General features: G+C 38.2%; 6 protein-coding genes and 1 pseudogene across 10 annotated transcripts; 1 reads left to right on the top strand and 6 right to left on the bottom strand.

Moving 5' to 3' along the window:
* Positions 1-6,843: 6,843 nt before the first annotated feature.
* tgfb5 (transforming growth factor, beta 5) lies at positions 6,844-14,012 on the bottom strand. Its single transcript, XM_056250177.1, has 7 exons — positions 13,275-14,012; positions 12,037-12,200; positions 11,700-11,832; positions 11,497-11,607; positions 11,004-11,181; positions 7,280-7,430; positions 6,844-7,063 (listed from the first exon to the last, which is right to left on the bottom strand). The coding sequence occupies exons 1-7, from the start codon at positions 13,618-13,620 to the stop codon at positions 6,905-6,907; spliced, it is 1,242 nt and encodes a 413-aa protein (XP_056106152.1). The 5' UTR covers positions 13,621-14,012; the 3' UTR covers positions 6,844-6,904.
* A 5,100-nt stretch (positions 14,013-19,112) lies between these two features.
* trmt112 (tRNA methyltransferase activator subunit 11-2) lies at positions 19,113-22,099 on the bottom strand. Its single transcript, XM_056250130.1, has 4 exons — positions 21,884-22,099; positions 21,256-21,357; positions 21,009-21,101; positions 19,113-19,484 (listed from the first exon to the last, which is right to left on the bottom strand). Exons 1-4 carry the CDS (start codon positions 21,956-21,958, stop codon positions 19,386-19,388), a joined length of 369 nt encoding a protein of 122 aa, XP_056106105.1. The 5' UTR covers positions 21,959-22,099; the 3' UTR covers positions 19,113-19,385.
* Positions 22,100-24,161: 2,062 nt separating this feature from the next.
* On the bottom strand, positions 24,162-48,807 carry atg2a (autophagy related 2A). 2 transcript variants are annotated; one of them, XM_056250175.1, is made up of 42 exons: positions 48,264-48,807; positions 47,311-47,473; positions 47,050-47,199; positions 46,567-46,669; positions 45,465-45,603; positions 44,549-44,752; positions 44,007-44,109; positions 43,626-43,805; positions 42,991-43,133; positions 42,309-42,384; positions 40,213-40,465; positions 39,984-40,125; positions 38,763-38,861; positions 37,458-37,625; positions 37,087-37,351; positions 36,628-36,715; positions 36,351-36,519; positions 36,135-36,277; positions 35,793-35,947; positions 35,052-35,206; positions 34,750-34,900; positions 34,465-34,649; positions 33,303-33,383; positions 33,111-33,217; positions 32,931-33,023; positions 32,780-32,850; positions 32,621-32,697; positions 32,173-32,343; positions 31,968-32,094; positions 30,916-31,139; positions 30,500-30,729; positions 29,303-29,438; positions 29,019-29,231; positions 28,838-28,939; positions 28,648-28,736; positions 28,250-28,399; positions 28,098-28,167; positions 27,420-27,502; positions 27,200-27,321; positions 26,888-27,042; positions 24,790-24,942; positions 24,162-24,658 (listed from the first exon to the last, which is right to left on the bottom strand). In XM_056250175.1, the coding sequence occupies exons 1-42, from the start codon at positions 48,432-48,434 to the stop codon at positions 24,422-24,424; spliced, it is 6,096 nt and encodes a 2,031-aa protein (XP_056106150.1). In that variant the 5' UTR covers positions 48,435-48,807; the 3' UTR covers positions 24,162-24,421. The 2 variants fall into 2 exon arrangements, with proteins under 2 accessions (XP_056106150.1, XP_056106151.1); XM_056250176.1 differs by having other exon boundaries at positions 43,626-43,802.
* A 795-nt stretch (positions 48,808-49,602) lies between these two features.
* nxf1a (nuclear RNA export factor 1a) lies at positions 49,603-79,417 on the bottom strand. The gene is made up of 22 exons (XM_056250174.1): positions 79,230-79,417; positions 78,267-78,323; positions 68,424-68,619; positions 68,227-68,326; positions 67,791-67,874; positions 65,565-65,669; positions 65,404-65,484; positions 63,605-63,674; positions 62,599-62,687; positions 61,750-61,857; positions 61,470-61,579; positions 57,319-57,355; positions 56,906-56,974; positions 56,766-56,821; positions 56,555-56,659; positions 52,563-52,621; positions 52,358-52,473; positions 52,232-52,274; positions 52,082-52,154; positions 51,615-51,797; positions 50,389-50,449; positions 49,603-49,986 (listed from the first exon to the last, which is right to left on the bottom strand). The coding sequence occupies exons 1-22, from the start codon at positions 79,297-79,299 to the stop codon at positions 49,948-49,950; spliced, it is 1,911 nt and encodes a 636-aa protein (XP_056106149.1). The 5' UTR covers positions 79,300-79,417; the 3' UTR covers positions 49,603-49,947.
* LOC130084892 (5S ribosomal RNA) lies at positions 66,444-66,560 on the top strand (annotated as a pseudogene).
* Positions 79,418-80,604: 1,187 nt separating the features above from the next.
* Positions 80,605-86,892, bottom strand: si:ch73-22a13.3 (inositol-trisphosphate 3-kinase B). Its single transcript, XM_056250173.1, has 8 exons — positions 86,671-86,892; positions 85,517-86,396; positions 84,958-85,042; positions 84,593-84,806; positions 82,199-82,403; positions 82,008-82,109; positions 81,432-81,503; positions 80,605-80,988 (listed from the first exon to the last, which is right to left on the bottom strand). The coding sequence occupies exons 1-8, from the start codon at positions 86,688-86,690 to the stop codon at positions 80,755-80,757; spliced, it is 1,812 nt and encodes a 603-aa protein (XP_056106148.1). The 5' UTR covers positions 86,691-86,892; the 3' UTR covers positions 80,605-80,754.
* Positions 86,893-87,269: 377 nt separating this feature from the next.
* bscl2l (BSCL2 lipid droplet biogenesis associated, seipin, like) lies at positions 87,270-92,483 on the bottom strand. Of its 4 annotated transcripts, XM_056250169.1 has the most exons (9): positions 92,158-92,480; positions 91,759-92,126; positions 90,989-91,073; positions 90,159-90,302; positions 89,289-89,423; positions 88,948-89,045; positions 88,733-88,862; positions 88,327-88,408; positions 87,272-88,048 (listed from the first exon to the last, which is right to left on the bottom strand). In XM_056250169.1, exons 2-9 carry the CDS (start codon positions 92,016-92,018, stop codon positions 87,771-87,773), a joined length of 1,212 nt encoding a protein of 403 aa, XP_056106144.1. In that variant the 5' UTR covers positions 92,019-92,126; positions 92,158-92,480; the 3' UTR covers positions 87,272-87,770. The 4 variants fall into 4 exon arrangements, with proteins under 4 accessions (XP_056106147.1, XP_056106144.1, XP_056106143.1 ...); XM_056250172.1 differs by having other exon boundaries at positions 87,270-88,048; positions 89,289-89,390; positions 91,759-92,483; XM_056250168.1 differs by having other exon boundaries at positions 91,759-92,480.
* Between the last annotated feature and the right edge of the window lie 35,159 nt (positions 92,484-127,642).

The following is a 127,642-nucleotide window of genomic DNA, read 5'->3' as shown; positions in this document are numbered from 1 at the left end:
AATGCTCAGGTAGGCCGTGGCATTTAAACGATGCCCAATTGGCACTAAGGGGCCTAAAGTGTGCCAAGAAAACATCCCTCACACCATTACACCACCACCACCAGCCTGCACAGTGGTAACAAGGCATGATGGATCCATGTTCTCATTGGGTCTCATTCATGAAACACGAGCAGAACGATTTTTTGTGTAAATCGTGTGTAAAGTGGTTCTGGCGTAAATTTTCGGATTCATTAAAATGTTCGTATTTTCCAAATGTTAGTTGGTACACAAGAAATCTACACCTGCTCCCAGCCACGCGTAAATAGTGCGCTTAACACCCAAACGTTTTGCTCATTAATAAGGCTGCATTTTAATTCACCTTAATCGGGTACATATTTGCACAGCATTTTGAAAAAATATTATATATAGTAATTACATACGGTTTTTCTTATTATGAGAGCCAGTAATAGCATCTGCGATGGTGGTCCTTCTCCAGTTTGAATACTATTTTTCCGAAGTGAACTAATTCGTTTTTTGCTCTCAAGCTTAATGTCGAACCATTTTCTTTTCACTTCTGGGAATGGTCGATTAACAGATGAAACTCCATTAATTGCATCTGTAATATGCTGCCAAGCTTCCTCTTTTTTTTAGGACCCGATACGCCACTATGTACGCTTGAAAATAAAATGTGGCGTTTTGAATGAACTTCTGATAATAAAACTTCAATTTCTGCATCTGAGATTTTTTTTTTTCATTCGCATTCATGTCATAATGATGCCCATATATAGTTGTCAGTCGGATTTAATGGGCGGAATTTATGGTAATTGAGAATGAACGTGCACGCGCATCCCATTTACGACTGATTGGAATTCATTAACACACACACACATTTCACTATCACATCTGACGTTTACAAAGTATTTGTGAATTAGGAGAAGAGTTTTCGGGAAGGTCTCTTTACGCCCAAATCACTCGCATATTTACTCGTATATTTATGAATGTTTCATGAATGAGACCCATTCTGTTTACACCAAATTCTGACTCTACCATCTGAATGTCTCAACAGAAATCGAGACTCATCAGACCAGGCAACATTTTTCCAGTCTTCAACTGTCCAATTTTGGTGAGCTCTTGCAAATTGTAGCCTCTTTTTCCTATTTGTAGTAGAGATGAGTGGTACCCGGTGGGGTCTTCTGCTGTTGTAGCCCATCCGCCTCAAGGTTATGCGTGTTGTGGCTTCACAAATGCTTTGCTGCATACCTCGGTTGTAACGAGTGGTTATTTCAGTCAAAGTTGCTCTTCTATCAGCTTGAGGCATTTTCGCCCACAGGACTGCCGCATACTGGATGTTTTTCCCTTTTCACACCATTCTTTGTAAACCCTAGAAATGGTTGTGCGTGAAAATCCCAGTAACTGAGCAGATTGTGAAATACTCAGACCGGCCCGTCTGGCACCAACAACCATGCCACGCTCAAAATTGCTTAAATCACCTTTCTTTCCCATTCTGACATTCAGTTTGGAGTTCAGGAGATTGTCTTGACCAGGACCACACCCCTAAATGCATTGAAGCAACTGCCATGTGATTGGTTGATTAGATAATTGCATTAATAAGAAATTGAACAGGTGTTCCTAATAATCCTTTAGATGAGTGTAAATTCCAGTACAGCTGTTTTGGCATCCCTTCACTTCCCCAACTTCAACAACATAATTTCGGCATCTCGCTACCATACTCGTCTTCCAAGTATTAGTAGAGCCCCTCCACTGCGGACAGCAAGACAAATACGTTTACAAATACAAACAACATTTCAAACCCCTCAATTCTCACCATCTCTGAAAAGCCAAGCCAATGTTGATTCTTGTTTTTTACGAGCTCTGTCTCGTTCTCTATTTTGCCAGCATGCAGACTCTCCTCTGTTTAGCGTTTTTTTCTCAAACAGGTGATTCTCCGGAGGTTGGAGATTTAGCTGCTCCATGTCAACATTTCACACTCGTTGTGACAACTAACTAACCAATGCCACTCCAACACCAGACAAACGCCAAAGTATCCAGAGCAACTTTTCTCTATTTACAGATATGATGAGACACATGGGCGAGTGACGTACGCAATTTCCCAGATACCATCCTGCAGTTCTAAATTATAAACATTTAATAGGCTTACCGTAGTGAATCACTGTAAGACGAAAACACCTTTTGGAAGCAGAGATGGGCACAAATACATCAAAAATTATTTATTTACAAATTACAAATACTTACTCATCAAATGTATTTAAATAAAATACAAAATACTGCTGTGAAAAAAGTATATGATTAAAATACAAGTAATTTGTAATTTGAAAATACAAAATACAAACAAAATTTACAGTCTTGTGTAGTGTGAGAGTAAGTGTGGAGTTAGATACATGTAAGAGTATAAAATATCGGAATATCATCGTTTAGTGCAGAAGATGCACTTTTAACGTACATGTTGCCACATACTGTCAAAGATCATTACGCCTATAACACTTATTTGTATAATATTACACAAAAACTAGTTAACGCTGCTGTGAGGGTGTTTCTAGTTCCACGGCTGTGACAAAGTTGACATCTTTCTCTCTTCCGAATGCCATTATCAATCTATTTTTTTTGTTGAAAGTTGTGAAAACACTGTTGTGGCGTTTTTCTTTTGCTATTTGAGAAAATGGGAACACAAAAAATATATATTTAATGTAGTCTCTCATTCACTGCTATAGAAGTTTACCCAACTATGAAGCCTTCCATTTCTGAGAAACCCGGAAATGTGAACAGGATCAATAGGATGCGTCACATCACGTGATTTTCTTGCCAAAAACTGAAAGGCAATTTGTTAGTCCTATTTGTATTTTATGTCTATGGTCCTAGGGATAGTTCACCGAAAAATTAAAATTAGCCCATGATTTACTCACCCTCAAGCCATCCTTGGTGTATGACATTCTTCTTTCAGAAGAATACAATCTGAGTTTATTAAAAAATGTCCTGGCTCTTCCAAGCTATAATGGCAGTGAATGGCTGTATATTTTTTGAAGTCCATCAAAGTGCCTCTATCCATCATAAAAGTGCCTCTATCCATCATAAAAGTGCCACTATCCATCATAAAAGTGCTTCACACGGCTCTGTAATAATAACACGGCTCTGTAATAAATGTACAATTACATTGTAATAAACGTATAATAACACTGTAATAAATGTATAATTACATGCAATAAACGTATAATTACATTGTAATACATGTATAATTATATTGTAATAAACGTATAATTACATTGCAATAAATGTATAATAACATTGTAATAAACGTATAATGACACTGTAATAAATATATAATTACATTGTAATAAACATATAATAACACTGTAATAAACGTATAATAACACTGTAATAAATATATAATTAGATTGTAATAAACATATAATAACACTGTAATAAATGTATAATTACACTGTAATAAATGTATAATAAAACTGTAATAAACGTATAATAACACTGTAATAAATGTATAATAACACTGCAATGTATAATTACATGTAATAAATGTATAATTACATGTAATAAATGTATAATAACACTGTAATAAACGTATAATAACACTGTAATAAACGTATAATAACACTGTAATAAATGTATAACTACATGTAATAAATGTATAATTATATTGTAATGTATAATAACACTGTAATAAATGTATAATAACACTGTAATAAATGTATAATAACACTGTAATAAACGTATAATAATTTTGTAATAAACGTATTACATTGTAATAAATGTATAATAACACTGTAATGTATAATTACATTGTAATAAACGTACAATTAAATGCATAATTACATTGTAATAAATGTATAGTTACATTGTAATATTAACACTGTAAACAATGTATAATTACATTGTAATAAACTTATAATAAATACAATAAATGTATAACAACCACCTTGAAAAGAAACGCTACATTTCTCGAAAAGAATCGCTACTTTTTTACTTCAGGAGTAAACAGTGTAGCTGACTTCATTTTTACCTGACAGAATGTTTATTTTTAAACCACAACTTCAATGCGTGCTTCTTTTACAGATATATCCACCGATATCTTTTGCATTTCTAATCCAAACAATGTCAAACTCGGCACTGCACTTACTCGTGCCCGTAGCAAGACACCTGTCAAGTTTGAAATCCATCGGACTAACGGTTTGAGAGATATTCGATAGACAGACAGACAGACAGACGTTCCTGTAATTTACAGATAGATGGCCACACACTACTTGCGCATGCATATTTTTAAACTGTAGCATTTATTGAACTAATAACATTACAGGTATACTTTGTGGCTTGTATAACATTTTGTCTAAGATTTGCTTGTATAACGCAAACATTTTTAGTTCCAATAACCCTAATTTAGAACTGTTTCTCATTTATGCATTCTGGCAGACACTCTTATCCAAAGTTCAGGTCTGAGCTACAGGAATGTAGTTAAAGCTCTTAAAAATGCTAATCTACAGTATCAGAGAGGATTCAACCGGTGGCTGATTGTTCACTGAGCAACTGAGATCACAGTCAAGTCTCATAAGCAGGTCTCACGACACACGTCCACATTCACACCCCATGCAACCATGTGTCCCAAGCTATACTCTCACACCCAGCCTGCTCTTCCCAAACCACACGGCCCTCAGACGGCTGATCGTCCCCTTTCATGCCCTGAGGTTTCAAATTTGCACTCCCCAATCTGCTTTTACCGAGGACGCTGAGTCAACATTGCGTAAGCGACAAGAAGTATTTTCGTTGATTCATTATAGGGACTGTTATGTAACAATGTGCTTCTAACTCTCTCCCTTTTGGATCCCCTTTTCATATCAAGTTATAAAAGTTGTTTTCACCGAGTAAGAGAGTGTCGCTTGTTTTAGCCCTGGCAATCAAACACAGAAACCCTGTCATTCCCTACAGATCATTCTCACTGGCCACAGATAAACATGTAAGCAAAGTTTTTCACTCAAAAACAAACTTTTAACGCCATGCCAGCAGCTATAGGTTTTAAAAGGGCACGTTGGGGCTTCATAGGCAGAAAGAAAACAAACAGGCGATACATGTAGGCCAAAATTCCTTCCGACTTCCCACAGATCGCTCTGCATTATAGGGTGTGGAGGGGCACTGCAAGATTATACAAATCAAAGCGATCACATGGTGCATTTAAAACGCATCCTGCAGGCAATTTCGCCTCCGCGGGACGGCCTGCTTTTCACCCACTGTTCTTTCTGCCGTGTCACCACAAACCCTGAACCCAAGCGTTTAAATTTGGCGTTCCGTGAGTGGTCGGTGTCTGGAAATTGTTCACATCCTGTTTACGTCGGAGATTTTCTAACCTCGAACCGCATCTGGCTGGCGAGTCCACTAGTCAAATCTGCATTTTCAGCGAGTGAAGAAAAAAAAAGGACAAACCTTGAGAGTAGGCCACTCGCTGGGCCGTGTGATAAATACATATAAATGCACAGCTTTGGGAAAGTTCTATACACGTGCTGAATATGGACAAAGAAGCCACAAAATATTATTATATAATCAAAATTTATTGTATTTAGCACATAAACACATATAAACATCACACACAAAAAAACTATTTACACTTGCAAATTCCAAAAATATAAACCGATCTACAGTGAACTTCATACAAACTCTAAAAAGGATGCCCTGCTGGCGTATATTGTGTGCGTCACTGTTGTGATACAAAGAATGCGAGGAGATACTAGTCGAAAAAGCTTATTTATCAGACTATGACCAATGCAGGAGACGGTTAACACCGTGTCCTAACTACACGCGGCGGCGCGATAAAATTCCAGCGACAGCAAGTGTGTCTGTCCACACTAGACTCGACGCGACTGTGAGACGCCACACGTCAATCAAAAATCACAGCCATTCAGAACAGCGTGTGGGCGGAGTCTCTCTGTGAAAGCGCATTGGAAATGGGTAAGGACATGATCAAATCAAGAAATAACATTATTAAAAATCAAAACATTAACAAAATATACTCATTGACTAATTTTGTTATGAAGTACAGTTGTATGTTTGCATAGAATTCAGTTTGAACGCTATATTATATGCTTTCAAAATCTGAGGTAAAGTATCCATTATCGCTTGTGGCACAGTGACCTATTTTTAACTAAAAATAAATAATGTGTACTCATAAGCAGTGTAATTTCTTCATAGTTTATTCGATCTTGTTCATAGGGAAATTCATATCCATCCCGTCGCTTTATTATGGATGGAAGGAAAAAAATATTCAAACTCAAATGAAACAATTTTAATGCTATACAAAAAACTAATGAACACCTGAGATTATTAATGACCAATGAGATCTCTGTGTGGGCGGATCTGTCAGCCGCGACAGAAATAGGAACCGTTTCTAAATTAGAAACTTCGCGTGTCGCCGTCGCGTCTGGTTAGGACAAAAACTCTGGTTAACATGGAAAAGATACCTTTATCGCGTGTCGCGGCGCGTGTAGTTAGGACACGGTGTAATGCTGGTTGTGTTGCCTGTATTCAAGATGCTTGATGAATAATTATATGCTATTTCTCATCTGTACAAGTTTGAAGGAATAATTCACCCACAAAATTTAAATTCTGTTTGACTTTCTTTCTTCTGTTGAACATAAAATAAAATAATTTTAGAAATGTCTAAGAGGTTTTGCGTCTATACAATGAAGTCAATGGGCTCCAATGTTGTTTCCAACATTCTTCAAAATATCTTTTTTTTTTTTTGTTCAGGAGAAGAAAGAAAAGCATACAAGTTTTGAACGGAATTTTCATTTTTGGGTGGACTATCCCTTTAAGATGTGAGTTATACATGTTTGCTCTCCTCTCATCCACCTGTTTTTTTGTCCTCCCTCTGAGATCTCTGTCTTCTCTCTCTCTCTCTCTCTCCACTGAATCAACGGCACTTGCAGGACCGGACCACCATGTTGGAGAGCTGTTCCACACGGGGCGTTCGGCCTAGGAAATAAACGATGGTGAGGGGCTCCAGGTCCTGGGGAACACAACACGGAGATGCTGATGCTTCTGGATTCATTTTATTATACAGCGGGAGAATCTGAAAGGAAGACAGACAGAGAAACACTGTAAATAGACACCGAAAGCAACATCGAAATGCAACGTTTCAGAACTTAATCTGTCCAACATCCAAGTGCACAAGTTTGTTTGTAAGTAACCTGTTTGGCATTTACCTATAATCTTTGAAATGGCACTTCTGATCCTTTTAAAATGAAACCCTTGGCTTAACTGTCTGTTTTTTTTCTTTAATATTTACCATGTTGTAGTGGTTGTCTGCGCTCCATAAGTAAGGACAGTTCCCCGCACAGAAATTTGCTTTGTAGCCTTTGGGTTCGTGGATCCACTTCCAGTTCAAGTCCCGGCGGAAATCAATATACAGAGACCTCAGACAGCAGCCCTGATCAGGCCTGGAGGAGGTAGAAGGATTGGTTGCAGTGCATTACGGTGTGTTAAAAGAGCAGTTTACCTAAAAAGGAAGATTTGGTCATCATTTACACTCACACTCATGTCATTCCAAACATACATGACTTTATTCCTAATGAAGAACTAATTGAATAATGCTCTGGTCGCTGTTTTTTCTACAAATACAACGAATGGGCAGAAGAACGCAAAAGCACCATAAAAGTAGACCTCGTGAGTTTTGTGCTATATTCCAAGTCTTCCGAAGTCTTGCAATAGCTTTATGTGTAAGCAACAGACTAACATTTAAAGGTGCCCTAGAATGGGGTTATTTTATTCTTTTATAATGTTTCCTGGGTTGCCCTTATAATGTTAGTATCATTTTTAGATCAAAAATAATCATAATTTAGAAATAAAAGGCATTTTTCCTAGCCTGCTTTTAGCCTCTGATTTGAACGCTCTGTTTGAAGGGGCGTGTCTGCTGTGGGATTCAGTGGAACCGCCCACTGCTGTGATTGGCTGACATGCTTGCATATGAAATAGCTAGTACGTATTACATGTGAAACTCTCTCGAATACTTTTACTACCGCTATTATACGTTTTTACTATTACAGCTATCGAGATTAACGAATCGTGAGATGTTTTTAAAGTATTTAGATCTATTCCCATCACATAAAATGTTTCCGTGATGAGCATTGAGCAGATGACAGTCTGTTGATCGCGAGAATAAAGATCTTATCTTTGCAACGCAGTTTCTGCACTCTCTAATGCTTTCACCAATGCAAACACGATGATGTACATACAGTAAGAGCTTCGTTGTGCAGTGTAACGTGTGTCATTGATTTCATAACGAGTTGTCCAGATAAACTCGATCGCGCTGTGTGGAAAGATTGTTCTTTGATCCCTTTCAGTATATAATTTATTCACAATATAAATAAGGTTTTTTTCATCCTCTAAAAGAAACGATGTGAAGTTGATATTTTAGTCACTGGCTTGACTTACTGATGCATAAAGCCCCGTTCACACTACAAGCGACAAAGCGACACGATACCATTCATTTCAATGGGGAGCTGGCGATTTCCGGCGACACGCGCGACAGCGACCGTTGGCGACCGGATGGGGCGTGTCTGGCGACGCGACAAAGTTGAGATCTGTTTAACTTTATGCAAATGCAGAGCGACTTTCGGGAGCGACAACCAATAGGAGCGGAGCGCGTATGATCCTTCTCCCCATCATTGGATGTCATTCATAAAGGCAACCAGTAGTGCGAACTCCCACTAGCGACCTCATCGCCAGCCACTGGCGACATGCAGCGACAAAGTCGCTTGTAGTGTGAACGGGGCTTAAACAGTATTGAACGATTTTGAGAGAAAGATTACCTGTCTGAACTTGAACAATTAGGCTAACTTACACATCAGAAATTGTTGCTTGGTAGCTCGATCGATTTATTTTCAGACGTTCATCGAGGCCAGCTCTGTATTGGCCCAAGTTGAGGAAACAGTCGTCGGTGATATATTTGGACCATACAAAACTTTGGGAAGTTGTGTCGGCGCATTTCCAGAGAAAATACAATTAAGCCATTGTTTCTTCAGAGGGTCGAATGAAGGAACTAAAGAATACTTTTGTGTTCATGTGTACATCCGAACACTGAGCAACTGCCATGCTTCGGCTGCGCAGTTCCGCCTGGCATTGAACATGGGCTGGCATATGCAAATGTTTGGAGGCGTACATATTAATGATCCCGACTGTTGCGTCACAGTCGGTGTTATGTGGAGATTCGCCTATTTTTCAGGGGTGTTTTTCAAAAACGAGATTTAAATAAGGAGGAGAAAACAATGGTGTTTGAGACTCACTGTATGTCATGTCCATGTACTGAACACTTGTTATTTAACTATGCCAAAATAAATTCAATTTCACATTCTAGGGCACCTTTAAGTCGCTATTCAGACGCTCTAGCTTCCCGTGGCAAGTGAACAACTGAACAAAGCGTGCAGGAAATTCTTTTTTTTTTTTTTTTAAATCACATTTTGTGCTCTGTAGAATAAAGAGTAAATGATGACTGAATTTTCCCGTTTGAGTGAACCATCCCTTTTAATAGATGCTGTCCAAGTTTCATGTCTACTTGACTGACTCCTGCAGCAAACTCTGATTGGACATAAATGTGGCTCTAATGACCATTTCTATGTTGCTTAGCACAGAGGAAGCACTCCACATAACAAACACTCATTAAAAGAGTATTTACTTCCAGAACAGACGAGATGAATTCTGCATATCAGACGAGACACTCCCTGGGCGAGTCACTGCATGCGTTCTGTGGGTGTGTGATGCAGTAGAATTTATTTTACATGCACACACATTAGGATCGATCTCATCTGGCTCTATGTGTCTCTTACTGTTTTTTTTTGCATTAACTGGGAACTTTTGAGCTCCTAGCCATCTATCAAAGGTTTATGCTCACCAAATACTGAATATTAAGCTTAATACTGAAATCCTTCAAGGCCATTATACTTTTTTTTTTTTTGCATCTGTTTTTATATCAAACTCCGTTTTGAGTGGCACAAGTTAGCTTTTCTAATATGCGATGGTAAGGAAGTTCACTATAGAAGCTTGTTTACGCCATGGAATAAAAAAAATACATAAAAAAGGTAATTGGAACTTTCAGAATTGTGAGAAACTTATAATTGTAAGAAAAAAGTCAGAATTGTGAGCTCAGTTTATATCTATGGAAGCTTGTTTCCGCCACTGAATAAAAAATAAAAAAGGTAATTGTGACTTTTTATCTCCTAATTGTGAATATTTTTCTCAGAATTCCATGATATAAACTCGCAGTTACGAGTTACAAAGTCGGAATTGTGTGATGTAATTCAGAGAAAAAAAGTCTATATCTATAAAAGAAAGTTTATATCTCGCAATTCTGACAGTAACTCTCAATTGTGATAAAAAAAAGTCAGAATTGTAAGATAAAAAGTCGTAATTTTAATTTTTTTTAATTTTGTGGCGGAAACCAGCTTCCATATATATCTCACAATTCATACTTTAAATCTCACTGTACATATTTTTTTCCTTGCAATTACGAGTTTATATTTTACAATTTTGAGAAAAAAAAAGATAAAAAGTTGCAATTACCTTTTTTTTTCAGTGGTGTTTTTTTCCATACAGTTCAGTGATCGTTATACAAAATATGTGATTATAATCAGAGTGAAGTATTCTATAGAGAGTAATAATAAATAACATCTTCAAACACACACACAGCTATGGTGAAGTCCTGTTTATATCCACGAACTACCAGAATATCTGTCTGTCTCTCCATTTTACTTTTCCATACTCCGCTTCAGGAAAAGGCAAACAAAGACTCAATCAGCAATGCCAAAGATCTCAATTGAAGTATTTGATTTGAAGTTGATTTGGTTCTGGAAGAAGAGACATGGTGCCCCATAAAATGTCTAGACTATCACATTTAGGATCATGGCTTCGTTGCACTACATTTTGTGCTACAGTTTGCATATTTTGCAGAGTAATAATAAACAACATCTTCACACACACAACATCTACACACACACACACACACACACACTCTGTACCGTGTGCATATGGAAGTGTCTGCTGCTGATCTCTTCTTGCGGTTCTTCTTGGTGGGGTTGTCCAGGCGGTCGGTGGGCAGCAAGGTTAGTATCAAATGTGGGGTTTTTGTGCTAAATTCAATCTGTCCTTTAGTCAAACTTGGTCTTCTTTTCTGCTTTATAAGGTCGTCATCAATGCCTGGGAAGGAATCGGTCCAACATGTCATTGTCAATAACAACAAAAGATGATCCTACTGTTTCACTAACGTTTGACAAATAAAAAGTATCCCTTTCCGTCTTCATTTTAAACAAAGTATTTATTGTTTTAAACTTTCTTTGTGATGAAAAAGTGTGCTTGTGCTGTGTTTCTTTCAAATAAATGTTGATTTCTTTCATAATATAATGCAATAATATTCATACTTTTTAACTGTAACTTAAGCATTAATACTATAACTCTGTAATTTGTATAAGACAAATAAATCAAACAAAACGTTTAGATTCAAGAGAAAATGACCTGCAAATCTGGCTTCCAACTCTTCACTCTTGTTAGGGACAATATTGTTTGTGGAGGGGACGAATGTACAGCAGGGACAGTGAACGCTGATCTTGAGCCCAAGATTTCTCTCTGAGAGAGAAAAAGAGATGATTTTTCCTAGAGAAGGAAATGCTTCAACAAGAAGTAAATATATGCTGAAACTTCTGGATGAACTCACTGACCTCTGAACGCCATCCACTCCTTCACAGTCTCCGTGACATCGACAGAAAGCCATGCCCCCTTGGCATGAGGCTCTACTGTTCTGGAGTCGATGTACCTCTGGGACGGGGCCGTCACGTCCTCCGATTTGAGAATCTGTGGGTGTGAAGGGAAACAAACCACAAGCTTATTTGACTTACCCATTCATTCATCTGCTGTTCTATATCTTGCACTGCACAGCATGAAAACACATCATGCAACTGTGATGAAAGAAACCCTTGCAGATGCAGTCGCTCCAGTACAGACTCACTGCTCATCTTTGGAACAACTCAAGGCTTTTGTCTGGAAAAACCACATTACCTGGTATATTTCCACACGCTGCTCAGTGGTGCGAGCCTTTGGGTTTGGAGCTCTGAAGATGCGAAATTCTGCTTTGACCAAAGTACTGGAATTTCGCTCCACGTTGGTGACGTCGAAGCCCACTATCCTGAAGTACGGGCTCTGAGGAACCGGGTTGATTGAGTCTGTGGAACAAAAGCAGGATTCACTTTGGCCTTGTTTACACTTTGTGGTCTGAGCGTGGTTTTCAGAGGGTCAACCTCAAGGAAATAAACCTTGCTTTAGTGCCAAAACAGCAGATGACTAACCCCTTTCAGCCTCTCAGAGGCCTCGTTGAACTTCAGCTGACTTATTATTAGCAACAAAGCTGTATATTATAGGTACACTATTTGATAGCTGTTAGATTTAGCACATTTTACTCCCAAATGATCAGTAATGTGCTTAGTGTCTTTTTATAACTCCCATTAATTTTAATGGTGTTTCTCCTCAGATAATCATTTCTGTAAGACAGCAATATGTGCCTATTATTTTTTTTAAATGTTGCATTACAGTTGTATTTTTACTGTTATATAAACAATAAATAACTAGAGACAAACCGATAATCTGTTTGATTAATATTTTATAGAGATATTCAGTTTCTTTTTCATGGTACACAATTTACAAAAGGTATTCACAAGAAAAATAGCTTAATGTATTCAAACAAGCACAAAAATAAGTTTGTGACCATTTAGATTGCAAAACAAATTTGCATAAATATAATAACGGCATAATAAATACTGTTGCTATTTAATGATCATGTAGTTAGAAAAAAATTAAAAAAGAACAACAACCCAGAAATGAACAAAAGCTGAAAATCGGTTCTGCATATCGGTTATTGGACATAAAAATAATGTGTATCATATTTGTCATAAAAAGGGTGTATGTGTATGTATCTAACTATCTATCTATATTGTAATATTATTACTATTTATATGAGTATTGACATGAAAATAATAAAAAATATGTATTGAAATATTATTATTTTCTTACTTTTGCTTTGGGGTGAAAAATAACCTAGGAATGTCCTTTGACAATGTTTCATGACATGTTCAGTCAATCTAATGAATGATCTTCTTTAAACACTTTTTTCAAACACAACCAAATCGAATGGCCAAACTAAATGATGCACTAGAATGACGGTTTAACTACACATCCAGAACCCAATGCATTTTTAAATGGTGCATTAATGCGCCATCTCAGATAAAACGCGTATCACTCACTGGTATCTGTGCGCAGTGGCATCATATTGACCCGCTGCACCTCTTTGGCGTAATAGTCCTCCTCGCTGCTCTCCCGCTCGCACGCGCTTTCGGGCTGGCGCGCGCGCTCCTTCAGCAGCTCCTTCGTGCTGTTGTAAAGTAACATCACCTCCACCGGGACCGATGGTTGCGTGCTGGCTTCGGGGTACGGTGGACTGCGGATGCGTAGCTTGCTCAGAATCTGTCCGCGCACCGCCTCGATCCTTTTGGATTTGTGGTCGTCCAAGTTGTAGGAATGGCACGTGGAGAATCCTTCCGCAGACACTGACAGTTTGAGAACGAGCAAAGTTAGATTGATGAACCACATGGTTGATTGACAGATGAGAGGGTCGGAAGCGCTCCTCTATAACGCCCGGTCACTGGATGTCCTCGGGGAGCGCGCGCACTGAGCGCGTCTCTTGCAATGGGACAAACCCAAAGTGCGTAGGCTGCGCTGCTCGCGCTCTGTGTTGTTCACCAGGTGAATGAGCTCCTCTGCTGACAGATACGAGCTTTTACCTCCTCATACACTGCCTGACATATAATTTGTGTACTCGTATAATCTATTTCTGGTCAAAATCAAGAAAGAAGATTGCGCAGAGGACACTAGCTGAGTTCACTGTGTGAATTTAAAGCAATTTCAAGGAGATCAGTTTTATCTTAAAGGTATTTTTTTTTTCGAGCCTATAAGGTACGTCTTACGTAGGCTAACTAAAACTATTAAACAAATGTCTTAAACAAAATTCAGTGTTTTTAGATCTGTAATCTACATGTAAATAAAAAAATTAAAATACAATAAAGTGGAACAAGCACCTATGTGTTGTAGCTATACCAAAATTGGAAAAACTACAAGCAACTTGGATGTTTAAGTAATTTCAACTTAAATGACATTAAACCGACTTAAAAAATTGAGTTGAATCTTGTTTAACATAGTTGAAAATTGCTTGTTTTGATGAGTTAAAGCAATGCAAAAACATGTTGTCATAAATAATTGATCATATGCATTTTTTTTACAGTGTATAACCTTCTCAGGTGGCAATTTCTGTTTGTGAGGGTCTTTTTGGACGTTACAGCTAGGCTTTGTGAACACTTAAATGTTCAAGAAGCCTTTTTTTTCTGAAAACGTGTTAAATTTAAACAGTTTGGTAGGGCTGTAAGTACTTTTTAAGACCCCCAATTGTTTGTTTTGATTTTTTTATGGTTCAAACCCTCCCAAAAACCCAAGAGCTACCTCAGGTAAAGCATGTGAAATATTGGCCTGATATCTGTGCATGTTGTAATGACAAGCATACTACATTTGTCCATTATCACAGACCATCCCAATTATATTAGTCTCTATGGAGTCTATAAACACAGCCTTTCCATCACGCTTCCCAGGATTTTAAGTATTTACCGGTAAGGTAATAAACAGTACAGTTCCTCATGCTCGTCTGGTATCCAATGATTCAGAGAGAAACTCCAAGTGCTGTTTTGAATTCTTGTGGTTTGTCTTGGAGCTTTAGCGAGGACCGCTAGTATTTCTTTTAAAGTGACTCTCCAGCTCCTTTCCCATGATAACTATAAGAGATCAGGTCAGATTTTATTTCTCTTTTCTCACAGCCTCGAGTCAAGATGCAGATCTGCCATCCAAATGTTCAATCAAGACCTTGAAGTTGCTTTTGGAAAATGAAATTATCCCCATGACAAAGACTGCCTGTCTCCAGCAGCATAAAGTTGAACTGGATTTAATATAAACAAAATGAGCAAAAGCTAGTATAGGTATGGCCTACCAGAATACATCTTTTGCGAAGAATAATCCGTTTCAAAGGAGAGAGGGGGAGAAAACGACAAGACCATCAACAAAAACGTCAGAAGTCAAAGAGAGTCTTTGAAGGTGTGAACTTAACTACCCGGCTATAATTAAAACACAACCCTCTTTGGGTTTCAGAGCTACCAAAAACATCTCTTCAACAAAACAAGTCCCTAAAGTTTTCTGAAGTCTTCAGAGGAAGAAAAAACAGAGCAGCTGTGTGTGGGAGGGAGAGAGAGAGAGAGAGAGAGAGAGAGAGAGAGAGAGAGAGAGAGAGAGAGAGAGAGAGAGAGAGAACTACAAGGGTGAATGACAAAATAAGATGTCCGAGATGATAAAAAGGAGAAATCTAGTTAATCCTTATTACACATAATAATACAGAGTTGAACACCCTGTAACACCCTTGATGTTCCTGGTCAAAAATGACCGGCCTTTTTAAAAAAGTGCTTGTAAATCCCTTGTAATGCTATATTAACACCAAATATTGGATTCAATCTTTTTGTCAACTTGTTTTCTTTCAAGTAGGACAGGTTTCATATTTCTTTTTGGAAACGATTGATTAGGCTTATGGATCTGAGCTTATGCATCTCAGTTTTTGAGTGAAAAAGCATTATTTGTGGTCAATATTGCAAAAAGTTGCACTGTTTATCACACTAGTGTGCTTTAATGTTTAACCAGGAAGTTTGTTTTGAAATGCTTTTATTTAGTACAAAATGGAACAAAGTCACACTTGTGGTTTTCCAGTTCAAAAATGACCGGTCTACAAAAAGAATTTCTTGTGAATCTCTCGTTATGCTATATTATAACCAAATATTGGATTCAATCTTTTTGTCAAATTGTTTTCTTTCAATTAGGACAAGTTTCGTATTTCTTTTTGGAAATGATTGATTAGGCCTCACTGACTAACAAGTGTAACAAGGTGAAAAATAAGTACAAAAATGAAGCAAAAGAATTTGGGAAATAGTTATACCCTGTGTGAGCTAAGGCTGTAGGGTTTAGTCCAATGCGATAACATTAACTAACACTTTTGAGGAAAAGAACCTCCTCTCCGGGTCAAAATGACCCGAACACAACATAAGGTTAAATGCCTCTTAGAAACATAACAAACCATTTGATTAACAACTCAAGCCAACTGGTGTAAACACTGAGTAAAGGTTCTAACACTCTTTGCACAATGAATACATTTGAGGTGTACACAACTTTAACAAATTTTAAGTTAAATATTATTTTATTATCTTTTTGAGACATGAATTATTAGTTTTGTTAGGATTGCTCTGTTTCACCTTGAAATAAATGACTTATTATTTTTTTTAAAGGACAAGATATGTTCAATATTGTGTAAGAAATAATAATGAAATATTCCAAACTTATAAACAATTTCTTTTTCAAGAATTTTATCGAGACTTTATTTTAAAGGGGTCATATAATGGTACATGCACTTTTTCAAGTTGATTGTACTGAAATGTGTGTTGGCAGTGTCTGTGCACAAACATCATAAAATGATAAAAATCCATCCAGTGGTTTTGTTTTAATCTCCTTATATGTTTTCCCCTGCCTCAAATCGAGCCGTTCGACCGTGTGACGTCACACGCTCGGAAGCCCCTCCCGCGATTGTTGATTGACAGGCGCGTTTCAACACAGACCCTCCCTCGCTCATGAGCGAGCTGTCAATCATAGTCTGCGCGGACCGGCGCGGTCATTGTTGATATGCTGGAGCACTGTCTATGAGCAGAATGGCGTCTAAGCGATTGTGGTGTTCTGTTCTTGGGTGTAATAACGAACACAGTCATTTTAATGTTCCTAAATCCGGAAGACGCAGACGCAGTGGCTGAGTTTGTTTTCGAAGGGAATATTCCCCACGAGCAACGTCAATGCTTTCATGTTTGCGCGAATCATTTCACACACCAGACTGCTTTATAAACGAGGATCAGTATAAAGCTGGATTTGCTAAGCAGCTGCTCCTGAATAAAGAATCGGTACCAGCTATTCGTGTTCCTGCTGAATCTCCAGAACAACTGAAGTGAGTGTAACGTTTTATTAAACTTTATATTAATATTTATATCTTTGCAAATCGCTTCACGATGAATGAGTCTAAGGTTTACACTCAGGGTACATTACTGCATGTTTTATATGTACGACGTTCTCCATATAATTCATAATCCCACGTTTATAATGAACAACACGTTATGGTATTGTGTTACAAACGCGTACACAGAACAGAGAGGCGGAGTCAGCAAAGCTCATGATCATTTAAAGTCATATGCACTGAAACGACGTGCTGAAAACAGAGCTGTTTTTGACCAGGTAAAATAAGTGTTTTCTTACAATACTAATGAGAATTTTTAATTAAAGTATATTACAAACTTTTAATTTAGACCCTAAAGAATCATATTAGCTTGTACAAAAATGGCATTATATGACCCCTTTAACTATCAACACAAAAGTATCCAAATGAACTGATCCAGAAATATAAAACATGTTCTTCATAGAAAAGGTGTTTGTTATTTGTATTTTTTTTGTTTGAACATTTTAGATAACCATGTTAAGTATTATATAAATAATAATAATGTTTGGCAGCGTTGTTATAAAAAGTCACCAACACAAAGCTGCAGAAGTCTAGTTAGCAGTTTTCCAGTGAAAAGTAATGTCAGTATTTCTCACAGACGGCCTTTTCCAGATGCCTTTATTGCATAACAATGGAGACACTTTTTTGGAATCTTTCCTTTCCAAGTGTTTCCAAGCAGCAGTCAGACGTTTAACAAAAATCTTTACAAATAGTCAAATATCCACCACTGCAGGATGAAATTACAGACCAACTGTTTCTTAATTTGTTTACCTTGGAAATAAGACAATGTGCTTTTCTAATCCAATCTTTTCCATCATGCATTTAACAGAGCCATTAAAAAAAAAAAGAACCTCTGGGCACATTTAAAATAGATTTACTGGATATTAATTTCACCTTCTATTTTGTTTCCTGGAGAGAAATGATAGATATCCAAGGCCTCAATCTAAGCTTTCACATCCTTTCATTTTAGGTACACCCTTCCTTACTTCACTTCCACTCCCTATCTTTCTTCTCATTTTTAATTACAGTTCACCAGCTACATGATCGTTAATCTGTCAAAAACAGCTTTGTAGCTGCTCTCTCCACCTCTCCATTATGACTTTATTATAGTTTGGCCAAGAGGGCTGTAATTGAACTTCAAGTGAAGGCAGAAGGTACAAGCCTTGAGAAACGACATTAGAAACCCCAGGAAAAAGACACCAGAGGGCTGGAATTTTTCATCATTCCAGCTATTTTCTTGTTCAAACATGAATTCAACGTTTGATATCTGATACTGAATCTGAGGAAACGTGGAATAACCTGACGTGGATGCGGAGTGTCGAGCGCCACCAGGCGGCCGCGGGGGATGAAAGGCCGCTCTGGTGGTTAGTTGCGGTATTGCAATATAAGATTTAAAAATAGAGACCTCGAAAACAGCTTATGCTGTTTCTTTCCTTCAACCTCCCTTAAACTAAATATAGTCCCTGCCTTGCCACGTCATCTTGCTCTCACAGAGCTTTCTGTGCGATATGAAAGTCTTTGGCACAGTTTGATCCAAGAAACTGCTACAGCTGACACAGATAATCTCAAGCAAGAGCAGAGTTGATAAAACTCAGTTTCATTAGCAGTTATTCCATGGTACAGAATAATATAAGTATAATAATAATAGTATTGTCATGTTAAAAAAACTGGTAATTTTTATGACACTGATTAATTGTGAATATAAAACATAAGGGATATATAAAAACCTCACAATTTAGAGACAAATCAGAATTATTTCATCTCAATTTCCATAACTTGAAAAGACAAGCAAATATTATAATAAAATGTTTAAACTTGAATTATCTCTCTCTCCATCTATATATATATATATATATATATATATATAATAGAATAATAAAGATAAAGATTATTATTATTATTATGAGGTCGCACCAACAGGTAATAGAAGATGATTTGTACATTCAATTAAGTGCAAAATTAAGAGTTAAGAGTAAATTAATACAAATTTATTTTATATTTTACAAAGCACAAACAATGACAGAAACAACACAATGTAAATTCTCATAACCAAATTCAATGAGAAAGTAGTTGAACATGTCTGTGTAAGTCAGAATAACTAGTGAATTACGGTATGGTGTTTTTCTCCCTCCTCCTCCTCTGAAGAAGAAGAAAACGGCACCCCAGATATCTAAAAGAAACATTTGGCTCCAATAAACAGTCTAGATCTTCTCTTGTGGGATGGGTGCAGCAGCTCGATCTACTCGCCTTCATCGAGTAACATGTTGGGAACCCCTTTGGAGATGGGGAACTCTCTGCCAGATTCAGGACACTGTAAACATCCCTCTATAACCTCAACCTGCGAGGAGAGAACGCTGCTATTAGCACTAAATCACTTCAACAAAGTTCATTTAATCAAATATTTCATATTTATGTGAAAATGACAATGATTTTTTTTTGTGTGCCAATGAAGCCTTTTGCAATTATTTAAAATGCATCTGGTCACTCGGCACACAACTGAACAACTGAAGCAGCAAACTTTGTGAATTATTGGCCATGACAATATAACACTATACTTTGTTTACTTACCTTGACATTAAAGGTACAATATGTAGGATTTTTGCAGTAAAATATCCAAAAACCACTAGGCCAATGTTATATATTTTGTTTAGTTGATTACTTACAATATCCCAAATGTTTCCAACTATTTGTAAATCGTGAGAAAATTGCGATTTTAACCAAGGAAACGGGGCGTGTGAGCAGGGGTGAGGAGTCGCCAGTCAATGGCGTCATATCCGCGTTACCCTCGGTTTCCGCTCGTACTGCCATAGTAACCATGGCAACAGACGTGGACAACTGGGTTCTGCTTAGCAGGACGCTCACGCTGTTGTTGTTTTGTTTAAACATTATGGACCATGGCAAGCAGACTTTGAGACAAAAAGAGGACTAAAACGAAGATAACCTCTTTCGAGATGCCGAGAGCTCCATGTCCGCGACTAACTTCGACTTGACAGAGTGTTGTACTTTATTAGACAGGTGAGCAAATGTACATAAACCTAATCAATGTTATTTAGTTCAACATGATAAAATGTTAGAATATGATCTGTATGTTATTCTAATGTTGATCTAGCTTACTGCTAGTTTCATGCAGCCATCAAACAACCTAACTAACAACATTCAACACACTCAAATGCCGTTAAGTGTGATAGTGTAACTGTTAGAGCAAGTGAAACAGCGCTGCGTTACCTCAAGTTTAATTCGTCTAATAAACTTACCTGTGTGAGTAGTAATAATTCAGCACTTGCATGTAGTTCGGTAGAATTAAATGTCCTTATTCCTTTATACTCGCGTGTGGCGCTGATATCTGTCTCTCATTAGCAATCGCGTCCTGCTTCATCCCAGTCATGTTAAAAACATCAATGTATTCACTCATCCATAAAAGATCCATCAGCTTGAGGACAAGATCCATAATTCCGCTTAATGCTTTACCGTCATCAATATATGCCTTTGTTATTGTAAGAGGTTAGCGACCCCTGGTGGCAAAAAATCCTACATATTGTACCTTTAACCTTTCTGAAAACTAGTTAACACTGCTGCATGATTGTTTCTAATTCGACGATGGAGTGACTCAAAATTGCTATTTTTATTTTTTCTGACCAGCAGAATCAATTTCTTGACATTTTTTTTCTTTTGCTATTGGGGCAAATGGAAATGGCCAAATTGTATTTGTTGTAGTTTCCCGAACTATGAGAATTTACGAGCTTTTGAGAACCTCAGAAATGTGAAAATGATCCATAGGAAACTACATTAAGATATGTATGACTCTCTATGAGTGTAATAAATTAGGTTCTTTCAAAAAGGCTGTTCATCTGATGGGTCTCACCTCTAGAAGAATTCTGTGAACTTTGCGCAGAAAATCCTCATCATTTTCATAGTTTGGTATGAGTGTGCTGGGCAGGTCCTGAGATTGTCCCAGCTGTTAAAAACACCCATCAGCTTAATGGTGCAATGGGACACATGCACAGACAAAAACCTCATGCTTTCTAAACAGCACTTACCGTAAAGTTGTGAAAAATTCACCCTTAATGAATTATAATTAAAATTGTATAAAGCGCAGCATCATCACTCACCCATTCTGCTGCCTGGATCAAGGCGCTCCACTCCAGCTTAGGGATCATCCGGCTCACAAACTGAGCATTGAACTCCAACTCGTTCACTTTCACTTCTGTTGCCTTCATTCATGAGCCAAGACAGAACAACAAGACAAAGATATGTCATGAACTCAACCATATATATACATTTTTATTTTGATTAATTTATTTATTTTTAACACAAAGAGGGCTTTTGGTTGTAGGCCATGTTTATCAGTGTGAAATATCTTTATTTGGGCAGTTGACATTTCGATCAGTGACAGTAGTGCGGCATGCTCTAAAACTATTGTAAAAAATGTTTTATCCATTTGATTAATTTCTGCATTTAAAAAGTTGTTACGAGCTCATAGTAATTCAGAGATCTCATGTAATATGTTTGTCATTGCAGGACTACTTCAAAAAAGCGATTCACTTATTAGACCTACAATCTTTTTTTTTTTAAAGTTACATTGACATGTAGCTAAATGTAGCTTCTCTTTAACTTTGATTTCTGAGTCCACAGAAAAAGCATTTAAGTGCTATTAAATTACTACTGCATGTTGTATTAATGTGTATATGCCTATCTGATAAATAACCAGTAAACAAAAACAATGTACGTCAATCTCACCTTGATAACAAGTGGATATCCTTTAACCACGCCTTTCACGTGCGACGTTAACATGTTATGCGTTAACAGCTTCATTTCGGCGGAATGTGGCGATATATTTCAGGACCAAAGCACGAAAGTTTGTTGATTAAAGAAGCGTTGAATTACAAACATAAGCATAACAACCACATGCGTTTTTCGCGACGACTGTGTGCAACCCCTAAAACAAACTCCCCGAGAAACAAAGTGCGGTGTATTTGGTTCCGCGTGTGGTGTGATTTCAGGGCTGACTAGATTTTTATTTATTTTTTTAAACATGTTTTACGTTGAATAGAAATCGGTAATAATATGACTATATATTAGTGACTGAGTTGTTGAGTTTTAAAGCACAGAATTACACAAACGCGTTTCTCTGGTGGTTCTGAATAATGATTCCAAACTTCTTGTTCAAAACTGTTAAATGTTCACAATGTTTGTGAATTCTGTCCTTCTAAATAAAATTCAAAATCATTTTTTGTAATAGCTGTTGGGTAACAAGTAAACACAATAAACCTACACTAGCATACTTTCAGGCAAGAATAAACATAATTATGAAGGCAGACTGTCAGACATTGTATAACAAGTTTGATTATGAATTGTGTTTTATAACAGTTTTATGGCATTTTTAATAATGGGATATTTAGTGGCAGACTCCAAATAAGACATTTTACTCCATTTTTATTTATTTACTGTGAGCCATACATGTAAAACTATAAAATGTTTAAAAATATTGATTTAATTACATTTTTAAATGGAAATCTGCCCTATCAAGCTATATGAAATGATTTTTTAATCCCATTTTTTCCTCTGTGTTTACAACAGTCAATTACAATATTTTTCAAATGCACATTTTTATTCCTTTTTTTGTATTAATTTGTTTACACATTGTCTTGGTACTATACAGGTAATTCTTACAGCGTATGATATAGTTGTAATTACAGAAGAAACTCACTGATAGCTATGAATCACATAGCCGGCCAGTCAACCATCAATACACAAACATGCACACTCACTCAAACACACACTGTTTAGACACACATAAAAACACACGGCAAAAACTCACTTCCCTTACACAGTTATGCCATTAACAAAAAACAAATAAGTGAATGTAACATTACCCACAAGCCCTTTGTCAACTGACCAACTGCCCACCGCTTTTTCATGCATATCAAGTACATCAAATGCTCAACATCATCAATTTTTACATTTCATTAGCCATTATCACAAATATGAAATAAAATATTTAAAACATGTAGGAAGGCAACTAATGAGATGAAAGCAATTGAGAGGTAAAAGGCTGAATCTGTCAAGAGCACATCTGGGCATATTTCACCACAAAAAATAAAGGAAAGAAAATTCTATTTTAGAAAATAAAGTTTGCATTGTGATATTATTTTATTGACAATTTAGCACATTTCTCTCTACAATTCTCATTATTGGCATGAAAAAGTGGTGTGAAAAAATAATGACATATTAAGTATTTATATATAATGAGGGTGTGTGTTGTACTGCCTTTATGCTGATTTAAATACAGAAATGAAAATCAAAAATTGAAAATGAGAATCAGGAGAATTAAATGAACAATAGATGCAAATTGCCAAGAAAATAATGTAACGATGTAAGAAATTCTAAAACAGGCTAATTTTCTTTATGTAAAATCGAATTACCAAATAAATGACATATGTTTTTATTTTGAGGTGAAATATGACCTGGGCTTTGTTTCCCAAAAGCATCATAAGCATAAGTAGATTGTGGAAGCAATTTCACTCACAATGCTTTTGAGAAACCCAGCTCTGGACATTTTGCAAGATTCACCAAGAAAAAAGACAAGACAACAATTCTTCATCACATTCTGAAAGAATGAATAGAAAACAAGAGTGATCATTCCTGTACAGAGACTCTCGTACTGATTGCACCACTCAAATAATCAATGCATTAGATTAGGCTTTAAGAAAGAGTTAAACAGGACAGTTTAAAATAAGATCTTTATAATGTCAATGCAGTGTAATTATGGCACAAAGACATCAATATAGAGGACTAGAAGTGGACAAGAAGAGTCACTTTCCTAGTGTTAAGTGAAAAGTATGGTAAGGCCACCTCAATGTATTTAATGAGCCTTTCACCTTACCTAAATGAGAAATTCAACATTATGTTTGTAATACTTCAGAGGAAGAATATCAATTCAATCAGATGTTAAATGCGTATTTCAGAGAGGGGAAACATCCGGTCTTGAGCTCACAGGTAAAGTTACAGACTGATATGATTGCATACGTTTCAATACGACAAGATGAGACTGAGCTGCACTTGGCCATCTAGAGCGCTCGATTCTAGCAAAAGTGCAAGTGGAAAACATTTGCATTGCATGAAACAAAGTGTGCAACTATGTGGAAGCCACTTAAAAATGGTTCAATTATACATTTTTTTCTCCTTTGTTTTTGCATTGATACTCACAGATGAACTCACAATCTCACTCTCACATTCATACTAACAAAAATCAGACTCCAATAACGCCCGTCAATCTCATTCTTGGCCAACTTCGGTGCGCCATTTTAAGAAGTCCTCTTTCCGCGCATCTGGTTTAATTTGGTTCCGCATTCCTCCCAGTAGGTTTGAAGTGGCCTCGGAGGCAACTATAAGTGGACGGACCACAGTGGGCGGGATCTGGCGCAAAACCCCGCCCACTGCTCCAGGAAGACCTTTCTGCTCATGTCCACGAGACGCAACATCACATAGAGTCTGAGCGGTGTCAATCACACCCTGGGAAAGCAAAGACGGCAATGTCAATTTGAATAAGATGAGTTGAATTAGCCAAAAACACTTTATATTATACATTTATTAAATGTAATAGTCTCAGAGATGCACATGTTTGTAATGATATAATGACGCACCTCTCTGACAGTGTCATAGGCCTTGGCCACACCCTCTCTGAGGTCAGCTGGTTGAGGGGTGCGTCTGGGACGGGGAGTGGGGCGTCCCTCAGTGATGTAACGTGTCAGAGGTGGGGTTGGAGATAAGATGTCGTACACTGTCTCAGCGGTGGCCTAGAAATACACAGGGAAAAGGCTTCTTATTACATTAGGTTAATATTATTATGGTTTTTTTTTATATGTGGTGCGATGGATAAATATTAAATAAAAAATATCTAGCAACAAGGTAAACAGCAAAAAAAAAGGATGAATATAAATATATAAAAAATATATAATAAATATAACTATAAAAATGTAACAAAACAAAATAAATTATACATTCAAAATGATCCATATAAATATAGATTTAGTAAAATATTTAGTAACATGGTAAACCAGCAACAAATATAATAATGAACATAAAAAATACAATTATGTAATATAATAAATATAATTATAAAAGTTTTACACAAATAAAAACATAAATGATATACAAATGATACATACAAATATAATAAATAATTTAATTTAACTAAAAAAAAATCTATAAAGAAAAAACAAATTCAGCGTATCTAGTAACATGGTAAATATGATATACAAATGATGCACATAAATATAATACAAAAATAAATAAATGTAATTTTGAAAAATCTTTCAAATAATAAACAATAAAAATATCAAATAAAAAATATCTAGTAACATGGAAAACAAGCAAGTAATATTATAAAATATACATAATTAAAATATAATTAATTGTAATTTAAAATATAAAATAAATTACATATAATTAATAAAAATATATAAATATAATATAAATATAATTTTTCAAAAAGAAAAATCTATTAAAATATCTAGTAACATGGTAAACAGACACAACATTAAACTTTCATAAAAAAAAAAATATATATATATATTAGGGATGCACCGAATCCAGGATTCGGATTCGGATTCGGCCGAATATTGGGATTTTTAACGGGGTTCAGTTTCTGCCGAACCTCAGAATTTTTTTCCACCGAACCGAACCCTAGGCTTGCACTACGCGCGCTACGTCGAAGTCACCGATCAGTGAATGACATCAAAGTACCGCGTGAACGAATAGAGAGCAGACGGCTCCTTATGCTTTTGAATTGCTCTCGCGGGACTTTGATGTCATAAACTCATCTGTCTGTGCAGCTCCGGTTCAAGTCGAACAAGCCTGTAGTAGTGTAACGCGTTGTGTCAGGAAGAAAAATAGCTCACAGCTAAAGTTATTGCAGAGGCCAGACAGAGTCACGGAGGCGATTGGCATCTCACAACTCGCACTTTATTCCACAATCGAACTTGTGTAACTGTCTGTCACACGTTCTACCGTCCACAGCGTTACTTAAGAAAATAAGGTAAAAATGAGCATCAAACAGAAATAACCCGCATAGCCTACATGGGCATGTGTTCGAGGCGCACGACACATACGGCGCGCAGTTCTTAAAGGGGCCACACCTTAGTTCGAATGCAGTAGGGTGTGAGAAAGTGAAAATGGAACTCGTGAGCAGAAAAAGTGTTGTTTGGCAGTACTTTCAGTGAAAGAAGGCAATTCAAGTCGAGCTACATGTTCAATTTGCAATGCCGATTTGTCTCATGGTGGCAAGTACTCTAAATAGACTACACAACATCGCCGCTGTTAAAATGCATAATGTTGCTTTTTTTTTTTTTTTTTTTTTTTTTACAGATATAAAAGTAAAAGTAGTGTTTATTATTTACAGTAATAAAATAAAATGAAAAATCCACTTTGTTTACTTCATTAATGTGTTTACTGTGTTAATGGACTGAGGATGAGAGTAGGATTCGGTATTCGGTTTCGGATTCGGCAGAATCTTAACCAGTGGATTCGGTATTCGGCCGAACCCCACAAATCTGGATTCGGTGCATCCCTAATATATATATATATACATGAACAGTAGTTTGGAGTATGATTACCACCAGTGATTATATTTGGGGTAAACAGCAACAACATTCAACATTCATAAAAAAACAAAACAAAATTATATAATATATCTATAAACAGTAGTTTGGAGTATGACTGGTTATATGCGTGTGTATTTACCTGAATTGCCTGCACTAGTCTGTTGCTGAGCTCTAGGGCAGCAGAGGCTGTAGAGGTGCCGAATGATGCCGCCCCCCTCTGGAGGCCTCGGATGATGCGTCCGTCCTTTCGGTACTGCTCAATGGGCATCCAGAACAGATCACGTACACCATGGACTGCAGAGGACAGACAACTTGATTGCATTCAATCTGAATATTTAAGATTAATCTCATGGTCATTAAATTCCAACATCACTGAAAAAAAAAGAAAAAAAAAAGCCAGAGCACTTGAGACGAGACAGTACTGCACAGAAATGAGACACATCGTACTCACAGAGCTGTACAACAGAATGCATGGGACCTACACCTCCCAGAATCCCCGGCAGCTGGTTCTTCCTGATGTCAGTAAGCCACTCATTCACTGCGTACTGAATCACCTTATCAACACCCAGCAGCCTGAGACAAAACAACAACTCACTTTTCAGATCTAGATTAAAATAGTAACGCAGGCAAAAAGTAAAGACGAAGATGTGTTTGTGAATGAAAGCATTTACCCATGTCTACAGCACAATCTCTTCAGCTTCAGTTCAGAGCAGTTCAGCTGGGCCAGACCAATAAGAATGCCTGCAAACGTTCCCTGTGAAACCAGAGATGATATACATTATTATAACAGCAGTCAAACTAAACAAACCACTGATATTTACTCATCTAACACTATTTAACATTACCCAACAACTGCAATAACTGTGAACTGGACTCTGCATTGTTGCAGCACACATAATTATACATTTTTACTGATTGGTAGTGTTTCGCCTCATATGCCCCTTCTTTGTTTATATGTGTCACTTTGGCCCTGTTTTTGGTGCTATTATGGACTTATTATCCAACAATTGCAATAATTGGAACTGGACTTTGCAGCTCTATAAGTGATTCCACTTGATATCCCTTTTTCTTGGTTGTTGTCTGTTGCGGTGCCCTGTAAACAAGCTGTTTTTATTGGTGATCTTTTGCACTTTATGAAAAACCAATGTCGATTGTTTGCTCTGATGTAATTTCGTTGTACTTGCAATGACAAAAAAATAAATAATAATATATATATATATATATTATTCAGAAAAACTGGGCCAGCTAATTTGTTGTTTTAAGGTTCAGCACTCAAACTACACAGATAAACTGGCTTTATGACCACATGAACATAAAGAATCAGTTATTTTATATTGGTGATCACCAACCTGCTCAATAACTACATGCTTTCCTTGATAGTCCAGCCAGATGGGAACTTCAGAGGTAAACCGAAACTCTCTAAAAGAGAAAGAGCGTGAACAGACATTAATTCTGATTTAGACATTTGTTTTGTCATGCAGTTTGACGTCAGATCTTCTACCTGAAGTAGATGGGTTGGTCAGAGGAGGACGAGGAGCCAGCGGAGGAGGAACTCTGCTCACTAAAGGTTGTTTCTACAGATGCAGCGAGATCATGGCCCAATCCAGAGGCAGGATCTGTGTCGTCTGAAGCCTTCTGAGGAGTGTCAGTCCTCACTGGGATCAGATCACAAATAAAGAAAAAATAAAATTACTAAAAAGATAAATGGGTGCAATTAAAATTATGAATTAAAATACATATACATATCAGGGTTTTTATTTAACTAAAACATTTTTTTTTTGTTCACTGAAATAAAAATGTAAATATTAGATGACAAACTTAAACTAAAAGAAAATTAGAAATGTTGCCTTGGCTAACTGAAATAAGTTGAAGCACTAAAAATTAATAACTTAAGCAGACTTGCCCTCAGCTGCAGGGTCGACGGGTAAGTAAGGATTAACTCCTGCAGCCATGCTACTGAAAAAGTCCTTCAAGAAGAAAAGTGCATCCTGGGAAATGAAAACAAATGTGTATGTAGCTTTTACCAATCCTGATATAAAACATTATTTGCTCTATGCTGAATTTTTTTAATATAATGAGTAATGTGTACCTGGTCGATATTGAGACGCAGCGGTAACAGACTGACTCTCAGACAGCACTCCGGGCCGCCCAGACCTGATTCAGGAATCACCTGTAGCGCTTTCACTGTCAACTACAGCAGCGAGTGGGACAGGTGAGAACACAAGCACAAACAGGACCTTATTTTCTTCCTATTCCTCTCTGTAACTCACCATGTTGGAGTGGGCTCTGCGCGGCATGCTCTCACTGGTGTACTGGTACAGGAACTTGTTGATTTGAGAGGAAGCCAGACGGTCTCGCACCTCAAGTTCCTGGACGATAAACACCTGGCGGGAAATAGGCTGCTCCCCGAGGCATGGTCCTTCTGCATCCAGTCCTGCAGCAGGGGGCGTCACCACTGGGTACGTCTCATGCTGGAAACTAACCTGAAGAGAGAGAAAGTAGTTAGAAACAAGGCTTTCTGAATCTTCAAATGCCTTATTTCAGTACAATATACCTTTGTCAGTTGTATTTCCATAAGCAGTGTGTGCTGCCGCCCACTTCCTCCAACCCACCGCCAAGAGTTCTGGGGCCGTGAGGGCACTGCTGAACGAGAGGGAGAACCACGGGCTCCAGAAGCAGCTGAGCGAACCCTGAGAGACACAAACAACCTTGAGGAATTTTCACACCTGGCTCGTTTAGAGCATTTGTTTCGGCGCCTGGCCTCTTAGTTCGGTTCGGCATATATGAACACTACAATCATGCTTGGATCCGCACTAAAACGTTTGGTTCGAGATCGCCTGATCGAGGAGGCCTAATCCTGGCCCGATTGTAAACGAACTCTGGAGCAGTTCGGGGACGAGAAAGCACTAAAAATTCATAATTGGAAATGCGTTACAAAAAAAAGCAGCAGTGTCAGATTCTGTGGGTGAACACATCAGTTATCACAGTTGAGAAACAATGAGCCTCTTCATTTTGAAATGTTGTGTAAATGCTCTTCTCTGAAACAGGTTTTACTCATAAGACTTTCATAAACACATTTTGGTACGCTTTGAAATGCTGCCTTGTGAAAGCGAACCGAACTAAGACGACAATGCAACAATTTAAATCCCTGTTTTGGATAAAAGCTAACAATTAACAGGTCTGAAAATGCTCCATGAAAGGTGCTTTAATGCTGGCACTTTTGGTGAGCACCCAGATCAGAATTTGGATCGTTTGATGATGTGAACACCGTTTTCTGAACTTGTGGGCAAATCCGCGAACCGTACGTGAGTCCGCATAAAAAAGGGTGGTCTGTGGTACGGTTCATGTAAACTCCGGTGTGGTTCGCTGCTGATAATGAACGCAATTGTACTAAATCGTGAACCGCTATTGATGACGTATGATTCGATGAAACTGTGGGTTTGTGTGTGTTCTCACTCACTTTCCTGACAAGCGTGAATGACACACTGCAAGCAGAGAGAATGCATTTCTCATTTGAGCAACACTAGTATGCATTTTGCCGCCTTCTCCTGCATCATCATAACCAAGCAACTGGGGTAAACAGCTGCTGCTTTGATGATGCAAAAGTACCGTGGTTCAAAATCAACCAATCCAGTGAACACAATCCAGCGGGGGCTGAGGGAGGGGAGGAGCAATCGAACACAGGTTCGGACCAGCTAATCAAACCAAGCACCCTAAAATTCTCTCTTCTCGGACCTTCTGCTAGACTTACTTATGGCTGTGTGGTGTATGGGCTGAGCTGGGTTTGCCGCCAAAGTCTTTGCCACCGTACAGGTGCCAGACAACGGACACCTCTCGGAGCACCACTCTGTTCTGAGGCACTGGGAAACGGGCTGGGGCGCGTAGCAGATCTGAACTGCCCCGTGGCCGAGAGTAGTATCCATCCCGCACCTTTATAAGACCCTGGGAGAGCACGGTCACCACAGGCTCACCGTCTCTAGGCTATCAGAGAGATAAGTTATTAACTTATACAAGAGAGAAAAGGACAAGAAAGAAATAAGGTGTAAAAAATTGAATTTTCTACGTTGTAATTAAAAAGTAAATATTATTTCAGTCTTTCTAATAAAAAAAAAAATTTCTACACCAATTTTTTTCAAAGCAACTTAAAAGAAAAATGAGGGTACATACTGGGATGCCCATCCCAGGAGCCTCTAGGATGCAGAAATCATCGTTGTCGGTGGAACCCTCTGAGCCTTCCTCTGACATAATATCTGCATGAGCTTCCAAAGCTGTGGTGACCAGTCCATCAATATCAGACTCCTCCCCTTCTAGAACAGAGGGGCGGAGCTTAGGGGCTTCTCCCGGGAACAGATAGACGGAGACAGGTGAGGCTCGCCGGATGGAAGGAGAACCTGCTGGGCAAATACACAAATTTGAACAACCATTAATCTATACAATTCAAAGGTCAAGAAATTAATATTTGTATTCAGCAAGGATGCATTAAATTGATCAAAAGTGATAGTATAGTCATTTGACATGAAGCAGCACAACTGTTTTCAACATCGATAATAATAAGAAATGTTTCTTGAGCAGAAAATCATCATATTAGAATGGTTTCTGAAGAATCATGTGACATGCTGAAAATTCAGCTTTGCCATAACATGAATAAATTCCATTTAAAAATATATTACAATAGAAAACAGTTTTTTTAAACAGTAATAATACTTTACAATATTGCTGTTTTTACTGTATTTTTTATCATAAAAATTATATTTGATAATATTTCACAACATTGCTGTTTTTACTGTATTTTTTAATCATAAAAACGCTGCCTTGGTGAGCATTAGAAACTTCTTTCATAAACATATTACAGACCACCAACTAGTCTTAATGTATTCAAAAACATAATTTAGTCACAGTGCGACCAGAAACTCCTACAGAGAAAATTAGATGAATACTAGATGACAAACAAACAACAATCATCCTATTATTAACAGAAGTGAAAATATTTGACAATATTTCTGTTTTTACTGTATTTATCATGATAAAAATGCAGCCTTGGTGAGCATTAGAGACTTCTTTCATAAACATATTACCGACCACAAACTCTTAATATTTTCTAAAATGATATATTTTCAAATCTATAAAATATTAGTCATAAAATAAAACATTTGACCGATTTCTACATGTTCTTTTCTAGATATTTCTTAGATCTATATAAACAACTGACAAACTCTCACCAGAATCTTGCGTCTCTTCCTGAAGGATTCTCTCAGTGTCAATCAAGGCATCTGTGAGGTCGCATTGGTTAATCTCTGCGGTCTCTGCTGGTGGGCAGGAGGGAAGGGATGCGGGACTTTCTGACAGCTAAAAAACAGACATTTTAGAGTTGAAAACAAGCAGGGGGAAAGAAGCTATAGTACAACTTCAAAAGACAAATCTCACCAGAAGTTTCTGTCCGGCGATCTCCGTGGGGGATGTGTGGCGAGGGGGAGGGTGTAGATCGCCCTGGGAAACCAGGTACTGCAGCATGTTAACTAGAGCAGCGCACGAGTCCGCACAGGTGTGTACGTGAACTACATTATTAGAACAACGAAGCTCAAACAGCGGCTGAGTCTGGGAAATATTCATAAAGACAGACAGATAGTGGAAGATTAGAAAAAACAAAACAAGCATTTGTGAGAAGTTGACAAAATTTTAAGCAGCAGCTGAAGTCCTGCGATATTATTAGTATATTATTTTACATAAATAAATAACCTAAAATATTGATGTTTACTGGTGATGTTACTGGTCATATTTAAATTATTTTACAAAAAAATGCACTGTAAGTCACTAATATATGAACTAATATACAGTAAATCTTCAAGCCGGTAAAGATTAGCATGAAACTAACCAGTTTACTTGAGTCAGATCCTTTCCAAGTCGTTATGGCCAGTTCCAGCAGATCAATGTCTAATACACAAACATAGTCTGAGACACATAAAAACAGTATGATTAGAGGTGGCCCACAGTAATGCAAATTCAGATTTTCAAAGCTATGCTTGTTCTGTACCTCGCCTCAAATCCACCGTATCACTTTCACATTGATCAGACAGGTACAACGCAGAGTCGTCTAAGATAAACCTAAAAGTAGATATCAGAGTGGTTAGATCCAATCGATTAATCTTCGTGCAAGCGTTTAGGATCACACTAGTCACCAGTACCTGAGGTGAAAGGTTGCGGTGTCCACAATGATGTTGCTGGATAAAGAAAAGGACTCAGCTGTAAACAAAACTCGCAGAGGAAGATAAAGAGGCCTGGAGAGAGAAAAGACAAAGAAAGTTGACAGAAAGAACAAAGAGCATTTGTCAGACTTCTCCAAACATTCAGTGTTACTACAATACCTGTAGTCCACTGCACAGGTGGCCAGGTGTGTGTGAAGAACTGTGATGACGGCAGGTGGGGTGTAGCCTAAAATGTCATCATCGATGACATCAAGGAAATCAATAATCTGAATAGAGAATGAAGAGAGACACATCAGCCAGACGTTCATGACAGATTTAAAGCACGCATCTAATCTAGTTCCCAACAGGTACCTGCTCATGCCAGCTGTGATTGGTCAACGCCATGTGATGTCGTAAAGTAGCACCATGGAGTCGCAGCGCAACCACAAACTCCTACAGAGAAAATGAGATGAATACTTATAGGTGACGAACAAAAAACAAACAACTATTATTAACAGAACCGACAGGCGAAAAGCAGATGAAATAATTTTCACAGTACACAGGACAACGCCGCTTTACAAAAAATCCTGATGTTAAAGGATTAGTTCACTTTAAAAAAAACTTTTGCTGATAATTTACTCACCCCCATGTCATCCAAGATGTCCATGTCTTTCTTTCCTCAGTCGAAAAGAAATTAAGGTTTTTGATGAAAACATTCCAGGATTTTTCTCCATATAATGCACTTTGCTGGGCAGCAAACGGTCCAAGGTCCAAAAGACAGTTTCAGTGCAAACTGTTCAAAGGGCTTTAAACGATTCCAGACGATGAATAAGGGTCTTATCAAGCGAAACGATCGCTCATTTAAAAAAGAAATAACAAAGTTTAAGTTTTATAAGCTCAAATGCTCGCCTTGCTCTGTTCTGTGTGACTCTCCTGTTCGAACTCGTTCATCAAAATGAACAAATCTTTTTCCGAGTCAATTCGTTCATTTCGTTCGTTAAATGAACCAAATGACTCGAAAAAAGATTTGTTCATTTTGATGAACGAGTTCGAACAGGAGAGTCACGAACGTGCATCACAGAACAGAGCAGGGCGAGCATTTGACATTATTAAACTTAAACTTTGTTATTTATTTTTGAAATGAGCGATCGTTTCGCTTGATAAGACCCTTATTCATCGTCTGGAATCGTTTAAAGCCCTTTGAACAGTTTGCAGTTTGCACTGAAACTGTCTTTTGGACCTTGAACCGTTTGGTGCCCAGCAAAGTGCATTATATGGAGAAAAATCCTGGAATGTTTTCATCAAAAACCTTAATTTCTTTTCGACTGAAGAAAGAAAGACATGGACATCTTGGATGACATGGGGGTGAGTAAATTATCAGCAAAAGTTTTTTTTAAAGTGAACTAATCCTTTAATGTTTATAATATCTTAATGCCTAATAGTCACATTAAGCAAATCAGAGTTGTGTGGTAATATAGTTTACATTTTGCAAGTATGCTGTATGTATGCATGCTGATAAAGTAAACGCACTAACCTTGACATTCCTTTCAAGATCTAATGTGATTTGAATGGCAGTTGACAGCATCTGAACGCCGGTTTCTCGGCCACCGACGCTGCTCACCCCCACCTCTGTGGGGTAAATGGTAAGGTCCAGATGACCTGGGGAAGTGAACCTGGGCATTTCCAGTTTCACAGGAATAGGGGAGTCTGGCACCTCCGCTGTATAAAGAGCAAAAGACACACAAATTATTTGTCATTTCAGAACAGTTTCCCCCATGTAAAAACTACAGGAAGAGTTTTAAAAGGTTTAACAGCTCACCTTTATGATACAGCTCCACTCTTTTGCTCTCTATGGTCAGGAAGTTGAGATTGGGATTGTTCTGGTGTTGCGTCACACTAAAAATCTTCCCCCCTTCCAAGTCCAAAATTAGTTCTCCATGACAGAGGTCCACTTTACGTCCAGCTTCATTCTTAAAATGGTATCAAAATTGGATTTGTGAAATGTGAATTGAATTGGAAAAGTTAAATTTGACTGGTATTGGTGTCTACTTCTGAAATTTTGCTTTCAAACTCTACACCAAAGCCACACCAATGCATCATGCAATTTTTCACTTAATATACCTTGCTGTCTGTCATGGCTTGAAGGCGGCCTTTTCCAATCAGCACTGTTAAACAGAGCAGACTCAGTGCGTGGCTGGACTGAGGCTCTAAGTGTTTCCTTCTTTTTGATTGCTTGGCTGAGTAGAACTCAGGCTCCTCTTCCTCAGAGTCAGATTCTGGCATAAGTGAAAAGACTAGAAATTAATTTTTAACCCTCAAGTTGTGTTTCAGTCATTTTGACCCAGAGAGGATTTTCTTTTTCCTGAAAATGCTAGTTAATTGTATCGCATTGGACTAAATTTACTTACATTGCTCACACAATATAATTTTTATTTTATTTTTTAACATTCCCCACCTTGTAACTTTATTGATCTGAGCTTATGCACCTCAGTTTTTTTTTTTTGAGGTGAATAAGCTTGTGTACTTTTTTCACTCAAAGAAATCATGATAAAGCTCAGATCAATGAGGCCTACGATCAGTCAGCTCTTGTGCTTAAAACTTGTGCTAATTGAAAGAAAACAAGGTGACAAAAAGATTGAATCCACTATTTGATGATAATTTAGCATAATGAGAGATTTACCAGTCATTTCAAATGCGGATAATTTTTTAAATGATTAGGTAAAGGATTAGGGAAAGGATTTTCAACAGCACAATCCAATTCAAAATATGAAGATACACTATAATAGTACATAAATAATGCTAAAATAACCCTGAGCCAAAATTTTCATAATTTGAAATATGAAACAGATGATCACGACTGACCCAGCCTGAATGCAGATTTACAGAGGTAAAATTCATCCTCTTCAGGTCTGTGCTGGTGGGAGGAACTACGAGAACTTTGAAAAGAAGAAGGAGGAGCAGGAGGAGGGCACGGAGGAGGTGGAGGAGGCTCCCACATCAACAGATCATTATTAATCCTGGGGAGAAAGAGTTAAAGAAATTAGTTTTATTTTATTTTGGAAAATACAAAGGATTGGCTGGCAAAAAAAATAAGAAGTTAATTTTGCATCTGACACAACATGCATATAATCTGAAATGTTATTTTATGCTGAAAAGGGTATTTGGAATCATTGTTCTTTTGAATGTGTAAGAATTGAGTGATACCTGTTATAGATACTCAGAAAAGCCTCTTTACTGGGCAGAAGGATGTAAGCTACAGGAAACGTGATATCAACCACATACTGACACTGACATATACACTGAGACTGAAACTCTTCCATCTCCTCTGGGTCAGCTGGGATCACCATCTGAGAAAGAGACAGAGAATGAGTGAAGTTTAGGAATGAATGAAAGAAAGACAGACGGGCAGACTGGACATACCTCTTCCGTCTCAAACATGGTACGATTGGATGAGAAGGGAGAGCTGTTTTTCTCTCGTAGTTCACATGGGTTCTCCAGAGACATGGAGCCCAGCCCCAGATCCCTGTTCACCCCTTCACACACACCCACACCGTCAGATCCCACTCCCTCATTCACTCGCACCTGAATCCTACAGGTGGAAAAGAGAGGGAGCTAAGATTCTAAAGATTTGTATAACCTATTGTATTATATTTTACTTAAAGCATAATCTCAGACACACATACACTCACTGACTCACCTGGGAATGCCATCAGGGTTCTGCGGATCTGGGCTCTTCTGCACACGGATACAGGGAAATGCTTCTCCCTCCCAGCCTTCATACACTCCTAAAACACACATCAAATTAATTTAGAAAGAAAACAACATTGAATCCTCAACACTAGACTGCAGAAAGAATATAAACAGAAACAAAATCTAACAGAAACTAACAGCAAATATATTTTTGACTTTTAGAAAAATGTGCACTGACCATCAACATTTATATATATATAAAAAAAAATTTAAATTGAAAAAAATGGGAATTGAATTTCATTTGTAAAAATAAAAATAAATAAAAAAAGACATTTAGCCCAGCTTATAAGGCTGATGCATTAGAGAGACACACTACTTGCTGAATAAAAGTATTAATTTCTGTCAAACTTTTGAGTGGTAGTGTATGTGATAACTGAAAAGAAAAAATGATCTTTGGATGCTTTACCGTGCAGATCGGTGAAACAGGCCTCTAGTAGTTTGGTAAGTTTGGCTCCTGGGTTGCAGGGGCCGTCCTGCTGAACGTCTGACCCCTGCTGAGACTTCAGCTCCAGATTAGAGATCTGCAGACTCAAGATCTCACTTCGCACTGCCCGCTGGCTTAAAGGCCGCCTCAGCCCCGGGGGTCGAAGGTCAGGGATGGGGAAACGGACCTTCAGCACGGTGTAAGGAGATTGAAGCAGGAGAGAAGAGTGGAGCTCCAACAAAAGAGACTGAAGAGAAAAAGAGAGAGGAATAAACTATACATTACAACCAATTTCATTGTGAATGCCTTTTTGGTGAGGAATGGGTTATTTTTGAACAGGAGCATCTAGTGACCTCTGCAGCATGTGCTGCGTTTCTTTGTGGTGGCGATGGACAATAGCTCAGGGCCTGCAAGATGTCCTCCAGTCGGCCCAGAATGTCAAGGTCCAACTCAGAGCTGAGCTCCCCGAGCTCGACCCGCAGCGAGCTGTCTCTGCGCACCACACGCCGCCTGCTTCCACTCTACACGACAGAAAACAGCAAGAACAGTTTAAAGGGGTCATATAATGGTACATGCACTTTTACAAGTTGATTGTACTGAAATGTGTGTTGGCAGTGCCTGTACACAAGCATCATATAATGATAAAAAATCCATCCAGTGTTTTTGTTTTAATCTCCTTATATGTTTTCCCCTGCCTCAAATCGAGCCATTCGACCGTGTGACGTCACACGGTCGGAAGCCCCTCCCACGATTGTTGATTGACAGCAGCGTTTCAACACAGACCCTCCCTCGCGAGCGAGCTGTCAATCATAGTCCGCGCGGACCGGCGCGGTCATTGTTGATTTCCTGGAGCACTGTCTATGAGCAGAATGGCGTCTAAGCGATTGTGGTGTTCTGTTCTTGGGTGTAATAACGAACACAGCAGTCATTTTAATGTTCCTAAATCTGAACCGCTGAAGACGCAGTGGCTGAGTTTGTTTTCGAAGGGAATATTCCCCACGAGCAACGTCAATGCTTTCATGTTTGCGCGAATCATTTCTCACCAGACTGCTTTATAAACGAGGGTCAGTATAAAGCTGGTTTTGCTAAGAAGCTGCTCCTGAAAAAGGATCGGTACCAGCTATTCGTGTTCCTGCTGAACCTCCAGAAGAACCGAAGTGAGTGTAACGTTTTATTAATCTTTATATTAATCTTTGCAAATCGCTTGCACGCTTCACGATGAATGCGTCTAAGGTTTACACTCAGGGTACATTACGGCATGTTTTCTATGTACGACATTCTCAATATAATTCATAATCCCACGTTTATACTGAACAACGCATTATGGTTATTGTGTTATTGTGTTACAAACGGTGTACGCACAGAACAGAGAGGCGGGGTGAGCAGAGCTCATTATCATTTAAAGTCATATGCACTGAAACGGCGTGCTGAAAACAGAGCTGTTTTTGACCAGGTAAAATAAGTGTTTTCTTACAATAAAAATGAGAATTTTGAATTAAAGTATATTACATACTTTTAATTTAGATCCTAAAGAATCATATTAGCTTGTACAAAAATGGTATTATATGACCCCTTTAACATAGACCTATAGCGAAAGTATTAAAGACAAGAACTCTTCTCACAAGTCCATGCCACAAGACTCTGTCAAGCTGCAGTACCTTACGCATGTGCTTCTCAGATAGACTGTGGTGGAACTGGGCACAGGGTCTGGCAGTGGTGCCCATCGTGAAGACACCGGCTGACTGGAACTGCAAAAGCTGGGAGAAGAAACACACATGCATTTCAAAAGAACTCTTCCAGAACCTTCATCAGCCTGCAAGATGTTTCCTACTGGGGATTTGCAAGTCTGACTTGTCATAACTCAAACTGTATTCACATCTGTTTGAGATTATCCTTGAGCAGTTGGCAAAGCTAGTGAGGTGTGACTATATTTAACCATTACACCACTGTAATAATCTGGTAACGTTCTGGTAATAAGGCCGTTTGGATGTTTTGACCATCCAGATTGTATTCCAGAGTGCAACAAGGTAAAAAAAAAAAAATTCTACAAATTGATGTAGCAAATGTGTTTCAAGAGGACATCTAATGAAAAACAGGAGATTACTGCACTTTACATGAAATAAGAGGTCAAATATTAGTCAAATATTAGGTCAGTATGTGGTCAACCAATCATAATCATAAGTCATTTACATGTAGTCTTAAAATGGCAGCTATTTAATTCTAAGCTTTTTATAATTTTAAAGGTCAGAGAGAAGCGAGAAAATGGTATATGGTCATAAAAAATGGTAACACGTTACAATATTGCTCAATTCGTTAACATTAGTTAATGAGTTAGATTTAATTGATGATTATTATTATTATTAATGGTTATTATTATTACTACTACTTCTACTAAATAAAAATATTAAACAAAATAACTATTGTAATATTTAACTGTAAAAATTTATTTTATTTTAATTTTTTTATTTTAATTTTACAGTACAACTAAAATATCAATACTATTTATGACTGTCTTAATTTCTTCATTCTAAAATGTTAAACATCCAACATTTCTTTTATTTTGGCAGAAAACTGCAGGAAGCCTATAAAGCAAGGGTTTCTCAACTCTGTCCCTCGAGGTCCACATTCCTGCAGAGTTTAGCTTTAACCTTGATTAAATTAGGATTGGAGCAAAATCTTTATAAGCATTTTTCATGAAAAGTTTAGGAAGATGGTTGCTGAACTTTATAGGACTGATTTTGGTAAAAGAAACTAAATTTATGAGTGGACTTCAGATGAAAATTAAAAACACATAAAATGTGAACCCATCACCCAACCCAGAAAGCCTGATAGATAATAAATAGCATTTGGGTGCAAGAGTCTGAAGATGTGCTGTTTACTTCTGTGTACTGCGGACCACCCGAGTCCCACAGGCACTCCAGCAGTTCCAGCCTGCTGAAGGAGAGGTCGGAGGTCGTGGCTCGGATGTGTCGCCCTGCGCTACGCATCTCACATGCAAGTTGAACTGCTGCACCGGTCACCCTGAAGATCAGAGGTCAGAGGGAGTCAAAAGAAGTGCATTCACGTACATATACAATCAGTGAGCATAACGGTTGATTCCTGTTGTACCTGATGTGGGAGTGGGCACATGCTTTAGCAAAGCTTCCTCTCAGGTTCTGAAAGTCTCTCTCGCTGAACATGCTGTCCTTAAAGAACGCAAGCTCACGGAAAAACAACTTTGACACCTCAGCCAATGAGGAGAGCCCATCCGGCCCAGGAGGCGGGTCCTGCTCTAAAAGAGTCAGGGTGACTCCACCCAATGAGAGGCGAAGCAACGAATCTGGTTTCATCGGCTCTGATTGACCGTCTCGAGACGACCGTTCTATTGGGAAAAAAACAAAAACACTGTTGACGGATTGCAAGATAAAAAGTTAATGGAAAGCAGTGACATACACAACGTGTGTGTTTAACCCTCTGGGGACCAGAAACGCGCCGGCGCGTTTTGCTTGTTTTTTTTCACATAGCAGAAAAATAGACTTAAAGTACTACCATAATTTCTGTTCATATAGAGTTAAGAAATATGAGAAAATAATCTGTTAAATGTCTACTTTTTTATGTGCCCACATACAATCGAAATAAAATATTGTGCTTTTGTAAAATAAAGAAAATAAACAGGGTGTGCGTTCTGCCTCTCGGTCACCGTGAACTTTTTTTCTGGAGCACGTCTCTAATCTTCAACACAACTCAGCTAATACTATTCACCCAGCCATAAGCAATATATCTTTTAAATCATTTGAGTTTGTACTTTTAAATGATCCGATTCAAAACTAAAATTATTATTCTCCGTTTATGTCATCTATATAAAAAGAGAGACGTGTCAGCCCGTCTCATTATCGTTCTCTCAGCTGATTATCTCTGGTAATGTGACACGCCCACGGAGAGCACGCGCTATTCAAACGCAAATATGTGAAGCAACACATTGAGACGCGTTAACGCCCATAAACTCTGAAAACACACATTATTTTTTAGTCAGATTAATCTACTGTCGTCTTGCGCGGCTATATGAGGAACAATCCTGGGACATTTACCACTGGGTTTATTTCGAGGATGAACAGATTCAGCTGAGAAGTAAGTGTTTTTTGCAAGTGCTTTGTTCTAATCGCGATATAGAATAACGTAGTGTCTGTAAACGGAAAAATAGCATACTGTTAAATGTGAATCATGTTTGTGTGTGTGTGTGTGAATGAATGAATGAATGAACGCACAGATACGCACTGTTACAGACTAAATAACAGACAACATTTCGTTGACTCGTTTTGGATAAAGTTTTTACTCTAAAATAGACATCAAATAAGCTTTTTTTAGGAGTTTCTGCTCATATGTTAAATATATAGTATGTTTTGTCAATAAACTAATCAACTAAGATGTTATAGTGTTTGTTCAAGCTATATCAAAATAATGAATCCTCAACTTTGAAATATGTATGATCAAACTAAGACATTTATGGAGAATTTTCTTTTCAAGATGTTTCCAACTCTAACTTTGAACTGAAATAAAACCATGTCTATATGGTGAAGGGTGTGTGATAGAAGTGTCCAGACGTATGCACCCTGTATTTTCCTTATATAAATCTAAACAATCTAAAAGCCATTCTTTTTTAAATCTCCTCATTCTTTGTGCAAGGCTCCTCTAATGATATGGCCTGATAGCACCTAATAGGGCCATTATGGGAGGGTCTTTGTCTTTCTCAGGTGTGGAATGCCACACATATTAATGAGAGATCACGCCTCCTCGCATAAAGCTTTCTCAAACAAAACACGTCATTAAAAATGTAAAAGACTTTATTGACTTATCTGAATGAGTAGTCAGGATGATTCTCACATAGTTTTGGAGCAAATGTTCTAGGCTATGTGATACAATTTTCAAAAGTCTTGTGAAGAAATAATCAATATGTGTTTTGTGGTCTTATTTCAGCAACTTTCATTTTTATTTTTTTCAATAACCACGCATAAACATTATTCTATTAAAAATACAAACATGTACATACATGTTGCTCAGATATCATGGTAGCCAAGTTTGTACTATATAGAGTGAATTTACACCTTTGCCATTAACATGTTTATAAATAACTGAAAAAAGCACAAATGTCAGTGCATGTCAAAACATCCCAAGGGCCCCAAAAACACTCTGGTCCCCAGAGGGTTAAAACAGGTTTAGATACATACTTGGAGGTCTGCTACATTGAGGCAAACTAGATAAGGATCCTGGTACAGGATAACGACGAGGACAGTTGAGCATTCCCTGTAAGAGACACATCATAAAGAGCAGGCCAATCATACACATACATACATACATGGGTAGCTGATGCAAAACAGGTCCATGGACTTGATCAAAATCAATATATTAAGTTAAAATTTATTTGAATATACAAGGGAAAGCGTGTTATTTTAGAGCCTGTATATTATGCGTTTATGCATTTGGCAGATGCTTTTAACCAAAGTGACTTGTATAAAGGTATACTGTTTATCAGTTCATGCATTCCCTGGGAATAAAACCAATGACCTTGGTGTCGTTAGCGCCATGCTCTACTGTTTGAGCTACAGGAACTGTGTATGGTCACAATTTCTTTAGATTTTTTTTTTGTGCTAATTTACCTATGCAACTGAATTAAAAAATGTAGTCTCTCAATTAATATGTCGTCAGAAAAGCTGCATGCATAATACTAAAGAATTAGCTAATTGTTTTTAATACAGCAAAATACAATAGAGCCATTCTAATGTGACTTAACGAGAGAAATGTTTTTGAAACAAAGCAATTTTTTGGTCATTCTCTGAAAGACAGTTCAGACACCTGAATGAATCATTCTGAACTTGATGAGAAAACACCTTTGCACATATAAGCACTGACCTGTGGAGACAGAGGGTTTGTTTGAGCCAGGCTGCTCTGGCTATGAATGGACGAGTCCATATCGCTGTCAGATAATTCACTCCCGGAGCGTGTCGACAACATACTGCTGGTCATATAGCCAGGACCCATTGAATAAAACATGTCTGAGACAGAAGAACGGTCAAGATCAAAAACACACAGAATAACAAACAAAAATAAAGCAATTCTGGCAAAATACAGAACTAGAAATAGTTCCAGAGGCTTTTATCATTGATAAAAATTAAGAAATGTTTCTTGAGCAGCAAATCAGCATATTAGAATGATTTCTGAAGGATCATGTGACTCTGAAGACTGGAGTAATGATGCTGAAAATACAGCTTTGCCATAACAGGAATACATTTTATTTTAAAATATAATCAAATAGAAAACAGTTCTCTTAAATTGTAATAATACATTTACAACACTATTGTTTTTACTGTATTTTTGATCAAACGCATAAGAGACTTTTTTCGAAAACATTAAAGAAAATTATTCCAAAATTTAGACCAGTAAATTACTGCAAAAATAGTCATCTAGTAGTGTGCCATTCTGAACATACCCACACAATTATAATCAGTCATCTATAATAAACTCAACAAAATATTGACTATCCTCACCTCCGTTCACCATGGTGCTGATATAGGGCTCTGAGTCCAACTCCAGGTCTCTGTCATACATTTCTGTGTTCAGCTGCTTACTAAGATCCTCTTCAATCAATCGCAGATCATCAGAACCCAGAGGCCTAGAAACACCCCCACCAGACAGACCACCACCACCACCACCACCACCACTGCCTTCTGACAAACAGAGAGAGAAAGAGCACTGGACACTGTCAATCATACAAGAAAATGGCTAAATTCATGCTGGTGCAAACAGCCACATGATGACTGTTGATGCGTCTCATTTGTACTATACTTTAAGACATTTAAAAAGGGACAGTGAATTATAACGCATGTTAAAAGACGATGACCAAACACACAACAGAGTGCTCATGTTACCTGATGTCTCGATGCAGAGGGAGGACAGGAGGTCTGTCAGCTGAGTGATCTGACTGGGGGACAGCAGCAGGTGGAGACACCCTACTTTACCATCCAACTCAAACTAAGAGGAAAAAGAAATTCAGAATACGGTTGTCTGTGTGAACAATGAAACAACGATGGATCTTTTGGGTTGAACTAATCAAAATCTTACATGCATGCTCAAGCAATGATCTAATCATTTAATCTGATTCAAAAGAATCATGATTGTCCATCTAACATAACAATTCCTATTCAATTCAATATTTTAAGTTTGCACAGCACTTTTCACAATACATATAGTTTCAGGCATTTTCTGTAAAGTTGCTTTGTTTAAATGATACAATTAGGAAGTATTCTGTTATCTGCCAGAGATGAGTGTATCAACGAAATGGAGTGTATCCATATGGCAGTAATATACAGCTGTAATATTATACATGTTATTTGGTTAGTTAACATAATATATCTAACAACAAACATGGCAAAAGTATTTTATTTATTCATTTCCTATTGTGCACACAAACCTTGGGCCCAGGCAGCATTTCATTTTGTTTGATTTTGACTGTTGTCTCTATGAATCCAGAGCATTGTCCAATCAGCAGAGGCTCAGGGGGCTTCTGGGTGGGATGCAATGATTGCGGGGCATCGGAGGCATCATCATCTTCATCATTTTCATCTGTCTTATCCGTCTCCCTGCTGCTCGCCATGACATCAGAATGAATCAGCCCCTAAATGGATGAGTTGAATGAATGAGGCATTTATATAGCGCTTTCATATGTACTACTGTACACCCAAAGCGCTTTACAATCATATCAGGGGTTCTCTCCTCAACCAGCACCAGTGTGCAGCATCCACTTGGATGATGCGACGGCAGCCACAGTACAACGGCGCCAGTGCGCTCACCACACACCAGCTATAGTTGGAGAGGAGAGAGAGTGATAGAGCCAATTCAGTGGATGGGGATTATTAGGAGGCCATGATTGGCAGGGGCCAATGGGTGGACTGTGGCCAGGACACCGGGGTTACACCCCTACTCTTTACGAGAAGTGCCATGGGATTTTTAATGACCACAGAGAGTCAGGGCCTCAGTTTAACGTCTCATCCGAAGGACGGTGCTCTTTGACAGTATAGTGTCCCCGTCACTATACTGGGGCGTTAGGACCCACACAGACCACAGGGTGAGAATGACCATGTCCATTGCAGACAGGAAAAGTATGCTTGCCATAGCAATATTTATATTTATGCGTTTAGCAGATGCTTTTAACCAAAGCACCTTAAAAATAAGGAACATCACAAGCGATTTATCATTATAACCAACATTATTTGTGGTACACAATATTTAAGTTTAAAGTAAAAATTAGATTAGTACTTAAGCTAGAACAGAAATGCAGAAAATAAAAAATGTAAACGCCACTAACTAACAGGTTGTAGTTTCCTCACCTGTGATCCTCCCAGGGTCTCGTAGAGCAGCTGCACGGAGTTGAGCTGAAGGATCTTGTGCAGGAAGGCTGGTGGCTGGTGGATGTCTACAGGCACTGTCTGGTTTGAGTCTCTCACAGCCTCATCACAATAATCCACCCTGCAGTACCACACACCACCACCGGGGACAAAACACAGCTTGGTCACAAACAATGGAATGCACATGAGCCAATGAGTATTTTTAGCTTAACCTGTTAATAGACTAAAATAATGTAAAATTTTTAAAAGTATTTTGACAGGCAAAAATGTTTTTACAATAACATAGTACAATACTTTTGTTTAGATTAAATTGATCAATTGATCAAAAGTGACATCAAAGACATCTACCCCCGGTTTCACAGACAAGGCTAAAGCTAGTCCCCGACAAAAATGCATGTTAGAGCTGTTAACTGAAAGCAACTTGCACCGAGATATAATATGTCACTGTCATTGTTTTGTCTCAAGATGATTTTTTTTCTAAGGCATGTTTATAAAAGCGAATTAAATGTCCTAATTGAACTAAGGCCTAATCCTGGCTTAATCTAAGCACTGTCTGTGAAACCAGATCTTAGAATTATACACACACAAAAAAAATCACTTTTAAATAAAGTTTTTCTTTTGAACTTTTTGTTCATCACAGAATCCTGACAAAAAAAAATGTAGCAGTTTCCACAAGAATATTAAGCAGCACAACTGTTCCCAATATTGATAATAATAATAAGAAATGTATCTTGAGCAGCAAATCAGCATATAAGAATGATTTCTGAAGGATCATAATGGAGTAATGATGTTGAAAATTCAGCTTTGACATCACAGGATTAAATTACATTTTAAAATATATTGAAATAGAAAACAGTTATGTTGAAGTGTAAAAATATTTCATAATATTACTGTATTTTTGTTCAAATAAATGCAGCCTTGGTGAGCACGAGAAACTTCTTCTCAAAAACATTAAAACATCATACTGACCCATTTATTAATGGTACACCGAGTTACATTAGCTGGCACACTATTAATTCATCATACTTGATAAATAAACAGACAAAAACAAAATACATCCCTAGGAGTATCAGGATGGCCTCACCGTTTAATGCGCATCTCTAAGGCAACCCCAGCCTCAGCGTCCAGGGAATGGTGTTCTACTCGCACTATAGTGTCCAGGAAGGTGACTTTTATTCGACGTAGGACTGCAAACACACACACATGTTCATGTGATAAATTGCAGTAAGCTGGTTATCTGCCACACATCAGGGTCTCAATCACCCTGTAAGGCTTATTTAGTGATAATCACTGGCTGAGAGTATATTATCCATGCATACTAACCATATAAATGAATAAATGTACAAATTTGTTGTTTTAAATTAATAATAAAAATATATATAAAATTAAATATATAAACTAAATAAGAATATAAATAAAAACATAAAAATTATTTTATAACTATAAGAGCTATGGATGAAAATCCACTGCCCCGGACAACTGTCAAAGATCAAGGAAAGTTTAGGAGAGTTTAACTTCATGAATCAATACACAAATGTACTAACTAGACACAAGAGGTGATACACACCTGTCTCGATGGTCTGTGCAAACATTTCCAGCCCCTCCAGTGGAGCAGGCGGCTCTTCTGACGCCTCGGGCGGGTCCTTCAGGCACTCCTGGGCCAGCTGCATGCTGGACGTCATGCATGACGACCACCCTTGGGAATCCCAGTTCCCGTCTAACAGAGATCAGAGAGAACAAATTATTGAACAGTAACTCAATCCTGTATAAAATATGGCTATACGCATCAAACCAAACGAGTCCACAAAGAATGGTCAACAGAACTCACTGGTTCTGTATTTGGGTCTGCATGTTATTTGCAATCCAGTGACTTCAAGGGTGCAGTGTTCTGTCACAAGTGCTGCCCAGGGAATAGTCACTGTAATGGTGTTCACAAAACCTTCAACAATCTCCAGCGGAGCTCCCAACGACTCCAACAACTCGTTCACCGCCTGGAAAGAAGATTCAGAGTATAGTTAGTGAATCTGAAGGTCAAATGATCACAGATAAGAACAGAAGATGTCAAAATGACTGTGAAAAAGGAGAAGGATGCGCTAATTGCGTTTTGAATTTTTTTTACCAATATTGCAATTTAATATACGATTACTTTTATCTTCTGTATTATTCAACAAAGACAAGCAATAAATCATTGTATAATATGACCAACACAATATTAGATAGATTAAATAAACTGTTCTTTCATGTAGGCCAGACCTATATGTTATGATGAAAATAGGTGATGCATGAATTGATATGAATGACAATTTTAACTACTTCAACAGTAATATATTGACTGATTTGTTGAACTTTTAAACACAATTTATACTCTGGAAAAATGTATATTATAAATGTGTAATATATATATATATATTTAAATAAATTATCATAATGTTAGATTTGTTCATCTATCAATTTGTTATTATTTATTTTCATCTTTTTTTATTTCATTATTTATTACACTTTTTTTCCTCTCAACTTTCCACCAACCCACAGATGACAACACCACAGAAGTGTGCAGACTCAAAATGTGAAAGCAAAAGTTAGTAAACCTTTGTCACTGTGTCTCGAGACCAGGAAGAGAATCTAAGATGCAGTCTTTTCTGCACAAGTCATCAAACCTTTGGAAACACGAGTGCTCCTTCAACTAGATGTGTTGATCTTAAACTCAAGTCCAGATATTGCGAAACACGGGCAATAAGGGGACAAGGAAACCGGCCTGGGCATGTCTTACCCCACACTTACCCACACATCCAGGTTAATTTCACTAATGACCCCGCTGCCATTGTACAGGTCCAAGCTCAGCTGGTCCAAACTGAGTCTCTCCTCCAAAAAGTGGCCCAGATAGTGCTGCAGGAGGTACCGACAGGCCCGTTTCTTTATTGAGCCCGACCAGGGGAAGAGCCACCGAGACATAGGGCCAGAGCAGACGGGGAGAGGGAGCCGAGAGGTGGTGGAACAAGAGACCAGTCCTGCATAACAGACTTAAAACCCCCTCGGTAGTGTGTGTGAAAGTGAGAATACAATAATACAAGCCTACTAGGGTGGACAAGAGCGGGTGAAACCGTCTAACTTCCTGTCTTTTGACACCAAAATCCCCCGGTTCTTCGTTTTTGGACGTAAGTTTGTCCACAGCAGAGTTTACAAGAGATTCTTTGTGTTGAAAATGGTCACTCCGGTTCTGTCTTTAATAATGTATGTCACTCAAATATGCGACAGGTCCTCTACGGTTCCTCTGGTCAACGGGTTGTTTATTGTTTTCATACTCAGACTGAACGAAAGTGCGTGATGACGTGGGCGCCACTGAAGATGCCAGAAGTTGGAGGCGTCAGTTCGCCATGTTGGGACGGTCAACACGTCATCCAAATAATCAAATTTCTTGTACCAAATATTATGTAGATTTATGATATTATTTATATTTTACCGCGTAGAGCGTTATGTAAAAAACACTAAGTAATAACTTAAGTATCGTTACATAGAATTACCATATGCAATATGTAGGCTATATGTCACAGAATAGCGCTTACAATACCATTAAAACATTTGGACACTCCTACTCAATCTGTATTACAATGCTCACATTTTATAGTAGGACTTAAACTATCAACAAAATATATGTGATTTTGTGACCATTGTGTTAAACAAATCAACACTTTTTTAACAGTATTTAAAGAGTTCATCATGTTGCAGATGCTTAGATTAGTCTTGAAAATGAGTTATCTATTTTTTTTCTTGAAGACTGGTCCTAATTTTTTTTAAAGTCAGTTGCATAAAAAGTTAGATTGCTCTAATTTGAATCAGAAAAGTAAGACTGATTACCTCAAGTAATTTTTAGTTGGTCAAATTAGTTCTTAAGTCAGTCTTAACATAGAGGCTAAGTTTATGCAACTGGCCACTGTCAGATGTATGTTATGCACTTGTTGGCTGCTTTTCATTTATTTGCTCCAACATAAATTCAGTCACATGTTCCCAAATGTATCTGGAATTTCCAAGGGCCAAATATTCCTCCTGTGCTCTGTCATGAATGTAGAATTATATTTAGCAATAATCAAAGTGATCTTTCTTTAATATAGCGAAGACTTAATTAGGTATTGATGTTTTATTATCTTGCTGAGAATAGCCTGAATAAACAAACTTTATTTCTGCAAAAGTTTAGCTCAACACCAACAAAAGCGCAGCACATATTTTAGACATCACAATTAAAACAGAAATGTGCTTTTTTAAAATTAATACAGAAACAGTGCTGTAGTACGTACAAACCTGATGTATAATCCTTAAGGAAAAAATAAAATAAAATAATACAATTAATATAAAACAAGATTTTGCTTAATTTCAGTTTGACATCACAAATTAAGTGCCTGTTAAACAACAAATAAAACTATGTACATACAAACAGGTATTCATATATATTTCTGTTTGTTTGTTGTTTTCATTTTATGAAAGCAGCTTCTGGAATCTTTCCTTGAGCCTAAAAGAGAATAAAATATTATGATGAATGACTAGTTTTTAAGTCTCAAATGGATGTGACGAGATTTCAATAGCACACGGTCCACCTCAAACTATATATCTGATCACTGTAACCAACATACATTTACTGTAATGATTTACAACATGTTCACAAATCACCTGATCTCAAAGAGGGAATTCAAATATAATATTCAGCATGACTATTCAAAGACAGACATCAAGTTTAGAGATGGTTAATCATCTTTTGGAACATTTTAAACTAGTCAGGTTTTCAATAGTTAATGCATTTCAAAAAAATGGTTTATTGACAGCACAGAACTGCTGAAATGAAAAGAAATGAGGACATATTATACACCATTTACTAAAAACTGTCATTTCTGTTATCGGCCAAGCAGATTCATACCTTTAGTTCCGTGAAAATCTGAGCAGCTCGGTGAAAATCCCACGCGTTATCCTGGAGACATCTAACAGCAATACACAAGCCTTACTAACAGAATCAAGATAATATTGACTAGGGCTTGGCGGTATGACCAAAATCTTATATTAGTAAGTCTTTTAAAGTAAATGCAATTTTACGAATTAACAGCATAGTACAGTATAGTATTTTCACTGGAAATTCAATGAAAAGAAAAAATTATATCCTAAATAACAATGTGATAATACCTATTTCTAAATGAAATATTTTTTAAATAGAAAGTACTTCATTTTTTAAATCATGTAAAGCAGTCCTACTAATAACTGCACAAATATATCTACTGTGGTATAACTTACAGCCCAACATCCTTGGAAACAAATAAATATGATGCTATTTACAAAAGCAGAGATTTTGATATCACCCAGCCCTACTATTTCCCACATCCATAGAAACATTCATATTTAGTTCTAGAATCAAAGTGCCCCTATTATGCTATTTTAAAGGTTCCTAATTTTGTTCTGGAGGTCTCATGCAACAGGTTTACATGCATCTAAAGTAAAAAAATAATCGAAAAAAAAAAAACACTTTGCAGCATCAGCTCTTTTCTCACTGTGCTTGAAACGGTTCGATAAAGGATTTGGTCTCTCTAAACCCCTCCTTTCCGGGAGCTTTCTCTGCTCTGATTGGTCAGATGGCCCAGTCTGTTGTGATTGGCTGACCACTTACAGCGCGTGTCAGAAAACCAAACGCCCATTACCACATCTGAATTTCAGCTCCGGAGGCTTCCTCGGCGCTTGATACACAGTGATACGAACAATAATGACGCATAAATTTCACCGCATCAATTCCAGCGAGAGTCCTCATTCTTTAGAAGTGGAAGTTGAACCAAACTCTTCCAGACCCCAGCTACAACTACAGTGTTTGAGGGTCGATATAGTGGTTGTTCACGGGCAGCAAATGAAGACCATAGGCTGGCATTATGCAAATTTGTTACAAACCTACATAGGTTTGTGCAGGAAGAAAGACTGACGACTCATTTCAGGCAGTTCAGAATCGGTTCTTTCTTTTGGGAGATCTTTAAAACTTTGCATTCTTTTCCTTTTACATTCACAAACAGCTATATTACACTTCATGAAAGGTAATAAACTAAAAAGCATAATAGGGGCACTTTAAGACATACAAGTGTAAGGGCATGGTTTTTCTTCACTGCTCACTTTTGAGACCATTCCAGGTTCATTCCAGACTTCTGAGAGAAGGCGGAGAGCATTTCCTGCTGTGATGCAGAGATGGTGGGCACTGGGCTACTCGAGAGGGATGGGGCTGGTGCTGCAAACGCACAGCGGATCTCCTCAGTGGTGGCGTTCCTCACAAAGAGCTGGTCATTCACGATACACAGGCTGCAAGATGCAACAGATACCAATAAACATGCATCAAATCAACTTTGTGTTACCGAGAGGATATTTGCTCAAGTGATCAACGGTGATTCTTTTAATTGGCTGTTGGACAGTCAACATTCAATCTGTGAAATTCACCCAACAGCTGGACAGTGTGTCCACAGGGAGAAGCCAGTAAATGAAGATAACCACATTAAGCAATTCATTACAGCAAAAGATAAAGAAAAACAGAAGCAGAAAGTGTTTTTATCTAGTCACGGTTGTGATTTGCTGTTGGCTTTTCCTACCCAGAATTCCGAGCTGGAACTGTGACGAAGACCCTAGAGAACGCCCTGACAGAGTCTCTGGATTGGTCATCAACTGAAGAGAAGAAAATAAACATTTTGAGATGAACACACTGTTATTTTGACATGTAACCGTGTTCAAGCAAGACTCACCCTCTTTGAACACTCCACTCACTGTGAACACTAATAAAGTGCTCTATGGAAAAGACAGGAAAACAAGATGTCAAAAATTGTAAATAGCTCCAGTGATAACAGTGTTAAAATAATTGAGGAACTTACTGTGTATGTGTTGACATCAACATTGATTAAATTAATGTCATGCTGGGTCTTTGGGAGCTCATTGAGGAAGGCGACCAGAGTCAGGCGAGAGCGTTTTAGCAGGCGAAACCGACCGGCTGTAAAGAAGAAGATGGCTGTACATGACAAATATAAAATGGTTTTTAACATTGTAAACTCTAATTTGCTTGTTTCTCCTGAAACATACAGGGATCTTTGATGTTCTTGATATTGCGGCTGTGTTTATGATAATCTTTCAACCTGCACCTGCAAAATTATAGGAAAAAGAAATGAGACCACAAATAAACTGTACAATTTTGCACATTTACAAACATTAAAAAATATTTTCCATTTAAATTTACTTCCCCACTATTGAAGTGTTCAATGTGGATGCATCTAACAAAAGTCTGGGTCACATTTTATAATAATAAATAAATAATGAAACATTATATATTATAAACAATATATTTTTTTATAATAGTCTACTTCAAAAAGTTGCGAAAAGTCAAAAGTTTTAGGTTGATGCATATTGCAGAGAATAGACAGGGCACGCGATTGTTACTTACATGTGACTTGCTTGATGATAAAAAGAGTTATTATGCTCAATAAGCTGTGGAAAACAACTCATTGTGGTTCTGACACACACCAGAAGTGCACACACACACAAAAAAAACGCCTCTCGGACAGCGTACGATGCCGAATTCAACTCTCTTTTGTGGCTTATTGCGCTCAAACAGTCAGATATACAGTTATGTCAAAATGCCTGTCTTGGAGAGTATTCATGGTAACAGTCAGTTATATCTTAAGACTTAAGTTAACGTAAACAGTTGGGAAAGAAATCGGTTGTGTGTCAATAGGATTCCTGCATCGGGTCTTAATGTGACAGCAGCCTAATACAGTAAACCTGCTGCGGTCTGTCAAACTACAAAAGAAAAAAGAAAATCACTCACTGCTCTTGACTGAATAACCTTTGTAGCTTTAATATGAATCGATATACAGGTCCTTCTCAAAAAATTAGCATATTGTGATAAAGTTCATTATTTTCCATAATGTAATGATAAAAATTAAACTTTCATATATTTTAGATTCATTGCACACCAACTGAAATATTTCAGGTCTTTTATTGTTTTAATACTGATGATTTTGGCATACAGCTCATGAAAACCCAAAATTCCTGTGTCAAAAAATTTGCATATTTCATCCGACCAATAAAATAAGTGTTTTTAATACAAAAAAAAGAGTCAACCTTCAAATAATTATGTTATGCACTCAATAGTCAATACTTGGTCGGGAATCCTTTTGCAGAAATGACTGCTTCAATGCGGCGTGGCATGGAGGCAATCAGCCTGTGGCACTGCTGAGGTGTTATGGAGGCCCAGGATGCTTCAATAGCGGCCTTAAGCTCATCCAGAGTGTTGGGTCTTGCGTCTCTCAACTTTCTCTTCACAATATCCCACAGATTCTCTATGGGGTTCAGGTCAGGAGAGTTGGCAGGCCAATTGAGCACAGTAATTCCATGGTCAGTAAACCATTTACCAGTGGTTTTGGCACTGTGAGCAGGTGCCAGGTCGTGCTGAAAAATGAAATCTTCATCTCCATAAAGCTTTTCAGCAGATGGAAGCATGAAGTGCTCCAAAATCTCCTGATAGCTAGCTGCATTGACCCTGCCCTTGATAAAACACAGTGCACCAACACCAGCAGCTGACATGGCACCCCAGACCATCACTGACTGTGGGTACTTGACACTGGACTTCAGGCATTTTGCCATTTCCTTCTCCCTCCAGACTCTGGCACCTTGATTTCCGAATGACATGTAAAACTGAGCAACAGTCCAGTGCTGCTTCTCTGTAGCCCAGGTCAGGCGCTTCTGCCGCTGTTTCTGGTTCAAAAGTGGCTTGACCTGGGGAATGCGGCACCTGTAGCCCATTTCCTGCACACGCCTGTGCACGGTGGCTCTGGATGTTTCTACTCCAGACTCAGTCCACTGCTTCCGCAGGTCCCCCAAGCTCTGGAATCGGTCCTTCTCCACAATCTTCCTCAGGGTCCGGTCACCTCTTTTCGTTGTATAGCGTTTTTTGCCACACTTTTTTCTTCCCACAGACTTCCCACTGAGGTGCCTTGATACAGCACTCTGGGAACAGCCTATTTGTTCAGAAATTTCTTTCTGTCTTACCCTTTTGCTTGAGGGTGTCAATGATGGCCTTCTGGACAGCAGTCAGGTCGGCAGTCTTACCCATGATTGCGGTTTTGAGTAATGAAACAGGCTGATGACTGAGGGATTAATGACCTTTATCACAATATGCTAATTTTTTGAGAAGGACCTGTATATTCAATTCATTAATTTTATTATAGGGGTGCTCCGATCAGGATTTTTGGGGCCGATCACCGATTACTGGAAGCTGTATCACCCGATACCGATACCGATCACCGATTACAGGGTCTATTTGAAGACTTCTTTTTATCAAGTAGCATTACTTATTAAACTATATTTAACAACAATGTACATTAAGTATTACATTTAAGAGAAGACAATGCATAATGAATTGACACCTGTGTATTTATTTGCAAGCAACATGTATTAACATAGCAGCTTGGTTATTGGGAGCAGCTTAGGGCTTGACATACAACTTTCCTGTAAAATATAAAATAAAATGAATAAAAGACAGAACATCTGAGTCTTTAAATTTAGCTTTAGACTACTTTAAACATTATTTTGACTATAGCCTTTTTTTGTTGCTGTTTTTAGTTTAGAGTCAGTCAGCCATCAGTTTTTCTAATACACTTAAAGGACCACAGGTAGTAAAGTGCACAGCAACAACAACAAAAAATAATAATAAAAAAAAATAACAACTTCCATATCTGTATCTATAACTTTGCTTTTTTCTGGGATGCTTTGTCAGATTTTGTGGGCATTTAGAGAGGAAGAGAGAGGTAGAGAAACCTTTTGTGTGTGTGTGTGTGTGTGTGTGTGTGTGTGTGTGTGTGTGTGTGTGTGTGTGTGTGTGAAGAACCCTTGCAAAATTATTTTAAACAGATTAAGAAAGCCACCACTACTGGTCATATCTATGGTTAGATTGATTTTTTTAGATCCAGTGAAGTCTGTCCCACCATGTACCTAATATAAATAAATAAAACATCTTCAGTTAACTAGCAGATCATTCATTTAGTTCGCTATTAAATAAGAAATCCAGCGCTAAAATGTGTTTTTGAACTCAAGCTGCGCGCTCGTTGCCGCGGCGATCAGTTGCATGGATACAGTGCTCTGTGTCTCGCTCTCGCGCATGGTCTCGCGCAGTCTTCACTCGGACGCGCGCTTCAATCTATCGCCGTTGCGGACTCTTATTCATTCCGGTGTAATCACAAAATAAGGGGGGGGGGGGGGGGGGGTTTGCGTTGCATTGATGGTTGCGTTAAATCTTACCCAGATACAATAGTGCTATTTTCTGATTGGCTATTGTGTAGCTCGACGAACAACACCAGAGGAAACGCGCTTGATTCATGCCGGTTCCACAGTGAGAGCGGCGCGGCCAGAGTTTTGGCCGCTGCGGCATATTAAATATATTACAAATAGTTTTTCAGCGTGAGAAATACAATGTGTGGCGGGAGAGCGTGACAAAAGACCGAAATGAGTGACTGTCACGCTCAATGCTTGACACTTGAGAGCCCTGTTGTAGAATTGCCAGACTGGTGAAGCTATTTTTACCAGTGCGTAAAAAAATTGTCTCGCGAGTTTTGCGTCATCTGATCGGCTTTTCTGGATCGGCCTTTATAGAGACCGCCGATCACACATCCCAAAGCAATTATCGGCCGATTATGATCGGCGACCGATCAATCGGAGCACCCTTATTTTATTCATGTATTTAAATATAATTTAAATTGATTTTACACTTAAAGCATTATCGTATTGCATTAAACAAGTTATCACATATTACATTTTTCTTCAATATAGTGCAGCCCTTATAGTAAAAAATAAACTACAAAAATTAAATTATAAAGTAATATATTATATGTATGCATGTATATATATATATATATATATTTTATATGCAATTTTAATGTAATTTATTTCTTTTCATTTTGATGTGAATATTAACCTGTTTATGTTAGATTTTGTGATACACCAGATGAATGGCATATTAAAGACAGCCTAATGCTAATCTCGACGAGTAGTGTTTTAAGGACAGAGAGCTCACACTGTACCTGGAGGGTTTATTTATGGGTGGCAGACTGAGAGAGAAGCAGGCACCATCATGATACGCCTCCAGCAGCCGCTGTCTATCCCCAGAGTCATATACACAGTAATAACTTACACAAAACAAACACAAACACACATCACTGCTGATAAAAGCATGCTTATAGTAGAAAACATTAAGAGGCACCTCTAGTAAAACATTTCCACACATGCACTTACTGTTGCAGAAAACGCTGAATGAGATCCTGGATTTCATTGGAGAAAAAGCAGCTGCCCTGAATTAGTTTTACAGACACATCCAGTCAAAACCTTCATTGACATGCTTCAGGTCAATATAACAGTGCAGACTTCTAGGCTACCTTGCAAGGAGGGATGTTTGTGTGTGTTTCCACGTCAAAGCAGATCGGAAGTGGAAGCACATGACCATCCTATGGAAATAACATTACAAAGAAAACTGCATAAATCACATCATGCAACTGTTAGTGACTACATTTTGATGATAGATTATAAATTTGAGCATTGTTTTTTCTTTGTAAAAAGAACTGATGAATCATGCACATTTTTGATTTTACGTTTGCTTTATTCCAGTCAGGAGAGTGTCTGATGACACTTAATCGGTGTGTGTTCTTTTGGCAGCCAGTCTGGAATCAGGCATCCTGTCCCTGACCAATCAATGATTGACTGACTTAATATCTGACAAACACTTATAACTGCACCGTACATTCAGTCCTGCTAGTTCAAAACATTATTGACAAATAAAAAAAAAGCTTACCAGTCTGTGAAGCCTTGGAAATCGCTCCCGAACAGCACTGCCACGGGAGACAAGAGGAAAACAGTGATGCACCTCATTATTACAGCAGACACACCAAAATCACCTGTGCACTCTCAAGTCATTTATTTCTGTTTATTCTTTATGCAAATACAATGAATGATTGCTGAAATGTGTTTTGATCAAGTGACTAATGAAATAAAAATATTTAGAAACAATAATGATCAGCACCAAAAAATAAATTGTAAATGAAAGCCATGCAAGCGCAGGGAGAAATGACTAACAAGACAATGACACAATCAAACAACCAAAACAAACTTGTCGATTTGTGACGGAAGCTGTGGTTTTATTGATGTGGTTTTTATGAACGCTGACTTGGATGAGTGCATTTCAGAAGCAATGATTGCTGCTGACTTGATTTTTTTATCAGCTTTGGCACTGATGCTTGTGCCCTGATATCCATCAAAAAGCATACCATTGAGAAATAGCCAACGAACTCCAGCAAGCTTCATTCAGCCATGAGAATGAAGTTAGTTGGGAGAGAAACAGTAATAAAGTGAATGGGGAGTCAGCCTTTACACCTGTTCTGACTGTCAAATATCAGCCAATTAAGTGGCCTGATATATCAGTTTATCACCAATTAGGATCAAACTAATTGTTTAAATTAGAGTCCCATAACCTGACCAGGGCAAGTATAATATTAACATTTTTAACTGTATTTATTCTTTTTAGTTCAGTTAGTTTCGCGGAGTTAAAAAAAAATATGAAAATGAAACCAGATAAAAATGGTTTTCACACCGTTTTTGCAAACAAATAAAACTCTCTATATATATATGCATGTATAGTTTTATTTGTTTGCAAAAATAGAACAATGGTGTTTATACGCACACACTTTATTAGTGTACCAGCCAATCACATGGCAGCAGCTCAAAGCATTTAGGCATGTAGAGATGGTCAAGACGATATGCTGAAGTTTAAACTTAGCATCAGAATCGGGAAGAAAGGTGATTTAAGTGACTTTGAACATGGCATGACTGTTGGTGCCAGACGGACTGGTTTGTGTATTTCAGAAATTGATGATCTACTGGGATTTTCATGCACAACCATCTTTAGGGCTTACAGAGAATTGTCATGAGAAAAAGAGAAAATATCCAGTGAGCGGCAGTTCTGAGGGCAAAAATGCCTTGTGTATGCCAGAGGTCAGAGGAGAATGGTCAGACTGGTTCGTGCCGATAGAAAGGCAACAGTAACTCAAACAACCACTCGTTACAACCGAGGTCTGCAGAAGAGCATCTCTGAACGCTCAACACGTCCAACCTTGAAGCAGATGGGCAACAGTGGCAGAACACACACCGGTGCTACCTCCACAGTCTCCAGATCTCCGTCCAGTAGAGCACCTTTGGGATGTGGTGGAACGGGAGATTCACATCATGAATTGCTGCAAATCTGCAGCAACTGCGCAATTCTATCATGACAATATGGACCAAAATACCTGAGGAATATTTCCAGCACACCTTTTTTAATCTATGCCATGAAGAATTAAGGCAGTTCTGAAGGCAAATGGGGGTCCAACGCGATAATAGCAAGGTGTCAGCAAAAGTGGCAGGCGTATATATGTGTGTGTACTCTATGGTTTCCCACTCACAATCTCTAGCATGAGTTTGCCCTCAAGCCATTTTAATACAATAATAGAGTTTGGGTGATGGAACAGCCAACTTTCTTCCATCAAATTCGCTCTTCATTGTCATCATTGCAGGCTGGGGCCGAGTACCACAGCTGTGCCTGCCTTAGGTTGTCCTGTAGACAGAGAGTGCGATCATACCCGTGTTTGACTATCCAGCCTTCCAAATTGGACAAAAACAGCACTCTGATTAGAGCAGGAATACAAGGGGGTGGGAAAAAAACGAATTACTACATTTAGCAAATAAATGTGGACTGATTTCCCTTGAGATGCCAACATACTATTTCCAGTGGATGTCTTGAGAAGGAAGAAAATTGTGTCTTTTCATTTAAATCTTATTCAACTGTCTTGAAACACAACCTACATATTTCTATTATTATATTAAAGAGTAATTTAGTTCTCTGTTATGAAGGTTGGGGTAAACTTCATGTATAACAGATGCTGCAGAAGAGTAAATGTCTCCGTGGAGGGACAAAATGGAGGAATGATTTGGAAAGCCCCAGAAACAACATAGGATGCTGCTGCTGTGGAAGGAACAAGGAAGAGAGAAGGAAGAAAGAAAATCCAACACAAATGAGAGATTGTCAGTCAGTCATACACTTGCACATGTGAATGCACATATACAGGTAGCAGATGAACAGAGTGCCATACAAGACAGACATGCCTTCATTTATTCAGACAAACTCATAATTTGTTCTCAACCACAGTAACTAAATGACAGATACTCCGAAGCGGATGAATTCAACCACAAGCAATGAATTATGAATGTGTGTTCATGTATTAACATCAGCAATTCCAGGTTTTGTATAGTTCAATGTGCCAGGCATATTAGAGGATTAGTTCACCTCAAAATGAAAATTTCCTGATAATTTACTTACCCAAATGCCATCCAAGATGTTCATGTCTTTCTTTCTTCAGTGGAAAAGAAATTCAGTTTTTTGAGGAAAACATTTCAGGATTTTTCTCCACACAATGGACTGAAGTTGAAGTTCAACCAACATGTTTAAGTCCAAATCAATGCAGTTTCAAAGGGCTATGAAGTGCTTCAAACGGCTCTGCACGTTCCCAGCTGAGGAATAGGGTCTTATCTAGTGAAATGATCGGTCATTTTCTAAAAAAAATAAACATTTATATACTTTTTAACCACAATTGTTCGTCTTGTGCTGGTCTGCGACGTGCCAGGGATTACATCATCACGTTGGAAACATCACCGGTCACGTCATCTATCCAAGTTATTTGTCTGTGTACTCCGGTTCAAAAAGGCAGGGGAAGGGCGAAAAATTCCATCTTTGTTTTAATTTATTATTATATATATATATATATATATACATAAATCGTGACGTTTCCAACGTGATGACGTAATCCCTGGCGCATCGCCTACCAGCACAAGACGAACAATTGTGGTTAAAAAGTATATAAAAGTTTTTTTTTTTTTTTTAAATGACCTATCGTTTCGCTAGATAAGACCCTATTCCTCAGTTGGGAACGTGCAGAGCCGTTTGAAACACTTCATAGCCCTTTGAAACTGCATTGATTTGGACTTCAACATGTTGGTTGCGCTTGAAGTCCATTGTGTGGAGAAAAATCCTGAAATGTTTTCGTCAAAAAACTTAATTTCTTTTCCACTGAAAAAAGATAGACATGAACATCTTGGATGGCATTTGGGTGAGTAAATTGGGTGAGTATCAGGAAATTTTCATTTTGAGGTGAACTAATCCTTTAAGTGCAGGCCTCAATGGGGACTGTATGAGGCTATAAATCTGTACTACAATCCTAAATAAGAGTATCCACCTTATTTTTAACGTAAGAGTGTACACGGCCATTTGTAACTTGAATGTGTCTGGCTTCAGGTGTCATTTGCTTTCAGTTTTTTTTTTTGCCTGTACAAAAAAGTCTGTTATGCTGCTTGATATTGCAAACTGGTATTTTCTATCATACTATTTTTTATCATCATAGTCATAAACGTTTACTGCACATTGTTATTCTTCTAGTTATTTCCCTATAGGAGCTAATGAATCAGAAGTCTCGCACATTCACAGAAAATAGCTTACTGCCATGTTGAAAACTTGGATCATCATGGATGTCATTCAGAAATAAAATAATAATTGTAACATTTAAAAAATATATAATATATGCGAGTAATAATTAACTGGTAACATTTTTTGGAGCTTGGCATAACAAAAAAAATTATAATAATTATATTCATTTTAAAAATCCCATGGTGTTTTAAGATTTTAATAATTACCATGACATTTCCAGGTCTATAAATCACACTTTTAAAATTAGACAATCAAGTTTTTCCAAGACCGTGGTAACCCTGGATCTCTGTGAAGGAATTCATCTCGATAGTTACTTAACCAACAGGTCTGCTGTTATGTCTCATAAGGAACCGAGATTTAGTATATCTGTCAGCTAATCATATCAACCTTGACCTTTAACCTCACAGTGTGTGTCCCAGCTCACTGGCACTGACCTGATGTATGAGGTCTGATCTTTGAAGTGATCACACAGAGGGTTCCTGTCCAGCCACAGCTCCACCAGCCTGAACCCCTTCACCACATCCAGCTCTTGTTCTGACTTCAGCTACAGACAGACAGAGAATAAGGTAAAACAGACACTGAAAGTAAATTCTGTGTAGCTTGCAGTTGAGCAAATTGAAGCTAAAGAATTAAGTGGCCTAATAATATAACAAACGTATCTCACTATCGATGTAAATAGAAGAGAGTAATAGCAGCGGCCCGAGCGCCTCTCACCTCATTATGAGACAGGTTCAGTGACTGCAGGTTGGGGGTTTTGTTCACCAGTTCTGCTATGTCATCCAACTTAAACAGCTTGTTGTTGCCCAGGTTCAAGCACAACATCTGTGAAGGATCAAAGAGAGATTGGGACAGAAATAAAATGTTCCTTCAAACTCTAAATGTTTGTTTACATGAAAGCAGGGTTTCCCAAATTGGGTTCCTGAACATAAATGAATGATAGGATACGCTTAACTTTAAATGCAGCTCTGAAGCGGTATTAGAGATAGAGAAGGGCGCTGAGTTTTGACCGTTATTCCGACCTGGGACATTCTTGCGCACTTACTTCCTGTCACATGTACACGCTGTCAAGTGGCCAAGACCACAAGTGTTGGTACTGGACAGGCCCTACTATCATGCATGTGCTAATAAGCTCTGACCCCATATCACTCCGAGACACCTGACAAATGTTTCCTGGAATAAGTGTCTTGAGAGTGACGTATCCACAGCTGTTTATCCTAGAAATATAGCTCAACGTTTCCACCAGCTGGATGTTTTGATTTCCTATTTTTGTCTAGACACTATGGCTGAGCTTGGCTGGATTAGATTTAGTTACTATATTTATACTTCACGGTGGTTAGATGAAGGAAACAGGTTATGAAGCAATGAACACCAGGCCTTTGACACACTTCTTGAAACATCATGGTGAATGTAAAGGATCTTAAAGCTACACTGTCACAAACATTACCCAGTTGAATGCACTTTAAAAGAGAATAATCAGTGGTATTTGCTAAGGCTAGCATCAGAATTACTATTGCTTATATTTCTGGTTAATAATTTGAACAAACCCCAAACACCAAGTCTTACCTCTGGGATATTCTCCTGTATGATTTTGATCACAGCTTGCATGCAGTTTTTTCGGTTTAAGATTATCTCAATATTTTGAGAAACCAAGTCTGGTGAAAAGAAAAGAAAAGTAAAGATCTCATTTCTCATTTTGAAAAGCTCTCAACTCATTTCTGACAAATGGATAACTGTGTTAAAGTCGTCATGAAATCAAATTTTACCATTCGTATTTTTATATGTAATATTGTAGTGTTTATTATAAATGATTTTTCTGTGTACCCTTATAAATTCATGTACCCTTATAATCTTTAATCAAATACGTTACCCTTCCCTCCCCCCTCGAAACGACTTCTCTTCCGGTCAAAAACTATTACTAGAGGGCGTGGCTATTGGGGTCTGTCTCGTTTCTGGCCCGCCTCTCAGAAACCTGTCAGTGTCACTGACAGCCAGCAAATATAGTGTTTAGGTGCATTTTTGGTTGCGCTCCTCACGTCCTCTTTCCTATCCCTAAACAACCTGCGTGCCCGCTGGCTCGAATTCCTGCATTTCGAAGGAGGAGGAATAACGACGAGTTCGCGTCTGTGTGCAAGGGTGAACTTGACTATCAGCCGCCTCATCTTGGTTCGCTCATATAAATATGGGGTGATTCCTTCCGGAAAATTTGGCTGCTCGTCCTCATTCTCATCGTCGGGTTCCTCAATTAAAAATTCTTCATGGGAGGGTAACGGTGGTGAGTCCGGTGGAGAGAAATCCTCCACAACTGAATGTAAACTGGCATTCAAATCTGCCTCCATTTTGTTAGCAACGCCCAACGATCCAATCAATTCCCGAAGGACGAAATCAAGCCCCGCCCTACATTTTTTTCTAATTTCAGAAGCCGTTTCACTCGGATAGACGTCACAATAAGGAAAAAAGGACAATCTCAACTTCCGTTTCATGACGACTTTAATCTTGACTTGGGGAATCTATTGAACTTTTTGGTGCTGTGTCAGGGTTTTGAGCACTCAAACCCTCAGTATAGTTTTACCTGGATCAGAGCGGATGCTGCTCAGGTTGAGAGACTTCTGGGAACTATCGAAGCGTTTGGACATGCAATGCTGCAGAAAAGAATAGCAACAGTTAAAGTTGCCATGAAATCAAAATTGACAATTCTTGTTTTCATGGAATATTATAAATAATTTAACCGTGCACATCTTTTTTTTTTTTCAATTCATGTGCCGTCATAATCTTTAATCAAAATATCTTCCCCTCCCTCTTGCAGCGACTTCTCTTTTCTGATGATGTGTTTACTGGCATGAGGGCGGGACGCCTGTCACCAATGTTTCCTCTATTTTTTTTCTTGCTGAGCAAAACTTTTTTCTATTGGGCAGACATTTTTCGCCACCTGAGCAAAAATATTCTTTATACCTGACCTGTACAGCATACGTAGAAACACAATGGTTTCAACATTCAGTTGAAACTTTTAACTTGAATGTGCCATTTCTATTTTATTTGACCCTTGATGTAACTTATTTGTATTAAATCATATTTTCGAAAAACAAGCTTCTTAACAAATTAAGAGTCACTAAATTAAGCACATTTTAGGTAACCTGATATTTGTTTTACAGTGCTGTTAACTGTACAGTCTTTACCAAGAAATCCTATGAAAAATAATTTACAAAATCTTCTGCAGGACAGTTCAATTCTTTACAATAATAGAATATAGTATGAAAGAAAAGTAAGTTGTTACACCGAGATGGTTTGGGAAAACCATAAAGTGTTTTTGTACAGTCAATTAATTGTGTACAGGAAGCATTAAACCATCAAAGTTAAATTATTGTTTATTGCTTATGAATTTCCAATATTTTCTTTAGCAGGGAGTTTCAAACTTTTTAATGGCAAGGAGCCCTAAACAATACCCTTGTGAGATTCTTTATTTAGGCTTATAATATAATAAAATATAGGCCTAAAATATAATATAACATAAAAAAAACGAATTGAAGTATTTGAAGTGATATAATATATCAGTTTAAATGCTTCAATTTATTTACATATTATATTATTATAATACGAAAACAAACTGAAGCATTTAAATAGATCTAATAGCTAAATATTTTCAAGAAAAGTGAATGTGAACTCTTTTATAATCTAACCATCCCTGAAACTCCCACACACACAAAAACATCTATTTATTTTAAACTAATGATGTATTTTGAATTTGCACGCAGGTAGGTGTGTAATTGTTACCGTTCTGTGTCCATTAACCGTTATTTCCACCACTTTAATCAAACCACTCTTCGTTAAAACATTATGATGTGATTTTATTTCACATGTCTATGCGTTTCTCGTTGCCTCTCGTATTGAGCTATTTGGTCCGCACACACGACTCACTGCCAATCACACGCGCTCACATCGTTCTCTTTCTATGAAACCTGTAAACTGCATTCACCAGTTTTCACTCTATAGCGGTTGACCAGAGCACTGAAATTATTTCTCACTTAAACTACAATCAAATGGATTTCCCCACACATTTCGCGTCAGTCCTCTGCATGGCATTTTATTCTTTTCGCATCAGAAGTGCGCGGCCGCGCACGCGCGCAGCTTGGAGGGAAAATTGCCTGTCACTCACATGAGATCCACCAATAGCAAACCACAACCATCCAATTCCCGATGGACAAAATCAAGTACCGGCCCTACATTTTTTCGAGAAGCCGTTTCACTTGGTTACACGTCACAATAGGGAAGAAAAGACTATCGCAATTTCCATTTCATGCTGACTTTGAATGGAACAGCTGCCACCTGTAGGCCACACATGTCACTGCAGCAAGAAGCAGCTGTAGGTCAAACCTTTAAATGTTCCAGATCTTGTGGTTTCAGTTCACTTTGGAGGAAGGGGAGACTGGAACAATGGCTCATAAGCACGACCACCTGGAGAACAAGAAACATGGAATTCAGGATGCATTAGTACAAGATGAATGTTTTTAAGAACCAATGAAGCAGTACGGTACCCTCTGCCCTTCACTGTCTGTAACTCTGCGTGTGAGTTTGCCCAGAGCGCTGGCAGTGGCAGCATCCTCCAGATAGAAATGAACTGTTTGTCCCTCTGTGGAGTACTAGACAAAAACACAGAGTGACACAACCAGACAAACAAAGATGTGATGCATCAACTGAAAACAATGTATTGGTAATTTGGTGATTTAATAATGTAGGCCACTTTTTACTAGTAAAATCAGACATTTGGCATTATCAGGACCCACAAATATTCCCCCATTGCATTATTATACATTATATTCAACATTATATATATCAACATTATATATAGTAGTTTAATGTAGTACTGACACGAAAACTCTGTAAACTTACATTTTTTCACACAGTAGTTTTTGGGTGAACTATCTACGATACATATTGCCACTATCCAAGATACATATTGTTGCATTTTTGTAATGCGATATATTGTGAAACCCCTAGTATTTAATCTCACTTTATTAACCAATGTCTTTGCTGCTGACCTTCAGAGATCCACTTCAACCATAACAATAAACAAAAATTACTTTTGATAAACATCACATTTGTTTTTTATTTTTTTGAAATTATTTAATGCTGAAGTAAGTGTTGAACATTCTTCTCTCGTATCCTATTCTTCTTCAATTCAGAAAGGTTTTTTTTTATTGCACCCTTTAGTGTACAGGCGTGAATTTGCATTTCTTTCAGCCTGAGGCTTATTTAGTTCACTTTTGGTGTGAAAGGGCCTTTACATGTGCCAAAACTTTTTTGTGTTGTTATTAAAAAGAAACAAGTAAGACTAGCCCAGGCAAGAAAAGTAACGCAAAAGTATTGTAATGCATTGCATTACATTGCATATAACATATAATATTGCATTGCATGCCAGCAGCCATATCACCCTGTAGCCCAAAACTGGTTGCCCACTGAAGCTAAGCAGGGCTGAGCCTGGTTAGTACCTGGATGGGAGACCTCCTGAGAAAACCAGGTTGCTGCTGGAAGAGGTGTTAGTGAGGCCAGCAGGGGGCGCTCACCCTGTGGTCTGTGTGGGTCCTAACGCCCCAGTATAGTGACGGGGACACTATACTGTCGAAGAGCACCGTCCTTCGGATGAGACGTTAAACCGAGGCCCTGACTCCTCTGTGGTCATTAAAAATCCCATGGCACTTCTCGTAAAGAGTAGGGGTGTAACCCCGGTGTCCTGGCCACATTCCACCCATTGGCCCCTGCCAATCATGGCCTCCTAATAATCCCCATCCACTGAATTGGCTCTATCACTCAATCTCCTCTCCAACTATAGCTGGTGTGTGGTGAGCGCACTGGCGCCGTTGTACTGTGGCTGCCGTCGCATTATCAAAGTGGATGCTGCACACTGGTGCTGGTTGAGGAGAGAACCCCTGATATGATTGTAAAGCGCTTTGGGTGTACAGTAGTACATATGAAAGCGCTATATAAATGCCTCATTCATTCATTGCAGTAAAGTAATGTAATGCATTACTTTCCATGAAAAGTAACTAATTAACGGAATTAGTTACTTTTTTAAAGAAGTAACACAATATTGTAATGCATACTTTTAAAAGTAACTTTCCCCAACACTGATTATGCCCTTTTTCAACGTCTTGATTTTGTGGTCTACAAGAATAGATATTCATGCTTGAATGTTCAATGACATTGTTGCAGCTCCTCTCTTCCTATCTTCCTAGTCTGTCAGTAACGCTCTGTTTAGTTCCTGTATCTATGGAGCCCCTCCTTCCAAAAAGTGGAATTATGTGCTTGGATTGGTTGGCTGGACCAGTGTGTTGTGATTGGTCAACTGCATCGAGCCTATTTTGGAAATGTTATGCCCCTTAACAGAACTGTGAGTTTCAACACACTACTAATGCATCTCAACCAGGCTTCGCCCCCTTATTTTCATATGCTTTGGGTTGGATTTATTTAAATGAGCGATATTGGGACACGTACATCCCTGAAGAAAACTCAAGACTACAATGGAGGTGTTTTGGGGAGTTCAGAAACAGTGCGCACAGATATAGAGAATAACTCCCTTTGGAGTAGACTTGTAACTTTGCATACCTTTTTTATGCTCAAACAGCAACATTACACGCTAAAATGTTCAACATTTACCAATACAGTTAAACACAACTGAATTACAAACAGCTCCAGTGACCTCTAGTGGACATACCTTCTAGACTTGTTCAGCATAACTGACCACTTCATTTACGATCACTTACGTGTAATGGAGTAAACGCAATGGGACAGATATTCTGTAGTGATGTTAGCAGCCATCTTTTATCATACTTTTTTCCATGTGGGATCTGTGAAACAAACGTACGAACAACACAGTCATCAAGAGTCTAGATAAATTAATGGCTTTTGGTTGTTAGGTTTAATATCTTATTGTGGATAAATCTGTCTGCTGTGGAGCTTAATACTTAATTTACCACTGGTTAATATGATGTTAACTCTATTGTGATGTTGTAAACACTGATGTTAAAGGACTAGTTTTCTCATCATTTACACACCATCATGTCATTCCAATCCAATTCTACTTTATTTCTTTGTGAAACACAAAAATAGATCATTAGCAGAATTATATAAGGTTTATTTAGGAACACTGTAAAGTTGAAAAAATGATGATGTCTGGGTGAACTATTGCTGAACTCTTACTGTCATTTTGAACCATGTTTTTTCTTCCCTCCCTTTATCCTCTGCTCCGAATCTGCGTGCATTCCTCTCTCCTTTGCTACTGGGACGTCCATATGGATCACTGCAGGAAAAGCATAACATGAGCAGAGAGTTACATGCCAATATGACATACATCCAATCCTTATTTATGAAGCTGAATCATTTGCAACAACACTTACAATCTCTGTTTGGACACCCCATACTGACTACCCATCACAGACACATCAACACAGCCGTTCTGAATCCTGCTGCGGGGTCCCGGCCAAGACGGTCCTGGGGCTCCACCACGATGCTGCAAGTGAACTGGATCATTGTGTAAACTAGGCTTGACGGACGCCCAACTTTGATGGACCCCCAACCAGCGGCCGTCATGATCTGAAACACACACACAAAAAAAAAGGAGGTGAAAAGACATGAAAAAGATACACTCAAGCCACACCAGAACTCATGATGTTTATCTGGAGGAATGGAATATTATTATTCTAGCCATATTTCTGTAGAAGTTAGTTATGTTTTTAGTTAAATTATCTTACTGTTATTCTGCATAAAGTACACGGCAAATAGTATCTAGAATTACTGTATTTGAGAATTATCATGTATTGCATTTTATATGCTTGAGTTAAGTGCATATGCCGAAGAGCTGAACTGAACATGGGCATCGGAACCATTGTATATGGGTGGGACAAGACCCACCCACTTTTTAAGACCAATGATATTGGACCCACTTACTTTTACCGTCTCTAATTCAGCGCATATGTCTGTTCACTTTTCAGAGCGCCGTCAGTCAAATTAAACTCCATTCCGCGTTTTAGCTACAGCGTTGATTTCCATGCTGCTACTCAAATCCATTCCACTTGATACATTCAGAGTCCCACCAAACCCTTACTTTTCAGGCTAGACCAGCCAATGCGCATGTGCTGTCCTAAGTCCGAGTCTCAGGTTCCTATACGAACCGTAGCTTCTAACAACTTGATGCAGTGACTCAATGACTTTACCAATCAGCAATTGGCTCTTTTACTTAGAAGGCGGGACAGTTTCTCCCATTTAGAAGTAATAGGAGTGAACTGTCTTTCTAGTCTTTGATATCTAGCTCAGGTGGGTCTGGCTGTGTGCTCACATACTATCAATAAACAAGCTGGTATTTTAAGTGAATGTTCATTCATAATTTGTTCGCCTGTTGCTTTTAAAGGCATCATGTATTCTTTGTTGCAGCATTGTACTACAGTTACACTTAAACTTTGTTGTTATAGCGCTTACAGTTGTCTGATGTTTTTGCTAGGCTAGATAGCAAGCTACAGTACATCAATCAACCAGTGTTAGCAGCTCTTTGAATCCTGGTCAATGAGAAAAGCTAGTTGTTGTACCAGTGCTATGTGTTGATATTAAATCTAAGGTGCTACTGTATGGTTATCCTCACTGACTAGCAACATTGAAACCCATTATAGAAGGTAATAGATGAAAAAACAAAGTCCTTCTCCATGGCCCTGTCCTGCCTTCGAGGGCAGTCTTACGATGGAGCTGCAAACATGTCCGGCCAAAGCAAAGGAGTTCAGGCAGTGCTCCGAGAGAAGCAACCTCTTGCTTTGTATGTCCACTGATTGTGTCAATCTTATGACTCGGACAGCCTGTGGCTCATCCCCTGTTGTGTCTGATGCACTGAATTTGGTCCACAAACTTGGCACTCTTTATCACCAGTCTGGAAAATACAAGACCATTTTTAAAGAGATTGCCCAGTCTGAAGCAGGGAGTTTCAGAACTCTAAAGTGAAAATCCAGTTCGCGTACCCCGAAGTGATAAAATAAAATTCTGTATCAAATTTATAGGCAAGACAAGTAGTTTGTTTAGGCATGGTTTGTTGGGAAATTACAAACCTGCGCACACATATTCAAACGAATATAACTATAGAATCAATTTTTAATGCGCATGTGAACGCCATCAGGTCACAGGTTCGCGTTTAAAGTCTGTTTAGACTAGAGAGAACGCCGTCGTCTTAGTGGCCCCTAATGTAATAAATGATAATTTTGCTGGAAGTGAATCAATCAAAACCAACTTTAGCTGGAAATAACATTATTCAAAAATCGCTATAAAGCCAAAACAATCTCTGTTACCGTAAATTGTATGTTTATCTCTGTAAAGCTGCTTTGAAACAATCTCCATTGTTAAAAGCGCTATATAAATGAAGATGACTTGACTTGACTAAAGCCCCTCTGCCCTACACGATGGCTTCAGATGATGGGGCCTGTCCAGGCAGTCATAGGACAGTACGAAGAGGTATTGCTTAGTCTGGAAGAAATGGCTGCATCTGGCTCCTCTGACACCTGTACAACCGCAAGAGGACTTCTGGAGCGTTTTCAGAAGGGTCAGACTTTGCTTTGTCTTTTTCTTGCCTCTGAAGCCCTCAAAGAACTAGAGTGCCTCAACCGATCCCTTCAGAGCAAGACTGGAAGTGTCACAGGGATGCTTGCAGCAGTTGACTGTGTGAAAAAAAAACAGTTAAGGTCTGATGAAAGCTTCCATCGGATTTATGCAACGGCCTGTATCATGATCCTTCAGCTTGGCATTGAGACAATCCAGATGCCGCATATCCGGAGACCTCCTCAGCGCTACACAGGAAATCCAGCATCCACCGAAGAGCACTATAGAGTTGAATACTTTAAAGTATTAGACGCTGTTGATGAACAGTTGACCATACGCTTTGCCAGAGCAGCTTCGCTACCCTTAACAAATTGGAAAGTGTGCATGTCGAAGGAAAGATGGAAGATGTTGTCAGTCTTTACCCAGAAATTAACCACCACTCCCTGGAGGTACAGCTGGCAATGTTTAAACTTCAAAATCCATCTAGCACCATCACTGATGCAGTAAACAGTCTCAGAGCTATGCTGCCAGAAGTCCATGCTCTCTACACTCAAGTAGAGTCTTTGGTTAGACGACTTCTTGTAGTGCCATGCTCCTCAGCTTAAGCCGAACGGAGTTTCAGTGCCTTAAGAAAGCTCAAAACATGGCTCCGCTCCACCATGAGTCAACGTCGTCTGAACAGTGTGGGCGTCTGCCACATCCATCAAGACAAACTTGATCAAATTGACATAGGAGAGATTTGCCAGCTCTTTATCTCTGCAAATGATAGTAGAAGGAATGTCTTTGGGGCCTTCATTTAGTCTCAAACCAATGCAATTTGACTTGCAAACACATTTCAACCTAGGCTATATTTAATTGATTACAGTTAAGGATCAGATATTAATAAGATAATAATCCTTTATTAGTCCCCCAGTGGGGATTTTTTTTCAATGTTCAAAGTGTTAAACTTCATTGTTTTTTGTAAAAAATGTGTTCAGTGTGATACATCACCTTTTCTTCTAACAACACGCAGTAAGTGTTTTGTAACTGACACTTTATTGTTGAAGTTAAAGTTTCTTTCTTATTGATAAATTACCTTATGTACTCAGCAGCTACATAATAGATTTCTTTGTCTCACTCTCTCTTGAAGCTGATCCTCAGTGTCCCCGTGCGTATTTGCCGCTCGAACTGTAAAACATTTTTCCACTGCAACTTTGCTGGCTGCGCGTTGTCTTATTTTATTACAACTCTCAACTGTGTGGTTAGAGATGCTCTGTTGTTGTATTTTTTGCTACATAATGCACCACACATTTTCAATAGGAGACAGGTCTGGACTGCAGGCAGGCCAGTCTAGTACCTGAACTCTTTTACTATGAAGCCACACTGTTGTAATGTGCTGAATGAATCTTGGCATTGTCTTGCTGAAATAAGCAGGGCTGTCTCTTAAAAAGACATTGCCTTGATGGCAGCATTATGCAAAAAATTTCTCATGCTATAGCCAGACAAAAGTGTCAAAACACGTTATAAAAACAGACACTTCCAGTTCTTGATTATTATTGGCTGAGCTGTGTTCGATGCCATTGTAATATACTTTGTAACCACACAGTTGAGAGTCGTAATAAAATAAGACAACGCGCAGCCAGCAAAGTTGCAGTGGAAAAATGTTTTACAGTTCGAGCGGCAAATACGCACGGGGACACTGAGGATCAGCTTCGAGAGAGAGTGAGACAAAGAAATCTATCATGTAGCTTATCACATCATACTAAGTTTAAAACATTTAAATAGACATATCAAGAAGTAATTAATGTGGTATATGAATCTTAGTTGATTTGATTATAGGCTATTAGAGCTGGTTTGGTTTGATTTGTGATAACGCTGTGCTTATTCCATTCATTCGAGTATCATATTGTACAAGGCTTAAATCATTTAAATATACGTACAATAATATACGATATCATATCGTAGAACATGTACTGTATGTATGTAGAGTTGATATTACTCTTGCCAAGCTCTGATTTCTGAGAGATGCATGCATAGACGGATCTATGCGCTCTTTTCATTTTTACTCTCACTTATTCACTTCACTCATTATTGCACAGAGACTTTAGATAAGGTATTTGGCTTCGGGAACACCCCTAATCTACTCCAGTAAAAAAATTCTGGAGGATGACCCACCCACATTTGTTTTGCTTCCGACGCCCATGGAACTGAATATATATGCAATTGTACCCATAATAGAATTATTTGGAGTATTTAAAGTATATTTCAAGGCTTAGTTCACCCAAAAATGAAAACTCTGTCATTATTACTCACCCTCATGTCGTTCCAAACCCATAAGACTTTCATTCATCTTCGGAACACAAATGAAGATCTTTTTGATGATATCTGAACGATTTCTGTCCCTTGTGATGGATTTTTTAATGAATCATAATAACTAACATTTATTTTTCTTGCAGGAACAACATTCATATGCTTTTGAATCATTTGCTTTCCAAACCCTTTGGTCGAAAACTCGTGACTTTGAGTGTGTGAGTGTATAAATAACAAATAGGGGAAATGAAATTAGACAGGTGTCTAGATTTGAAAACTTGTGATTAACAATGAAGTTATCAAGAAAAGTTTGCTTCTACTTAGTAACAGAAGGGTTTGCCTATGAAGAACCAATCAAATTGTAGGGAAATTATGTAATGTATCATGTCATTTTCGCCATGCTCCTATTCTATAAAAACTGTTGTTTTCTTTTTGCTGGCGAGATTCTCTCTGAAATTTGTCTGAGATCCTCCGGCCGTGATTAAAGCATATTCAAAGGCATTGTCTGGAGTCTGTCTAGTGTGATAGAAATATCTTATGTAATGGGTATTTTCAACATTAAATATACAGAGAAATGCAGACTATGGATGCTCAGGTCAAAGGCCATATATACTTAACCAAAAAGTGCTTAACACAGTAGAACTAACAGTCATATGATTAGCTTAGATCATTACAAACCAATCACCAGAACAAATCACAGTGAAGAAGACTTGAGTGACTGATTTTAAATGTACATGTATCTTTCTATTCAGGAGACTCACTTGGTTGTTGTGGCCAGTGATCTCCCGGCCGTGGATAAAACTTCATTTCTACAAAGAGCAACCTGGGAGTCGTGTCAGATATTTGCTGCGCAGCTGAGGAATAGAAGTACTAAAGATTCTACAGTGAAAAGACCACCGCAGAGACAGTGATAGTGTTGGAAGACTATAGAGCCGCCCTCGGGTTAGTATTAATGATCCTGTGTCGGAACAGCGTACACCTGAGAAGGACGGTGATAGTGTATAGATGCTTAAGACCTGTGTGCTCATGTGTGATTGAGGTAGTGAGTGATAGTAGCTTCTTGACGGGACGCCCTTACCTTACTTCAGGGAAGTATTGTATTGTATTGTAAGTATTCAGGTAATGCAGGGAAATACCTCGAGATACTGTAGTTATTATTTAAACAACTTCCAGTTTCAAACTTCCAACTTCCTTTTTATTTGTCGGTGGTGAAGAAGTCAGATTTAGTAGGTTGTATTAAGAATTTCCACAACACTAGTTAAAGGAACACTCCACCGTTTTTTGAAATAGGGCTAATTCACCATCTTTCCTAAATTTAGATAGGTGGGCAAATGCATTTTTGTCTCGGTGCATGCATTGTTTTAGTTTGGCAGCGCCGCTGCTAGCTTAGCTTACCATAATGAATGGAATCCTTTGTTGCCAGCCAGCATGTTGGGAGTAAAAGTGATTAAAAAAAAAAACGTATTACTTCTAGTGGCCTATTCACAACGAGTACAAATAGCAATGCAGATTAAGACTAGGCGATTTCCTAGACAGATATTGACTCTGTTTGGGACTATATAGGGGTAAAGCACAGGCGAAACACTGCTACTTGGGAGCAGAGATATGTTGACGGAAGTTGGGGATTTTCAGTTGTTGCGTGATATCTCTGCGCCCAAGTAGCAGTGCTTCGCCTATGCTTCACCCCAATATAGTCCCCCAAGTCAATATCTGCCTAGGAGTAATCACTTTTACTCACGACATGCTAGCTGGCAACAAAGGATTCCATTCAAAAATGCTAAGCTAAGCTAGCGGCGGCGCTGCCAAACTAAAACAATGCATGCACTGTAGGAAATGTAAGTAAGTACGGTAAGTAAGCCCCATTTCAAAAAACGGTGGAGTGTTCCTTTAATGCTGCGCAGCAAGTTAGTTAGGGAAGCTTACTAGACACTTTGATAGTGTTATAGTAAAAAGGACGAGACGTCGTCCAACACGAAGCCAGTTGTCGACTGTAGACGCAGGCTAGAATATAAAGATTATTAAGTGTCGACTGTAGACGCTTGGGTGTCGATTGGAGATGCCCCAGATATAGATATTAAGTGTTGACTGTAGATGCTTGGGTGTCGATTGGAGACGAACCAGGTAAATATTATTAAGTGTCGACTGTAGACGCTTGGGGACGAACCAGGTAAATATTATTAAGTGTTGAATGTAGATGCTTGGGTGTCGATTGGAGACGAACCAGGTAAATATTATTAAGTGTCGACTGTAGACGCTTGGGTGTCGATTGGAGACGAACCAGGTAAATATTATTAAGTGTCGACTGTAGACGCTTGGGTGTCGATTGGAGATGAACCAGGTAAATATTATTAAGTGTCGACTGTAGACGCTTGGGTGTCGATTGGAGACGAACCAGGTAAATATTATTAAGTGTCGACTGTAGACGCTTGGGTGTCGATTGGAGACAAACCAGGTAAATATTATTAAGTGTCGACTGTAGACGCTTGGGTGTCGATTGGAGACGAACCAGGTAAATATTATTAAGTGTCGACTGTAGACGCTTGGGTGTCGATTGGAGACGAACCAGGTAAATATTATTAAGTGTCGACTGTAGACGCTTGGGTGTCGATTGGAGACGAACCAGGTAAATATTATTAAGTGTCGACTGTAGACGCTTGGGTGTCGATTGGAGACGAACCAGGTAAATATTATTAAGTGTCGACTGTAGACGCTTGGGTGTCGATTGGAGACGAACCAGGTAAATATTATTAAGTGTCGAATGTAGATGCTTGGGTGTCGATTGGAGACGAACCAGGTAAATATTATTAAGTGTCGACTGTAGATGCTTGGGTGTCGATTGGAGACGAACCAGGTAAATATTATTAAGTGTCGACTGTGGACGCTTGGGTGTCGATTGGAGACGAACCAGGTAAATATTATTAAGTGTCGACTGTAGACGCTTGGGTGTCGATTGGAGACGAACCAGGTAAATATTATTAAGTGTCGACTGTAGAAGCTTGGGTGTCGATTGGAGACGAACCAGGTAAATATTATTAAGTGTCGACTGTAGACGCTTGGGTGTCGATTGGAGACGAAACCAGGTAAATATTATTAAGTGTCGACTGTAGACGCTTGGGTGTCGATTGGAGACGAACCAGGTAAATATTATTAAGTGTCGACTGTAGACGCTTGGGTGTCGATTGGAGACGAACCAGGTAAATATTATTAAGTGTCGACTGTAGACGCTTGGGGACGAACCAGGTAAATATTATTAAGTGTTGAATGTAGATGCTTGGGTGTCGATTGGAGACGAACCAGGTAAATATTATTAAGTGTCGACTGTAGACGCTTGGGTGTCGATTGGAGACGAACCAGGTAAATATTATTAAGTGTCGACTGTAGACGCTTGGGTGTCGATTGGAGACGAACCAGGTAAATATTATTAAGTGTCGACTGTAGACGCTTGGGTGTCGATTGGAGACGAACCAGGTAAATATTATTAAGTGTCGACTGTAGACGCTTGGGTGTCGATTGGAGACGAACCAGGTAAATATTATTAAGTGTCGAATGTAGATGCTTGGGTGTCGATTGGAGACGAACCAGGTAAATATTATTAAGTGTCGACTGTAGATGCTTGGGTGTCGATTGGAGACGAACCAGGTAAATATTATTAAGTGTCGACTGTAGACGCTTGGGTGTCGATTGGAGACGAACCAGGTAAATATTATTAAGTGTCGACTGTAGACGCTTGGGTGTCGATTGGAGACGAACCAGGTAAATATTATTAAGTGTCGACTGTAGATGCTTGGGTGTCGATTGGAGACGAACCAGGTAAATATTATTAAGTGTCGACTGTAGATGCTTGGGTGTCGATTGGAGACGAACCAGGTAAATATGATTAAGTGTTGAATGTAGATGCTTGGGTGTCGATTGGAGACGAACCAGGTAAATATGATTAAGTGTCGACTGTAGACGCTTGGGTGTCGATTGGAGACGAACCAGGTAAATATTATTAAGTGTCGACTGTAGACGCTTGGGTGTCGATTGGAGACGAACCAGGTAAATATTATTAAGTGTCGACTGTAGACGCTTGGGTGTCGATTGGAGACGAACCAGGTAAATATTATTAAGTGTCGACTGTAGACGCTTGGGGACGAACCAGGTAAATATTATTAAGTGTTGAATGTAGATGCTTGGGTGTCGATTGGAGACGAACCAGGTAAATATTATTAAGTGTCGACTGTAGACGCTTGGGTGTCGATTGGAGACGAACCAGGTAAATATTATTAAGTGTCGACTGTAGACGCTTGGGTGTCGATTGGAGACGAACCAGGTAAATATTATTAAGTGTCGACTGTAGACGCTTGGGTGTCGATTGGAGACGAACCAGGTAAATATTATTAAGTGTCGACTGTAGACGCTTGGGTGTCGATTGGAGACGAACCAGGTAAATATTATTAAGTGTCGACTGTAGACGCTTGGGTGTCGATTGGAGACGAACCAGGTAAATATTATTAAGTGTCGACTGTAGACGCTTGGGTGTCGATTGGAGACGAACCAGGTAAATATTATTAAGTGTCGACTGTAGGCGCTTGGGTGTCGATTGGAGACGACCCAGGTAATTAGGAGTTAGGTGCATAAGAAGAAAAATCTACCACACCCTCCCTTGGCAGCTACACAACTATACTTTGACACTTTAAAAAGTTCATAAAAAGTGGTTGTATGAATTGAGCGGTTTAGTCAAATTTCTGTAGACATGATCGGTTTATATGATGAACAGATTGAATTTATGCTTTTATTCACATATAAGCATTGATCAGAGAACAGAAGCTCAACCGAAACTGCTTGATGCACGAGAACAAACCTCATTGGTTCTTGCAGAGGCTCAAATGTGCTGCGTAACACATGGGAATAAACCACATTGGTTCTCACTCGTCAGACAAACATGGTTGAGCTTCTGTTTACCATAACTGAGTTGATGAATGTTAAAAAATAAAAATAAAATGAAAGCCTAAATTCAATCTGTTCATCCTATTAAGCGATCGAGTCTCTTCAGAAAATGTGGACTGAACTGCTCAATTCATACAGTATGGATTAGTTTTACAATCTCTTTATGAACTTTTTGAAGTGTCAAATTGGTAGTTGTGTAGCTGTCAATGGAGGGACAGAAAGCTCTCAGATTTGATCAAAAAGATCTTTATTTGTGTTACGAAGATGAATGAAAGTCTTATGGGTTTGGAACGACATGAGGGTGAGTAATGACCGAATTTTAATTTTTGGGTGAACTAACCATCCCTTTAAAGTAAATATATTGTAAATACTTGTAAATAAATAACTACCGTATATGGGTCCAAATGTATATTCAGTTCAGCTCTAAATAGCAGCAGGTTCAGTTTTACCTGTAAATGAGCTGCCAGTGTTCCACACCTCTCTCATCACAGCAGAGCCACTCGAATCTAAAGTGAATTGGAGGGAAAGATTCAAGCAGAGGCAGATTGTTGTTGTTGTTCATGAACTTAACTTACTGCTGTGTGCCCGAGCAGCTTCTGATATAACAAAACTACAAAACAACCGTTTAATAAGAATAAAATGATTATTTAAAAAGAAAACCCATGGGGAATATGCAAAGAGCTCAAAACGAACAGTAGAATACGATTAATTGCATCTAAAATACATCATTTCGTTTTTAAAAGTTAATGAAACCTACTATTCCAAAAATGCACTGACATTCACATTTCTCAGCGCCAATTTAACAGTGCATTATTAATAAACTTATATGATTGTAATATTTAAATATAATTCATAACATACAATTATATAAACATAATATACATACAAATACATGTTATATTAATGGAAGATTTTTTTAGTTAATTGACAATCCAACATTAACAATGTAAGTAATATAACATTTGTTTTAAAATTCAAATTTTTGATGCAAAGCAACTACATGGCCAGAAACACGTTACACACGGTCCTACATGTAATCTAACTTCAAAATGTATTCTAACAGTTTAAAACCTGCACATGTTACGTTATCCTGTTTAAAAGATTGGGTTTAATTTGACACAGATTCACCATGAATGTGCAGGATTTGCAAAGAACAGTAACTTACGGCCTCTTAATAGGAGAGGTGCTTCACCTTTTGCACCAAAATAACCAACGTTGACGTGTTAAAGTTAGTAATATAAAAACGCGATAAAAATGTAAAGATGAGCAGCTGACCATGATCAAACCTGTCAATCACTGCCTTAATCAATACCATGCAGAGTGCAACTTCGATTTGGTAGGCTACTGTAGTTTAACAAGACATCAAACCATATCGGTTCATATAAAAACTTAAATCATGATCATTTTGGTACCTGAGGAGCTGGAGCAAACCCGTGTTATCATCACAGAGAGGTTGGGGTACAATTCCCGATGTCGTGTCATCGTGAACCGACTCAATTTCGTATAATTGCGCGCGACCGCGTGCACTGCTCTCACCGATGCACGTGGACTCTGTGCAAATGTACTGCTTCATCTTGCTTCGAAAACATGTGCGTGGCAGCGTGCATATTTAACAGGCAAGAGCAAAAATATATCGTCTTGCAAGGATCTATACCATCAGTTTTACGCATTGAGATTTTAAAAAAAAAGCGTTTAATTTTTTTTACTCGATTTTATTTTTTGTTGTGGGTTATTGCTAGGGTGTTGCTATGTGGTTGCTAAGGTGTTCTGGTTTTTCTTTGTGGCATTAGAACTTAGTATTTAGTGTTACTATGCAGTTGCTGAGGTGTTGTGGTTGCTTATCCAAGTCAAAATGGTCTCAATGCAAGTCTCTGTGTAATTGTATATGGCTCTGGTCCCTCTTTCAAAGTAAATAGCCTATGCTTGTGAAAATCATAAGCCTAATTGCTTGGAAAATTAATAACTCATCTCTCCCCAACAATCTACGAATTTTAAGGTATTATGCATGTCCATATCATGTGGCAAGGTAACACACTCATATGTATGGAGCCACTAAAGGGGCATTGTGGTGGAAAAAAATATGGAATGGGAGGAATAAATATTTTTCAAAGCTTTGTGTTCTCTCTCAAAACTTTTGGGTTCTCTCACAAAGAATATTCTCTAGCTGGACAATTAACAGGAAGTGTTTATCCAAACCTTTTTTTACAGTCTATGATCCGAACTCACAACAAGTTTTCCGAGAGAATGCAGTTTGCAAAAGTTTTGCGAGAAAACTCAACGTCAAACTTTTTTTTTCTTCCCATCCCATATTTTATCCATTAGCTGTGAATCAAACCAAAGCAATACACAAGTAGAACCAACTATAGTATATAAAACATTTAATAGAAAAATCTTTTTAAAAAACACAAAAAAAACAGTAACATGCTTTACACAAGAACATTTGCAACGACCATAGCAACAGAAGTGCTTCATTAATACTATTAAAGGGACAGTTCACCCAAAAATGAAAATTCTGTTATCATTTACTCACCCTCAGGTTGTTCCAACCCTGTATGAGTTTCTTTCTTCTGTTGAACACAAAAGATGATATTTTGAAGAATGTTGGTAATTAAATAGTTCATGGTCCCCATTACATCGTATTATTTATTTTTTTCCCTATGGAAGTCAGTGGCTACCGTCAACTGTCTGGTTACCGACATTCTTCAAAATATCATCTTCTGTGTTCAGCAGATGAAAGAAACTCAAACAGGTTTGGAACAACTTGAGGGTGAGTAAATGTTGACAGAATTTTCATTTTTGGGTGAACGATCCCTTTAACTGTTTAAAGCTTTATAGACCTGACATGTCCTAAAAACAGTTTGGTTGTCTATTGTTGGATCCAAAGTGAAATCATTTGTCTTTTTGGTGTCATTTACTGGAGTTAATGTGAGGTCACTATCAAAGTGGTTCCTCTTGGCTTTGCTCCCCTGCTTGCTTGATGGCTTCCTTCAGCAGAGAGATGAGGGAGGTCAATCCGATAAGGTACCCGTCCTCCCTGTTTCCCTCCACCCATGGAACATCATGCCTCAGCTGGACATCCTCTGGGGTTGGGATGGTCTTTCCAAAATCTATCATCCATATGTTTGCTTTGCCGCTGCAGTCGTGGACGAAAAGTAAAGAGCTGCCTATGATCTGTGAGAAGTTGAGATGTTTATTCAGAGGCAGAGAGGTAACAAAATTCCCATAAATTGTGTTTTGAGATGAAAAATGGAGCTGTTCAGTTGTGAGGTAATTCGTAGGCCAAACTCTGGTTCCAATTGAGTGAAATTAGCTGTGATCCGTCAAACACAAAACCCACATCCTTTGCCAAATATTTGGCCATTTTTTGATTTTTTTTTTTTAAATATGCAGATTTAAATTTCATGCTTGAGGTATAATTGTGTCCAATATATGTTGTAGAGCAAAACGTGATAGGTCTTATTTTACTCATGAATCAAAATTTGCCATTTTAAAATCAACACGAAACTCCATGGCTTGAAATACCAATTCTCTTCTGGTTTTTAAAGCTTCAAAGTGAACAGCTCTATAATGTAGTGTATAAGAAAACTGAGACAAGTTTAACGTTTTGCAATAACCTCGTGTTTGTAGAAAAAGGTTGACTCCTTTAGTGCTTCGCTCAGTGCCTGTAATCTGGATCCGTAGGCCTCCTGAGATACACAAAGTGACAAGTGAAGAATATTTTGATATATTTGGGATGAACTGCAATTAGATTATATATATATATATATATATATATATATATATTCTACACCAAATATGCCTACTTAACAATATAATTGAAAAATATATATATATATATATATATATATATATATATTTCAATTATATTGTTAAGTAGGCATATTTGGTGTAGAATAATAGAAAAAGTTATATGGGACAAAAACATACAAAAACAGTGCTTAAATTCAACATGAATCCCCATTCACAACCCAATTTCTTAAAATTGAAGTATTCAGAGTGAAACAAGATATGTGAACATAAAATGTAAGGTGGGATTAGTTTTTACCTAGTAGGAACCAATAAGTGTTTAATTTATTGGTAAAATAAGAGAGCTTGTTGATGTCAGCCAGAAAAGAAAATCGTTTCAGAAATGAAGCTAGTGAATGTTGACTTGTTTTTATATGTGTGTGTGAGTTTTTATGTCCACTTACTAGAATGTGAACCTGGCTCCTGGTGAAGGATAGCAGGGTTTCTGTCACTTGAGCCTCTGTGCGTGTTTTGTAAAAGTCTCGTAACACTTTACCATTCCCAATCTGAAAAACAAAACAAACAAAAAAACAGTGAAATATCTAAATAAATGATCATACAGTGTCTCTCTGTATTTTAGCCTCATGTTTCATACCACTATGCCTTCTATGCGGAAGCCCAGTGATGAGGTGGAACTGCTGTCATCCCTCCACTGTAGGTAACGCAGCTTTGTTACTCCTCTCTGTTCGTGTTCTTCTGCAGTGGGAGCTGCCGGATCCACTTTCACCATCTTTTGATACATATCAGAGCGTACGCTGGCGTTGGTCCTGGCCTTATTGATCTCCTCCTCTTGGTATGTCCTGCAAGTAATGCCATAGATTCTAGATTGTACTGCATTATTGTTAAAATATAGTGTGATTATAAGGTCAATGAAGAGAAGAGTAGCAAACTAAAATGGTATTTTGGACACATAGGTTATATTAAAAACTAGTGATTCATCAAAATGGATGTTTTCAAATCGCTGAAAACCAAAACCGAATATAAAGTTACATTTGGGTAATTGGGTAACTAAAGTTGGTACTCTGTTCAGGGTGTCGTGTTCTCAGGTAATACATTAAACCAGTCATAGTACAGTTCTTTAAAGGGATACTCCACTTTTTTTGGAAATAGGCTCATTTTACAACTCCCCCAGAGTTACCGTTTTTGAATCCATTCAGCCGATCTCCGGTTCTGGCGGTACCACTTTTAGCATAGCTTAGCATACATCATTGAAGTGGACAAGACCATTAGCATTTCTAAAAAAAAATGACCAAAGAGTTTCGATATTTTTCTTATTTAAAACTTGACTCTTCTGTAGTTACATCGTGCACTAAGACCGACGGAAAATGCAAAGTTGCTATTTTCAGGCGTTGCGTCATATCATTACGCCTGCTGCTCTCATGGTACGGCAGTAAAGTTTCTTGATTATTACGCAGGAATGAGAGTATAGTTCCTAGCCATATCAGCCAAGAAAATCGCAACTTTACATTTTCCGTCGGTCTTAGTGCACGATGTACAGAAGAGTCAAGTTTTAAATAAGAAAAATATCGAAACTCTTTGGTCATTTTTTTTTTTAGAAATGCTAATGGTCTTGTCCACTTCAATGATGTATGCTATAAGCTATGCTAAAAGTGGTACCGCCAGAACCGGAGATCGGCTGAATGGATTCAAAAACGGTAAAACTCAACAGTTTAACTCTGGGGGAGTTGTAAAATGAGCCTATTTCCAAAAAAAGTGGAGTGTCCCTTTAACAAGACGCCTCTCGATATTTCAGCCTAAATATTTTTACATATTGCTACTTTGGCATTCTTTTTGGTCCAAATGAAGTGTGTCCACACTTCTGACTTGTTTACCTGTTGTATCTTGTCCACATTAAGTGTACGACATGGTCAAAGCAAATCATCAGAGAAGTGCTAATTAAATGTCACAGTTTCTCTCAATGGTTTCGGCCCTCCAAAACTCTTTCAGCCATAACTGAAAAGGTATACAGTATTGTGCAAAAGTCAGGCACGTTACTGTTTTAAACCAGTTATGTATGTCTTTTGCTGTAGTGTGTCAGTAGGAAATATCAGTTTACATTTCCAAACATTAATTTTGCCATTAATTGTAATTATCCAGTGAGATTTTAGTATGCACAATGAGTCTAACAACAGCCGCTATGCTCCACATGGAGATCTGATCTCACCATCATCGAGGCTGTCTGGAATTACATGAAGAAACAGAAAAACGGAGACAGACTAAATCCAGAAGAACTGTGGCAAAGTCTCCAAAACGTTTAAAGAAACCTTCCAAAGATACCTGAAAAGCGATGTGAAAGTGTATCTGGACAAAAGCAGTTTTAAATGCAAAGGGTGCTCACACCAAATATTGATTTGATTTAGTTATTAGAAGTTAATTGATAAATAAAATCTATTTATAACATTATTTTTGGAAGCATCCTCACTTTACAGCATTTTTAGACAAGTGCCTATAACTTTTCACAGGACTGTCTTTGCAGGAAGGTTTCTTCAAGCACCTTGGAGACGTTGCCACAGTTCTTCTGGATTTAGTCTGTCTCAGTTTTTTCTGTTTCTTCATGTAATCACAGATAAACTCGATGATGGTGAGATCAGATCTCTGTGGGGAATATACTGGCTGTTGTCAGACTCCTTGTGCATACAAAAATCTCACTGGATTATTACAATTAATGGCCAAATTAATGTTTTGAAATGTAAACTGATATTTCTGAAATACAGCAAAAGATATAAATAACTGGCTTAAAACCATTTTCTTGGGGTGAAAATACTAACGTGCCTAAGACTTTTGCACAGTACTGTAAATGTCTTTGCCGATCCAGTTGCTGAATAGTTTTAGTTGCTGAAAACATCACTAATCAGAACTTTTGTGCAACATTGATTTTCATTCTTGCATGCATTAGTATTTTATAAAACATTGTCTCTCACTTTGAGGTACTCAACTGTACATTGTGGCTTAAGGTAACAAGACAAATTAACGTTAGTTCCCTTCCTACCGGACACCCATTTTGCAGTCCATGATGACCGGATGTTTGAGCCCACTAAGCAGGTCCTCTAGACGGATGTATCTCTCTCCGTCCTGACTGATGTGCCCAAAATAATGTGGCACGAACTGACAGAGTGCATCAGACATGAGGGCCTGCAGACAGACATCTTCCACCTTGCAAAACCTCTTCAGCACCTCCCCACCCTCACTCAGCCTTACATTACCTAGAGAAACCACACAAAACACATTTTGTCTACAAAATTCAGCTTAGTTCAAAAGTATTGTTCAAACCCATTTTATTTAACATGATGTTTTTTAATAGAAAAGGGTGAGGGTCAAAATGTGGTGTCCTTTAGAAAAGCCTGAACTACGTACCTTGGTGACCAGCTAGCTGGATCCATGAGCTTTGTGTACGTTTGGACCACTGCATCATGGTCAAAAATGTTCTCCAAGATCGACACTGGGAAAAATGGGGTCATTTAGTGACAGTACCTTAAAAACCATTTTCTGTGTTATTATTTTCTAACATTGTTCATAAAATTGCATGCTTCTTTAACCTTGAAGGGTTTATTGTTATACCCTACCAATGGTGAAACAGTTCAAACCCATATGTTACTCACTACTTGATGCATTATGGAGTATATTGCATGTTTTAGTATGACATTTAAAGAATTTGTTTTGGGATTATTGCAAATGTGACGGCAACCTGCTACTTTCTGTCTACAGGACTATGCAAATAACTTATTCAAATACGTTGAGTTATGGTCCATGCAAATTGTCTAACACATTTCAGTGCACACAAAAAATATTGTCCTTTTCAGTTGGTCCACAGTTCATACTGAACCTGACACCAGTTTATCTGATCCATGAGAGATTCTGCAGAATCAAGATAAACTGCTTTGTGCTTTCTAAGCTTTCCCAGACTTCCACTCACCTTCTTCATCGTCTGCCTCCTGGCGGCTGTATCCTCACTCTCGCTGAAGACTTCATCACTTTCTGCTGAGGAGTTGTTGAATGAAGAGGAGGATGAAGCAGAGGAGGAGTGAAGGAGAACCCGAGAGAGAACAGGGTGGGAAACTAATTCTTCCTCACCAACTTTCTTCATGCTTCCCTGCGTATAATGATCTCCATCCCGTGATGACCCAAACGTTTGTGCGTTTCTCTGTTTTAAGCCCCAGCTCTTCTTCCTGTGCACTCGTTTGTTGTTGAATTCTCCCTCGTTACTCTCATCGATACTCTCCAGACCTCCTCCCAGCCTTTCCCGCACCCCTTCCTTCAGAACCATCTCACCTCTCCACAGGCTTTTCCTAGTTGCTGCATTCAGTGCCACTTTTGAACCCTCTTCAACAAGATTTTCACTAGCCATCACCCTCTCTTTCACTCTCTGCTCTTCCACGTCCTCGTCCTTGGTCATTTCTCCAGCAGGTATTGGTGGGGGATCCACACATACATATTCCAGAGGTTCTGGTTTCATGTCCTCCGTTTCCTCACATGCATTTATCTGAGTTCCAGATGGCTCTTCTAACTTGGAAGAAAGGACGGCGTGAGCGGCAGCCAGTTTAGGTCTGGCTCTGAAGACTGTGTTCTTGTTATGATGACTTTGATTGTTCAAGGATGGTGAGAAATCAAACATCGTGTCTTCTACGGCATCTCTCATGCTCTCCTCATCCCTTCCATTGCTTTTCTTTTCTGACAATGTGCTCATTCTTTCTGGAGTAGAATCCAAGTCTTTCATAAAGCCGCTAAGATGGAAATTCTCATCAGAAACGGACGAAACTCGTGTTTTGTTATTTTGAGCTCTAGAGAAAGAGAATCTGGGGGGATGAAGAAAATCATTATTTGATAAATCATAATAGAATACCTAAAGAAGACAGATGAATAGGCAGATAACAAATTACAATATTCATCTTATCAATAAACTATTGTTGTTTAAAGAGGCACATCATGTGAAGATTTCCTTGACATATATAAAGCTACAAAATACTAGAGCAAGATTTATCTGCCCAGGAAATAGCACACATATGCTAAGTGGCACAAAGTTCAAAACAATTACTTGTAGGGGGAAAAAAGGCACCAACTCCCACGTACCCGATTTGCCAATCTTTCATCACTCCTGTGTGTCAAGTTGAACCATCCAGCAGTTCAGCATCAAAGACTCAATGCCAGTTCAAAGTCTTGCTGTCAACGGTTTCCAGCAGTGATTTGCATAATGTGACATCACGGTTTTCCACAACATTTTTGACAAGGAGCTCTTTTGGAGGTTGTACTGAGGGCTGACCCACACTTTTTAGTGTTGAGCAGTGACTGACTCTTGCCATCGCGTCATGATGCATTTCCATTTGGTAGATACTTGCTTGTTTTATCAGAATGCACATTTCCTGGGAATTGAACACATGCCTTTGGTGTAGTTGGCACCATGCTCTGTCTATCATCTACCATAAACTACAGATTCTATTACTTGTTTTGTACATCTTGCTCCAAATTTTCATTTTGAGTTGTTTTGTAATTCTCATTAAATTCTATTATAATACAGTATGTTTTTTTTATATGTAAAATCAGTGTAAATTAAAGACAGTATACCATGATGTACAAATACTTCAACATTTTATTTTTTTACATTCAATTTGAAGTTTTTTTTTCACTTAAAAATGTAAGTTTTTTCTTTTTTTTTACATTCAAAGTCATAATTATAAATGTCACATGTCCACAAATAACCTTCAGTAAAGTCATATCCTCAGCTCTTTCTGCTGTCACAACCAATAGATATTTCTCTGGTTGTCTGTGTTTCCAAAAGAAATGCATGTAAATTAATGCAAATTAATAATGTCATTTTCCAGACATACGCCACAACCAAATGCCATTTTTCCCCCTTGGGCTATTTATTGACACAGTCTCGCTGTTTTCAGTGCTGTAGTTGTTGTTGTTATTATTATTATATTATATTCCACAACAAAGGATACTTCTGGAACGGTTAGTTTGGATATAGGTTATACTTGAGAAATAATAAATGGTGGTGATAGAATTGTGCTTGTCTTGATTACTTTTGAAATAATGACAAGCGATTATTTCAGGCTAGCATATGTTCATATATTTTAAACAAGGAAATGGTTACCAAATATGAAGTCAACTTGGTGGCCTTTGCTTTTCATAACATTTACCCTCATTTAGAAGATGGCTCCATTCCTTCTCTAGAAGCTTGTACAGACACCAACACGATCATTTTTATCTATGGTGTCTGTTAATGCTTGAGAAGTTTGTATCATGCCCTGTGATAAATGCCTGTGCCTCAAAATCATTTCTCCATCCCCAGCCTCACAGATGGGTTCATCTTCAGCAAGTTCTCTGGAGTCTTCACTCTCGTCCACCCCCACGTCTGGAATGGATTCTTCCAACTCCACAGAATTGCACTCCATGGTGTCAACATTTTCCATAAAAATTGAGGAATCCAACAAGTCTTTTGTAGAGGCTGTTCACAGAATTAGATCAACCCACAGTCAAGAAAGGTTCGAAATGGCATGAATGAACCACATTTATCTGCTAGCCTTTCATATTTAGATGCTTTATTGATTTGAATGTGCATTGATCTCATTTATTTTCATTTCACTCAAGAGTTATTGTAATCTATAGATGAACTATCCATTTAAATGACTGTATATGATTTCAAGTATACAATATATATTTTTTTAAATCTATAGGATTTTACCCTTTTTTATTACAGCAGTTGCAATTGTACATGAGCTTCACCTGGTGCATTTCTTTCATCCTGGGGTTCAAACTGATCATCCAGGTCATCTTGTTCATTCCTTTCCTCTTCTTGCAAACCAGTCTGAAGCAAAGAGAAAACTGTGTGAAAAGTGGATGGATGGCCAGCCTGGATAAATAGATTGGATGGATGGATAGCCTGAATGGATGGATAGGTTGGATGGATCGCTAGATACGATAGAGAGCATGGGTGGATGAATGAATGGATAGCTTGGATGGATGGGTGGATGAATGGACGAATGAGTGGATAGCTTAAATGGATGGATAGATAAGATAGAAAGCAAGCATGGATGGATGGATGGATAGCCTGGATGATAAGATAGATAGATAGCCTGGGTAGATTGGATGGATGGATGTATAGATGGATAGATATTTTAGAGCAGCGCACCTTTCCAGGTATCCTGCGACTACCCAGATTAAACTGCAGGAAACTGAGAATGGTGATCAAACTGAGGAAACTAAAGTTACTCATCACTCCGATCAGTGCTGTTGTCAGGGGGAAGTTATACAGCAGGTACCTGTGAAGATCAGAGAGAGATGCCTGGATGAAGAATGTTAGGATTTTATTGAAGCAACTAAGTAAATATACAGGAATACACAAACCTGATGCCTGTAAAGTGAGCGAAGATGTAGAGACGCGCCTTGTAGATCTGAACATTCTGGGAATGGATCTCAATGAAAGCTCCAACAATGGGTTTGTACTGAACAGAGAAAAGAGACAACTGTACTGAGTACTGGGTTTGTTCCACATTTCCTCTCTTAATATAGCTTATTTCCTCTCTTAATATTCAGTTTATTTTGTGAAGAAAATGTGAAGTTGTTGTGTATATACTAAAATCTGCTGCACAATGTGTTGTCTTGTGTTCCAGTGCGTTGCTAGGGTGTTCTGAGTTGTTTTAGTAAGTTGCTATGCAGTTGCTAGGGTTTTCAGAATCATCACTCACAGAATTATCTTTGAATTCAGAGTACAGTTCCACTACGATTGACTGCTTCTGCTCAGATGCTCCTGTTAACAGCATGGGGGAGAAGACCACTGTGCCCAGAGCCTGAAGAAGAGAGGAGCGATAATGGAGCATCGCCTGAGAGATAGAGAGAGAAAGATGAAACCACAGCTGGAGCATTGTGAAACAGGATCTTCTAAATGGGGTCAGAAAGCTCGCGAAGCTCGTCTTGGAGAACCTATATTTTGCAACAGTTGCTGTTGCAAAACAGTTAATGGGCCCCTTTGACTTCCATATTATTATTTTTTTCATACTATGGAGGTCAATGTTGTCTATCAACTGTTTGGTTACCGACATTCTGCAAAATATCTTCTTTTGTGTTCAGCAGAAGAAAGAAATTCATACAGGTTTGGAACAACTTGAGGGTGAGTAAATGATGGCAGAATTACATTTTTTGGGTGAACATTTAATCTCTCTCTGTCTAATAACTGCATTAGTCTGCTATCAATGGCTCAAGTCTCCGTTATATGTTTTGGAATTAGCAACGGAGGCATGGGATAAGATGCATAAGAAATTAGTCCAACAAACAAGAGCGTTTTAAGGACAAAAACCTGACAAATCTCTTGAAATATAACACATGAACAATGTCTTGAGGTGTGATAATCATAGTATAAGCTGCATAATTGACTACGGTCCGTTGAATTATTAGAAAATAATGCACACCCGCTTTGCGTCGTGGCCGCTTTAGCATTAACTCAGGTGAGCATTATTTTCGAATAATTCAATGGTCCGGAGTCAATTTACTCGTTTGAACTCTTTTATCATAAAAATACATTTTCATGTGTTTCACTGCCTCCTAGTTTGTGCACTTACAGAACGTGTTGAAATGTCAACAATCTGACTAGTTTTAGAATAAGGAGAGATTTTCACTATGAACATTCCCAGCTCCTGATTGGCTGGAGACTCTGGCATTTCCAGTTCTAGTGCGATCTGATAGGGCTGGCCGTATGTCATTACCTGTAGGCAGGAAAGAGAAAAGCAAAAAACAGCATGGGTATATATGAAATATTATACCACTCAATCTATTTTGGAAAAATGTCCACTGTGTACAGTATGCAAATATTCTGTATGCATGGAATCTCCCGATGACTGCACAATATGTGCAGTATACAAACTGAGCCCACTGTAGAGCGCCGTGACTGAATAAACCAAAAGTGATGTCTGCCATGATTTTGAGGATATTTCTTTCTTAATTATTTGATCAAAACACCCCAAAAGTCAATTTTGCACAAAATTGGACTAAGATGCTAAAATAAAATATGTATTTATTTTTAGCATAACTAAACACCACTGCACTCTAAAAAATGCTGGGTTGTTTTAACCCAACTTTGGGTCAAATTTTGACAACCCCAGCCATTGGGTTACATTTTTTAATTACATTTTCAACCCAACGTTTGGTTTTGTCCATATTTGACCCAAAGTTGGGTTAAAACAACCCAGCATTTTTAGAGTGTGAGATAAACATGCAATGAGGTCATGTGACGACAATGCGGCATGCTGGTGTTTGAAATACTTATTGCATACTTTGCACAGTTTCACATAATAAAGTATAGTATAGGCCTATGTCATAAGTCATTAGTTTGAAAGGATATTAAAAAGTTCAAATTAAAAACTTAAACAAGGATTAGATCAAGGATGGTCACCTGATCCTTTCCATTTTTCAGTAAAGAGACATTAGCCACAGGGAAAGAACACATGGGGTGATGAGGAGATGGACAATCACTCCTGCTGACCAGAAACACATTTGACATGAACAAACACAGATGATTGATATAAAAAACTACTACAGTCAACCCTAGGCTGATCCTGTGACATTTGCCCCAATATTTAAGTATCAAGTTTACCTTAGAAAGCCTACTTTCTAAGTAGGCAAATTTCTAAAGCCTTTAAATGATCAACATGTCAAAACTTTACTGAAAAATGTTGTACACAATCTACTACATGCCTTCTGTCATCCGATTGATAGTTTACTTTTTTAGCAAGTAAAAGCCCTTTTAGTGTCATTCAAAAAACGTGCCCCTTCAGCTCACGATTCATGTGTCTTTTTTGCTGTAGAATCTTTACTAATTTTAATAAAGTAAACATAAGAATAACTTTTATACCTTGGTCCCTGAGAAATATTTCAAGTGGTAGTTTACTTAATCCTGTAACAAAAATCCTGTTAAAATGTACAGTAATCAAATATGATACTTTTGAGGAATCTCTCAATCATCTTTCCATTGAATTGTGTTCTATTGAATAATTCTTCTATGGCATTACTGTAAAAACCCCTTTTGGAACCTTCATTTTTAATAGGGCATAATTTAATAGGGTTTATGCTTAAAAAAAACGTATTGCATTTACACTTATCTGAAAAGCAAAAAAACTGATTAAGAAAATGATTTAAGTTAGTGTATCCTAACTAACATCTCACCTGTAGAAGAAATTGACAGGTGTGACGAAATTGGCTGTGGGCATAAAGGAATAATAGAAACTGCCGTAGAGGAATAAAGCCACCCAGAACAACAGCAGAATCACACAGATCAGAACCGCTATTTCCAGAACCTTCTGTCTGACCCGCACCAGCAGCACTGACATCGTCTCCAGGATCCGGACCACCAGCCCGTTGAGTTGAGGTCCCACATCTTGAACACCAGAATCCTCTGAACTGAACTCCTCCATACTGGGGTGCATGTTTCCTGAGATTTATTTCTTCCAGTGTTGTTGCACTGCTATCTCAAAAATGTCTTTCCCAACAAATTCCTCTTCGCTTTCGGTTTCAGCTGTCTTTCTCTGTTTTCGCTGCTTAATGTTTGACTATCTACAATATAACATACCAGAACCTCCCTCATTACTCAGAAAAAACGCTGCCCATTTCTCACCACCACCCCTTGTTTCGAGTTCTTTTCCTATGACCTTGAATCTCTGACGTCTGACTTGGATTCATTTAAAATATTCTGAATCAATGAACAAGCTCTTTTTAATAAATGTTTCTGCAGTAATGGACTGTGACACCGCAGTTCCTGGAAAGAACCGGACAGTCCGAAGAACAGCTGGGAGTCCAGTGGGACGACGCTGGGACTCATGACCAGCATGTGAGGCAAAGGACAAGGAGCGCTGTTAGGAAATACAAGGGGTATGAAATATCCAAGGCAAATCCTTTTATCTATGAGTATGTGTATCTTGAAACATAATGCAGTACACTTGGTAACAGTTATTAAACCAAGCAAAAACAGTTGTCCGTTTGTGAGAATCACATTAGTCATGTAACTGCTTTGCAAGGCTGGATATACAACCACAAATCCATTGGATGCACAAAAGACACATGCAGCTTAAAAGCACAGTAGCTCAGGACAATATGAGGCAACAAAAGGTTTCAATAAATGCACACATTACAGACAATTAGCTGTCTGTTATTATGAGGTTGGAGCTTGAGCTTGTCACAGTTGACTATTGGACTCTTCAATCTGTATTGTGAAAAGCGCTATATAAATATATTTGACTTGACTCTTATATGAGGTTAAGAAGTTTGGCACACAAAAGTAAAAACATAAATAAACAGGCTTGTTACAACCCTACTTGTACTGTAAGTTAAGGGCTGTGTCCCCCTGTGTTTTTGTAATGTGTCTCTCCTTCCAATAGAGGGCGTCAAACATCCTTTTAGTAAAATCTATTTTACAGTAATCCGGTTTCATTAAGAGATTATGGTGGTATTTACTGAAATATAAAGATTTTATTGTAAATGATTATTTAAATACGTGTTTATTTTGGTATTATTATAAAAATGATAGCAAATGCAATATATTAGTGATTTTTTTCTATTGAAGAAGAAACCCAAGCCACATTGAGACATAAAATGGGCTCTTTTGACTTGGGAACGGTAAATAATTACCTAGCAACAACCTTAGAAATCCCAAAGCAATGCCCTAGCAACACTCTAGCATTGTGCCTGTGAGTTTAGCATGTGCAAACACTTATATTTCCTTCAGAAATATGTAAAAATCTAGTAGTTGATTATAGCATCAACACTGGTATCAAATGTCTGAATGGCTTTATTCATATGCCATTTCTTTTATTCCTTTATTTGATCTCAAAAACAAGTATTTTTCTCTAAAATGAGCTCTACTTGAAAAGGTGCCACAATCGGGTTGATTTTTCACGTGCCAGAGAAAGAGCAGGAGATGATAGGGATTCTGTGGATGATTTCAAATGACCTGCCAAAGAAAGACTGCTGGCCTACATACATATTTAAAAAAGGATCTTGCAGGTGATTCAAATTGTTCCACCAAGTGGAATAGTGCTTTTGTTCTGATGGATTGACAAAGGGAGATAAAGTGAAAATTTAAAGCATGACTCCTTTAATCCGAATTGAATTTGTAAAAATGAAAAAAGGAAGCTGAACTGTAGAGGAGACTTTTTTCATCCCCTCCTCCTCCTCCTTCCCTCATGCTGCGGTATGACTCATTTGCTAATCATATACACACCCCAGTATGTAAAGCTATACTGTACAGCTGCACCCTTAATTCAGTTCAATGCAATTAAATTTTATTTGTAAAGCGCTTTTCACTATACATTTTTTTTTTTCATAGCTTTACAGAAAATGCTTTTTCTAATGTTACAATTTAGGAAGAATTCTGTTATCGGCCAGAGATGAGTGTATCAAAGTAATGTCCATATACAGTAATATACAGCTATGATACATTACATGATGTTATGTGGTTAGTTAACTTCATGTACTCAGTTAAGCCAACACAACCAACTTGAGCTCTAAATGATAATATTACAATATTAAGATAATATTTGCAAGTCTTTTATTCCCCTTTGTGACGTATATCCGAGTGAAACGTCTTCTGGAACAAGAAAAAAAGTAGGGCGGGACTTGATTTTGGATTGGATGGTTGTGGTTTGCTATTGGTGGATCTCATGTGAGTGACAGGTTGGCCCCGCCCCCCAGTAAACACGTCATCAGAGAAGAGATGTCGTTGCGAGAGAAAGGGGAAGTTATTTGGATTAAAGATTACGGGGCACATGAATTATAAAAAAAGAATGATGTGCACGGATTAATCATTTGTGATAAATATTGCAACGTTCCATCAAAAAATAGGAATTAGCTATTTTGATTTCATGGTGACTTTAGGGCAGCATTGCATGTATCCTTTATGAAAAAGCCAACCCCATCATACAGTGCAACAAGTTCAGTGAAAAAACTAAATGTCAGCATGAACATTACTTTTTTAATGGAAAATTGTAGTGTTTATTATAAATGATTTATCCATGCAAATCATAATGTGCCCTCTTTAATCAAAAGCTTAACTTCCTACTTTTTCTTTGTTCAAGAAGCCGTTTCAGTTGAACATATAAGTAAATACTACCGTGTTTTCAGTTTCATGCCAACTTTAAACATAGTGCTGCATTATGTTTTACAACATGTTGAAACCAAACTAATTTCAATACAGTTTGATCTTAGCATGTTGCTAACAACACAGTACTCTAATAAGCAATTGCGTTGATTGAAAAAAAATCGATTGTCCTGTGCATTTGTAGAGCATTCAAAATCGGTCACTTACGAGTTTCCATTTCAATTAGGTTGTTGCCTTATGCCTATATAAGCATTAGACAGCAAGGCAGCTGACTAGGTTTTGGAACCGAGCCACAGTTCTGCTTCGGTTGCTGCAGTCACAGGTGAACTGAAGGGTAGTGGCTGCAGGTGTTCTCTGCACATGTGGATCTGAACCTTTGATTGACAGGTGTCTGCACTGTTATCGGTCTTAGCTAACTCTTTTGTCCCAAAGCATTCCTCCTGTTTGGTCTCACCCTTGATGCACTCAGATGTTACAAATAGCCATCTGTTAGCCATCCATTCATTTGAAAGTCCCCATGAAATTAAAATTGACAATTCAGGGTTTTTTTTTTTTTTTATAGAATATTGCAGTGCTTATTATAAAACGATTTATCCATGCACATTTTTGTTTTGTTTTATTCATATTCGTAATCTTTAATCAAAAACGTTACCCTCCCCTCCCCCTTGAAACGACATCTGTTCTCTTCATGACGCGTCTCGGCGGAACGTGGAACTAAATATCCTCCACATCTGACTGCAAACTGGCATTCAGATCTGCCTCCATTTAGTTAGCTATGCCCAACTTCCTATGATCCAATCAATTTCTGAAGGACGAAATCAACCTTTTTCTCGCTACATTTTTCTCATTCCAGAAGCCGTTTCCCATATATGCCACAAATAGAGAAGAAAAGACGACAGCAACTTCTGTTTCATGCCGACTTTAAAACATAGCAGATGTGTTTTTACTTCTTTTAACCTGTAGAGGTCACTGTTAATCCCTCTATTTTCACTTTAAAATGTAAAAAACACAGCTAATGGCTTGACAAGTGCAGAATTATTATTTTTCCGCAAGTTTACTGTAAACAAATTTAACAAGATAAATTGATATATGCTTATGAAACAGAAGTAGCGACAGATCTTTTCTTCTGTATTTTGATGTACATCCAAGAGTAAAGGGCGGGACTTGGTTCTATCGATGCATCGGTTGTTGATTGGAATTTGAGATGTGGGCATCGCACAAAAAAAATGGAGCCAGATAAATGTGAGCTTTCAGTAGTTAAAGCAGGATAAATGATTAGAGATGTCCTACATTTGTCACCAGAGAGAAGTCTTTAGCTGTGTCCGATATCACTCCCTATATAGAAAATGACGTTTGAGTCCTATATGAAAATGACGTTTGAGTCCTATATATGGGAAAAAAATGACGTTTGAGTCCTATATATGGGAAAAAGGGAATGAAAATGAGTGAGCAAATTCGGACACTGACGGAACTATCATGTGTCAGAAAGGACTCTGTCGAGGACAATTTCGCACTGTGTAAATCAATAACTCTGAATCATTTCGCTTCACAATATCTTCATACAGATGTACTTTATAGCAAAAACGTACACCTGGCTACATTTGTAAAAGTTGCCATCCACCATCAAATGCATTGAATGTACACTTGAAATCAGAGTCCACTGTGGGTGCAAAAGAGTGAACAAACTTAGGGAATGATATTCACTTTGGACACCAAATGGCCGACACTTGATAGAGTGTAGCCTACTATAGGAAATAGGGAGCAGTTTCGGACACAGCTTGTCATTTCATCAAAAGTTATGATATTTTGATTGAACATTACGTGATAAAAAAAAAAAAAAAAACATATGCATGGATGAATCGTTCACAACATGCATTTGAAAAATAGATGGGGTGAATTTTCAAGTCATGCAAATTTGGTCAATTTTGAGCAGTGCATGACCACAAAACTATACCCATATTTTATTGGCTCTTTTAATTAAAGAGAATGTGTTCAAAAGTTCTTTCCAGCAACATTGTATTGGATCTAGAAGGGCAAAAGCTTATCCTCTAATGTGTTTAGGGAGCGCATGTGAAGATTTTATACGATACCATGGCAGGTGTCCTCTTTCCATTCGGGTGATTTCTTATTACAATACAGTAATAAAGCCATCAGTGACCTCTACTCTCTTTACCACGCCTCATAATCTCTCTCTATTATTCTCTCTCTCCTGTCCTTAACTAGCCCTTGTCTGACAGTTGTACTATTGTGTGATATTGGGGGATATGTGTGTGCAAATCATTGCAAAAACATTATATTCTGACACCGACTCTGATCACATAGTTATGAGGTAATTTGATGTGTTCACTCACTGTTCTGAATCCACTGCATTTCATAATCCCATTATCACTTTTTGCCCTGTAAGAAGGGAATGTACACATCACAATATTCCTCATTTAAATGATTCCGCCCAAGATATATGCAAAAAAAAAAGGGGGCGAGGCCTGTGTGAGCTGGTGAGTCATTTCCAAAAAACATGCTCAAAGCGTTTGACCAATCACAACACACGGGTCCAGCCGACCAATCAGGGCACATTGCACTTTTCAGAACCAGGGGCTTCATTGAGACAGGAACTAAACAGAGCGTTACTGACAGACTGAGAAGAGAGCTGCTTCAACAATGTCAAATATAGATTAAAACTGAGATAGATTTACTTTCAAATGCCTGTTCCATTAAACAGATATAGGCTGTATACAGTACATTGACAGTTTAGCTAACTTTAACTTGCTCAACAAGCTCTCTGCTCTGCCACAACTGAAGTTGACGTGAAAGAGAAAACTGACCATAGAAACAGACAGTTTAACGCTAATGCCCGCTATAGCATCCTTTGAGGCAATGCTGTAAATACAACGTGTAGCCTACTTGTGTTGCATTATAAACTCCATTCTGACACATTTCAGAACTCAATGGTGCATGAAATTGAGCTTGCATAGCTAGAAGCATTTGCGTTCATGTATTTGCACAGAGTATGTTTCTGGGCTAAGGAGGTAATTGTGCAATTTCTGATCATTTTGAATCTGGGTGGCAATTTCTTTGCAGGTCGTTTTCATAAGACCTTATCTGGACTTTTTTTTAACAACCTTCAGTTGCTCTCGCACCAAAGGACTTTCAACAGGAGTATTCTGAAGCTGAAGTGTGTTTTGTGTTTCTGACACTAATGGCTCCGAACAGAATTGCAAAAATAACGATTTCAAACAAGTTTCCCCAAACACTCCCTCCAGTCTGCCATTGGTCAGTCAAACAAATAGTCCCGCCCCAAACTCACACCATTGGTGGATCCTCACGATTCTAAAACAAACAAAACAATGTTGTTGACAACACTGCAGGGCCACTGATTATATTTGTATAAACTGCATGTTAAGATGGCATAGAAAAATTACTTTAATCTTTCAATATTTTGACATTCAAAAACACTCTTTAGTAGACTCACAAGTGTGCTATTAAAATCATATTTACAACTACATAATTAAAGGTACAATATGTAAGGATTTTGTAATAAAATATCCAAAAATCACTTGCACAGTGTGGTATATTTCCTGCAGTTGTGTACTTACAATATCCCAAAAGTCTCCAAAGATTTTTTATTTCAGAGAAATTCCAATTTTAAATTAGTGGCCATCCCGGAAAAAAAATGTCGCCTGTCAATGACGCAATATCCGCGCTATCCTCGGTTTCCGTTCATACTGCCATAGCCATGAAGTAACCATGGCGACAGACGTGGACAACTTCGTAGTGCGTAACGTTTAGCGGCACGCAGTTCTTGTTTCTTTCAAACATAGACCATGGCAAGCAGACTTTGGGACAAACAAGGAGAACTAATATGAGGATCAATATCAGCGTGGCGTTTTTGAGATGCCGAGAGCTAGCGTCCGCGACTAACTTGGACTTGACAGAGCTTCACGAGTCACGACTTGACAGCTTTATTAGACAGGTGAGCAAATGTAGGCTACATAAAACAAATCAATGTTATATAACGTTAGCTCAACATGATGAAATGTTAGAATATGGTCAGTATGGTATTCTAATGTTGATCTAGCTTACTGCTAGTTTCGTATAGAAAACGAACTAACACGTAATATAACATTATAACTTTCAACACACATTTAAATGCCGTTTAGTGTGATAGTGTAACGTTAGACCAAGTGAAGCAGCGCTGCGTTACCTCACAAGTTTAATTCGTCTAATAATCTGACCTGTGTGAGTAATCCAGCACTTGCGCGTAGTTCGGTAGAATTAAATGTCCTTATTCCTTTATATCCGCGGGACTCGCGTGTGATATCTGTCTCTTTAGCAACCGCGACCTGCTTCATACCACTGTAATGTTAAAAACATGAATGATTGCACTCATCCATAAACATTATTAGATCCATCAGCTTGACAGCAAGTCCCATCATTCAGCTCATCACTGCTTCATACGCCTTTGTTATTGTTGGAAACTGCGCCCTCTTGTGGCAAAAAAACCTACATATTTTGGCTTTAAATTGGATTGAAATCTATAATATATTAGCTAGGATATTTAAATAAAAAGGAATTCAATGGAAACCCAAAAGAGTTTATATAGGATTCACATTTTGATTGACTTTTTTAAGGTAAAGTGTGCACACATTTATTTATTTACACAGAAATAAATTACATTTTACAATTTATTACAATATAGGATAGTTATTTTAAATTGCAAGAATATTACACACTATTAATGTTTTTACTGTATCTTTGATCAAATAAATGAAGCCTTTATGAGCATAAAAGACTTCTTTCTTTAAAAAACATTTAAAAAACCTCAAATTTTGAATGGTGATCGCACAAAAGGAATTTAGGCTACATGTCAGATATGCATTGCACCCGATCATGTTCATTCTCCTTAAAAGAAATGCATGAGAATACACTTTTTTTTTTAGGTTCCCAGACCAAGAAAACCCCTAGACAAAGGAAATTAAAGGGAACAGCATGTGTCTCGTCACCTGTCTGACACCAAAGATTCAGCAGAGTTGTTTCAGCCTGACAACATGCTGATTATTTCTGCCCTAGCTAGCAAACACCCAGACCAGGTGTCACCAGGCTTTCCATACTCAACAATAAGTCTGGTAGTAGGCAAAACAAGATGCTGTAAACTGCAGGAGAATCATAAGCAAGCAGATCCAGTCTAATAAACACCATATGCCTGGATATTTCTAGTTGTTTTATTTATCCTACTGATCTGTGATTAGAGCTTATTACGTGCACGAACTTCAGAGACGAGAAATCTTACAGGATTACTGGGTTTCTTTGCTGTTATTCTATAAAGCGCACATATTAGAAATACTAATGCTGACACAATAACGTGGTTTACAGAACAACAATTGCTCTCGCTGCTGTCTGTGGGAGAGAAACTTGGCTCAGGTGTGTTTATTTTCCAGCATGCCTGTGATGTGAGCAGCCAATGAGGCCAGAGATGAAGCCCTTCCGGGTGGCCATCTGCCGACTAGAATGGTCTCGCTAAAATTCAGACACACTCACATGCTCTGACTCACACACTCAGACAAAGGCACACATGCGTTTACTGCCTTTGCAAGCTTGGCTCGGTGCAACTCGCTGGATTAATGACTAGAACAGGAAAAGACGTGAATCTACAGCCACAAAGAATGACACACTACCTCCCACCTGCAGGTGGATGACATCATAGCGACGCTTGGGTCATCCAAACTGAATGATGAAGTAATGTTGCTCTTTTGTGCAATGATAAAGTAGTGTCTATGTGCACACACACACCCACACATACTCCAATGCATGCATGGCACGCATACTTGCACACAATAATCTCACTCACAAACAAACACGTCACACACACACACCGCATTGATTGTAGCCTGATGCATAGTGACAGGCATGCATAATGACAGTGAAAAAAAATGTAAATGATGGGTGGGCAGTGCTAACATAGCTGTCAATCATCCTGGATCCGTGTTGAGCGCAGCAGCTCGGTCCCCATTAATACAAAACACATTTTATGCATAGCAACAGGAGGACCATTTCAAAGATGTTAAAGCAAGATACATGCATTACCTATTAAATTGTTGTTTTTCTGTATCTGAAGTAGTAAAATTAGCTTATTAGTGGTCACAATATTAAAAGGATACTTCACCCAAAAAATGAAAATTCACCATGTTCACCTTCATGTCATTCCAAACATGTGAAACACAAAATAAGTTTTAAAATTTGTGTTTTTTTCCTCAATATAATGAAATTCAATGGGGTCCAATGATGTTGAAACCCCACCGACTTAAATGTCTGAATGTCAAATTGAATGTTACCTCATATTGTGCAGTTTTTTAAGAAGAGGTCTGCTATTACTTTTCAAAGTGGTCTGACTTATGATTTACACCCAAAGGGAAAAAATCCCATAGATGGAGAGTTCTCAACCTTTTTTTACTCCAAGGTCCCCGATTGGAGAAGACGATATTCAAAGGTCCCCACAACATTTCTGCTATAATGACAATTTTTTTATATACAGAAACTAGGAGTGGCAATATCTTAAAATAATGAAACAATAGACAATAATAATAAAATAAAGACAATTTAAGTAATTAAAATCCATAAATACAGAAGTTTCAATAACTGAATGGTTTTCAGGATTTGCACTTTTCATTACCAATGAAATTACATGACGTTTCTAGTTGTTCATGATCACAGGGATTTTTAAAATCATTTAAATTTAGTAAATAATACATTTAAAAAGCTACGCAACTATCCCTTTGATGCTTCCGAAAGGTCATAAAGAGATCGTAAAACTAATCGGTTTTGAAGGTTTTTGAACGGTTTAGTAAAAATGTTCTGAAGAGACTAGAACGCTTTATATGATGACCGGGATGAGAACGGACTGGATGACCAGATTGAATTTAGGCTTTTATTCACATAAACATTGATCAGCGAACATAAACAGAAGGTAAACCAAAACCGCTTGACGTGCTGCGTAACACGAGAATGAACCTCATTGGTTCTTGCAGGTAATCTCAAATTAACTAATTTGACTGAACCTCTCAATTCATATGGATTAGTTTTAAAATCTCTTTACGAACTTTTTGAAGCGTCAAAGTTGCGTAGCTGTCAATGGAGGGACAGAATGCTGTCAGATTTAGTCGGAAAGATCTTCATTTGTGTTCTGAAGATGAACAAAAGTCTTAAAGGTTTGGAACGACATGAGGGTGAGTAATTAATGACAACATTTTTATTTTTGGGTGAACTATCCCTCAAGACATCTTGAAGTCCCCTTGGCGGAGAACCACTGCCATAGACTTATATTGACCAGAATAACATAGAGACTTGGGCTCTTTTAACCTTTTAAGCAAACACTCGGAACACTATGGCAGGCACTTAAGAAAAACAACCAGAACACCTTAGCAACAGCAAAACATAATATAGCAACCACGCTGAGAGTTTTGCATGCTCAAACGCTGTGCTTTAATCTACTTTATATTCTAGATTTTTATTAATTTTACCAATTTTTTCTTGTAATGTTTTCACATCGCCCCTATGGATATGAGAAAAAAATTGCTCAGGGATCAGATATGTAGCTAAGGCCAAATATTGTTAATGAGTTTGCATGCATTCATTCTGCCTCTGATTAATACACGCTCCCGTTTAAAGGTCATACGTCATGTTTCATAAAAGGCTGTGCCAACACTGACTGGGGCGTCCATCACGTTCGCCTGATGACAGCCAAAGCTTTAATGACAGCATTTAGATGAGAACGGCTTTCATTTTCCTGGCAATTACTGCCGATTGTTCTTGTTCGTTTGTCCACTTTGGTGTTTTTATTGTTGGTGTTTTAAAGCATATGAATACTTCAATCAGCCAATGCATGCTGTAGAAATACATTTACTAATTAGTGAAAGTAAAAAAAGACTTTTCGAGCTTGCCAAGACTATTCACTTTGTATTAAAACTTTGACAGACGGCTTGTAAATGTGTTGAATTTCTGTTTACAGAAGTCAGACTCTTTTTATTGAAAAAGAGTCTCTTATGACTGTCAGCTGAAATGCCAAATAATTACTGTATTCATCATTTGTGATAGTAAATATGGCAAATATATCATTATAAACATTGCCCTGCACTTTGTCTTATTTTATTTTTTGAAACAGTCAATGCATTATTAATGCTCAAAGATGTAGGATTGTCTGTTCTTTGCTAGTAAAATCCTGTAAATGCCGACACAGGCATCAATTGAGACGGATCGTTAAGTGTTTGATGTCGGCTTCATTTTTACTTAATTATAAGGCACTATTTGGCTGTCTGTCATCGTCTTTGCAGACACAACAGATGGACATGTTTGCGCAGTGAAGGTCATTTGATACTAGCGGTGGGGCAGATTGCTCTCTCTCTTGCGCTCTTCATTCAAACCCTGAAGGACTGTCTCTCATCTGATCCTTCAGAAGTCGTCCTGTAGACGAGCTTATTTTACAGTCTGAGCGAGTGAGTGATTTGGACTCCTTCAAAAGTAGCACTACAACCTTGAAGAGGAGATACTGATATTACTTTGCGGCATGTACTGTACCGATGTAGCACTTATTATTTTATAGGGTCCTCTGTGTTTGTCTCTTCTGCTCTCTAGTAGTTCTGATGGCCTAACTGCCTGATTCTTGTTTTAGAATGATGCATCTGAGTTTTAGTGCTTGCCGTCCCTGTCCAATGCCAAGCACAAATGATTTGGCCTCAATTCTCTCTGTTTGGCTCATTACACGCTCATTAGCACATGCTAATCCATTTTGCTCTCTTAGCACAAATGGAATTCGGCATCATTTCTAATATGAAATGTGTTGCTTGATTACACTGTCTGATATAGTGAGATTCTGACTAAATGGATTCAAAAGCAGAGCTTTAAAAATTAATCAATTTGGTATGTTTTTGCTAAAATGATCAAATATGTATTATTAGAACACTGTACAGTACATTTCCAATACATATGTGATAGGTGAGTGTTTCATGTTTTATGTCAAATTTCCATTCATATTTCATAATGGTTAATCTACCTCTCTAGATTTGCAATTGTACATTTTATATATATATATATATATAATAATTATACATTATGTAGCCTATATAACACACAAACACATTGTACATATAACAGATTAGAGAGATAGATTAGTAGACTAGATGGTAAGCAAAAATCAGTTCTCGTAATTAACATGGTGAACGCAGGAGAAATGGCAGGAATAAAAACCTGAGCTACTTTTTGGGGCAAGGCGACTGCGGACCAGAGTATCTCTGAAACGGCAAGGCTTGTGTGTTGACCTGTGTATCTGCTACAGGTAATTCATGTAATTACAGGGTGTTGATGCACGAGGGCAACGATGGCTGTCTGCTCTGAGCCAACAGGTCTACTGTGGTTACTGTGGAAGTCACACAAACTTTTAATGATGGTTATGGGAGGAATGTGTCACAACACAGTGCATCTCTGCTGCGTATGGGGCTGCGATTGCCCCTGATGATGACCCATGTTCACCATCGAAATCCCCTACAATGGGCACGCAAGCGTCGGAACTGGTCCTTGGAGTAGTGGAAGAAGGTCATCTGGTCATTGCTGGTCATTTCTGGTCAAGTAAACTTGACACGTTCCACCTACCTAAACATTGTTGCAGACCAGGTACACCCCTTCATGACAATGGTGTTCCCTGGTGGAAGTGGCTCTATCTATAAAGCACCCTGCACACATTGTTCAGGAATGGATTGAGGAACATGTTGAAGAGTTCAAGGTGTTGATCTGGCCTCCAAACTCCCCAGATCTCAATCCAATTGAGCATCTGTCGGATGTGCTGGACCCACAAGTTCAATTCACGGCATCTCCACATTGCAACCTACAGGATTTGAAGGATCTACTGCTAACAACTTAGTGCCAGAAACCACAGGACACCTTCAGGGTTCTTGCAGAGTCCATGCCTCGGCAGGTCGGTGCTGTTTTGATTTATATATATATATACTGTATATATAAAAGCATATATATTGTAAATAATTGTGCATGTTAAATTCAACATACAAATCATATACCATATATTTACAAAATGTAAAATATTATCCCTTAAAAGGATTGTGTCTTAAAACATTTGCAACCCATTTTACTTCTATAATCTGACATATTTCTGAGTAATAAATATGACTTGACAAAAAAATGTTGGACAGGACTTTATCCACTGAGAATTGATTTGGATCACAAAATGTAGGTGTTAAAAAGTAAGAGGGCAAAAATGAAAGTCATTTCAGAGGCAGAGCAAGTTATTATATTTTGAAAACAGATTACAAAGATTATAATTTTTTCTATTTGGAAAATCATGCACCAATGAATGATGCATAATAAGAACAAGGGTGTGCATTGCATTTTGATTTCATGTTGACTTTAAGAACAGAGCTTCAGCACACTGCATTTTGTGTTTCTTCACTCCTTCTATAATTTGAAATTCCTCTCACACAACTGCAACCTCTGATATTTATGCGTCCTCTACAGGTTTTTTTGGAGAAAAACAGCCAAATACGCACCTCCATGTGGCGGTCACAGCTCACGGCAGACAGGAGTTTGAAGGAGAGTAGCTGAAACATGTTGCACTGGTTTCTCCACTAATGCTGTGCTGATGTCACACAAAAAGGAATGTCAATTTAGAGCAATTCAGGACATTTTTCTTTAAAAATTACAAATGGCGAAACATTTGTTCCCCTTTGGAATAACACTGTTCATTGAAATAAATGATTCAAGTCCAGGAGCGAGCATTTTTCTTTAATATTCACTACTAATTATTTTTACTTAAAAAACACACACATGGTCCTGATTAAATTGAGCATAAAATTAAGCAGTCATTTTTTATCTATTTTTAGTGATATAAACGACAACTAATCTTAAACAAATGCAATGCACCATTACGCACGACCTAATTCTAATCTAAAGTTATTATGTTTTAAATTACAATTCTTCCATATTTTTCTAATTACTTTTGGAAGAGTGATTTAAAACATTGTCTAGATAAACAAAGAATGGGAAGTTGCTTCTAAATGATCAATACACTATTTTAATAGAAGCCTGCACACATTTACCCAAGACCATGTGCTAAATCTGCTCTGAAACTACACAAGGTCTGCAGGGAGACAATGAGTTATCTGGGGAAGAAGGCAGATTAAAAAGGCAAGCGCACACCTCACTTGGCTCCCTGATTAAACAGGAAGAGAGAGGGCGGCTGAGTGGAAGTATTCTGCTCACAAACACAATCTGAAAGCATCATTAGGGCAGATGCTACTATGTTCATCTGTTCATTGTTCAAAAAGTTCATCTGTATGCCTGCAGCCAGATAATACAGATTATTATCTCAAACACTGTGATTCATTTACATCGCTGGTGAGGGTTCAGTCACATAATGAATGAACACTTTCCAAACAACAGCAGCCAATGTGTTAAAACATGTAATAAGCCTGACCGTGGTCGAACAACAGCTGTTTTAGTACTGAAAGCCAGTGGAAAGGTCAATTGCACATTTCAAAGGATGAGTTCCTGGTGTGCTCATGAATAAATTAGTGTGGGCTGAGCAGATTTGCTGTCTTAATGGTGTCATTAATGGCCACAGCCTATTGAAAATGCCAAACCTGCTCTCTGTTAATAGATAAAAGCGTGTGAATGTATTTGAGGAGTTTTACCTTACATGAGAGGAGATGAATCATCCAGCATACTCTTTAGAGGAAGAGAATAAATGTATTTGAGCCATTGCAGAAGAAACTGAGAACAGAGTCAGACAATCCTAACTTAAGTATATACTTGTGTATCTTAAATAAATGACTAAATAACTTATAAAATGTACAGTAAATAACTATCCCTTTGAACCCTTTAGGGTATATGCAGCATCATTTATTTTAGCCATAATCCACACACTTGTTATGGTCACTTTTATTTTTATTTAAATCATTTATTTTACTATACAAAGTTCTGTCATGAAACTCTAGATGGCGCAGGCTGATAGGTTCTTAACTCAATCTGCTTGCAATCACATCATTCTCTATAGAGCACAGCTGATTGGTTCCTGATGTATCAGTAGCCAATGAGCTCGCTGCTCAACTTTCAAATACCTGGTCAGCATTTACGCAGCAGTTGGAGCCCGCTTTCAGAAACCCTCCACTATCCCCAGCTCCACCTGTATAGATCTGCTAAGGGGTAATTCATGTACATTATATAGTACAGTATGCAGCATGTCTTACTTGCTCACAGCAGTGTGTTTATGTATGTATTGGCAGTAGCAAGTCACCAGCAGCTGCAGCAATTACAGCAGCAATAATCAACAGCAGCAGCAATAATCAACATCCATTAAAACAGCAGCAATAACAGCAGCAATAATCAACAGCAGCCGCAATGACAGCAGCAATAATCAACAGCAGCAGCAGCAGCAATAATCAACAGCAGCCGCAATGACAGCAGCAATAATCAACAGCAGCAGCAGCAGCAGCAGCAGCAATAAAAGCAGCAATAACAGCAACAATAATCAACAGCAGCAGCAGCAATAATCAACAGCAGCCGCAATGACAGCAGCAATAATTAACAGCAGCAAATAATCAACAGCAGCAGCAGCAGCAATAACAGCAGCAATAACAGCAACAGTAATCAACAGCAGCAGCAGCAGCAATAATCAACAGCAGCCGCAATGACAGCAGCAATAATTAACAGCAGCAAATAATCAACAGCAGCAGCAGCAGCAGCAGCAGCAATAACAGCAGCAATAACAGCAACAGTAATCAACAGCAGCAGCAGCAATAATCAACAGCAGCCGCAATGACAGCAGCAATAATTAACAGCAGCAAATAATCAACAGCAGCAGCAGCAGCAGCAGCAATAACAGCAGCAATAACAGCAACAGTAATCAACAGCAGGCACAATAACAGCAGCAATAACTGCAACAATAATCAACAACAGGCACAATAACAGCAGCAATAATCAACAACAGCAGCATCAGCAGCAATAACAGCAGCATTAATCAAGAGCAGGATCATTAGCCGCGTTTCCACTGCCGGGCCAGGGCCGGGCCAGGGCTAACAGCGAGCCGAGCCGAGCCAGTGGCCTCGGGCCTCAAGCACCGGGCTTGCGTTTCCACTGCCGGGCCAGTAGCCCCGCAGCGCTGCCCTAAACCCCGCCCCTAACACGCCTTTCTGGATCAAACGTCATACAACCCAACCCATTTCAGCGGGTTTTATGAATTTATTTATTTTTTAAGTTAGGAAGATTGCATGTATATTAACTCACCGGCCGTGGCTGCAGCCTGCAATAGTGTCCAGATTGTCTCGCGAGTCGCCACTAACAGAGGAATGGTGACCCAGCACACCGTCCATCAAGTCGAACCATGGAATTTGGAAAGTTCCTTCTCTGAGCTCCGCTTTGTCCATTGTGCGTTTCAATCGCCTTGTACAATACTGCGCCCGCAACTTTTTTTTCCTGAACTTGAAGCGTTGCTCGCTGAATGCTTAACTTAGAAAGTTCAGCATCGATGTATTTTATAACGTCTTCGTTTCTTCAAACGCCGTCAAATTGACGTTGTACCCTTTCTTCTGCCCAAATGCTCAGAAGAGCTTTGGTATCTTCGACAGACCAGTACAGGCGATTCACCATTTCGAGCAGCGATTATTTTGCGCGATATAAAAAAGTGAAATGTGCTTCAGATCATAATGTTCCATAACACCGATAAACTCCGCCTTTTACCTTGACCACGCCTCTAGCCCGAGCTGGCCCGCTTTGGCCCAAGGTATTCGACGAGCCAGAAATCCTGGCCGTTGGCCCCGAGTAAGACCCTGATCAAGCCCAGGTAGTGACAGAGGAAACGCGACTGGCCCTGGCACGCACTAGCACGGCTCGGCCCTGGCCCGGCAGTGGAAACGCGGCTAATAACAGCAACAAATATCAACGGCAGCAGCATCAATAACAGCAGCATTAATCAACAGTAGCAGCAGCAGCAATAACAGCAGCATTAATCAACAGCAGCAGCAGTAATAACAGCAACAAATATCAACAGCAGCATTAATCAACAGCAGCAGCAGCAATAACAGCAGCATTAATCAACAGCAGCAGCAGTAATAACAGCAACAAATATCAACAGCAGCATTAATCAACAGTAGCAGCAACAGCAGCAGCAGCAATAACAGCAACAAATATCAACAGCAGCAGCAGCAATAACAGCAGCATTAATCAACAGTGGCAGCAACAGCAGCAGCAATAACAGCAGCATTAATCAACAGCAGCAGCAGTAATAACAGCAACAAATATCAACAGCAGCATTAATCAACAGCAGCAGCAGCAGCAGCAGCAGTAATAACAGCAACAAATATCAACAGCAGCAGCAGCAATAACAGCAGCATTAATCAACAGCAGCAGCAGTAATAACAGTAACAAATATCAACAGCAACAGCAGCAATAACAGCAGCATTAATCAACAGCAGCAGCAGCAGCAGCAGTAATAACAGCAACAAATATCAACAGCAACAGCAGCAATAACAGCAGCATTAATCAACAGCAGCAGCAGCAGCAGTAATAACAGCAACAAATATCAACAGCAACAGCAGCAATAACAGCAGCATTAATCAACAGCAGCAGCAGCAGCAGCAGCAGTAATAACAGCAACAAATAGCAACAGCAGCAGCAGCAGCAATAACAGCAGCATTAATCAACAGCAGCAGCAGCAGCAGTAGTAATAACAGCAACAAGTATCAACAGCAGCAGCAGCAGCAATAACAGCAGCATTAATCAACAGCAGCAGCAGCAATAACAGCAGCATTAATCAACAGCAGCAGCAGCAGCAGCAGCAGTAATAACAGCAACAAATATCAACAGCAGCAGCAGCAATAACAGCAGCATTAATCAACAGCAGCAGCAGTAATAACAGTAACAAATATCAACAGCAACAGCAGCAATAACAGCAGCATTAATCAACAGCAGCAGCAGCAGCAGTAGTAATAACAGCAACAAGTATCAACAGCAGCAGCAGCAGCAGTAGTAATAACAGCAACAAGTATCAACAGCAGCAGCAGCAGCAATAACAGCAGCATTAATCAACAGCAGCAGCAGCAATAACAGCAACAAATATCAATATCAACAGCAGCAGCAGCAAGAACAGCAGCATTAATCAACAGCAGCAGAAGCGCAGTAGATCTATTCCACCAAGACCAAACATTTTAACATTGTCAAATCCATTACCATATGTCATGCCAGAAATAATGTTATTTTGAAAAATCTTAACTACTCTATCTTTTTTTATTTTCACTTTATCTTCTTTACATTTTTGACATTGTATAATTCTTTGGGAAAGGTCTAAACCTATGTCATTGCTAAATAAATAAAAAATCAACATTTTTAAATATATTATTGTGCTAAATTATTAAAACAATTTGTTATAGTTGCCATGATGTACTATACCTTCAGGTTTTAAGTCTGACCGTTTGAGTCGAGTCAGTCATGTCTGTCGCAAAAATTGTGCAGGACAAATTATGTGCCAAAGTATGAGCAACAGAAATAACAATGCTTGCCTTGTAAACACAACTTATTAGCCTGCCGAAAAATGGTCAATTAGCGGTATTTTCCACACAGCCAGGATAAAGCTGGATCAATTGACTTTCAAATTGTTGTCACATACTGTATTTTTAAACTCCCCATTCATAATTCTGTGTGCGAACAGAACAGAATGTAGAACTGGACAGCGGGGATGTTGTCGCTGTTGTCATGGGGATGGAATGGCTCTCTGTGGTGGTGTTGGTACGATGCAACGAGAGACAGAGATGAGTGGGATTAGAATGTTCTGGAAAGCATTTACCGCAGGCTCAGGCCCATCTCAGGAGCTAATGGACTGGAACAGATGGGGGTGGATGAAGAGTTCTGTAACTGTGGCACTGAATCGCTGGGTCACCAGCCGCTAGGCCCTGTAATGAGAGCTGATGAATGGCAATGCATTGAACAAACCCAAAATCCCGCCCGTAGCATCCTCTCTGCGGAGCCTGCTGGCCACATCCTGTGGACGCTTGGCTAATCGCTGATCCCCTCATTTCCACATGGGTCACAGCTGTGAGTGAAAGCTGGGCGATGCAAATCAAACTCAATAGGTTAGAAAATGGAGGGCTTTGAGTTTGATCAATCGTAATTTGTAACCATTCCTCAGTCACAGGAGAAAGTCTTTATTTTAGTGTTGTTAAAAGGCAGGTAGGAGGCTCTCTGTGATGTTCTTGACCATTCAGAATTCAAACGAATACTTTTTAAATTCCAATCCAATTCAATTTAAATTCCAATTCCTGAATTTGAACTCAAGTAGCATTTACATTTATGCGTTTGAAAGATGCTGTTATCCAAAGTGATTTACAGTGCAGTTAAGGTTTATGTATATATTATATTTAGCAATTTTACAATTTGATTTTGAAGAAGTAGAATTCAAATCCAGTGAAATTCAAAGATCCTTATGTAACTTCTGCTGTTTAATGAATTCTAAAAAGTTTCATTTCATTCCATAAAAACTTAAAAAACATATGGACTATGTATTTTCTGATATTATTATGTTTATTGTTAGTCCACTTATGTGGTTATAGCTCGATTCAATCAATTGATTCACATTGATGCCTATATAAAAAAAATAAAAAAAATTATTCTGACCAAGATATTTGGCAGTGCTGTAAAATATTGCAAAAAGTCAAAATCTGTTTTGACAGTATTGAAGTTAATACGACAATCAATCTATATCACGTGAGCAGAAATGGTGTTTGATATTAAAACAACAGCACGACTGCAAATGAGATATGACTTGTATTTATAAAACAAGAAGTTTATATTTCTTTACTAACTTTCATTTTAGAGACTATGTTGCTAGTTTGGCCTACTTTGTCTATTTTTGCTATAATGACAATAATTTCGAACGAAGCCAAAGCAGGATCAAGCTTTGTGTCTCCAAGCAGCACATACTCACAGTATATTTTGTTCCTAAATGAATCAGTATTGTTGAACGAATCGGCTGATTGAATGATTCAATGACTCACTCATAAATAGGCCTACAGTACGTTTCCAATCTGAACGTATCAGCATTTTGAAATTGAATCGATTGAATAAAGGCCTCATTCATAAAGAGTCGTCAATTGTCACCACATGGTGTGTAACGATGTAACCTGCAGAGTCAAACACAAGCAAAATGTGATTAACTGTCACACAACTCTGAACAAAATTCAATAGAACCTGAAGTGCAGATCCATACACACTCTAACGGCTAATATTGCCCTCAACCCATTGCGCGTGAGGATTCGATTAGAACTACAAACACGAATAAATAGTGCTTAAAAACTACAAACACGGCGGATGTGCGAGTCCGACGGTTAAGGTTTAGTTAAAGGAGTTTAAGGGATGAATTATCAGCATCTAACCTGGCGAAAATATAGGCTATTTATTCCATTTTTTCCACATTATATTTCATCCGCAATAGCATTGTGAACTTTTGTAAAGATACATTTGGTCATTAACTTTTAAATGCATCATTATGCAAATTTCAAACACATGAGGAGAGAGTCCCTGCATGAAAGACCCATGGCAGATCAACGTGCTGCTACATTTCTTTCCGAAACGGTGGGATATTAAATTAAATTGAATGTGGAGGATTTTAATTGTGTCAAGATGATTGACAGGGCAGTTTAAACAGTGACAGGATGAGTTGTCCGTTAAAGACGCAATTATGACGAAGTAGTAGGCTACGTCCCAAAGCTTGCATACTCTTCTGCCACACACTTAAGAGTAGGCCTGTGTACTTTTTCTTCACAAAAACAGTAGCCTACATACTTTTAGGGCATAGTATAAGTGGGTGAATTGGGACGCAGTAGGACATCTGGCTAAATGCAGAAGCGATAGCGCATAACAAAATCCTATTTTTGTCATCCCAATTCAAAGTGAGGTGTGTTGCCAATTCAATATTCACACTTATTAACTGAAAAGTTATTTGTATCAACTTGGTCTGTACTGAGGAAAAATATAGCCTATGGTTAAGATTAATATAGTTTGGTTTGTATAGCCTACTCCCCATTTCTTCTAATAAAACCTCACATTTCTTTAAAGAAATCACCCAACTGGCCTGAATAATTGGAGTTCCTCTTTTACACAAGATACTTCAATAAATTAAATATGGTATAAATGAACAAAGGAGTGATAAAAGATGGACTGTGATGATAAGCACTGGCAAGCAATTAAATCGTTCGGCGGCACTCCTTCGTAGTTGCACAAGATTATCTTGTGGGGCATCTCGTCATAATAATCATTCATTTCCTGCAGGATCTACAAGCCTTTCCAAATGATGGAACGTTTTTAAAGGAGATTTCTCCAATCATACACTGTGAATCTCTACAAACTTCTCAGAAAGTTTTCAAGCCACGTGTTCCAACAATCCATTTCCAGAAGCAGAAGAGCGACATAACAGGTGAGATTACATTGATCCATCTTTATCTGTTGTCCATCTTCACATTGGTCTCATGGGCTTAATGCCAAAGATTCCCTTCAGCAGCACATGCTCTCTTAACATTTTAACCTCTCAGCGGCGCAACTGTGAGCGCAGTGTGAAGGTGTTCCTGTATCCCAGAGGACGGCTAACGCTAGACAGGAAGTGCATCAGAATGCAACACTCATAAAAGATCTAATCCCCAACAGCGTGGGTCTTGCACAATCCACTAGAAGGAGATAAGAATAGACTTGTTTCTGGACAGATCTAAGGCTACTTGTGTGTGTGTCTGCTGTGAAGGTGCTGGACGGAAAGCGGGAAGGAGAAAGCATGTGCATACATGTAATTCAGGGTTCTTCTCATAATGTCATAAGCATGGGAGAAATAATAATGGGCCTTAAAACAGAATTTCACCACAATTGGATATGGCCTAATGCTGTAGATATTCATGCTGCTGGTCTGAACGGATGCATTTGTGACCTTTGCGATTTATGAAACTTTTCTTTTAATGATGTTGAGTGAGACCACAACTTCAAACTATCTCTCGTCATTCATGAGTCTGTTAAAGTGAGCAAGAATGCCTCACATCTTAAATATCTCATATGTCAGTCTCAGAATATTTCATCATCTACTTTTGCATTTTAGAAGATCAAATCTATGGCTTTCTTTTTATTTCCCACTATTGTAAGAAACTCACTATTGTAAGAAAATCAGTTCTAATATATTACAAAGAGAAGATATAATATAATATCTATCTATATAATAATATCTATATAATATCAAAGAGAGATCTAATATATTATATTATAAGAGAAGTTCTGTTTGGTAACATTTTTTTTTACTCTCATGCTGAGAATAGATAAGTAAAAAGAAACAAAAACAAAAAAACTTTCTCTTTCCTTCTTAAATGGACTTGCAACAATATTCATGTGATCTGTCTGTGAAAAAAATATGAACAGTTGCGCTTCCATTAGAGTCAATTCGTTTGTTTTTTCATTCAAAAACATATATTTTATTTTTCAGAAAAAAATCATCTGTCAACAGAAACTTTATTCTAATTATCTCTCTCTCTCTCTCTCTCTCTCTCTCTCTCTCTCTCTCTCTCTCTCTCTCTCTCTCTCTCTCTCTCTCTCTCTCACTCTCACTCTCACTCTCCCTCTCTCTCTCTCTCTCTCTCTCTCTCTCTCTCTCTCTCTCTCTCTCTCTCTAATTAATTAATTAAGGTGTGGAATATTAAAATATACATAATTGAGTTCCCTATTTTATGATAAAAAAAATTTCCGGGAGCATTTGAAGTGTGGAAAATTGATTAGCCACAGTCAGCTCCTTGTGTCAGCATATCTGCAGTACAATGTGTTGGTTTGAATGGAAGTGAAAAACAGGCATTACCTGCTCGTAAGAAACACATCTGAGAGTCTGTCACACTGAGTTTTATCTCCAAAAAGACTGCAAATAGAGCGCAACAGTGAGCAGCCTTTTTCAGCGGCCTTGGTTTGGGAAGTGATAATCTTCAATAAAGAATGAACAAAATTTAAATTAATCACGTTATTACAAACGTTGTTTTAAAGAAAAGAAAAAAGCCAAACTGTATGTTCTGTTACATTTTTTTACTCATTCCAAGAAGCATGCATAAACAAATCAAATCAAATAGTTTACAATAATATTACTGTATATACAATTATATAAATATCAAATGCAATATATTTTAAATTACTACAAGCGTACGCAAATAAATAATAGTTTAAGAGTACTAAATTACGTCATTCGCAAAGCAACATTTTTGAAATGATGCCAGATTCATTTTCTTGTGGCTTCTAAAGAATATTGATTAACCTCAGAGCTTAAGGTCTGCCAGGAAAAGTCTACATTACCATAACAAATTGGTAACACTTTACAATAAGGTTCATTAGTTAACATTAGTTATTGTATTAACTAACATGAGCTAACAATCAACAAAACATTTGTTACAGTATTTTTTAATCTTTGTTACTGTTAGTTAATACAAATACAGTTGTTCATTTGTGCATGTCAGTTCACAGTGCATTCACTAATGTTAACAAATACAACCTTTGATTTTAATAATGTGTTAGTAAATGTTGGAATTAATATTAACTAAGATGAATAAATGCTGAAGAAGTAATTGTTCATTCTTAGTTCATGTTAACTACTGTAGTTAACTAATGTCAACTAATGAACCTTATTGTATAGTGTTAGCAAAAAAAAAAAAAATCAGTTTCATATGAGGGAAAATAGATAAAAAAAATAGCAGCTATTTTATAAAATGATACACACACACACACACGTCTGGTTTACTATCTTTGTGGGGACTCCATAGACCTAACCCTAACCCTAAACATGTCCATCACAGAAAACTTTCTTCATTTTTACTTTTCTTAAAAAAAGATCATTCTGTATGATGTGATTTATAAGCTTGTTTCCTCATCCCGGACCTCAATTAGGTCCCCACAGAGACACGAGTCCACTAACCCCTAAACCTACCCATCACAGAAAACTTTCTGCATTTTTATATATTTACTAGGGCTGTCAAATGATTAATCACGATTAATCACATCCAAAATAAAAGTTTTTTTTTACATAATATATGTGGGTGCACTGTGTATAATTATTTTGTATATATATAAATACACACACATGCATGTATATTTAAGAAAAAAATATTATTTATATATAAAATATTTATATTTATATATAATATAAATTATATCTAAATCTATATACAGTATATACATGAAAATATTTCTTAAATATATACAAGCATGTGTGTGTATTTATATATATAAAATAATTATACACAGTGCACCCACATATATTATGTAAAAAAAAAACGTTTATTTTGGATGTGATTAATCACGGTTAATCATTTGACAGCCCTAATATTTACAAAACACATTTAGTATGATTTGTATGCGGTTTTCCTCATGGGGACCAAAACATTTTTAAAAAGTCCCAATGAGGTAAAAATTTACTATACTTGTGGGGACGATAACTTCAATTCCACAAACTTGCAGAAACTTTTCCCCGCCGACCATGAAGTTCCCAGCTGAAATGGCAGCATGTAACAGCACCACACAACACATTATCCAGCAAGTTGTCAAAAACGCTTCCTAAGTCTGTCTACCTGTAAGTTGTTTTTTAAACATCTATAATCACCTCAAAAATATTTACAGATTGGAAAAAAAGCGGTGGAATTTTATTGCCCATGGGACATTTAAACTGTAACCTGAGAATGGGGGACAAAAAGTAAAAAAAAAAAAAAAAAAACCTAGCTCACTGTTTGTGGATTGTTTATCAGTTTCTGAAAGTAAAAGAGACTGTTATACTGCATGATGTGACACCTCAGAGAGGGTGGTGACACTCATGTCTCAATCTGATGCAAATAACAGCTGATTCTCCACGCAATTGCAGACCCATCCTGCTAATTATCTGAATGCTCCTTAATGACCATGGAACGGCCCCCAAATCAGACAAGATGGCACTCGCTCCGTTCCTATAATCACAGGTCACAATCAACTCAAGAGTGTGTAATTATAGCACTCCAAAAGCATGCTCAAATTCAGCTGTCTCAATCACATACTGTCTCTAAGTTATTTATACGAGAAGATTTCCACCTGTCTCTGCGACAAGCACAACTACAACATGAGCAATATACACTCACCTAAAGGATTATTAGGAACACCTGTTCAATTTCTCATTAATGCAATTATCTAATCAACCAATCACATGGCAGTTGGTTCAATGCATTTAGGGGTGTGGTCCTAGTCAAGACAATCTCCTGAACTCCAAACTGAATGTCAGAATGGGAAAGAAAGGTGATTTAAGCAATTTTGAGCGTGGCATGGTTGTTGGTGCCAGACGGGCCGGTCTGAGTATTTCACAATCTGCTCAGTTACTGGGATTTTCACGCACAACCATTTCTAGGGTTTACAAAGAATGGTGTGAAAAGGGAAAAACATCCAGTATGCGGCAGTCCTGTGGGCGAAAATGCCTTGTTGATGCTAGAGGTCAGAGGAGAATGGGCCGACTGATTCAAGCTGATAGAAGAGCAACTTTGACTGAAATAACCACTCGTTACAACCGAGGTATGCAGCAAAGCATTTGTGAAGCCACAACACGCACAACCTTGAGGCGGATGGGCTACAACAGCAGAAGACCCCACCGGGTACCCCTCATCTCCACTACAAATAGGAAAAAGAGGCTACAATTTGCAAGAGCTCACCAAAATTGGACAGTTGAAGACTGGAAAAATGTTGCCTGGTCTGATGAGTCTCGATTTCTGTTGAGACATTCAGATGGTAGAGTCAGAATTTGGCGTCAACTGAATGAGAACATGGATCCATCATGCCTTGTTACCACTGTGCAGGCTGGTGGTGGTGGTGTAATGGTGTGGGGGATGTTTTCTTTGCACACTTTAGGCCCCTTAGTGCCAATTGGGCATCGTTTAAATGTCACGGCCTACCTGAGCATTGTTTCTGACCATGTCCATCCCTTTATGGCCACCATGTACCCATCCTCTGATGGCTACTTCCAGCAGGATAATGCACCATGTCACAAAGCTTGAATCATTTCAAATTGGTTTCTTGAACATGACAATGAGTTCACTGTACTAAAATGGCCCCCACAGTCACCAGATCTCAACCCAATAGAGCATCTTTGGGATGTGGTGGAACGGGAGCTTCGTGCCCTGGATGTGCATCCCACAAATCTCCATCAACTGCAAGATGCTATCCTATCAATATGGGCCAACATTTCTAAAGAATGCTTTCAGCACCTTGTTGAATCGATGCCATGTAGAATTAAGGCAGTTCTGAAGGCGAAAGGGGGTCAAACACAGTATTAGTATGGGGTTCCTAATAATCCTTTAGGTGAGTGTATTTGGCAACATCCAAAATTCTGAGAACACATAAAAAAAAAAAGTTTTTCAATTATTTAAACAGTTTATAACATTCCAAACATATTTTATCATTTAAAATAAAATTAAAGAGAAATATTTAAACATTATAAATTTGTCCATTTAAGCTGAATAACATGTCCGAATAATGCTGGAGAACATGATCATGCAGGTTTTGTAACAATTTTCAATCAGGTCTCGTTTGTTAACATTAACATAAACTTACTATATGAGAAATATATTTTTTTACAGCATTTATTATCCTTTGTTAATGCAGATCAATTTTAGGTTTTAATAACGTGTTAGTAAATGTAGAAATTAACATTAACTAAGATTAATAAATGCTGTAGAAGTATTGTTCATGTTAACTAATGGAGTTAATTAATGTTAAAGTTGTCATGAAATGGAAGTTGTGACGTATATCCGAGTGAAACAGCTCCTCGAACAAGGTTGTGGTTTGCCATTGGTGGATCTCATGTGACTGACAGGTTGCCCCGCCCTGTCAGTTCCAGTGATGACGTTATTAAAGCAAAAAGGAGAATAAAAATACTGAGACATTCTAAGATTCAACTTATTACTCAAAGCATTTTTACTATAGTGGTCTCTCTCAGACATTTGGACCCCGCAGTTTATAAGAACTGTCTTTGGACTCTGAAGAGCAACATTTACATTCTGCATCAATAGTGACTATTGCACCAGGACTGTCTCGCTTTCTTATCAGAGATGGTTTGTCTACGATGCTAAATAGGTACAATCTGCATTTGCCACACATTTTCCCATCCATAAAGCCTGAGGGTGCTCTAAACAGGCTGACAAACGGCGGGCCGGGCAGCCCATGTGTCCCGCTGTAGACTGCAAATGCCAGCTTCATTAGAAAGGGTTTTCAAGCATCCTGCTATCCCAGCTGCCAGGCCCTTTGTAGTCCCCCACCAATCGATACTTAACATTTTCACGCTCAGTGTGCGGCCCCTCTAAGCACTGTAAAAATGTTAAAGGGCAGAGAGTTTGGGGAGCAGAGATTACGGCTCTGGGAGACTGCAGATGCCACACAGCGAAAGGCCCGTGTGTATGTTTATTCACTCTTTCAGAGCCCGGGATGAATGGAAAAGCCTCCGCTGGCATGTCTCTCCAAGGCAAAAGACCTCAAAGGAACGGCGCGAAACATGCAAACTGTGCCGTTAATTGATTCTGTTTTTTGCTTACGGTGTAAAATTCGATGTGGGCCGGCCCATTCTAACCGCATTATTGGCTTAAAGGGAAACAAAATCCACACACACTCATCTTAAGGCATTTAGAAGCACTCCAGATGTGAAGGCTGTTCTGCAACTGAACTATGCTGCCTCCTAAGATACCTCATTTTGACTTAAATCTAATGTGAGAGAAATTATACTCATTCAGATACTGAAAAGTATAAACGAGAAAGAATTTAAAATAATTATAATTTGGAATTTCAATTTGAAAAGGGTTCTAAATATGTTGGCATGCTGCTAATGTCCGTAGGCAGCAAGGCAGATCACTGGGTTTTTGGAACAAAGCTAAAGTTGTGAACTTTTATTATAACTTTTTTTTTTTAGCTGCAGGTGATGTAGCCTATCTATAAATGCAATAAGGTGAAAGAAGTGCATCTCTGCTAGTGCCCTTGAACACTCAGCAGTGTCCTCCCTTCTCTCTCTCTCTCTCTCTCTCTCTCTCTCTCTCTCTCTCTCTCTCTCTCTCTCTCTCTCTCTCTCTCTCTCACACGCTGGAGTCAGGCCAGAGCAGGAATGGCAGCTTGCCCGTATAGGAAATGAAGCTGTGTCCATATCTCTATACTTTCACGATGAAAGGCTGAAAAGAGACTTTAGGCCTATAACTGAAGAAGTGCAGAAAGCAATGTAAACTAAGAAAATGAATTCTCATTTGAGAGTATGTTGAACGCAACATGTTGTGTTTTTATCAATTTTATGGGGACTTTCAATACACATAATGATTTTTATACTGTACAAACTGTATATTCTCTCCCCTTACATTAACCCTACCCCTAAACCTACCCATCACACAAAACCTTCTGCATTCTTACATTTTCCAAAAGCATCACTTAGTATATTTATAAGCGGTTTACCGCACGAGGAACAACAATGTCCGCACAAGGACAAGGATTTATGTTATTGCCATATTTGTGGGGACATTTTAGGGTTAAGACACACACACACACACACACACACACACACACACACACACACACACACACACACACACACACACACACACACACACACACACACACACACACACACACACACACACACACACACACACACACACACACACACACACACACACACACACACACACACACACACACACACACACACACACAGTACAAAATATATACAATTATTGTACTAATCTTCACATCTTTACCAAGGTATAGCTGCAGTATATAGTTTAATAATCCATTGATAATCCATTTTATATTATTCTTTTTTTAATCTAACAAAATTATATACAAAAGCACAAAGATTTAAGCTTTCCCAGAGGTCATAACTATATGGAGTGAGAGACAATGGAGAAGAGCTGAAACCAGAGTGACAGGACATCACTGTGGAAGAGTGGCCGTCTCATTTCATTGAACCAACAAATGTGAGTGATAGTTGAGCGCTGCGTTGCTGCTATAGGGATCAACACTGACATGTGTATGTGCGTGTGTGTGTCTGCATGTGTTATGCTTATGGGGAGTTAATGATTGACTGAGTTATTACAGAATGCGCCGGGCCATGCAGTAGGCGTGATTTTGAGACACCATTTTCCATTTCGCTGCCTTGTGTTCTGTTGTTATTGACCATAAAATGATGGATGGTGAGAAATTGCTCTGTTTCCACATTGATCAATGAGACTCAGGAGAGATGGAACAAAAAATAGAATAGAGAGAGAAAATAGACAGCAAAAAGCATCTAGTTGTCTTTGCGAAGCAAGAATAGTCAGGCTGCTGAGTGCAGAAGATACATTTGTTTTTCCCCAGCACAGCTTTCTCGTCATATTGTAACAGTCTGCAATTGTCGACTTGTGTGGTTGTGCGGTAAAATACAGCCATTTTTCGCAGTAAACTTATGGTTTAGACTCAGATCTAATTTTGAGAGGAGACTTCAATGCACCAGTCGCAAACTGAACTATAAATGAATTACCTGCAACATGAGCATCAAGTACAGGAAGAAAGACAACCGGCACATTATAGATTTTAGAGAAAGTAATGCAACAGATGTCTAGTGATCAAAAACAGCAAGAAAGAATATACACTGTAAAAAAAATCCTGTTAGGTTTACAGTATACAACTGGCCTGTGTTTGTAAGAAATGCACTGTAAAAACATGGCGACAACACATTTTCAGCCCATATGTGGCCTGAAAATTAGAAGACACTAACATTAACTTAAAAAAAAGAACAGTATAAAACAACTGAAATAAATCCGACAATTAAATAATGAAATAAAATAAAAATAAAGCATAATCAAATGTGAATTTTGGGAATGTCCTTTTTCTGTTTTTCACCATACATCATCAGTTGACTAAATTTAAACGCCCAAAAACATCATTTTTATAATATATATATATATATATATATATATAAAACCAAAACCATAATTTTTACCTCTATTACAGTACACACTGTCCAATTTTTCCACCACATTTCATGGTATTTCTACATCCTTTTATAATTTCAATAAAAAAAATGATAAACATTTAAAACGCAGGTTTAAAAGAGAGAACTTGAATCTGGCAGGATAAATGGTAAAGGCAAAGAACCAGTAAATGAGATGAGAAGAAGAGGAAGTAAGGAGGAAAGAAGAAGACAGTATAAGTCTTGGAGCACATTTCGAGAAATCCTCACTTTCCTGCCAAAAGTGTTGTCCAGCACTCAAGCTGCTGTCAATCATGACTTCCTAATCCCGAGCACAGACTGAGCTCTCTTTGGACCACAGGCCTGTGAAATCACTTTGGGAATACGTGTATTTACTCACCCCTTGCTGGGTCAAAACTTCCTTAGAGAGAGAGAGAGAGAGAGAGAGAGAGAGAGAGAGAGAGAGAGAGAGAGAGAGAGAGAGAGAGATTGAGAAGAGTGAAAAGGTTTTAAGCTGTGAAAAGTTTAGAAGGTCAGATTATAAAATGCAAACTTTTTTTTTTTTTTTTTTTTTTTTATGAATAAGCTGCCAAAACATGACCACATGACATAAGGCACATTTAATTCGATTAGTTCTGAATTGATTGTCATAAGTTTAATAAATAAATAAAACAATATATTTAAAGTCCCCCTGTAGTCACTAATTTCATCCCTTTAAACTTATCTTTGAAATAAATAAATAAATCATTTTTTAAAATAGCTTGAATATAACTACACCATTGCCTCATTTAGTATACGCGGTTCTATGAATATGCAAATGAGCCCCGCCTCCACTCACTCACACCAGCTCAGAGATCCACTTGTTGATGATCACACATTGACGTGATTGGTTACAAGGTAGTTTGTGACGTAAGAAACACCAGCGATTTCAAACTGCAATTTTGAGACTGTGTTCACTGCGGTTTTAAGGAGAAATACTCAGCAATGGTGATTTATTTGCACATAGTTTGTCTCAAAGCATATTAAAAACACCACATAGACATATAAACAACATTAAAAACTTGATTTTCACCACAGAGGGACTTTAAAATTAAAGAAATATAAACTGTAGCAGTTCATATAATCAAATAGACCACAATCCCCAAAATATCAAAACCTACAACTGCTTGGAGGATAGTTTGCCCCAGTAATCTTCTTTAACCCTCACTGGAATGAGAATCACTGTAATATATCAATCATTAAATAGAGAGAGTAGTAATCTCAAGTGTGTCTTTTCTCTTTTACAGAACCATCAAATATGCTTTTGTCAGTCTCACAGATCACAGTGTTTGTTATTAAGATCTCAACAGTGTCTCAAACAGCAACGCTCACTAGAATCAGAAGACTCTCCATATCGGGTTCAATTCAACTACTGAAACGTGCCATCGGGGAAAAAACATTTTCACCTCAGATGCTCAATACCTAAATGGGTCTGTGAAGTCCAATTATGATGTAACAAACACTGGATTAATAACAAACACTGTGATCTGTGAGACTGACAAAAGCATATTTGATGGTTCTGTAAATAGTCCCTAATGTCCACAAAATGACAAAAGGAGGGGAAAAAAGGACTCTAAACAGGAGGCTTGTGAAGAAAGAAAAAAAAACACTTAAAAAAACATTCTTAGACCTTTTTGTCTTTAAGTGATTTATCAATATTGACCAGCACTGGGTATTTCATTTTCTCCCAGTCTTTTTTAAAGCTGCTGTCCGTAACTTTTTTGGGTTAAAAATTATCCAAAATAATAATAATAAAAAAAAACATAACCAGCCAGTGTTCAAAAATATCTGCTTGCTTTTGCCCGATTCAAAACGGTTAGCTTGTAATAATGATTTTAATCCCAGTGGTACTGGTGGATTTCCGCGGGAAATTCGAGCATGTCTTTGCGTCATTACGTCACATCTGTACACATAAAGAAGGAGTCTCGGCTAGTCGGCTATAATGCGTGAGGATGTTGGAGGTGGACATTTTTAGCCTTTTCTCACAGCATTAAATAATTAAACTTATGGTGGATCCAGAAAGGTTCAAACGACAATCACCAGTGACAACTGGACATTCACCACTTGTAAAACCCCAAATAATTCGGACTTCGGAGTGGGTAACGTTAGAGAAAAAAGAGACTGCAACTGGCCCACGCGAAAACAAGGATAAACATCGGTTCAAAACGGACGCAGAGACGGCTTTTTTTCTTTTAGGACAGGTAAGACATTTCAATAGTTCAATCGTGTAACAGTAGCACACTTGTTCGCTTAATTCACACAGTTACGGAGTTTCCTGTCTTTATTCGTTTAGCTATCATGGTAAATATTTTGTGCTAGCTATGAGAGGGAGCAATTCACCTCTACTCCAAGCAAACCACCGGCCTCCTCCGAAATTATATATAGTTTTAAATATGCATCGGATTACAGATACGTGTTTTTTTTTCTTTTCTTTTTTCTCAAAGAAAACCAGTAAAGAAACATTAATTTATTGGTATGACAATTAGAAATTAGACTGCACAGAAATAGAAACTGAACTACAGGGTAATCATAATACACATTAAATGTAGTCACAATGCTGATGTTGATAATTTGAGAACAAAGTATAATTTGAAAGGTTTGACGCGATCGTTATATTTAATCAGCACGATTTACTGCAAGGCTTTCCCCCCTTAGTTGATGTGGATGTTACTTACTTGTTCAGATGACATTTTCCGATGAAAATTCGTATGTTGTCATGGTCATACTGTAGGCCTACTTCCAAAAGTAGAATGTGTGATTCTGAATGCCAGTTTCCACATCGGCGCGGTGACTGACAGACTCGCAGTCTCAAAACATTGTTCATCCGCGCTGTTTCATGCCGATGTGCAACTCACGCAAAGTTAATAATTCCGCGAATAACTGCAATTACAGATTTCAAACAGAGATGGCGACAAAGAGGAAAAATGCCGGACTGCAGCTTTAAGGTCATAGGATTTCATCTAGCACTAATTTAAAGGCATAGCGGCACAGATTTAACTCTTTTAAGTGCACTATCAATGTGCTTACGCTTTCAGATCACATGTCAGCGTGAGCTGCTCTGCATATGTACAGTAATGATGGCAGAGCTGAAGCATGAGTGATACTAACAGCCATGCATGAACTACACAAGCACAAGGGCAAATGAGAGCTTGTTTATTTTAGGCTTGATTTGCTTTTAACTTTAAACATTAACATCGCTCATTTGAACATTATAATCCATAACATTTATGGCTGCTTTCGTTATTAATTTAATATCACAATTTTTTTATTGAACAGATAAATTGCTATATTTAGTTCATTGTAAAGCATTATCAATTGTGAAGGGTCATATTCACAGCCGAAGCACAACCAAAACAATGTTCTTCCACAAAATGCATGTAGTTTTGTTTTTTAGCCGCTAGAGGGCCAAAAGTTACAAAGTGTACCTTTAAAGTAAATTAAAGTTCCCTATAACTGAAATAAAATTATTATATAGGCTATTTATATATTATTTTATGTTTTTTTCAAGTAACAAAAATGTTTTTTAATGCTTTTAGTTTTAATTAACCATAATAAACCTGGCAACATCAGAATATTGAAACGTCTATTCATTCTGAACATTAAAGGGATAGTTCACTTTGAAATTAATTTTTGATATGTTTTAGCTTACCTCAAGGGCATCCAAGATGTAGGTGTCTTTGTGTCCACAGTATTTTCAATTTTGATATTTTTAGGTCTAACCGTTCTTGTCTGTCAGTCATATAATGCAGGTCTATGGTCACCACCTCAAAGAGCATGCACAGAGAAGTCCAAATTAAACATGATTTAATGACTCGTAAATGTAAGTACACATTGATGGCCTAAGACACGAAACGAGCGGTTTGTGTGAGAAAACGAACAGTATTTATATCGTTTTTACCTCTTGTAAACACAGCCAGGTCCAAGTGATCTGACAGCGCCGGCGGTTCGGTCTTTTCCGGAAAGCACCGGAAGTGATCTCTCGCGCGTGTACGTCACTCATACAATTTTTTTTTTTTTTTTTTTTTTTTTTTGGAATTGTTTTCTTTTACGACGGTTTAAACATCCCGGATAAGCGCAAATTAGCACCCTTTTAATTAGCCGTCTTACCTGCAATCTCTGCTCTGTGTAAACAATGAGTGACGTACACGCACAAGGTTTCACTTCCGGCGCTTTCCGGAAAAGACCGAAGCGCCTGCGCCCTCAGATCACTTGGACGTGGCTGTGTAAATACTGTTCGTTTTCTCACACAAACCGCTCGTTTCGTGTCTTATGCCATCAATGTGTACTTACATTTACGAGTCATTAAATCATGTTTAATTTGGACTTCTCTGTGCATGCTCTTTGAGGTGGTGACCATAGACCTGCATTATATAACACTGACAGACAAGAACGGTTTGACCTAAAAATATCAAAATTGAAAATACTGTGGACACAAAGACACCTACATCTTGGATGCCCTTGAGGTAAGCTAAAACATATCAAAAATTAATTTCAAAGTGAACTATCCCTTTAACATTTCCAAAAGTAATTTGAGAGTGAAGAATGTAATTTCAAGGGTTAGTTCAGAGTTTATTAACATAAATGAGTTTGGTAAAGAGGAACAACTTAGCACAGCAGTTTGACACAAAATGTCATTCCAGCCTTTCTCCCAAATCACAACATACATCAACTTTAATAAGCTACATACAGAATTGCTAGTTTGTAAAGTGGTGTGTTTAAGAACTTCGTGAACCGATCAGGAATGAAGTTTTATTGCATGTGTCCGTCCACTGTATTAGTGTCCGTCCACTGCAACACCCTGCCAAGCACCACTCGCCACATTCATTGTCACTGCACATCTTTTGGTAAGATCACTTGTATATCATCCCACATGTACAGTAGATTAGCCGACACACACACACAGCACACGTTTAGACCATTTAGACCACGATTGGTACTCATGTATTGGCAGTAACATATCTGGCACACTAAAATAATGCAGCTCCCATCTTTGGCCATCAATGCCTGTTCTACTCATTCTAATTATACGTTTGCATTGAGGAGGAGCATTCCGTGTTCAATTGTGACATCACAACGTGTTCCAGGATGTTCTTCTGGCAGACAAAGTAAAGTGTTATCAAGGCAGAGCAGGTGTTTCGTGACTAATTCCCGTCATGCCCTTCAGAAGTACTGATTCCCCGAGTCATCTTGTTCCCCTGTGGTGAAGATGAGGATATAGATGTTAGCACAGCAGCCATATCAAATATTTAATCACTCGCTCCAGTTACATAAAGCATGGAGAAATCTATTACAGTATTACTGGCCTGCCTGAGATATATATGTGCCCAGATTAATGATAACAATGGGAAACAAATATCTGTAATATAATTAAAGTGATTATATAGCGCGCTTATCTGTTCAAATGAGCGCGTGTAGTGGCTTGTAAACTTGTGATGTGCATAATTAGGACTATTTGTAATTCAGAACACATTTGCCAAGAGCAACCAGACAAAATGTGTTAAAAGGGTTCATGATAATGGCAAGTTGTCTCACCTTGTTCTCGGTCTGAAAAGAATACTAAATTGTGTGGTGTGTTATGGAGGAAGGGGACAGCAGCTCAAACACTCAATGGGATTGTGAGGGGGGGGGAAAAATCACATCAACATGATGCACTGAAGTCTCTCAGCAATTGTCCTCAGACTACTTATTTTTGTTTGTGCACTAAATGTAAAAGGTTCAGCCAGTTCTCATTCAGCCAATTTCCAATTAGCATTTAAAGGGAACTTTTGAAGGATTTGTCCTGTTGATTTATCCACATGCACAGACACAATGAAAGAGGCGGCGTTATGAAAGACTTGTGCTTGCTTCTCAGGGATGCTTCTTACATGAAAATGCTACATTTAAAGGAATATCACACAAATAAGCTCAATTGACAGAATTCATGGGCAAAAAAATGG

Source organism: Rhinichthys klamathensis, unplaced genomic scaffold (genome assembly GCF_029890125.1).
Source record: "Rhinichthys klamathensis goyatoka isolate OS25496 unplaced genomic scaffold, OSU_Roscu_1.1 h1tg000068l_1, whole genome shotgun sequence".
Classification (NCBI taxonomy): domain Eukaryota; kingdom Metazoa; phylum Chordata; class Actinopteri; order Cypriniformes; family Leuciscidae; genus Rhinichthys; species Rhinichthys klamathensis.
This window is presented reverse-complemented; position numbering and strand designations above follow the sequence as displayed.

Bases quoted from the DNA above. Each gene is read 5' to 3' on its own strand.
- tgfb5 (XM_056250177.1), bottom strand. From the start codon at position 13,620: ATGTGGTTCATCAATCTAACTTTGCTCGTTCTCAAACTGTCAGTGTCT. The intron at 12,201-13,274 runs GTGAGTGATACG...TTTGTTCCACAG, and splicing joins GCCACTGCGCACAGATACCA to ACTCAATCAACCCGGTTCCT. The intron at 11,833-12,036 runs GTAATGTGGTTT...TCACACCCACAG, and splicing joins AGCGTGTGGAAATATACCAG to ATTCTCAAATCGGAGGACGT.
- trmt112 (XM_056250130.1), bottom strand. From the start codon at position 21,958: ATGAAGCTGTTAACGCATAACATGTTAACGTCGCACGTGAAAGGCGTG. The intron at 21,358-21,883 runs GTGAGATTGACG...TCATGAATGAAG, and splicing joins GATATCCACTTGTTATCAAG to GCAACAGAAGTGAAAGTGAA. The intron at 19,485-21,008 runs GTGAGACCCATC...CTCTCCTCGCAG, and splicing joins TTCACAGAATTCTTCTAGAG to GTTGAGGTTATAGAGGGATG.
- atg2a (XM_056250175.1), bottom strand. From the start codon at position 48,434: ATGTCTCGGTGGCTCTTCCCCTGGTCGGGCTCAATAAAGAAACGGGCC. The intron at 44,110-44,548 runs GTTTGTGTGCAC...TTTTCCTCTTAG, and splicing joins AAATGCTGCCTGGGCCCAAG to TTTGAGTTGGATGGTAAAGT. The intron at 29,439-30,499 runs GTAAGTCTAGCA...TGTGTCTCTCAG, and splicing joins CATACACCACACAGCCATAA to GGTTCGCTCAGCTGCTTCTG.
- nxf1a (XM_056250174.1), bottom strand. From the start codon at position 79,299: ATGACACGACATCGGGAATTGTACCCCAACCTCTCTGTGATGATAACA. The intron at 68,620-78,266 runs GTAAAACTGAAC...TGTGTGTTTCAG, and splicing joins CACTGGCAGCTCATTTACAG to ATCATGACGGCCGCTGGTTG. The intron at 56,822-56,905 runs GTAGCCTAGAAG...AAACTAATTCAG, and splicing joins CAAACATCCCTCCTTGCAAG to GGCAGCTGCTTTTTCTCCAA.
- si:ch73-22a13.3 (XM_056250173.1), bottom strand. From the start codon at position 86,690: ATGAAAGATTGGCAAATCGG. The intron at 82,110-82,198 runs GTATGAAACATG...TTTGTTTTTCAG, and splicing joins TCCGCATAGAAGGCATAGTG to ATTGGGAATGGTAAAGTGTT. The intron at 80,989-81,431 runs GTTATTGCAAAA...AACTTCTCACAG, and splicing joins CCTTTTTCTACAAACACGAG to ATCATAGGCAGCTCTTTACT.
- bscl2l (XM_056250168.1), bottom strand. From the start codon at position 92,018: ATGCACCCCAGTATGGAGGAGTTCAGTTCAGAGGATTCTGGTGTTCAA. The intron at 91,074-91,758 runs GTGAGATGTTAG...GTTTCTGGTCAG, and splicing joins CCTGTCAATTTCTTCTACAG to CAGGAGTGATTGTCCATCTC. The intron at 88,409-88,732 runs GTGCGCTGCTCT...TCTTTGCTTCAG, and splicing joins GTCGCAGGATACCTGGAAAG to ACTGGTTTGCAAGAAGAGGA.